Source organism: Diadema antillarum, unplaced genomic scaffold, assembly GCF_040938485.1.
Source record: "Diadema antillarum isolate AM-2024a unplaced genomic scaffold, OU_Dant_1.0 scf00000008, whole genome shotgun sequence".
Lineage (NCBI taxonomy): Eukaryota > Metazoa > Echinodermata > Echinoidea > Diadematoida > Diadematidae > Diadema > Diadema antillarum.
In genome coordinates this window covers 5,336,896-5,471,537 of record NW_027270897.1, presented here as the reverse complement: position 1 = coordinate 5,471,537, position 134,642 = coordinate 5,336,896, and the positions used below count along the sequence as shown (strand labels likewise).

Genomic DNA, 134,642 nt, shown 5'->3' with positions numbered 1-134,642 from the left:
AAATACATGGAATGAAATGAAATAAAATGAAAATAGATTACAGCTGGATAAGTATACTTTAGCATTTTGCTCTTTTTCCTTCCGTTATGTTTACACATAAAAGTGTCAGTAATGGATGATCAGGAAAAGGGTTAAAAGACTATGGACCTACGATACCAGCTTTTGTCTAAATTTATAGTCACCACGCCTCAAAATAACACATGAGAATGTGATACAGAGTATAGACACACACACACACACATATATAAATATACAGACAAACACATGCAGGACAGCACAATGTCATAATGTCCATTTTATATGCAAATACTATAATAGCCTTTGGGATTCACCTTCGATTGACTGCACACTGCTCAAACTCAATTGAACTTCCAAAATCATGTGCGTAGAGGGCGTCAAAAATTCTCATGGATATTTCATTTCATTTCAATTTATTTTCATATTTCTCACATATATCACAATATAAAATAAATTGATACGAAATCTATACAGAACATAATTCAAAATAGAACTTCACCGGAATGTTCAAAAGTTTGTCTTGGTATACACAAGGTCTGTATACATGCGAGTTAAACTGAGATCATAATGCGAAAAAAATATGATGGGGCCTGCGTAAAAGCAAGCTTGTATAGAGCCGCAGGTCCCGTGGTAAAATCAGATTAGGGGAAGCATAAGTACAGATATTTTTAGACCATACTATAATTGGGGGATCCGATTAAAACGAACATGATCAAATCAAATGTTGCTATATAAAATACAGAATAAAACACTGAAAGGTCACATGTTGCAACTATAACCTACTACAAGTAAGGACATTGAGAGAACAACGACTGAGATTGTAAGGATTTAAGTGGGTGTGGAGGTATAGATGATGACGTAACAATTGGCATAAATACATAAATGGAAGGTGGGCTAAAAGAATTTTGTCGTGAATATAAAATATGCACACAAGGACAATGGAGCTCAGGGGGGCGTTTCATCAACGAGTTCGTCGAAGGTTTTCATCGACGAACGACGTTTTCACCTACGATTTTACTTTCTTCGACGAATTTGCATTTCATGAAAATTCGTCGATGAAAACCAGCTACGAATATCTTGAAGTCATCGACGAATTTTCAATAAATTCGTCGATGGGTAAAACCTATCGACGAAGATGATTTTCACTGACGAAATAATTGTCCCTGAGCCTTGACAACCAAAATGGCTGCACTCATCAATGCTCTTGCAGAAGCTGCGATGCGCAGAGAGCGCATCTTTAGAGATCGCACAAACCCCTTTGATATCTATGACGACACCGAAATGCTTAAAAAGTATCGCTTCACCAGAGAAGGAGTTGGTTACATTATAGATGTACTGGAAGAGAGTCTGCAGCCACAAACCAAAAGAAGCCATGCTGTGCCAGCTGCACTTCAAGTATGTATTGCCCTCCACTTCTTCGCAACTGGCAGTGTGCTTGATGATCCTGCCAGTTTGCATGGCTGCAGCATCCCAACATGTTCGCGCATCGTACGAAAAGTGACAAAAGCCATCTGTGCAAAGAAGGACCAAGTAAGTTACTCTTAACAATCATCCTTCAAACTATTACACATTGATTCTAAGCCTGTTAGAGTGAACTAGACTTGAGACTATGAATATGATGTAACTTAACTTACATATTTTCACACTCACAGTTTACCTCTCACTCACTGTACTGACAGTGAAATAACTTTGATCATTCATTAGTTTTAAACTCAAGTTATGGAATGATTGGTTTAAAAATCAACACTTACAAAACATTCAATTTAAACTTTATTTTAGGTTGCACCGAGATACCAATCTTTAATTTTCTGTTTGTTTGAACGTAAAGAAAAAAAAAACACATTTATAAGAAGGATAATGCTCCCAACTGATACCGGCTAGCGGCTGTCGATAAATAATAAATGAATCTCCAATTTAATGCCGCGGTAGAAAAGAAAGGGTTACTCGCGCTACCGTTCCTCTCATATAATAGCTTGCATTTCATGTGGAGAACGACTATGAAGAGGTGCTAGTTTCTGTCACTGTAAAGTTTGCAAAACTCATGCCTTTGCAGCAATTAATGTACATTATTGTACACTTTATAGTAGCTAAGCCTATAGATGTATACTGCACTGCCACTGCCACTGGCACTGGTCAGACTCATGTGAAGGAAAAACCACCATAGATTTGGCATACAACGTACAATAATGCATCAAAGCAAAGCTTGCCATTTTCTCTAACAGTTACAACTTTACTCACTAGTTGCCCCAGCTCAACAGATATCTAAAGAAGTGACATAATGTCTCCGAAAAATGTGGCACAAAGGGGGTTTCTACCACGCCACGGCACATGAAGAGTCAGGTACGCAGCGTATTATGCAATTTCTTTAGTCCCATACCTACCCACGAGTGTTGGGTGCCACTGTACACACATAGCGATCGCGTTTAAATTTTACTGGTTTAATACAGTTCGACATTTTTAATATTCTAATGTATTGATTTCTACCTTAGCTTCGTATAAATTTTCAGAAAGAGGCCAGAGAAGCTATGAAGTTTAAACTATAACTTACTGTCGAAGTCTGAAGGAAATGGAATGTTAATGAAGTTCCACCGACTTGGGGTCTCAGGCCGCGCCGAATGCATTCTCACATTGCGATTGCAATGCAATGTTGTCGGGTTTTTTTTTTTTTTTTTTTTTGGATACAGTAGTATCTCGTTGTTCATTGCCATTGTCGGCCGTAAGCTGGCAGCATTTCAAGTATAGTACATTATTTTTCTTTTATTTTACTTTGTTGTTTCATTTACATTTCATTTTTTACGATATCTCAAGTATTATGATACAAGGGAAATGTTCAAACTTCAACGGAGAAAAAAACTGTACTTGAAATCAGTCTCACCCAGGACAACTCTTCCCCCCTCCCCCCCCCCCCAAAAAAAAAGCTATGTGATTGATGCCCGAGCAAACACAACTTTTGTGAACTAGCCCTTCTTTTTACTTATGAACGGTGGCACTGACACCTCCTTAATTAATTTACCACCCCCTCACCCCCCCCCCAAAAAAAAATAACTAGATGGCATTAAAAAGTATTGAAAACATCAACAATAATTATTGTTATTACTGTTATGATTATTACAATCAATATTGCTTTTAATACTAGAAAATCAATAGGGTAATTATTAGTGTAATCATAAATGAATTGTGGACCTATAAGACAGATTTGTAAGAAAATATAAACTAAAGCATTCTAATCACAAAGAAATCAAAGAAATAAATTGTTCAAAAGATTGTGGGTCTTAATTTTGTCAGAAATTACTAGTATGTGGTAAGTATAAATGCACCAGCACATACACGCAGCCTCGTGCACACACACACTAACACACACACACACACACACACACACACTCACACACACAATACACATGCGAAACTAATTTCAAAAACCCTCCCGCAATGTTTTACCAAAAAAAAAAAATTAAAATAATAAAAAAGAATAGGCCTAGTAATAACAATTATGGCCAACTTAAATCACAAAGATAGTTTTGTGAAGACGTATTTCTTTTTCTAAAATAAAAGAATTCTTCTATATTTCATAAAACACTATCCAAAATATTTCTGAACAATTTCCAAGCTTTGAACTGAAGATGAGTAATCATTAACTACCCCTTGTGAAGTATAGCTGACACAGTGTACAGATTTGTTCGGAGGCCCTCGAACAAAGTGAAAAGTAATTAAAATATATTAGCTTTATAAAAGATACAAGAGGTCAGTTTGGAGAAAACTCTTAGTACTGGATGAGTTTTCTACATAATCATGATCAAATACTGTAATTTATGCCAAAAAAGCTTTTAAAATGTTTTCACATACCCCAAAACTGTCTTTCTGCTTTAAATCAAGACAAATACAAAATAACTGCAATAGCATAGTATCATGTTAAGATTTGAAATTTATTGCTTAAAATACCACATACTGTAAACATCAATAAAAACTGAAATTCTGCAGTCAACGCAAACATTTTCATCAAGAAATAAATAACATTGTAGTATAGAAATTTCAGTTGTCAATAGACTTTTATAAATTATACGTAAACATATATATACATATGCATATATTAGTTTCGGATGAAAAATATCTGAATTGCAAAATCTTTAATCTGAATTATGCTATAACATATGTACATTTAACTCAATGGATTGAATTGAATACTTTCCAAGCTGTTGATTACAAAAACGATGCAAGCGGCACAGAATAGGGTCTACGAATTTAGTATGCTGTTATAAGCATGCTGCTGGGAACTTTTTGCTTATCTTGACAGCCAATCACAGCTCTGCGTTAACGGTCATTTCCTGCACTTATAAATATCAATTCGTCTCTGACATTCTATCCATTCATGGAACATACTCTGATGATTTAATGTTGAGAAGCTTTAATATGTATCTACTCTATTCGATTCTTTGATTTCTTAGTACCAAACATTTGTACATTTCATGCATTATCATATACATGGCAATTACACTTTTGGTCAATCAATAGTTAATGTCATATTCCACTTGGTACTTATGGATTCACATTGTTTTAAACACATGAAAAGCAAGTACAGATGAATTCATGTAAATAGCTTTGAAGGGGAGGCTCAGTAGTTGTTTAGAGGGCACTGTAGAAATTAAAGTACTTAAGTGAGATTTAAGTGAGGAAATAAAAAAAAAAGACAGAGAAATCATATAGACTAGCATGTTGCCAAATGAACAAAAACATTGCTGAACCGTCACTTACGTTTTCATTAAATATCTCACAGTGGAAGAAACAATTGAAGATGTAAAACATTGTTTTTCACCTTTATCATAACTTGTCGACAAAATAAAGTGGCCCAACATTTCTAAAATCAATGATCATAACATCAGTGGAAATATAAACTGTGATATTGAATCTTTTTTTTTCAAATTGAGCAACTACTGATCCTTCCCTTCACACTAATTACTGGCCTTGAGCATTACTATGGAAATGTATATAAAAACTTTAATCAATTCAATAATTATATTTTCTTTTTCCACAGTTCATCAAATTCCCTCATTCTCCCCAAGATGTTCAACAGACACAGCTTGATTTCTTCCGTTTGGCCCAATTCCCCAAGGTTGTGGCAGCCATTGATGGAACCCATGTCCAGATCAACGGTGTGGCTCTTGGTGATGTAGAACATCTCTACGTAAACCGCAAGGGGTTTTACAGCATTAACGTGCAGCTTACGTGCAATGCTAAATACCAAATAACAAGCGTGTCAGCAAGATGGCCCGGAAGCACTCACGATAGTCGAATTCTAAGAGTAAGAAATGCACACTAAAATTTCTTTCCTTGAATTATTATCCTTATATTTTTGAAACTTAATCCATCAACAGAACTAAAGTCTGGACATTGCACAAGAATTGATAATTGAATGTATGCACAACACTTAAATTCTATATTGGTTCTCATTTTAGAAAATGTTAAAGGGAAATTGTCATCAAATTCCTTATTTTTCTGAGCCTTTATAGGGTTTATCCATTCTTTCTAAGGAATTCATACAATCAGAAATATAACAAACTAGAAATGTCCCTATGGCGACTGGTATGCCTCCTCTATAATGCATGGTTCTCCGAATACATGTAGGACTATAGCACAATGTCTTGACAATGTGTGTCATATGACTGGCAAAATATCAAAATGACAGGTTTGTCACAAATGCATTGAGTGTTCACAATCCTTGAACATGGTTTATTTAGATGAATGTCTATACTGTCTAAGAGTGCAGGTATTTGGGGATTTGAGGATTTCTGTACCCAACTTTTGATCCTTTTACAACTTTAATGAAAAATTGAAATTTAACACTTTAAATTGATATTTGACATTTTGACCTTTGACCATTAGGCAGGAAACTTGAAGAGAATCTGTATTGGGTAATATATGCATACACTAAGTTTCAAGAAAAAATCCTGCAAGAATTGCATAGATAAGAAAGAAATAATGACATTTGGATGAGTTCATCTTGACCTTTCACCCCCTGATCTTCCACCCACGACCCCTAATTCCCCTACATGATCACTGCCAGTCAGAACATGCATAGGTTCCATGGAGATACCTTGAAATATTTGTGAGATCATGGAGAAAAAAGTGAAATTTTAACATTTTCACTTGACCTTTGACCATTGATCTTTAATCTCATGACCCAAAAGCTCTCTCTGGGGAATCTTTATTTGATAGTTCATGTATACACCAAGTTTCAAGAAAATACATCCAGACATTGCATAGATATAGGGGAAATAGTGAAATTTTGAGCATTTGACCTTGACCTTTTGACCTTTGACCTGTCGCATGTGCACCAAAAAGTTGATAGGCACAACTACGCCCACTCATACATATACATGCCAAGTTTCATTAGGATACCTCTAAAAGTTTTTTAGATATGCTGCCCAAAAAATAGAATTACGGACAGAAGGACGGACAAACAGACGGATGAACGGACAGACAACCCGAGAACATAATGCCTCCGGCGACATTTCAGGGCGGAGGCATAAAAACAAGCTTGATTTGCAAAAAAAGCATGAGAATAATGCGAATCTTGAATATCCTCCATTAACAATTGCTCGTATTTTATGATAATACATGTACTACAAAAATTTCAATAAAGAATATCTTTAATCATATGAATATAATGGGGTATAATTAGAGATAATGAAACACAATAAAAATATCCTCCTTTTTTGATAGACCAGTGCAGTTGGCCGTGGCTTTGAGGCTGGACTTCTGAATGGACTGATGCTTGGGGACTCGGGATATGGACTCAAGCCTTGGCTAATGACCCCGAAACTCCTGCCTGCCACACAAGCTGAAAGAAGATACAACCAGTACGTACTAATCTCTTTCACTGAATTAACTCTTTACGTGCCATGATCGCACGTCCCACCAGTTGGACGGCGTGCCAACTTCGCATATTCTGTTCAAACGCACTATTTCGCTTGAACCAATCTAAAAACCGCCTAATCCAATGGTACAATGAAAGCTTTTCTCGAGCTTTTGTTCCTTTTACATACAGTTTGCATTCTATGTGGTGATTGACTATCAAGTGTTGTTCCCGACTAAATTTGCATGTAAATTCTTAGTTTCTCTCACAGTTTTATGTGCAAAAGCCATGCTTTTACACTCTGGTCATAAAAACAATAAATAGAAATAGATTTGTCATACAATTTATATCAAAGCTAAGCTTGGCATTCCTCTTCAACTTTGCTCAATATTATGTCCAGCTTACCAGAAATTCGTAGAAGTTATAAAGGTTGGAAATACAGAAATCTTTCTCAAAGCATGACTAACTTCATGTCTCAAAATAATGTGGCGCACAGGGGGTTTCCACCATGACAAATAAAGAGTTAATTAAAAAGTGCAAGTCTTCTGTTTTTAAGAAATACAATTTTACACAAAGACAAAGCTTTACTTCTTGATGTAATAACTTCCACTCTTTACAGAGCACACAGCTGCACCCGGGTTGTCATCGAACAGGTGAATGGACAGTTAAAGTGTAAGTTTCGCTGTCTCCTAGGGTCAGGCCTTCACATGTTGCCAGAGCGGGCCAGTGATGTGATTACAGCATGCGCCTGTCTGCACAACATAAGCAAGCGACTCAACCAACCTGAAGTCGAAGTGCCACAAGCTCTGTTTCAGGAAGAGGCCGAGGAGCATGAGGAAGGGGCTGACGCCGTGTCAGGACGACAAGTCAGAGACGACTTGATTAATGACTATTTTGCCTAGATTACACGCTGCTGTGAAATGAAGGACTGAATAAAATACATGTTATTGAATTTTTAGCATTTGATAGAAGAACAATTCAAGTTTCATTTGCCATCAAAAACATCCATTTTCACAAAGGCATTTTGATTACATGACAAGATTACTAACAACTAGGGATTTAACAAATTTACTTATTTAGCCTGCGAATTCATTCTTGATTGAGCAATAGCAATTCATTACTTTAAATCTCAACATAAATGATCATGCTGGCTTACAGAAAACGAACACAAAGACTGCCTATCACTGTTTGTAAACCCATTAAGTATGTGACGAAAAAAGTGCATTAAGTGGTGTAAGTCTCTGTCTTCATTTTATTAAGGTTATTACAGGCAACTCTAATTTGAATGAACTGCTATTTCTCAGTCAAGAATGATTTGTCAAACCAAATGAGTAACGTCTTTAATCCCTAATTTTTAGTTAAGTGGTCATGAAATCAATATGCCTTTGTGAAAATGGATGTTTTTGGTTACAAACAAAACTCGAAGTGCTCTTTAATCAAATGCTTCAAACAATAATTTCATTCAGTCATTCATTCCTTTGTTATTAAGGTGTATTTATGTAACATTAATTCTGGGCCACCCAGTATATACTTCACATTATGATTATTAATGCCATTTAGAAGTTATCTGCTTAACACATCTTTAGTTCTTTGGAAGCAACAGTTTGAAATGGATGAAAATAATGTCATGAGTTCATACAAGACTTCATAATGCAACATACCTGCTATATTTAACACTGATTTCAATATTCATGTTCACATTGACAATATTGAATCTAGGCCATTTTCAGATCTCTTGGAGTCTTTTGTTTTGAACCCACTGGAGATGATGGGAGACTATAAAGGGATCAACTCTGTCATCCGTTCGTTAGTCGTCCGTCCGTAACACTACAAAAATTTGAACTCTGTACTCTGCGCTACAATTTGAATCAAACTTGGAGGGAAGAGTGGTTTTGCAATGTTTCACATTTTACGAAATTTAGGGGAGGTCACCTTAAGGTCAAAGGTCAAAATCAGGGGTCAATGTTAAGTTTCTGTGGCACATTTCTATTATTGCTCATAACTTTTGATCTATAGGTCCGTTTGTGACCACACTTGGATGGACAGTGTCCCTTTGGGAGGTTATGGTCTACACAAGGTCAAAGGTCACAGGCAGGGGTCAATAAATGTTTAAGGCCCAATATCAAGTTTGATGGCACAATTTCTAGTGTACGTTTATGTTTACATTACAGCACTTGCCTTGTCTGGTGTATTAAGCATGTGCATTTCACTACTCCTTTACATGGAGGCAGTGTAGATTTGGTTGGAACTCGCAAGTTACACAATATCATTTTGGGCTGACCGTGTCCAGATCCTTTACTTTATGATCATTTCTCTGTTCTGTGTGAACTCAAGTCAGTCAAGCCACATGAGAAATCTAAGAAAGTATCCCTCAGAAAAATTGGTTGTATAGATTTGGATTCTCTGAAGTATAAACATGGAGAATCATATACATGTATTAAATACATGTAAGTCTAATTTTTGTATACATTAGTTATCACCTGCATCAATTTGTAGATACTTGAGCCGTGAAAGTGCAGAAACCCTTTTTTCATGCATTCATTAGCAGTAGGCTTGATTATTGTACTGAGTTACTGTTTGGCTTTCCAGACTCACAGAACGAAGCTTCAGCATGTTCAGAATGCATGCGCACGACTTGTCTATTTATACATGAGTCATACTTGCTTCATTTAGAAATCCTATTAAATTGGGATTGTAAAAATTTCCATAATAATTACAAATAAGAACAGAAAAGCATCTATACACATTATAGCAGGGCTTTGGTAACTTCAATGTTTCATTGAATTTAACAAGGGGTTACTTCTGTAATATGACTGACAGTGACAAAACTGTTCCAGAACATTTAAAGAAGACTGGTCAAAATGAGTCAGTTAATATATTTACAATTCTTAGAACTTTTTTTTTTTTTTTTGCTTTCTCTGTATCATATACAAACAGAAAACAGGGTGCTCCAAACGATTTGAAGAAGACAGAATATAACATGAATGTAGAATAGCCATATTTTAACGGGTAGTCTGTACATATTAAGCATTATCTTCTTCATGAAACCACTTTTGTTAATAGGTGTTAGTGTTACACATTAATGGAAGTGAACATATATGACTGTGATCCTCGATTGTGAAAGTCCTCATTGTTAATGTACAATCAGATCATGACAACTGTCTACTTCTTTGTTCCTCTTTGTTTTACATTTGTATTATTCTTATAGAAACAGTCCCTCACATGTGAAACATACAGTTTCTTGAAATTTCTTGATAACATCACTGATGTAAATGTGATAAATAATAAAATCATCTCTAAATAGTTGAATTCAAAAGTTCCTTTTACAGCAATTTTCATATAAAGTGAAACTGTTTGGATGGTATTATTTCAAATAATGCACTGCTATTGTAGGAATATAGCCATTTTTGGAAGAACCAATTCAAGTATCAAAGTATTTATGAAAGAAAACTACAATTCACTTTTGAAGATTAATCCGTTTTGCATTTCTGCAAGCATCTCCTTCATGACCTTCAACTGTTCTCTTTCCACCTCCAACTGTTCTCTTTCCACCTCAAGCTTCTGCCTCTTAATTTCCAGCTTTTCTCTCTCAATCTCGATAAGATCCAATTGCGCCTGTGATTCTCCTTGCCTTTTTCTTCCCTTGTTAGGACTGACATGCCTATGATGCTGCTGCTGTGGCTGGTGATGCTGCTGCTGTGGTTGGTGAAGCTGCTGTGGTTGGTAGTGCTGCTGTGCTTGATGCTGTGGTTGATGCTGCTGCTGTAGTTGGTGGTCCTGCTGTGGTTGATGCTCTGGTTGAGGCTGCTGTTGTTGGTGGTCCTGCTGTGGTTGATGCTGTGGTTGAGGCTGCTGTGGTTGTTGGTCCTGCTGTGGTTGAGGCTGTGGTTGAGGCTGTTGTGGCAGGTGTTGCTGCTGTGGTTGATGCTGTGGTTGATATCCATGTTGCTGTTCCTGTTGTTCATGCCTGTAATGTCGGTCTTGTTGTGTAGGCAGCTCCTGTGTTCCATCGATTCCACCCAACTGTAATTGCAATTCATATTTAGTAAATTGTTACATATTTAATTGATCTCATTCATACACAGAAATTAATCTTCTTTTACAGAGGAACTAAGGTCATGAATGTAATTAACCAAAATATAATAGGAAGGAATTCCTTTGCAGAACAATTTACAGAGGATCTAAATCAGAGGAGAAATAATGAACAGTGCTGTGTGACTTGAGTAAGGACTTCAACTCGAGTCCAGTTTTTTGTGACTCTGACTGGAATCCATTTTTTTTTTTAAATTTGACTCTGACTCAGGCTCTGAAAATATGACTCATGACTCAGAACCAAGTCACTAGCAAGTCCATGAAGTAGCAGCCATGCGGTGCTTCGCCAGTTGTACTTCCATTTCATTTTATTTCATTTATTGATTAATGCAACATTTTTAAAAGCAACAATTTTTTTACAAGAAAAATAATAGAAATTTGAAGAACAACTTCAACTTCCTCATTTAAAAATTTACTTAAAAATGTTCAATAAATATGTAAAAGTAGAAATGGGAACTTTCGAATGTAATTTTCTACGTGTAATCATAAGTTCATCATTTCGAGGGAAATTTCTTGTTATTCATTTTTTAATCAATTTAAGAAAGTGAAATTATCCCTTGTTATATTGAATAGCACATAAATGAAACTATTTATAAACAACCAAATCCCACCCTCAAATGAAAAAAAGTTCAATGTTTCAAAAATTTGAGTACAGTAATATCATAAATTCTTAGAGAAGAATCAAAGCGGGAAAAAATCAACAAAATTAAATACCTATAATCTATCTTGAAGAGGAATTAAGAAAGGTGATTTTTTTAAAAGAATTATTTCATTATACAACTTCATCGTATTTATCTGCAAATAACGGGAAATTCATACATTAAAAAATATATATATGCTCACCAAGGCAATAATGTCACCAGCCTCGGCTTCAATACCAATGAAACCTGTCTGGCATTGGCTGGGAATAGTTTCAAGTACCATTTCATGTCTTTCATGAAACTTTGGTCGAGGTCCTCCGCCTACAGAAACCAATACGATTGAGATACTGTATTTTCAATCAGTATTTCATGGTTGTCTATCCATTTTATTTTAATCATTTTTCATAAGTTATATTTGTACATCAGCCTCCACTTGTGAATTCCTACAACAGTTCTTTAATCAAGATTTACTTTAAAAATACATATATCTCGATGTAGCGATATAATTACATGAAACACATACTATTATTAAGGTATTATGAATATACTTTGAATTAAATCAATTTTCTATTTGAAATTTCAAATATCTTACTGTTTTACTCCAGGTATTAAAATTGTCATTGAGGGTTTTGTTCACATCAACAGAAGAGATGAGCTGCTTTATATCTTTTCACAATTTTTCTAAATTCCAATAACAGTTATCTATAAAAATCAACAATGTAACAATTCTTGATTCTTGTGATAAATTGATAAAAGTCACATATTAGCACCCTTCTTTGTGGAGTGGGATCTCTCTTAAGCCTATCCACTATTCCATACAATTTTAGAAGTACAACTTACAATGTATATCATTCTCACCTGTCTGTCTCCTCTGGTCCCTGTACTTTTTGGCCCTAGAAACCATTTGATGCCATAGATCACGCAGGTGTGGGCCATCTTCCTTTTTTTTATTTTTCGAAAGGGGAAACCCCTGGCTCATTAGGGAGATAGCTGCTTGTCTCCAGGCATGTGCCAGTCTGGCTTTAGTCTGAATTAGAACAGTAACAATTATTGTAAGTATTCATAATATAATAAACAATATTACATTCACACATATACACACACACATATCGCCGCTGGGGCGAGAAGACCTTGTATTCTGCAAAATGTCAAATGTTCAGGAGAGCCAAAAAAATATGGCGGCCAAAGCACTATAGCGAATGGGAAAGCCTTTACTGTACCATACTGTGGTGGCTTCATTTTTTAAGTTGGACACCTGGGATTTGGACTTGACATCACTTATCCCATTATTTGACATTATTTTTAAAAAAGTCATTTTCACCAAAATTGCAGATACGAGGCCTCCCCCCCCCCCCCCCCCTCCGACAATATATGTGTGTGTATACAGCATGGCCCAGAGCCCAAGTTTTTCGATAATTTGGGCATATTTGCATTACTCTGATTCCAAAATGAATGACATTAAGTTATAGGGGAATTATCAAGGAGAAGAGTGACACCAAGATTGTCAAATTTGGTTGAGTGGTTTTCAATCCACAGATATTTTTGTAAAAACAGTCTGAGCGTTAATTTCTTATTTCAATTTCCTGACTGCCAGCATCGGAGCAAAAGCCACTGCCTTGGGAGACTAACAAGGATTAATGCCATGCATCACAAGGAACGATGCTTGATAAGGGTTTTTGTTGAAAGTTGACTAGTTGTTGGTGCTGTTTTGGTTTTAATGGCGTGTAGCACTCACGATTGAGTATTTACACTGTACGCCTTCAATTGTTGGGTGGTCTCCGTTTCAGAGCTGTGATGAAATAAATCAAGAAAATAATGTTCAACAAAATCATCGCTAGAAAGAAAAATACTCAATGACATGTCCCCCCCATCAAACTTTTGTTTGGGGGAGGTATCTTTCCCCCCCCCCCCCCTCCCCACCCTTCAATTTTTTAATCTAAATATTTTTGGACATCCAAAATATATATATAAACAAATTTATAATACCAAAATATTCAAAGAAAACTATCAAATAATTTTAAATACATCAAATTTAACACAACAAAAAAACATTGCTAAAAGAATCGTAATATGTCAATTTTAGGGTGTGCTCTGCGCGCAGTCAAATAAAAATACCTTTTTCTTATCCAATCTGTGTGTTATGTACATCTGGATCTGAATCTGGATGAATATGCTGAAAAACTCTGGATAGAGTATCACTCAGCACTGTGGTGTGATGTGCAGCTAATCACAACGGAGGTGACGCTGGAGCGCTTCTTTATATGGGTGTCCCCATTCCCCCTCTCCCTTATGACTCTCGAGCCCAAAAATGCATCGAGAATGCTGTTATGAAGGGTTTGTTTATTTTTAAAAGTTATCGTAAACATGGACAATATCATTTTACGAGGATACAATTCGTCTACGTTTTTTAGGCTAAGTTATTATTTTGCAGAGAATCACATTGCGAGCCAGCGTCCCTACTGCTTACATCCATTTAAAATCATAATTTCTTTTGGTCTCTCATTTCTACAATTTCTTTGATAACTTGTAGACTACAGTACGCTTTTGATTGACTTCAAGATGTATGTTTACGTAAATTACTTACATTCGGCTTGTCAGTCTTTGGGTGTAACTGTTGGTAGTTTTCCTGACATATTTGCACAGGAGTTGTATTTCTCCAGGCTGATACCGTCCATGTACTTTATCAGTTTCCTGCGTCAAAACAAAATGAAATAAATACGATAAACTTGTTTCTACATCATCTGAATAAAGCAAAAGGCTGAATTAACATCTTTTAGTGTAAAAATTGAACTACAATTTTACAGGCACAGTAATAAACAACTCAGTTATCAAGAGACAGCTGTCAAAGACAATACTAATAGTGCTGGTTTTCAATACATTTTTTATCTAGTAAACTATATATTGATATAACTTAGCATGATTTCACCTAGATGTAGCTGACACTAAATAAGATTCAGCAGATTTATTACCTCCGCCAAGGTGGGAGGTTATGTTTTCGTTACCGTTGGTTTGTTTGTCCGCGCGCACTAAAGTGCGTCCTCTATTTTCTGCTAGGGCGAGGCGCACTGTGCAGCTGAGGGGTTATGACGTAACAAAGGCTTCTACATGTATATTGGGAAATCAGGCGGCTTTCAGCACACAATGCAGTACGTATGGGTGGAAATCACTGATGATCGCAAACAAGATCAGTGCAGGTGGAAATGGCCTGATGCTTGGCGGAAGTCTGCGCTCTCAGAGTGCTTTTCTAGTTTTTTATGAATTTTGTACTAGATCTTAAAAAAAAGCAGTTAATTTCATTGAGGTGTTAATGAGCGTCCATACCTACAATGCTGTATCAATGCTGAGAAATTCTACATGTAGATAGTGTATTACCAGGGGAACAAATTTGTTAAATTCGTAAATAATGTAAACATATTTTGATTCTTTAATTTCACATTTTTGGGTACAATGTCACAAGACATTTACCAAACAGAAATTTAGTACTTTTATCATTCAAATACTAATTTTGACTAAAAAAAATAGTTTATCATAGGGAGAAATTTAGGTGACTGTTTCAGCTGTCAAGATGCAATCTGGGTCATACAATTTAACATGTGTTGTATGTCTGTGATCAGTATAGCTTACTGTAAATGAAAACATACGTAGCAGGTTTGAATACTACACTCTACAAATATTTTTGAAAAGACGGTTCGACCATTAATTTGTTATTCAAATTTTCCAAATGGCAGCATCGAACAAAAGCCACTGCCTTTGAAGACTAACAAAGATCAATTCCACACATTGCAATGCACGATGCTTATAGGAATTTTGTTGAAAGTTGACCTGAAATTGTTGGGTAGTCTCTTTGCATACATGTACTTTTGGAAGGCCTTAGCCTTTGATAAGATAAATCAATTTTAATAAAAAAATTAATGTCATGATCAACAAAAACATCTCTCTAAAATCTAGCCATGCTCATCACACCTACTACATATGTGGTCTTAGAAAGGACCACATACACTAACTGTTGGAAAATTGAGGGACATCTTGAATAGTGCATGTGTGTAAGACACTGTGTTGTCAGTGTTGAACTGCATACAGGTGCAAACAGTTTTGTTTTTCTCAACAAGCACATGCATTTCATAATAAGTTTTGATTCTAACTACCCATTTAACCAGGTATTCTGTAAATTTTAGACTCATTTAACTGTAATTTGCAATTGGCAGAAGCACATTTCAAAACAGAAACATTTTGAGCCAAATTTGGGATGTTGTCAAGAAAAATTCCTCCATTACCGGTACAGAAAAAAGTGTAGGAGTGCTGCATGCTAGTAACTAGATAGTCTAGATTAAAAAGAAAAGTAATCAACCAAATTAGACAATTTTATTTCTTGTGTCGTTCGACTCGTATGAAAATTCTCTATAATTTCATGCATTTGGTTTTGACAAAGCATTCATTTTCGTTTTGGGTTGGACACCCTGTATTAACCAGCTTTTGAAATTAGGCACGACTTTAAACTTTAGTAGTACTAGTATCTACTGAGTAGTACGTCTATGTAGGCAGACATCCGATTACCGTACGAGTACATAACGTGCAGGACACTGCGCATAGGCAATGGAAAACGAATGAAAGTCAACAAAAAATAAACAAAATAACTACCCTTAGTAGAAAATGCGAATACTTTATCATTCACAAATACAACATTTCAATGAAACAGTATTGATTTCATTTCAACAACAGAGAAAGTCAATGCAGTTATGATTTGCCATTCATTTGTGTGTGAAGTGCTGCATGGCATGGAAGCCATGGTTGCTCCCCCGCTTTGCATTGAAAATGCATGTTTGGTTCTTAATACAAATTACATGTACAATACAATTTGCATCGGGGAAAAAGAGACGGCTTTGTGCAAGGCCCAAGGGTCTTTTAAGACACAGATTTTGTCAATACGTGGTTTGTTTATCAATAATTACAATTTACACCTTACCTACGCAAAATCGTAAAATGGGCTCCACCGCAGTGCGCCTGCACCCATGCGTTAACAAGCAGGCAAGGGTAGGTCCTAACGTTACGTATACTATGTCGTATTGCGAGGGTTTAATAGGGTTAGGGTTTACCTACCTAGCTAGTACTACTGTACGCAGTACGCTGTGCGAAAGCTATGTACAGCGACTGGGCTGTGTGTAGTTAGGGTTTAGGGTACTAATATTAATGTTAAATGTAGCAATGTACTAGTATGTAGGTAGGCCTACTAGCTATTAATATAGCCAGGGTTGTATTTCTAATCTTATATGTTTGAATTGGCACTTAAATTAGTCGAGGGACATCCACGTCCGGGACAACAAATGTTAGCAATTATAAGCCTAGTAACTGATGCTAGAGGCTAGGGAGTCCTTCCGAGAATATCAAAAAGTTGAAGACCAAAAAGCAAAAAAGGGAGGAAGGGAGGACGATCGACAGATGCTATGCTTTGGAAATAGGCCTAACCGCTGTATCAATTATCAATCTCGCGTAAACGCCGTTTGGTGTGTGGGGCCGCATTCACGGCACAGCATCACTAACGAGCAGACGAGTAATTAGTGTGCTGTGGAAGGTGCTTCCTTAGCACGCAGCTTACCTAAATTTACCGATGAACACCACACGGTTTGGCTGAATTTACGATTATGATAAATACGCAATACGCCCGCCGTAGTTAGTACGGACACGCAGTAATGGTGTAAATGGAGCCTATTATGTCCTTACCTACCACTGTACCAGATTTTTAGATGCCTGCTCGCTGCTAGAGGAGGAGGTATGATACACTTCCATACTACAAAACGTCTTTATGAATGAGTGGGACTAAAGTCTTAAGATAGAAATCTAACGACGCCATCTACGAATCTAGTCTTCTAGGATCTATCAATGGATTTCATTTCAAACTACTACATCTCCAGGCAAGCCAATGATAATTCAGTTTTAGAAGATATACTTACAGATAACTCATCCAGCTCACTCATTCTTTAAATGTTATGGTCGTCTGCAGATACTTGAGTAAGGATGGAAGTAATCACCGGTGACGGGACGAGATACGCGAGAGTGTGAAAGATATTTTTTTTCAATCATTTTTCTGGCGCCTCGATATGGTGGGCGTGGCCTAATTCGTCAGAAGCCTCGTCCAACTCGATTGAAAAATAAATATACACTGACGATTTGTCAGAGGCTTCGTGAAACGGTTTTCCACGTCAGTTTGGTTATCGCTGACGTAACGTCATCGCTAACCAAATCGTCAGCGATGAAGCTCGTCAACGCTGACAAACGTTGATGAAACACCCCCCAGAGCTTGGAGGAGTAATTTCTAGTACAGAGCATGATACATCCCTCACCCTGGAAAAATACCACTGACAACAAAGAATGAAAGACATGGTATTGGGACAGTTCACTGCACAGTCAAATAGCTCTCTGCACACATAAATACATTAAGGAGTAGACTTAAACACCAGGAGTTTGGAATGTAAATGTGTGTACCAAGGAACATACATAATTTGTACATCCTTTCCAAGATAGCATTCTGGACAAGTCATAGTGCCACTCAAGCAAATGCCCAAAGCACTCTTGACCACTTGTGAAACTAGTTACGTCAAACCTTTAATACAGACAAGAGCAGCATGTCGTGATGGCAAAGTATTGTTCAAATCACTGAAGATGAATATAAGTTTTCCACTTTCTGCTCTACTCAAGCTGTGCTGTTTGTGTGGCAAACAGGTAATACTCCAGATTAAATCCCCGCACCAACATGAAACGTCACGGTTTACATGTGCCACATCCTTTCCTGTAAAGGGTGGTCCATGCATGTACTTTTCTTTTCCTTACCAAATTTAGGGCTCAGTAAGATTACATGATACAAATGTTCTGCATTTAATATTTGTTTGGCTCCATTGTCTTCCTGTAATATTTTTATCCCCTCCCGAGACTCTTCCAAACAAGAGCACCTGGATACACCGTTGAATCATTCTCTAAGCATAAAGTCTCTCATTACCACTGGTAATATCTCTGTCGAAAATGAGATGGTGGGGTTGAGCAGGTTAAAGGTAAAACTTAATTCTACATAGAGCTCAAAATTCATCTTTCACCATTTGGAATTTGCTTTCCATACATCGAAAGGGTATACTAAGAAACCTGTCTGGCTGATGTGATTTGCCAAGATAATGAGTTATTTTGGAGTAAAAAAAAAGTGTGAAATAATTTTAATCACATGCATACAGCGTTTATTCCCAAAGCCCCCTTTAAGTTCAGTAGTGGGAAGGTAGAACGTTACGTGATAATCAATCATGCCCTAGCAGCAGCATTTTCCAAAAAGCTGGATGCGATGCACTCCAGTGCAGAAGATCAATGGATACTGCTGCGGCACGACTTATAATTAATTAAAAGACAAAACATAGCAACCATGATCGGACATACTCTGAGATTGCATTACTGTCGGCAAACCATTTTAGCTAATATTTTGCATTCTCGTTGTTACCCAACTGGAATTGTGTTATCACAGCTTTTTTTTTCACACACATCTACATATAAATGTGTAGGTTTTAGAGCATAAATTGACATTTTCTGCAGCCACATGAGAACTATGTTTTTATCAGACAGAAAAGAAACCTATGAAATACTATGCAGATACAAACATCCATTCATCCTGCTACAATATTGCACTGTTTATTTTGTCTTTCATACTACATCTTTGCTCTCTTAAAACCTTGGGGGGGGGGGGGGGGGGGCATACGCAAGAAAAGCAAATAACTTTGCCTCTGACATCCTAACAAGTGGAAAATACTGAGGATGATTACAGAGAGAAAATTGTTGACAAAAACACTGTTAAAAAAAGACTATTGAAAGGTTACTAAAGGAACACACTATCACAATCCAATGGGCATATCTGGCCACTATTGAAAAGACATGCTGGCACAGTTCTATGAGCATACCTGAGTTGGAGTGGTCTGGGGGTGGTGGGGGCGGGACCAAGAGGGGAGGCAGGTGGAAAGGTGCAGTAGTGGTCACCGGCGGCCCTGCGTAGTAGCCCACCAGCTGTTGCTGCTGCTGCTGCTGCTGCTGAGGGTCCATCAAGAACAGTTCCCCCTGGATTGGCCCAACAGGGGGCGGAATGTGGTCAGGTTGGAGAGGCCCAGAAGGGGGGTGGGGCTGCCAAACAAGAGGACGACCCAAGAGGAAAAGTCAGTAACAAGACAGCAACTACCACTGCTACAATGGGTACTGGTATATATACAGTAATATGGGATGCAAGTTCACCAACGAACCCCAATACTACACCCATCTCTAAGTACTTCATGGGTACATCTGCAGTATCAGGGTTACAAGTCACCCTTAAAACCCTTGTAAATATAGAATTTCCTTTTTTCCACAACCATAAAACTTTGCAGTCAACCTTGTATAGGTCAACTGGAGACTTGTGAGGCTGTGAAATAATCATCATATCTACCAAGGTAATTTTCTGTTTGATATGGTTACCACCAATTTCAACATTCTTAAAAAACCTGCAAAACTTGAACAATCATTCAAATTGTTGAATGTCAAATCAGAGTACCTTTAATATGCAATGATTTCTCTCTTTTTTTCTTAATCATGACTACAGCTCCTAAAACACTGAATAACTGGGTGCTTTTTACATCAATGAAGAACAATCTGTCAATCAGCTGCAATTCAAAAACGTATCTGTAATTATCCATTACACACCTAATGTTTCAGAAATCATTTGAGTTAACTTACAGAGTGGAATTGCGCTTCTAACATCAGGCTTAGTGTAGCTTAGCTTATCACCAAGCTACCAGGTATTTTTTTTCTTCTTGCAAAGCTTTTGAAGGTTATCTTCATGACATTTATGACCACAATTTGTGAGGCACATGTAGCCCTGGAGTCATTAATGTGACCTTTGATATCCACGATTACCCCTTCCAAGAGTCTGCATGCATAAGGCCATTCCTTCATGTTGCATGTTAATCACCCCTCGGATCGAACCCATACATGTTATCTACTTCAGGGAGCTTATCATCATGTGTATGTGGTCTACATTCACACGCCTACAAGACTGCGGAGGCATTAAATAGATTTGGAGCCAGACAGAATAACTTAAAAGCAAAAAAAAAAAAGAAGAAAGCCACAAGTCCTACCGCCATCCCTACTTGGATGATTGTTCGGCGGCAGCTGACTATTACCTGCACTTGGGCTGCAGCAGGCTTTGGTCTGGGTGGGGCGAAGAGGCTGGGGTGGAGATAACCACTTCCCTCCATGTCGTCCTCATCATCATCGCTCTGTACACTGTTGCTGTTGCTGCTTCTCCTGCTGTTGATTTCCCCTTTGAAAAACAAACAAACAAACAACAGTTCAGTTCATTTTGCTATCCATCTAATTGTCAGGATGTACATGGTGTATTGATAAAGTATGGCCTGCTCTTTCAAAGCAACATTTTGTATGGTTTGTTTGTTTGGTTTTCTTTGCAACTTAAAGGATGGCATAGGTCTGGCTGAGATGAGGATTCAGGTTTTAACTGCTTGTGACAAAATCAGAATACTAAAGATCATGATTTTAAGTGTAATTCAAAGTTTATTTGATGAAAATTGGTTTTGCAATGGCTGAGATATCCAAAAAACAAAGTGAAACAAAGTGGTTCTAATAAAAGATCGGTCCCACCTTTTATTAGGATCGCTTTGTTTTGGATATCTCAGCCATTTCAAAACAAATTTTCATCAAATAAACTTTGGGCTGCTCTTTCGCACTATAAATCTGTAACACGAGAAGGCCTCGTTGCGAGGCTTCTTGACTTTCTTCGTTTAAGTCTCGCGCAACTTTTGAGACCAAATTTGCAACGTCCGCGCATACTTTTGCGAAGCCACGCCCATTTTTGTAACGGAATATTGCCCTAAAACGGGCACAATTTTGTGATTTTGTGTACATTTCCTATGGAAAACAGTGTTCTGTCATGAAAGTCATAAAAACCTGAATATTTTTACAATTAATTACTTTCATTGATTAATTTTGTGCTAATTATGGTAGAAAAGTGGTCAGTGACAATTTCCAATGAAAAAACAAAGAAAAAACAAAAGTTGAAAAACAAAAAATACATAAGAAATTCTGAAAACAATAAAATACATAAGAATTGAAATGAGTTTTGGAAGTTTTTGTGATGTACAATTGTTGAATATGCTAAAACAGATTTCCAGATCAAAAATTAGACTCTCAATGCTTTTAATTAGGCTAAAATATCATCTTGAGCTTAATTTGCATAATTAATTAATTTAAATTAGAAATTGATTGTTTCAAAAAATCTTATGACACAATCTTGTAGATTATGACGTGGGTCTCACGCATGCATATTTTCATCGCAATTGCACCACCGATGGCCGAGATCTCGGGGGGGGGGCGGAATCCATCCCCCACCCCGGTCTGAGCATAGCCAAAAAAGCCCGGCCCCTTTAGGGTTAATATTTCATATAAGTGGTTCCCAATTATCTCACAAAAATTTACAACCGAAATCCCCATTCTCAACCAGAACTAAACCATCCCTTTAACTGTATAAGCTTGGATGTGACAATGAAGTGATTTCCTTTCAAAGTAAGAGTCAGTGTGTGCCGAGAGTAAAGAGAAAAGACAGGTGACAACCATGGGTGAATCAAACTTCAAGGAATTCCTCCTCCCAAGACAGACATTTTCAGCTTTCTGCTTTGTTTTGTTTGTTTAAAATGAAAATAATTTCAGTTTTCATTTTGTTTTGTTTTGTTTGATTTTGTTTTAGAAAACAGCAAGTTCTCCGTTCAGCATAAACAGGTGCACCTGGTCTTCTTGCTCTCTAGCATTTGACTCTAAACTTGGGCCCATACGTGACCAGATCCAAAAGCCCAGGGTTAGTCATTACCACATTCAGATTTTGTCTCAGCCACTATTTGCTTTCATATACAGAGTGATTGCTACTGGAAAAAAAAAAAGAGGGAGAGAGAGAGAAAAAAATGTTTGATATAAAACAGTATCTGGTTTGTTTAAGATGTCATGTTCACTCCAAATACCTCATCTGGAGTGGAAATTTTTCCTTACTTCCTTTGTTAGCACCGTCACATTTCCTTAGTTCTAGAGAGAGTTGGCCCCACTAGCCACTCCTGCCAGTAGTGCTGGTAGTGGTAGGGGGTGTGTTGAGGGGAGGTTGTATTGCAAAACCAGCAAGGAGACTGGCCAACCGAGGCCATCCGTGTGAGCCCCGCCTCAATCGGACACACTGCCTGCCTCTCATTACCACTGGGTAAATATTATGTCACGGCATGCTTGACGGGCATGACGGACTTGGGCTGAATGCAAACACTGTGGGTCTAAAAAGTGACTACTTGATACGTCCCTCTATCTCCACACTTGTCCTCGACTGCTCTGTCTGAGGACACCCTTTCAACAACCAAACTTTCCATTATCCTACTCTCTCTCTTTCTGGCTTGATGCCCACTTTGTAAACAGTGTCTGCCCTTCACAGGCAGTAGACCTCTTTTTAAAAAAATTTCCCAAATGCAACCACACATCATCTGAAAACAGTGTGCAATGAGAGTAGTACAAGTTGGCAGCAAAAAAACAACAGTACTCAAGTATCCGTTTTTTTTAATCTATTCATCCCTTGAATGTTGATCGTTAAATGGGTATTACATTCATTATGAGCTCAAAGGGTCCTCTTTTTGCCCCTCACATTTCACAGTTAAAAAAAAAAAAGAATGAAAACATTGTAATACGCTCTGAAAATCAGTCATGACTGATTCAGTCAACCACAAAGACTCCAGCCTGTGACAAGACCACAATACTGCTTTTGTCCATTACTCAACAAATTCTCATTTTCTTTTCTTCCCAATTGGCCAGTAAAAAAAAAAAAAGAACAAAAAAAAAATGTGTGTCTGTCTTATAAGCAATGACATGCTCTGTCGTGAACTCCGCGAAGCACAAACCATTGCAGAAAAGAGGGTGGATATTTACATACCATAACATAAATTTGCTCTCTAAAAGTAAAATGATTGTACATAAACCTGAATACTGTGTCTCCGATGCTATTTTTATTCACACATGGTTAAAAGGTCGATTGTCCTGTCCGAAGGGTAATTATGTGATATGGTGGCAGAGCTCATTATTTGTTCAGCTCGTTGTAACCACTCCTGAAGTGTGTGTTGCCATGGTGCCATTTCCCAACTCTTCCCCACTGCCACATTCAAAAACCTTACATCGTCAAGATCCTCTGGGACTATAGCACAGCGCTTTACCTCGGTGCTTGGTACTGGAAGGTGTGACGCAAGAAAACAAATACCTAATGTTTGGCTTGCCAATATATGCTAAATTACATTCAATAGCTGTCTGAGTTTGTTGTTGTTGTTTTAAACTCTTTTATTTCTTCTTTTTTGATACCTCTTTGTTTCCAACACATCTCATCTAAAGATGGCATGCATGCTTTTTGAGTGCTGATACATACTTCACAGAAGGGAACTCAGGTATTCCCTGAATGCCTTTTCCTTTTCTTCCTCTTAGTGCTTCAGCATTTTTACACACATGAGGTCACATGCAATGTTCATCTTCCTTGCATTAATATCTAGCTTCATTTGGTTGAGTTCTGTTTGAAGTGAAAAACCACTCCACATTGAATACTTTTAAGTTGACTTTAACAAAGATAGTTTTAAAAAAAGGGAAATTCAAAAGTGCTATAAGAATCACAAAGCCATATAGCATCATTATCGCATTGAATGTGCATATATTTAAAGTAATAAAGACCAGCACTGAGATTTCATAAAAAGTAAAACTCTAAAAGAATTTCTTAAAATCTTGTGACTTTTCATGTTATCCAACCAATGCGATTAATTTCACTCAATTCAAAAGGTAACCTTTAAAGGCATAATTTACCATTTGCAGATGAATCAAAAACCCAGCATCAGTGCTTCAAAATAGTCCTAAAATGTAAGTTAGGGATAGACACAACCAATGTAAAAATTCGAAAACAGTATAATCCATGTTAAGTATTGTTAAATACTGTAAAAGTGGATATTTTTGCTAGACTATTTTTTCGCGCTCGGCCCGGTTAGAAGACTTTTGTGTGTTTTCAATTCCTCGGAATCAAGACATCAAGTACTGGAACATATGGCAAGCAAAAATATTTGCATGCTTTTTATTTTCGCGCTAATTTCTGGTTGCCCGAAATGCGCGAAAATTTCCACTTTTACAGTATACAAAATGTGAACAATAGTTATAATAAAAAATTTTCCAGACTAAACGTCTAAAGTTATGGTTTAATGAAAAAAATAGTGATATCTCCTTATATTTTAGACTTTATTGCAAAAATTTTATATGTTAGGATGTTTTGTGATATAACTGATCTACACATATGCATCAAAAGTGATATCTTGAACATTTTTTAAATCACTGATCCCAAAGGTAAACAGGACCTTTAAACATGGGAGTGGCATTTCAGTTTCATATATTCTCCTCCGACGTTTTCCATAGAGGGCTTCTAACTTACACAAAGATGACTGGAACAAGTTGACATATGTTTACTCACATATCCCTCTTTCAGCTGAATTTAACAGATAATAAAGCATTAGGCAAAAACACTCAGATTTCTACTAATTTGCAAGTGAGAAATAATTATCTAACAATGGGCTGTCAAATCCATTAACAACCTTGTAAGCACATCACTTAATCATTATCGCAGCAAAGTTAAACAATTCAGTGCTGCTATGTACACAGACGCTATGTGCAATTCATTAGTGATAACCTGAGCTCGAGTATGACAGGAATTCATACACTTACGCCCCATATTTGTCACTCACACACCTTATATTTGTCACTTACACACATGAAGTGTGTGACGGTGTGCCTATCACCGGCTCCCACACACAATTTAGCCATGTCATCAAATCCCTGGGAACATAACAGCCAAATATTTTTGCAAGTTTGTATTTCATTCTTTCTCTTTCATCCTAATCACAAAAGCTTCCAAGGTGTAAAGGTCGTTTGCGTATTATACACATTGGCTCTGCCGGCACATGTTCGGGAGTCTGATAACTGTTATGTTGTAGAGCCTTCCAGAGAGTCCTTGTGTACATATGGACCCTTTCTACCAGCACTGCATTATCTCAACAGCTACATGTAGCTAGTCATGTAACAAGTTAACATCAAGAGGATAAAAGAAAGAAACATCCTGCCAATGCACTTTTGCATGAGATACCGGATTATCTAATGATTATGAAATGATAAAGGATATGGGTGTGCCGGAAAATGAACATCTACTTTGAATCACACTGAGTAAACTCGTGTCTTAGATGGCTGATTGTATTTGTAAAATGTCAAACATATTTACATTTATGTTGTCTTGTGATCCTGAAATAAATCAGCTATGACTTGCCAACAACCATATGCACGCTTCCAATTCACTGTGTGGTATGGATGCATGCACAATCATATTTGCTTCCTGAAATACATTTAATCAAAAATGCTTTGAGCAAAAGTTGGTCACGCCAAAGTCATTTTTTTTTTCCGGTTGTAACTTATACTTGCATGCATGTGTTCTATCTTTGGTCATAAGCTCACTGAAGTAAAGCCTCGTAACTTTTGATTTTCTTTGGATGGCTTCCCTGTGCCATGTTCTGCAGGTAACTGGTGAGTAGATACATTGAAGCTCCCGATAACCCGATTCTGCATAATCACAAGTAAATATGTCATTCTACCTTTTTCAGAGTCAAAAGTTCACAGAAAAACTGGCACGGTGAGTGTTTCTCACCCAGGACCGCTGGGGACACAAACATTGAAGCTGAGCCAATGTAAACAACGGAGAGCACAATGGGCACAAAGCCATTATCAATACCTAGGAGTGCTGTCCTCAGAAGCATAGTGTGGAGCACTGAAAAAGCTTTAAACTATATTTGATACTGAAATTTGGCATCAAAACAGCAGGTGTCAAACAATTTCCAATACATAATTTTCATGCTTGGCACAGAGCTTAAATCAACAAAGTTAGTACATTTCAGATTAGTTTTCTGCATGTCCAACAGTACTAACAAATGGAGAAGATATAGCTCAATCTACTCAGCAAATTGTCGGTGATTTATTTCCCACTAGAGTTTTCATCAATGCCCAAAGGGAATCCTAGTTCTGAATGAGAAAACATCCCTGCCTAGAAACACCTAGCCCCACCCTGGCCTCCTTCATATAAACTCAACATACAATTTTATACAGTCAACCTTGCCTAAGTTGATCTAGCACAAGCCAAAAAATTGTCTACGTCAAAGAAAAATTTTACCTGTGATGGACATAAACATGAGTTGATTTGCTTGTGTCAGTCAAAATTCACATAATTCAAATGATTTTCTCCTGTCCTGCTGGATTCAACACAGTAGGTGAAGTTGGCAGTACAGTAGGGCCTCGATTAACCGGCCATCAATTTTCTGTTATCCGGATGTCAACTGGCTGACATTTTATTTTCATGTTTTCATGTATTTTCAGTGCCAAATCTCACTCAAAACAAACATCGGGTCAATACACAACAGGATAAATTCCAATCAGCGCAGAGGGACTGTAACGTTGAAGTCAGTTTGTGAGACAATGACAGAGACTGGTGCCGCTCTTGTCACTGGCACTGAGTGCACAGCAGTGGTTACAATACAATGCTGTGGCAGTATTCGACAAGTCACACTATTGATCTTATTGTCAGTCAATGTCAATCAATCAAACAATACATGTAGGAATATGTTACTTGTATTTCGTTTTATTTCCATATCATTTTCTGAATTATGAAGCATAATGCCATGCAGATAATCATCATATTGATTGGTAATAACATGTATTATACCCCTAGCATGATATGCTAGAAAGTACTGTATTTCAGCTTATCTCTCTTATCTGGCCAAAACTATAATCCAGACGCCTGCCGGTCCCGACGTGGCCAGATAATTGAGGTTCTAGTGTAGTTGCAAATGAGAGTTGATGCTACAGAGAGCCTGGACAGAGCTATGGTGTCCCACTGGAGTGCTTAGTTGTACCGTTTCTCACCTTGTTTCTTCTTTTCCGGCTGGCTGGGTGCCCTCTGCGCCGTGGGAATGTACTTCTTGGTCTTGATGGCCGACAGGAGGTGCTTGTAGTAGGGGTTGAGGAAGTGGTCAAACTGGATGAAGTCAAACTGTGGGTTGTTGGCCTGCTTCGTCTTGACGATGATCTCCATCTGGGGGCCGTGGTTGCAGACAAACATGGCCGTCTTCTCGATGATCACATGCATCTTCCACGTCTGAGGCTGTGGGGATCAAAAACGGTAGTCCAAACAAGATTGCATGATAAACTTCTTGGGGCACGAAGATTTACATCTCCCTACTTCAATACTTTAGCTTCCGTATGATTACTCAATCATAATATAACACCCACCATTCTATTAAAGGTATACGGACAAAGGATTCAAGAGCTAGCCATTGGATAATTTCAACCAGAGCCCTTGATATGCTACAGAGTTTGACCAACTCGGTTTCAGCTGGTAGGAACATGGTGTGCATTCCTTTGTTACACTGCCAGTGGAAGAGAGTTGACCAGACTATAGGTGGCACTGATTTCAACGCTTTTGAAACTGGCATGTTCTGAACATCCAAATAAAACTGATTCATATGTTATGTTGAAAATGGTGAAAATAATCATTCCTGGGTGGCTCAGAGTACAGAGAATCACAAACAACTATTAAACCTGGGCAAAAAGAGTGCATGCAATATCCGCCAGCAATCTACTTTGTTATCGATCTTCTTAATGTTGATGGCAGCGATCATCACGCCATCAAACATTGACTTCTTAAATCCAGCTCTATGTGCCTTAAATGAGATGAGGAAAGAAATCTGAGACAAGTAATCTCCATTTTACCAACAATGTATTACAAGTGCTTAGCAATTTTAGGAAGATTTCCTTTTTTCTTACACACAAGCCCTTTGCACTGTAAAATCTTTCAAAATTCAAACATTCCTCACTTTGCTTCCAGACAAATGATGACTTTTGACTTTGTCTTGGCCTTTAAACAGAAGAGCCATGACAGATATTTTTACAGGCTCTGGTCCCATAATTACTTGGTCATCACGAACACTCTGCAATGTCCACAAGAGATTTTGAACAATGCTTTATTTCACACGCAGTGCAGGGTCTTCTGCCATAAACATCCTCAAATTACCTTTCAATGGCCACTTTACAGCAATGTACCACATTAGAGGATGAATCAATCAATCAATTAGAACTGGTCAAGTGGATACTTTATGCTTTTTGAAACTGAGCTCATGGTGATAACATGGTCTCCGTTCTGCAACAAAACTTATAATCAATTTCAAATGACTTATACCTGATTTCACTGTAACTCGTTGGACGAGCCTAGTTTCCCGATTTTGCAATTTAACTGAAGTTACTGTTTGCCCAGGAAAAAAATGCACAACAATACCATCAAACTGACAAAACTAGAGATGTACGTTCACTTTTACAGAAGCTGGATAAGCTGGCTGCAATGAAATGCAGAGTAGCGCTGATGCACTGATGAACGTTACATCGAATGATCCCAAATTGTAAAAACCTTGCCTCATAAAATTTACCATACTACTATATTTATCATACGTTTTGATAAAACAGGGCCCTGACACCACACCATTCCTATTCCCTGCCTTACATGAAATTATCAATTGAAGTTTACAATAGCAGTAACTGTACAAGGTCAGCCGGATTCATACCTGGCTTTAATGTGGCAACTGTACTGTTACAGTGGAAACTTTTGAGCGATTGAATCGTCACACTTGACCAATTTCAGCAAACCTGATCACTTGTGTACAATTTTACGGATGAGTATCTCTATTCATTTGTCAATATTTCAAAAGCAAAGAATTTGTTGTTCTCTTGGTTGGCTTACCCCCCCCCCCCCCCCCAATTCTGCACAGCATGCAATTTTGTGGAAATTTCCACACCACACAATACTCTAGATTTACAGTGATAACATTCAATCATTCCACTGTTCGCAAGCCCTGACAAGAGTCCACTCACTCACTGTATTCTGATTTTAGGCACACTGCTATGAACAAGATTGCTCCTGAGAACTAAACAGCTTGCCAAAGTCTTGCCCAGCTTAGCAACATGCAATGCATGAAAACTGAAATGCATGACTGAAACTGTATGGGACTCAACGAGAACAAGAAAAATTGAATAAGTCATTATGAATTCCTAAGGAAAAAAAAAAGGTTGTCAATTCAACAAATTTGAGTACATTATTGAATTGACCTTGCAGTTCCCAATTCAAAGATAATTTGAAAGAGCAGACAAAACTAATACTTGCATGATTTGTATGATCTGCACACATCAATGCACAGACTGTATAAACTACCAGTAGTAGGACCTATAATGCCTTTTACTGGCATACAATAGCCCTCTACACACAAGCAATTTGTTGGTGGGGTGGGGGTGTCAAACATAGATGGCCCATTGAGGTTGAGGACATTAAAATGGTTTTCTCGACTGTTAAAATGTCTCTTTTATGTTCCCAGATCTGTCAAACCCATATGTTCCCAGATCTGTCATATGCGTACAAGAAAAGTGTAGATATTGCAGGAAGTGACAGATATGATCACTTACTGTACACAAAATGAAAGGCATGTCATGGAAGTGTTCACTTTATACTTTAGCTCAAAGAGAAAAAATCTTTATTTTTGTAATGGCACATGATCTATCTGACAGGACAGATGGCATGCGTGACTGGAGTATAACTGAACTTACAAACAAGTATGGACATATGTTCTTCTCAATTCAGTTGTGCAAATTTACAGTTTAGAAAGAAGAAAATCATTGTTATACAAATGATGCACAGGATAGAGTGCGTTAGTGTAGGCGTAGTGCACTCGAGGGTATTTACAATTGTGAAACATGCACGAGGCGAAGCCGAGTGCATGTTGCACTACATTGTAAATACCCGAGAGTGAGCTACGCCTACACTAATGCCACGAAATAATCCTGTGCATCATTTGTTTTATAAAATGGGTCGAAAATTCGAAAACTAACATCATTTTTCAGCGTTTTTCACGTACCTTTGTGGGTCAAGACGTCCGAAGATGTTTGTCCCAAACTTTTACGCACGTCGCACTCGCGGAAGTCCCGCACATACAGTATAAGTATAATGGGGGGTTGGGTTTCCGGACACCCGCATGAAAACTTACTTATTTTACATAGAATATGCACCCTTTACCTTAAAGACTTGATATATACTCCTCATATAGGCCTACTAGACAACATACTCTGAAAACGGCGTGAGAATTAACCTGCTAAATCGTTGGATTTGCTCTTCAAAGTGACTCCATGTACGCGTCCGGTCCCATAACGCTTGGTCTACTGTACTGTACAAAGTGTACGTATAGTACAGTATACGTACGTACGCCACATATGTTATGCACAAGGGAAGACAGGCCGGCCGGCCGGCAGCCCGAACTAGAAGTTGTTTACAGGATTGACAGCGCGTACGCGTATGCATGCACGATCGGCAATCTACCATAGGATTACAGGCAGTGCAGTTGTACTGAAGTAAAGGAAGGAGGTGTGTCTCATTTCAGCGCTTCCTATTGGCTACATTCTTGAACCCATTTTATAAAAAATGTTAATCTCATCAACTTGCTTATGGTGTGAAATTAATTAGAGGAAGAAGAATGAATTCATTTGTCAAAACCTTGACTGATCAGAGCATTCTGTACGGAAAAATCATGTATGGGAATTTCTGACTTCATGTTTAATGGGTTGGTACCACACCACATACACGAATACAACATCAAATAATGTAACATTACACAGTGCACCCAACTGCATAGAAAAAATAAAGATTGGTAACTGCTTCTTTCAACTTCTGGGACTTCTTGGAACTATTTATATCTGGGCATCTTTAACCCTTCAGTGTGCTTTGAGTGATGATTGGCACCAAAAAACCCCATTGCACTGCACACACTGTCCAAAGTTCCTGGCACAGAAAGGGTTAAAAAATGAGATGTGTCATTGCTTTCCATTGTTGTATACACAAAGAAAACACACACAAACACTCACACACACGCCCAATGCATTAACTGTGGGAAAAGATGCATCGTCCCTGCGGTATGTGCTGGCAGAGACGGGCAAACTAAATCCAAAGCTATGTGCACGCTGACATTTACATGACCCCGTGACGATCTTGGCCGAGGGAAGGAAAACATGACAATGTGTTGGTGTGAGAGGATAGCATCCCAACATGAACCAATCACTGGCAAGTGTCTGCCCCTCCCCCCCCCCCCCCCAATCTTCTTCTCCTGTCTGCTTAGCCTCATATTTCTCTCCTCTTCCTCCTTTAACTCAACCTCTCAAACTCCCCCCACCCCCCCCCCCCCTTTGTTTCTCATCCATACTAACCACAATGTACCTCCCCCTTCAAAATTCAGGTCCACATCACAATGTCAAATCCGCATGACATCACTCCTTCTTTATTCCTAAATCTCAAGTCTTCTCCACACTTTTTTGGTACTAATTCTTTTTCCTCAAAGATTTATTGTACCTGTTTATGTGTCTTCTTCATCTTCCAGCAAGATTTTTTTTTTTATGTTTTCCATTCTCCTATGTCTTACCTATTACAGAAACAATCCTCTTTCTGCAACCTTTAATTTTTTTTTCTTACTATCTCTAGCATTCCACTGTTCTGTTATTTGCAATGTATTCCAGATTTTCCTCCTGTTTCTGACTCAAATAGCGCCTGCATATTTTACCCATATTTTCACATTCTCAACACTGCCTCCAATAATTGACTACTTCTGTCCCCCCTTTTTTTTTTATAGAGAATGCTGCTGTCTCATAACTTGCATTTTGCTACAATTTTTTTTCCCCGTATGATTTCCTTCCCCTTTTCCTTGAATTCTTATCCATGACATGATATCACTGCCATGACAGTGTGTATCATTGTCAGCAGGCAGTCCTCACTTTGACCCATTCATTATGACCTAACTACAATGTATCCCTTCTCCTCTTCTTTGAAACTAATTTTCTGTCCAATGCTTCTTGACGTCTGAACCTTGAAGTTGGTCAGATGTCTTTACACACAAGCCTGAAATGAGATAGAGTACAGACTTTGTTATATATACTTGTATGAGATTTGAATAGATTTATTTGTTTTCTCAAATAGTCCAGCAAACTCCAAAAATTGCAGGTTTTGATCCTTACCTTTGCCACTTTAAAACCTGCATAACTACACCTGAATGATATGTACAACATGCTTTATCACAGCTGATCATTCTTTTCCAGTTTGTTTTGACTCTGTTCAGTATATCTCAAATAATCGTTTGAAACTATCAGGTTTCCATTTGGACCCCAGCTGACCTACAGATGATTTACATTCTGATGATCTCTACATCTTACAAGCAACCAATATAGTATTTAATACACTGTTACATGTAGATATCTCCAGTCAAGAAGTGGTTGCAAGTGAGTACCTACTGGGCATGATGTCTCCTGCACCACACTTGACAGTGAGGGTAAAAAGTGCAGTTCACCATGATGTCTCACACAACTTTTTCTCCCCCACGTTCTACGGTTCCATTTCTTGGAATCCTCCACTACTTCTAGCCACATCACACATGTCTAGAATCGACCTTTTTAACCTCCTCCTCACTGATTCTTTTTCCCCAATTTCTCCCTTTTTTGTGCAAATCTTTCAAAAAATACATCCCTCTCTCTTTCATCATCCGTCGCTCTGGTCACAGTAATCTTCGATCTTACACATGTTGTCTGCCCACATACAATCACACATAAGCCAGTTTGCCGAGGTACACTGTCATTGCCAACCACTGTCATCGAGCCCGGCCACACAACCATCTCACTGAGCGTAGTAACCACAGGAAAACACACAGATTGAATTACACTGCACACAGCCAATTTCGATTTCCACTTATGGGTTCCAGTTACAAGCGTAGCCGGTACGATTACGGGTCGTGTGTATTCTGCCCACAGCACGAGTAGGTGGGTAGGTACTACTACGTACACTGCTGTTCTGGCCCCTTTGGAAGTGAGGATTATTAAAAAGACACCTGCATTCAAAGACTAGTGTCTCCTACCCCTATAATCTAAGCAAGTCCTTGGTTTAATGACATGTCTTGCAATCATTGCAGCACAAGGTAGTGTGGATTTCAGGATGTAGGAAGCACAAGCACTTATGGCTGCGCATGTGTTGATGGAAGAAGAAAGTTTGATATGTTTCTAACCTTATTTTTTCACTTTGTCTTAAAGGGGATGGCTAGTAACCGATCAGTGGGAATCAGTGGAAATGCTGAGGGATGATTGTTCCAATCCTTGTGGGATTCATTTAAGAGTACATTACATATCTACTGTTGTGTGAAAATTATTTGCTTCAGAACGGTCTCATATTCAAGTAATGTGCAGATTAATGCCCCGTCACTGACCAGGGACGCTTACCTGGAAACATTAAACTGCACATTACTTGAATATGAGACCATTCTGAAGCAAATAATGTTCACACAAGAATAGATGTATAATGTACTCTTAAATGAATCCCACAAGGATTGGAACAATCATTCCTCAGCATTCCCACTGATTCCCACTGATCAGTTACTAGCCATCCCCTTTAATCATCAGCTCACCTGTTCCATTCCTGGTGGTAGCTTGAGCTCTGGGGGCGCTACAAAGGGTTCTTCCAAGTCACTGGCAGGGGTGGTCTCCTCGTGCTGGTAGGATGGAGGTGGCTGGTTCTCATGAGACACAAGCTTGCGCTGAGCTGCTTCTGTAACAATGAGTGGTCACACATCAAGTCCGAATTGCATGCAAAATGAGTGTAAAATGACCAAAAAAAAACACACATTGAGAACATATCATTGCATAACAGTAACACATTATGCAATATATTTTGTGAGGATAATATTTTGTAAATTGGTACCCATCTAGGGCAATTTCCCAAATGGTTGAATTTGCACACTTTCCAATAACACTGATGGAATAAGAAAAAGAATTACCAGGGTACCATTCTTCAAGAAAAAAGTTAGCAACTTCCTACTTTTGGAGACACAATACAACGCATTTGCTGTACGGGAGACAATATCCTCATGAGTTGTTGATTTCACCAATATTAGTTGAATCGCAAACTTCACAAAATTACCGGTAAAAATACCTCAAAATATAATGTGTATACAATATTACTGTAACTTATGCCAAAGTAGCAGATTTTTGTACACTCAGAACTGGATTGACGGCACCTGTTGTGCCTTGCAAATTTCATCTGATGATGGAAAAAGGCATAGAGCAGACTCAGGAGTGGTAAAAATCCACACACACTCATCTCTTGCTTCAAACTCAAAAAGTCAGTATGATATTTGAAGAGCAGCATCATGTCTCTCGCTAGACAACTCTTGGGCCCTGTTTACACTCAGTCAGCAAGTAGTCAACAATCAGGAAACACCATTCAATACCAGCATTTTTTCCACAAATGTCTGAACTCGAGAGAAACCCCATCACTTCAGTTGTACAGTGACTAATCCAAATCAGAAAACCTTGACCCTCCCTTATGCAGACGCTCACAAAGGCACATGCATACAATGATTCCGCAGTGGATGCTGGGATGGAATTTCCCAGAGAATTTCCGATCTGGAGTACACAAAACAAGTAGGAAGTAGTGAGGGTAATTTAAGTCAATAACGCACTCATAGTCTGATATGAAAATAGATTCAATTACAGGCAAAAATTAGGATATCTTCATGTCCTTCACAAAATTGAGTAGAGTTTACAACAGTGTTGTTGAAATCTTCGGGCTGCCAACTCGTAAATAATCAGGGCAGCACCAAAGAGCACTCAGGGAGATTCGTGGGTGTTACGTGCATCTCTGTATCAAAAATTCTTGCCAATTCAGGTGGACTTCTAGGTTTTCTGGTCACGACATGAAGAGATATTCATATCTTTCAGGGAGCCTTTGGAAGAATGAAGGAGGCTTGGCAACTCTGAAATCTTGACGCTTTGGGCAAGTGTACACAAACTTTCTGGGTTCACTCAGGATTAGGGAGTTGGCAATCACAGCTTGGCAATCACAGCTTGGCACTGGAGGCTGCGTCCCTACCAGTGCAATCATTCCGCGGCTAGACAGTAATATGTGTCACATACTATAGGAGCGCTGATTGATGGGAGTCATTGGAGCCATGCCAGCCCTACTACCTGTGTGCTACTCTTTCTCTCTCACCCCATTTATACAGAGTATTTAGAGCACTACTCCTGAAGTGCTCCAAACTCCGTGTGAACAGACAATCTAGTCTTGAAGCATTCAAAAGTTAGGCCCCTCTCGATGCTACAGTGGTGTTGTAGGTTCAGGAGTACTCTTGAATCGCACTAAAAATCTGTATAAATGGTCACAAATATTTGGAGCACTCCTACAGTAGTATGCAGCCTACCTACAGTTTGCATGTTTGAATTCCCCACGCTCGCAACGGTTATCATGACATGACAGTTATGCCTCTCTCAGCCACTTCGGGCTGTGACTCTCTGTAGAACAAATTCACATGGGCATAAGTCGAAGCGCTTCAGGAGCACTCCTGTGCCCTACTTTGTGAATAAATGGGGTATATCTCTCTTTCTCCATGTCCTGAAGTATTCTATGGGCATGATGGACCATACTTTTAAACAAGGTGCTACATTTAAGCGCTTGCTTGATCGCCCGGGCCAAGTGAAAATCAAAGTAGGGCAAGCATTTTGGAACAATGACAAAAAATGGTTGCCCAAATTCAGCAAAACAAAAACATTTGAAGCCACCTTTTTTTTTACTTATTTCCCCTACAAACCCACAAAGTCGACCATACAGAGACCAAAAGATAATGATGCACAACATTTTAATTTCATTTCAGCAATTTTGCAACACTATGTGAAGAAGCCCCAATGCAAAGTAACACCAACACTTGATCAAAGCAAGTTTGTTACTCCAATTCATTCATTCTTTCAAGCGTATGGCACAGTGTGCCTGGTTGATACCGTTTGCTGACTATTGCTAGTCACCTGGGGCGAACGTGTTTAAAGGACAAGTTCACCTTCATAAACATAAGGATCGAGAGAATGTAGCAATATTAGTAGAGCACATCAGTGAAAGTTTGAGGAAAATCAGACAATCCGTTCAAAAGTTATGAATTTTTGAAGTTTTTGTGCAGTAACCGCTGGATGAGAAGACTACTGCAGTGTATGTATAACTTAGATGTCACATGCGTACAACAATATAAGGAAAATATAAAGAGAATTTCACAAAATTCCATCTTTTGAAAAAAGTACACATTCCCCTGACTCGTTACCGACAAATGTTATGGGTAATATTATTCCCCCCGCCTTTACAAAGAGGCAAGTCGAGTGCTCTGTTATTATGTGAAAAAAGTGAAAATATGTTGAATTTTCTTTTACATTTTCTTTATACTGTTGTACGCATATGACTCACAAGCTGTAGTAGTCTCCTCATTCAGCGGTTCCAACACAAAGATTTTAAAAATTCATAACTTTTGCATCGATTGTCGAATTTTCCTCAAACTTTCACTGATGTGTTCTACTATTATTGTTGCATTCTCTCAATCCTTATGTTTATGAAGGTGAACTTGTCCTTTAAGCATGGGAATCAACGTGTGCTGTTTAACGCAAATGATCATGTTTTATTAAGCCCTTGACATTATTACACATGATTTGCTATATAATTTTCTTATGTTTAGGACTTTCTTTTCAGGGCAAGTAAAATTCATGTTTGGGCAAGTGTTCTGCAACAATTTGAAAATCTGCTTGCCCAAAATCAATCCTTGCAACAGATGCGAAAAACATTAATTCTTGAGTGTGGCCAAACAAACACACAAAAGGCTAACTGTACCGATGTGCATCGCAATGCAAAAATCAGTCCCGTTTGATTTCTTTCGAAACTCTTTTGATAATTCGCCCGGTGTGTGTGAACGGCACATGAAAAATACCATCAAAACTTGAAAATACTCAGGTGCCTGGGATCACGCTCTGGTCATTGTTCAGGCACGTGCAGTCAGGAGAGTCAAAGCACTTCATTTGTTGCCAAGTGACTTTTTTTTTTCTATTTGTGCATGCCTGAACACTGGCACTTAAAACAATTTTTTGCATCGAGATGCAAAAACTGATAACTCTTACGTATGAATGCGGCTAATGATGTACTATAAATAGAACCTCACCATTCTCATCCTCTGTTGGCTGCATGGGATCATAGTCTTCGTTACCAGCCCCATATCCGAATTCCACCGCGGAGTACCCTTTGTCTGATGTTATAGCCTCATTCAACCTCTTCAGTTCTTCCTCTGCACAGAAAGACATCAAAAGAAAACGCAAAATTACAAAATAAATCTTCACTGAACCATCCCATCATGAGCAATAATACACGAACAAAGTTGAATACAGACATGTTTACAAAGCATCAAAATTCAAGTCATGCAAGTTTGCCGTCACAAAATAATCAAGAAAAGAGGGTAGCACATTGTGTGTTCATGAAACAATATTGATAATAGCTCGCTATATTATGGAGATGGCCACAAATAACACCGGCACACCCTCAACTAGTTATTGAGTAAATTGAGCCTCACACGAGTCTACAAAGATTATAAAAATACAGTAAAAACTGCCTTTATAGCGGCCATCTTCTCTATATGGCCACTGAAAACAATCCATTCCCCCCCCCCCGCCCCTCCCCCCCCTCCCCCCTGCCATGTTACAGACCCTGACCATAGCCACTTTTTTTCATCTCCCTTGGGTGGCTGCTATAGACAGGTTTGAGTGTACTTAACAATCATATAACATGAGCTCAATATATCTTTATAGAATTACATCAGATAGTGTGCCACAAATTCTCTACAACTGAGGTAAACATTCATAGCCATCTTGACCTGTCAAGATTTGCCTGATTGCTACAGATCTTTTCCCTGTATTTCACTGCTTTCGTTTTGAGAACTCATTGCATGGGATGAATGGATTCACCTTCTGGTACATGCCAGACAAAGGAAGATTCGAACACAGAGTCATGGAGGATGTAGTATAAAGAATGTACCTCAGTTAAAATAAGGGCTTCTTACACTTGTAAATTTTTGCTTAGTCCCGTACCAATGGTAGGGCTAAGGGTGGGGGGGGGGGGGGGGGGGCCTTAGCCCCACCGTTGGTACGGGACTATCCTTAGCCCACTTTCTGTTTACACTCGTTTTTGCCAAAGTGGGCTAGCCCCACCGATATTCCGGTACTATCTGGCCCTGCAAAATAGCAGGGTTAGCACCGCAATTGCGCTGCCAAGCAAGTGAGTGTAAACAGAACGAAAAAATAATCCTGGGCTAAGCGACGGAAACGAAGTCCGACCCTCACTGACCAATCAGAAACGAGGTAAAGTGCTGCCGGTGCGTGCGTATACGTGTACAGTACACAGCGTAATCATGAATATTCATGTGGTTTGGAAAGTCCGGGGCTAAGAAATAAAGGGTAAAAAGGTCAGTTTTCTCCTTAGCCCCGGACAAGAGATAGTACGGGACTAATTGGCGAGTGTAAAAAGCTGAAAAAATTGGTACGGGACTAACGATAGTCCTGGGTCAGAGAAAGTCCGGGGTTAAGAAACACAAGTGTAAAAAGGGCTATAGACAGAATAGACCCTTTTTGATGTACATTATTCTGAAAAAAAAAAAAATGGAAATCAGTAACAGTTCACGCATGAAACAGAATACTCAGACAAGGGTGACTATAAATGACACGATTCAAGCCACCCTCACCATCTTGCTCCACAAAGATGAATTACTGAAACCACATCAGTCTTCATTCTTCATGATTTTGTCTGAAATCATACAAAATTTTCACCAATAGGCAGGTGGCTAGGTGAGGTGAGGCACAGACTGTATGTGTCTTTCCCTGAGGGTAGGGCCTTCACTCCATCTGGTAAATGAAACTGTCACTATAGTGTAGTTGGTAAATGTGCAGGTAACCTCATTAAACATTGCATGAGAAAACAACATACTTTAGACGTGCCCACATGCTCTGTTAATCCATCAACTGTACCAGCAGAATTGCCCCCAAAACCCACGCCCCCAGCTTACACAAATGGGAAAGGCAAGGTAACTCCATTCCTCTATCAAAGCCTCAGAATTATCTTTTGAAGATTTTAAAAAAAAATACATACTACAAGGTTGACATAGAACCATTCCAAATGATGACAAACATGATAGAACACCATTGTGCTGAGTGAGGATAAAGAACTTAAAGCAGGCTTTCAAGCGGGATAATGTAAAAAAGTAGGAATAAAGTAGGAACAGAATCTCTAAGAAAGTAGGAAAAAGTAGGACATGAGAGGGAAAAAGTAGGACATTTGAGAAAAAAAGTACGAATAAATCAGGACATGTGCAGGCAATTTGGAGTAGTTTTCGTCGAGACTCACCAGAACCCTTGATGTTACATGTAAATCTGAATTTGTACTCACAACCCTGCTGCCTCAGCCTCACTTTTGCTCCTGGGAGAGCCTGAAAAATACAACAAAGGCAGACATTCCTTAGAACAATGTCAGGAAACAAACAGAAATGCATGTTCAATCGTACAGGCAATATGAATCTGCATAGAAAAGACATCATTCTGTGATTGACATGAACACCTACCATTGTGACCCTGCATAGCAACACCAACAAAAGTCGCTCGACATGGATTTTTAGTTAAGGGAAGATTCTAAAAGAGCAAACTTTAAGCTTAAAAATGATGTATAACTCGATATAAATGGACTCTCCTAACCTATCCTAATATTGGAATGAAGCACACACTCTGGAAAATGTGAACTGAGTAAAGGGGCTCTGAAGTATAGCGTCTATTCAAGCGCTTAATCTTCATTAAGCAGTGCTAGCTCTGCAATGAATGGAACAAATACTTAGTAACAGGATGTTAACCGATGGAGCAGCAACAATGAAGAGATTAACAGATTAAGCTTTGCATGCTTTATTAACACATTCTGTAGATGATCAATGCCAACTTTCAGAGCAGTAGCATCATCCTTCCTAAAGTTATTGCAGTTGAAAGTTAAGAGTATGGACAGTTTTTTTTTTTTAAAGAAATGAAAAGAGGCCTCTATGAGAAACACCTAATCACACTATTCTACCAAAAAAGTGTTCCAGAAAAAGATTGCTAAAAACACAATTTCCTTTTTGTTTTATGATCCTAAACTTTAGTATAATATAGAAGAAGACTTGCTCTTTCAGAAAATATGAAAACTTCGAGATTGGCTGGGTTGGCCCATATCACCTATTTTCAGTCCTAACACAAAATCAGTGTGTAAGACTTATTGTTGGTTTTGTGATGCACGGTCACATAATCTTATCATCCCACAAAATATGTCATAAACATTCCATGATGTGTAAGTTATACACTAATGCCAAAGGTATGTTGTATACTTCCATAATTAAAAGATGGCATCTTTTATCTACAGTTATTTGAATGTTTTGAAGTTGTGAAGACATGTGCTTCATTTCAAAATGTGAAAAAGAGTGGAGATAAGGATATTTGACAAAATCAATTAAAAAAAAGATGACACTTTTATCTCCATTCATTTAAAGTTGTAAAGATATGTTTCACTTCAAAGTGTGAAGAAGACTGGAAATAAGGATGTTTGACAAAGCTATTCAAGTAATGCTCAAGACTACTATGCTTTCAAGTTCCAGCTGAATGACCATGAGATAAGCAATAGATTAACTTTCCAAGAGACCTTCAATTTCAAATCCATGTAAGCATGTAACATGTGTTCAAACATTTTAAAATAACAGGAGAATTTAAACTACTTATATGTAGCAGTCAGTATTAGTCTCTGAGAGCATGTGTTATCATAATTTCTGGCAAGACATGCATGAAGAATGGATTGTCTCATGACAGTGAGGCCTTACAAAGTGAAATTAATACCTACCAATGCATTAACATCCCTATTTTGCAAATCCTGGCCCACTACAAATCTACACACTCAAATACTGTGAGTTCATGGCACAGTGTCCACCACTGAATTTCCAGAGATATCATCTTGGTATTATCATATGATATAGATGGAAGCATATTAAAGGCAAGCTCAATTTGAAACACTTTAACCAATAGGACACAAAACATCCAAAGAGAGAGACAGAAAAAAAAATCAAATACTTTACATTTCAGTATCAATCAGGGAAATGTAGTACTGTCACATGTAGAGTAACAGAAGACTAAATATAACCAAATTACTCCACTTTATAAAAGTGAGGAGCATATATGCATATCTGCTTTTTGTTTCTTATTGTCTGTAGTCTTACTGACTTTATAGGTAGCAAACACGACTATTTTTGATAATTTTCTGTAGATAACGAATATAAATCAGTTTTCATTTCTTTGGTGTTCTGTAGATGATAGATTCCATGTATTCTTGAATGAACTTACATTTGTTAATCTAGAAAGAATGGTAGAAACTTATCATTCTGTACTTTCCAATGATTTCTTACTGTTTGCAATTTCTGCCAAATTCACCGCGGATAGTTAATAATTTTTTACATTCAACTTCTTTTCAGCTCATCATGACCCTTTTTGTTGAATATTCATACAGCTGTTTGATCTTTTTAGGAAGTTTCTCCATTTTGCAATATCATTCCAGGCACTTTTAAGCTCATTCAATATTCTTGAAATCAAATTTCTTCATATAATTTTGAGAATATCATATCCTTCAGCCTTTGAAATTTTACAAGGTTGAGGTTCTGCTTTTCATTCTCCAGATATTTTGCTGGCTCAGTATTTCAGCTTGTCAATTTTATAAACTACTCTTTACAAGATCTGGGGAATAAACAGTGACTGTCATTATCATTTAAGTCCTTGCCAGCTTCTCTGATTTCTCAGAAAATTCCAAAATTAACAAACTGTTTTGGTCATTTAAGCAAATACACAATAGATGATCTGTATATTTACCATGCAGTTCTCATCCCCCCTTAAATAGAGTGTATTTGTGTCCTTTCAATTTTGATATTCTCCACTGTTCTTTTGGTTTTCACCTTCAACTTACAGCTTTGTATGTTGACACAACTGACATGTTACACATCCATCCATTCACTTTTTGTAAGAAGTTTCCTTGTCTCACATTTTACCAAGACTCTTTCACATGGTTCAATATTTTGGGTGTGTCACTTCAAACGATACATCACACTTTAATCACTTTCATTAAGGGATTTCTGTTCTACCATTTTCTTGCATCTTGTTCAAACTAGCTGGATAATAAAAAGATGTTCAGCCTTAACTAAAATTTGCAAGATCTGTGGAATAAAAAGTCGTCATGGCTTCTAATTTTTCTGCAAGTTGCTTCCTCCAAACTTAACAAACTGTTCTTGGCGGTTCAATTTAAAACATTCACACACTTGCTCTTCTTTATGGAATTAACATTCATTAGCTTTCCTGCTTGTTTGGGTTTTTTCAGGTATGCTTCAGATGGCTTTTCTCTCTATATATTCCTGATAGTTCTGTGTCTTCAGGAAGTGGACTTCAACGTCTCATGGTTTCAACTTCAATCAATCTTTAAACGATAGTGAAATATTGTTTTTGTGTTTGTTTTCCTTGAAGTTCCTCCATCCCCTGCTTACTTCTAAGTTCTTCGAGGTAATGTATGTCTTACCTGTGATACAATTCAACCTCTTAAACAATACTTCTAAGATGTAAAAAGCCATCAACTTTTAAGATTGTCCATAAAGAGGTTTCAGCTCTCCTATTAGTCTTTATCTTTCAAGATGGCTAAGTAATTACTGTTGTTCTCATTCCTTGTTCACAATTTGTGGGATCTGTTAAATACACATTTCTCCCTGTTTATCTGATTTGACGTCAAATTCTACTTTAAGTGTATGGCAAGCTTACCTGGTAATTTTGAGCGATGATGAGAGCTGGTTCAGCACTGCTCCAAGTCCTAGGCTGCAATATCAGTGGTATCAATCACATAAAGGTCTTCACATGAGCAAAAGCTGAGGCTGGCAGCAGTCTTGTGGTTGATTGGATTGTGTTGTCCCTCTTTCATGTTGAAGATAGAGGCTCTCCCCATCGGTAAGAATCTGCAACTAGAGTCTACTCATCATTTCTGAATATCAATTATTCAAGTAGCCTTGCACATTTTTTTTTTTTGCGGGTTTTTTCACCAAAAAAGTAGGAAAAAGTAGGAAAAAGTAGGATTTTGAGCAAAAAAGTAGGAAAAGTAGGACAAGCAGTAAAAAAGTAGGAAAAAGTAGGAAAAGTAGGAACACTTGAAAGCCTGTTAAAGGGACCTCAGCGCACAATCCAGAGTCAATCTGGATATGGGTAGATATGGAACTGGTATGATCATTTTATTTTTCTGTCCACAAAGGAGTCATTCAGCCAGTTAGTTGTCACAAAGCATTGGGAGTCATGACTGTGATGATGATAATGATGATAAAACTTTGTCTTCAGTTCTGTCTTCCTCTCTGTCTTTGTCTTTGTCCCTATCTCCGTTTTGTATCTCCATTTATCATACTTTCATTTGTTACTGCATATCATGTTCATTTACGTTAAGGGCACACTCACCACAAGTTCTCTAGTTCTACAGATGTGCCCTCAGCATGTTCATATAGTATACAAAATAGTGTATGGTCACAAGTGCGATGGGACAAGATTTCGCACGAGGTGAAAGATAGAGGCACTCTATTGAATGAGGCGAAGCCGAATGCAAAATCTTGTTCCATTGCAAGAGTAAAGACCATACGCTATTTGTTTCATACAACATCTCAGACATCAACACATGTGGTCCGCACAGATTTGTGAATTTAGCACAGAAAAGGTAACCATTTTCTATAAAAGGCAAATGAGAACAAATTGTAACTGTACAGTCACAGACAGCTGTGTACAGTGTACGTGTACTGTAAACCAGTCAGTTGAAGTTGTTTACAAAAACGAGTAACAAGACTATGCACTTGCAAGCGCACATGTAATTGTTGAGTGCGCATGGCAAATGTTTGTTCATTGTGACATCAGAGCCATGCAACAGAACAAAAACTTTCGAGTCACTTGTGATGTTAACACAGGAGTCAATGGAAATGGGTGACGTCAGCCATGCGCTTCAAATAGAATTGCACGGCTGACAGCCACAGCGTGCGATGGTACTTTTAACTGAACGTCAAGTGATGGGCAATCGACCAATCGGATAGCTACACTCTTGTTAGGTGTTGTATAAATCTCAATGTTATTCATGTCCTTATATTGTTTGCTGGAAATAAATGTCACTGAACTGAACTGAACTAAAAGATCAACACAATGTAATCATGAGTAGAGAGTGAGAACTCCATTCCACTGTCTCATTTTTTGTTCTTTTTTTGCACCCACATCAATTATACTATGTCTTTTTCAAGTCATGAGTTCAATACAACACAGCATTCTCTGGCAAATCATGGGGCAGTTTGCCCTTCATGTAGCCAAACCCTGGCAGTCGATGGGTTAAGGTGCTCATCAAAATTTCAGGGAGTGCCTGGCGGAGATCGTGCTCCCTGGAGGAATTTGTGGATGAGCCTCTGGGACCGTGTTGGTCTTTGGTTTCACACGCCTCCACTAATCCTTACTCCATCTACCGCCTCCTCCTCCTCCGCCTCCTCCTCCTCCTCCTCCTCCTCCTCCTCCTCCTCCTCCTCTTCCTCCGGCCCTTCATCACAGCAACAGGACGACGACAACCTTCATAATCAATTGGATGTGATGGGAACTTGGCCCCGCTTCAAGAGGGAGACATGAGAGCATAGAATGCTGGACTTCTAACAAAAAGAAAAATGAAAAAAAAAGTTTGGGAGGGGTGAATACAAATTTCAGGTCAAATAAACACTGGCTTCATTGCCATGCCGTGCAAAGCAGCTGTGAGCCAAACTCAACCTGAGGATTCTTACTCAGCATAAACAAAGGGAAAAGTGCAAAAGGTCCATGCATGAAATGCACCATACCTTTCTGACTTCTACCCCATTTTCTGGGATGCCTGCTGCTGATGACTATGCTTTCGATCATTCATTTTCTTTTTCATGGGTGGGGGAGGGTAGTTCACTTCGCCTCACTCTTTTCAATGCAAAAGGGTCCTTGACATTACATTTCATTTCATTGTTGCAACCTGTTTTCTGTGTTTATGCATCCCTCAGGTAAAATTGTTGGGTTTTTTTTGATACAAAAAAAAAAAAAAGAATTGGATAAAGAAGGGTAATTCATTTTTGCTTCGTACTAGGAGCAGACATCAGACAATTTCAACAAACTCATTTTTGAAGTCATTAGTAACTGGCTGTGCTCAAACAGCATTGCCAAACACGTGCAGGACGACACTATTATGATGTAATCTCCTGACAGCAGCCCACCGGGCCAAGGGTTCAATGTCGGAGCTGGGAACACGGTGGCACATTTTTTCTCCCCCTCTTTTTTGTGGTCATGAAATTAATCATTTCCTCGCTGCTCACTCCCCAACCTACAACAAAGTCATACGAACATTCCCTGATTGCTGAGTTGTCTCTGCCCCCACCCATCCCACCTACCCAGGGGGGAAATGCTGAACTTAGTGTCACCTCCACAGCACACCGACTGTCATTTGTATCATTCAAAGAGAAGGGGATAGGGAAGTCACTGCACACAGCTCTATTACATCCCCCCTTCAAGATACAGATTGCCGTGAATAGTGTTGTCATCAATTGTCAGTTAGATTGACACTAACTGGAACTCGATGGTCAACTTTCTCTGCAGCACTATTCAGCTGAAACTCTGGGAACAAAAGGCCCAGACCTTCAAACACAAAGGATGCTCTTGGGAACATGTTTCAATAGACAACTACAGTCACTTACATGTACTTTACACATGTAGCAAACTTTACAAGCCTTGGTTCTTTTTGATAAGCACTCGACAGTCAACCTTTCTCAAGTCAACCTCACACAATCACAAGTCGAATAATCACCTGAGTCAAAGCTATTTCTTCAGTACAAATAGATTTGACTTTAGGCAAGGCTGACTGTCCTTCAACTCCTGAATTTTAACACGCAATTTGGAAAGCGCACCATGGATTAAGTTCGACAGAAACAAGCAGTTTTCCCCTCTAAACAGTCCCTATGCAAATTCCAAGATGCTTTTGATCTCAAAGCTTTTATACGCAGACTTTAGCTAAGATCCACACAAAACAAAAAAAACAAACAAACAAATGTTGAAGGCCACATTGGCTAAAGAATATTAAACAATACGGATGTAAATATCTAGGACAAGTATGATTATATTTCATTACCAGGAAAAAGGTCAGATAAATGTATGGTTGTATGTTCAGTAGTCACTCATTTCATGAGCCACATTTCTCTAACAAACATCTCACTTTAGAGGGATGTTCCTTTTCTCCACAAAATAAGGTCATAAAGACTGAATAAAGACATGATTTCACAATTGTGTGTGTGTGTGTGTGTGTGTGTGTGTGTGTGTGTGTATGTGTGTGTTGCAGTTTCCTGAGTTCTCCAGACTCAACTCACAGTGTGAAAAAATTGCGTGCTCAAGTAACATTCTGAACATCCTGAACTACAGGTTGTGACGTGTGTTGATAATTCATCACTTGCAAGCTGCAAGGTCTAGTCCAAGGCAGAGTGCCCCAGATGCATAAATAATGAGGGTTGTTAAAGGGGCATTCTAGTTCATACTCACAAGTTTATTCAGATCAAAAGTATAGAAATCATTACTTACTAACAATTCATAATCTACAACTTTCCCTTTAAAAAAAGTAATCTGAGCTAAATCATTGCAATACTGTCAAATAATTTACACTATTTCTTTTTTTCTAATTGAATGAAAAAGATAAATTCATAGAAGATTTGTTCACTAGTAAATGTGATAATTGTTGGCTCACAGTAGGAACCCATCTATCATGCACATGATTGAGATATAGGGCTTACAACATTTTGTGAAAACACATTAAAATGTCTTCACTTTCTTTACAGATCAGTCTAACTTTTATCAAACCATCTCCTTGCTTACCTTTTTTGATTGCAAGCATGTGGTACAGTTTCTTTTTTAAATGTGGTATTTCCTCTCTGTACTATATATCTGCACCTTAAATCATTTTCTGTGCTAAATCTCCACTTTAAACTTTCTTTTTACCAGACGTGTGTACATGGCTTATGTTCCCAGAGGAGAGTATCTAGTTTGCATGAAATTGAGAAGTGCAGGCCCCAAACGAAGACGGTTTTTTAAAGGTCAGGGTCATTTCACATTAGCACAAGCTGTGGAAAAAGGACAGAGACCTTGAATGTGTGAAAAGATTAAAGGTACCAAGACCGATCAATATGGATTGAAAGTTTTTATTTTGAAGGCATCATGGCTCTGCATACCATCAAACTCATGGAAGCCTGTTTGCATACAATTACTGTATGTCTATGATATGTATACGAAGATGTCACACTTATGTTTGCTACATTCTTTCCTCATAGTCCTATTGAGTCTCCATTCCCCCCCCCCCCCCATTACAGATTTTAATGCCTCACTACAATCAAAGTCAGAACATGGAAAGAAATATCTGAACTTTGTAAAAGATGGCTAAGCTGTGGCTATTTCGACACATTTTGGGGTGTGCACACCAACAAAAATCACAGACTTACGTGAAAGACTGTACATAAATGCTACAAACTACAAGGGAGTACTGACATGGATATGGGGCAGAGAAAGGATGCGAGACAAATTAGCCCAATCGGTGTGTCTGTGGATCAGGCTTTAATGGCAGCCCCTTTCTGGCTGCCCTGGAAGGAGAGGTATCATCAGTCTCCTATAAAGCATGAATAACTCAGGTGATGCGCATTTCACACAATTACCAGAGATTAGTGGGATCCTCTTCACACTTAAAAGGCAATCTTGAAGGACTGCTCCAGCAAAACTTAAATGTACCTGGCCCTGACTGGCAAAACATCATGTTGAGTTTCAAACAGGAATGGGTCCAATGTCAATCAGAGGGACAACTCTTACCACACAGAAAACAGAGAATAACATTGGCTCCATAATCACCCCCACAGTCAACCAAGCACAAGGTCATTCTGATGTGAAAGGGATGTCAAATGGGGAGAATAAAGGACAGCTCCTTCAGCATCTGAAATATCTTACTGCTACCAGGGTATTTGGGACAATGGCATGTCATAATACAGTATCTTGAAGCCATATGCCATCTTCAGGGGGGGAAATCTGAACAAAAACAAAACTTGGAATAACAAACGAAAAAGGGCTGTGATAACTTGGCAGATCAAGGATAAGTGACCTAAATCTCATAGTGTGTCTGCTTGCGTGCGAAGTCTGCTCGGCAAAGGAAAACTGAGATATTCGGTAGGGCACTTCAATGTCACAATGTACCAGGAAGTGTGCATGAGAAAAACACACAACTACCCTGCCCACCATTTTGGCTAGAGTACTATTCCAAGTGTCAACAAACCTCAGAAACACTCTGCACGGTTGTGACACTGACGCTGTAAACACCTGTCAGAAGGCTTGTGACGCAAGAAACACAAAACTTGACATGGGGTGAGTGCAAAGGAAAAATGAATTTTATGCTGTTCACATCGATAGCAAACCATCCTTATTGGACTCAACATCTGCAACATTTAAACAATGTCAGTCATCCACTTCAAGGATAAAAACAAAACATGAGGTACAGCCTGGACACACTCCAACAATTCACTTCAGGCGGAATGTGCGGCAATAGAAAACAGTAAATTAATCCAGTATTAATGAAACTACTGGAGCCAAATGACCTACTGGCACTTCCCAACTCTTATCATGTTCTGCCCCATTTACACTCACAAAATACTCGCGGACTACCAACGTACCAGAATGAGGCCGCCATAGGAGCTTCCTATTCCCAGTTGGCGCGGGAAAAAATGCAAACACCAAATGATGCCAGGGAGAGTTACGATGGAGCGCCTCTCTGCGCCGTCTTAATGAGATTGTCTGGTGGCACGCCTCTCTTCTGAGACCCTTCTTATATATCCAGGGCCATGACAAAGTTAATAGACTGGTTGCAAAACCTAATAAGTTTGCCAACACTGCCCTACCGACAAGCTCATGTGGTGAAACAAGATGCCCAACATGTGAAGCGAGTAAAATGTCTTTCGTCCCTCTCTTTGCAGGCCTCCCAATTTCCACCGAACCATCGTCATCAGTTGGGAAGTCGGGATGGGTGCTGCATGAATGTGCAGAAATTTCACTGAACTACAAGACCAACACTTCCAATAGGACATTGTGTCATCTTTACCGACATGGCTCCTACTTTCAGCTACAGCAGGGCTGCCCATAGTCACACACCTAATCGGGGAGGTTCCACAGAGCAATCAGGGGGATACTTGTGTGTACAAAGTAGCGTGCATCTCATCTAGGGCAAAAAATCATTCTAGAAATCTGGGAGGCTCACATTTTCGTGTCAGGTGGTGAAGACATATTCAAGCTTCCCTGGGAGTTTCTGTAGAAGCCCCATTCAGACACACACCCGAAATTAATGGTTTTCAAAACTCCTGTTTTGCAACGCGTTGCGAAAATAATTAATTCCCGTGTGTGGACGCACACACACACACACATTTGGTTTATAATTACATGTCGTATTGCGATGTGAGAATCAGTCCCACCTGAGATTTTTTTCTTGAATGTCATGATAATTTGCCATGTGTGTGAATAGCAAGTGGAGTTTTTATCAATGATTTTAATGACATACTGCAAATTGCCACAGCAGGTAAGCATAATTGCATGCCTGGGGTCATGTTCTGGTCATTGTTGGACTTTTGCATCACAATGCAAAGAACAGTAACTCACATTGTGTGAATGGGGCTAGAATTAGGGAGACTTCAGCCCTTTTTACACTTGTGTTTCTTAACCCCGGACTTTTTCTGACCCAGGACTATTGTTAGTCCCGTACCAATTTTTTCAGCTTTTTACACTGGCCAATTAGTCCGGTACTATCTCTTGTCCGGGGCTAAGGAGAAAACTGACCTTTTTACTCTCATATTTCTTAGCCCCGGACTTTCCAAACCACATGAATATTCATGATTACGCTGTGTACCGTACAGGTACACGCACACACCGACAGCACTTGATTACCTCGTTTCTGATTGGTCAGTGAGGGTCGGACTTCGTCTCCGTCGCTTAGCCCAGGATTATTTTTTCGTTCTGTTTACACTCACTTGCTTGGCACCGCAATTGCGGTGCTAACCCTGCTATTTTGCATGGCCAGATAGTACCGGACTATCGGTGGGGCTAGCCCACTTTGGCAAAAACGGGTGTAAACAGAAAGTGGGCTGAGGATAGTCCCGTACCAACGGTGGGGCTAAGGCCCCCCTTAGCCCCACCGTTGGTACAGGACTAAGCAAAAATTTACAAGTGTAAAAAGCCCTTTCTTTGCTCCACTATCGTAGGCCTTACCCAAGTCTTGCCCTACTGCTCCTGTGGCAGCCCTAATTGGCAGAGCCCTAGACGGTCTTTTTTACCAAACCAATTGATTCTCTTCCTTTTCAGACCCACTTAACCTGTGTGAAGACTGCAAGCTCAAGGTTGAACCAGGGGTGGCAATGAGAAATCACAGCATACTTTGAATCTCATGTTCTTGCGTGTTTGCTCCCATGTGGTAATCAATTTTGGGTACCATTAAGCCAACTCCTTAACCAAATGTGCCTTCCTCTCAGACTGTTCACATCAAATGACTCTCCCATTACGAAACATCCTCGTAACCACAACAACTCGTCAATGCTAGGAACCCCCCCCCCCCCCCCCCCGAAATAAAGAAAAATCTACCCCAGTCTCATGCTGAGACTAGACGTACCCACAATATGGTATATCATTCCATCTTCATGAATGAAAAAAACAAAACAAAACAAAATACAACAAAACAAACTCGACAAAAACTACCAGTAGCAAAGTTTTCAATAAAAGCACAAATCCCAAATCCCGTACCTTACGTTTATTGTTGTTGTGACTGGAGTGGAGAGGTGGTATCGCAACCTTTGTCGTGCCCTTCGCTCCAGCCCGGATGTCAATTGGATTATCTTGGCCCATTCTGAGTGCTATTTCCCCTGTGAGGGTAGATAACTCCCTTTGCATTGTTTCCTTTCCTCTTCCCTTTCCTCTTGACCCCCCCCCCCAGCATCAGATCTTCTTTTCTATAAACTCTCTCCCAATTTAAAATACCTCCCTAACCCAGCACACATTCACTGCAAAAGCCATCTGAAGATTCTACAAATCCTGGTCGACCACATTTTGTGAAAACATCTTCACTTACCTCCATACAGTGCTCTGCTCAACCGAAAGGGTCAGTGAGAGCAGATTTAACTTAAAGGAGAAGTCCGGACGATTTTGAAAAAAATTAACCAAAATCTACATAAATAAAGGACCATAATGACTAAGTTTCATTGAAAAAGACCCTCCCAACTCGCCACAATCGATTTTTTAGCATCACTAATTTTGAATCGTAACCGTTCGATTTCTGTACGCCGGCGAGAAAGATCACGTGACAGCGTGACGTTTCATCCTCACATTGCTTTTTGCTTGGAGCGTCAGCTGGCTCGGGGGAGCCCTGCTTGAGCAACGGTGATACGGGCCAAGCGAGCGGTAGTAGCGTACCGCTCAACAGTCTCTGACCACACAGCGGATGCACGCGGCATGATCTATTGCTTCATTAAAGAAATGCCGATGTGTCAAGTGTTAGGGTGTTGTCAATACTTCAACTTTACTAGTAAGTCTTCAAATTGAAGAAATATTTCGATTTTAAATTGATATCTATCCACGATACTACCTTTACATGATCCTGAATGCTACAACACGCAGCCCGATTACGCTGTGTGTATTGGGCTGCTGGTCGTAGTTACCGGCGCGGCGCGGCGGCGGTACCAAGCTGGCGCTGGCGTTTCTTCCTCGGTTCAAGTTACATGTATACTGTCGTATTTTATCACCGTCAGACACACTTTTCAACAGTCTCGGACAACAAAAGAGGCAATAATTCTGACATTGACAGACTGATTTCAGATTGTTCACACTCAGAAGTCGAAAAAACGATCGCGGATTGTGATAGCACTTGGCAGCAGCAGACGTAAATGTATGCCTGCACAGCCCGACAACAGCTAATGCATTGTAAGTGATGGGGTGCAAGTACGGCAGTATTATAATACATACATATTTCAATTTAAACGAAAATGTTATAGCATTGCAACTATTTTACATTAATCTTTGAAGATTTTATATAGATATATAACGAAGATTCTTTGAATAAAGGAATACAGCGTTTGGCAACAGCACTCCTAAATCGGTGTACGGTCTCCTGCAGTAGCGCCGACAAGGCACACCTATGCAGGCATGCAGATACCACCCGCAGTCAGCAGTGCAATGGGAGATCGATGCATAGCTGGGCTTCGCTCGCGGTGCTCTCAGCTGAGGAAACTGCGCCCGATACGTCACGCGCAATGCATCCTGGGACAGATAGTACGAAGGGCAGCTCGCGACGGATTCGAACATGAAGAATTACCTTATTTAAAAAAAAATATCATAGTAAATGTATCTGATGGTCTTTTCTCATCGGGAAAAGGGTAATAGGTTCATGAAATATTGTTCTTTACACACGAAACGGCTGATAATCGTCCGGACTTCCCCTTTAAACTAATCCTCGTATTCAATTAAAAGGTGCAAAAATTCTCTTGCATTAGATAGGTTCAGACAGTGATCCCTAACTTTAAGGATAAGCTCGTAGTTAAGTTAAGGCGCCAAGTGTTGCATAGTTTCTTTCATCACAAAGTCAGTCATTTCGTCATGAAATGACAATTTTGAGACAAAATTGACGTCACTTGTCAACGAAAAAACAATTTCATCACAAAATTGTCATTTCATGACAAAATGACCGATTTAGGGACGAAAGAGACCATGTGACACTTGACGCCCCATACTTAATTACTGGCTTATCCTCAAAGTTAAGGATCACCGTCTGAACATAACGTATGAAGGGAAGTCTTCATCAAATCCCATCTAAGTGACAGGAGTACCCAATTACCTTCAATCCCATTATGTGGAGACGACTGTTACTAGAGAAAATGGCAACTCACATTTCATACTCCTATGGAATGGGCACTACACAATAACCTCTTTTTTTCCCCTGGTTTTCAAAACACATAAGCGACAGCCCAGGGTTTAATTTTTAAACTCAAATTTCATTGGCAATTTCAGCTGCTACAACAATTTTTCAAATGATATGCTACATGTATACACTTCTATTGAAGAAAACTCTAACACAAATGATAGTTTGTGTAGCAGTGGCGTAAAAAATGCACAGCAAATTGCGATGCAATACCAGGAAAATTATTCCCTGCAACCGTTGGGCATTCTTTCACAAGCAATCTTCAAGTTTCAAAAATTGCATCGATGGATAGCTTAAATCAGAATGTACATTACTGTGAGAAACTTCTCTATTCCAGGAACATCCCCATACTCTGTTTTAGACATCTTTTACACTTCCTATATAACTATCAGCCACACATGCCAGTGACAGATATCTGATAACCAATAATTTCTACTTTGCGTGTCAAGTAGAATCTTATCGTACCAGCATATTCACACTACCTTCAATTACACATCTTTTTCATAATCAGACACCACACCAAATGAGTATAATATTAAATGAGCAGAGTTTGGTGTGGTTTCCAGAAGAAATACACAAGCTGCAGTGGAAAAAGAAAAAATTGGAAACTGTCTGAGAGCACTGCATGATTCAACCTACACGTGTAACTACATGACTGTGTAGCACCAAGTGTTTGAGACACACGTACATGATGATGATCAGTTTGACTGATTACCTCATTTCATACTGTAAACCCACAGGCATTCTGAAATTAAATCTTCACTTTAATATATCCGGAACCGTCGCATAATTACAATTGTACCAGTTTAGTGGATTCTTTATTAACTTTTTTATTTGTATGTATACATACAGACACGAGAAAGGAAAGTCATTTGGGGGTCACACAAATTTCCCCTCCAAAAGTACACATTTCTTAAACTTAGATCCCCCCCCCCCCCTCATTTGCGGCCGTAACTTTATTGTTTGTTTTTGTTTTTTGAATGTTTTCTTTGGATGGTGATTTCCTTCAACACAACATGGCCTTCAGCAGCATGAATTACCGTTACCCCATCCCATCATATATCATGTTCACAATCAGCCTTCACATTGCACACATTTCCTTGACTCTGACATTGACAAAGTCAGGCATATATGGAAATTCCAGCAGGGTGGATTTTGATCACGTTCACATTTTTTGTCTGCCCTGCAATGTAGAAGGGAGCTTTTCTACTTTATAAACGACATTGAAGAAATGAAAACAAAACATAATGTTCAAAACAATGTACGTGTATACACACATATACACACAGGTTGTAAATGTAGATTCACATGGGGACAAACCTTACAAATACCTCCACAATCTCAGGTCTATTTTGAGAAATACAACCCTCCGTCCTTACATGTTATCACTGCTATGTTATTGCAACTCCACAACAATTTGATGAGGCCACTATATCCATATTTCTATAGTTTGTTTCTACTTCCAAAAGAGGAAATGTGATGAATATTTGTGTTCTTTTTATGGGACTCTCACAAGAAAATGACCTTATGACCTTGATATCTACTAAAGAACTTTGCAGACATGATCACACCCATATCATTATATGTGACCGTGCACCTCAAAACGAACATAAAGTCGCACACACTGATTTTGCGCGAGGACTGAAAATAAGTGAAATGGGTCAACTTAGCCGAACTTGACTTTTTCATATTTTCTGAAAGAGCGGGTCTTCTTTTACATTATGCTAAAATTTGGTATCATAAAACGGGCAGGAAAGTGTGTTTTTTTAGCAGTTTATCTCGAGCATTTTTGGTAGAATAGTGTGATTAGGTGTTTCTTTAGAATCCCTTTTTCATTTCTGAAAAACCTTGTCCACAGTCTTCACTTTCAACTCTAATAACTTTTGAAAGGATAGTGCTACTGCTTTGAAAGTTGGCATTAATTATCAACAGAATGTGTTAATGAGGCATGCTAAATTTCAGTTTAATCTGATAATCCCTTCATTGTTGTCACTCTGGTGGTTTACTTCCTGTTTTTTGTCCCATTCATCGCACAGCCAGCACGGTTTGGTAAAGATTAAGCGCTTGAATAGACACTGTACCTCAGAGCCTCTTTTCTCAGTTCACACTTTTCCAGAGTTTGTGCTTTCTTTCCAATATTTAGATAGGTTAGGAGAGTCCATTTGAATTGAGTTATGCATCATTTTAAAGTTTAAAGTCTGCTCTTTCAGAATATGGTATTAACTAAAAATTCATGTCTGGCGACTTTTTGTTTGTTTTGAGGTGCAGTGTCACATATAGTAAAAACATCAAATCATTAATCACATCCTCTTTGCACAATTTGGATTGGGAAGCTCACTTTGAACAACACATTCTGACCTCGGACAACATAATGCTGCACAGATTTTTTTTTTTCTTCCACTGGAAAAAAAAAAAAAAAAAAACCAGATGTAATAAATGACATTCAGGCATGGGCCCTACAGAGTTTGTTCAAAAGTGCAGTCACATGTCCCACACTGATTCACTGCACCCAAACACTTGTTGCTGCTTGGATAGGAGAGTTGGAGATTAAAAGCATGCAAATGAGATAATGGGGCCAGAATCAGACAATCAGACAATCATACAGGAATTGGTCATTACCGTTCATGTCAGTATACCAAAATGGTATAAGCAGTTTTCATTTATTCTACACTTAACTCTTCACGATCACTACAGTTTAGACATGGCGTAAAGGAATTTTTGGGCTTTGATACAAAATATCCAATTTAGGAATGTAATATCCAATTTTCATTCATGTGGCTCATTATCCAGTGTGATCATGTTTGCTTCATGATACAAGTGTAGTTGAACACATGGTCACACGACAAATAGGACTTCATGGTTAAACAGCTATCAACATTATGTGGCTTTTGTCAAAATTCATTATACACATAATGATACAAGGTTGCACTTTTACAGGTTCCGGCAATGGTTTAGATGTAACTGAAAAAGCACACATTCAAGCATGCCTAGAAATATGAAATATTAGCCATGTTTGTCTGAAGGACACAGGAAAAGAAGCTTTGATGTGGGTAGGCACTGTTAATTCCAAAATAAACATACAAAATAGGTTTGCCAAATCATATCTGAAGAAGGTTCAGGGAATATAATCTCAACCTCATGGAGTATTTTGGAGTGCTCCTATAACATGATAAAGCACTGCATGTTAGAGTATGTAATACATACTCAAGATGTTTTGCACACTCATGAATTTTGTTTATTATATAATGTATTTTCTATTGCAATTATTTTCAGTAAGTATTCATATTAATGTTTCTGTTGGAGAAAGAAAATGAATCAATGAATCAATAAGTGCAATTTCAATTCATAATCAATAATAATTCATACTGTGAGTAGATTAACACAGTGCCGTTTTGAAATGGCGTTATATCTCCTAACTGCCATGGTCAACGTCCAGTATACACAACGTTGGTTACAAAAAGCGTGCGCACCAGTTGACTTCTACTTCCTACATTGAATGGCGCACCTTAGCACCTCCGCAGTGGCAACACTCACATCACAATTATATGATGTTTCGATAAACATGGCACCCGAGAACTACGTTTCAAACCACTTTCAAAAATGTCACTCAAAACGCATTTTGAAACATAATTCTCTGTCTTGAGTTAGATAAACGCAGCCTACGAGTGGAGTGGAGAGCCTTGGTCGAGGAATGAGCAGGTTAATAGAATTGGAACCCCTGCCACAACTCAAGTCGTCATGGAGACTGCAAAGAAACAATGTAATGAGCACTCAGCAGAGTCTGCAAACAACAGCTGCTCATTGTGGCCAAGTACAAGCACAGCAACAGACAAGGGTACCGCACTTTATGCTGTGTTCAACTATGCTACAGTGTTTACACTGTAACATTATACATACAGTACATTGCCTCATACCAAGAGGGTGGGGCTCCCACCTCACTTGCTCACACCCTTCCTAATGCAAACAATCTGCGGTGTAATTTCGCTGTTCTATGTGATATTGGATGCCATCATCTTAAGCAAAACCAGTTACAAGAAAAAAAATAAACAATCCCTTTCAATTTGCTGATATCTATGAGAACATATGTGCAAAAGCACACTGTGCTTTATATTATGAAACAACTTCCAGTGCTCTAAATTGTACAAATACTTCGAAGACATTTTAATACTCAACGTAGGAAAACTATCTGAAGATTCAAAGATATATTTTTAATAATTTCACAGGGGCCTTGTTAAGTACTTCTGCTTGTCGCCATTGCAATGGAACATGTTTGTTGTGAATGCAATAATCATAATATAATAAAAAGTAGTAAGGTTATTTCTCAGTGGCAAAAAAAACAACCAATAAATAAATAAAATCATGAAGACTGCTTCTGTTATGGTTTTAATCAGAGTACGAACGCGTCATCCCTTCATTTTTTTTCTTTCTAAACTGATTGGAGAGTAACCTTCATGCTGCATCTGTGCCAGGCGACAAGTGTATTTGCTTCACGGGATGACCTCTTTCTATATCAGGTGGAGGGATGACAAAAGCCACTTATCCACTAGGTTTAGAAAGTACAGTGACCTTTGTTTGACACACAACAGTCTGTCTACCTCATACCTTATTTCACAAGTTAAGGAGACATCTGAAGTTTAACAGCAGTAAGGACTTTGTTTTGTGATGTAAAAAAGCAGCATAAATTCCATCAATGATCTTGTCAGTAGTGTTCTTCGATAATGTTGGACACAAAAAAGAGTATTTTGCAGAAGAAAAGGCCTCGCTTGGAGAGAAGAAAGGCCTCGCTAGGAGAGAAGACTATGCATTCCATACAGCAAGTTTTGGCACTGATCTTTCACATTCAGACTGCAAAACACTTCCTTTCACAAACAGGGACCAGGGGCCTGCGTACATTGTAGCTCTGTGGCAAAATCTCCTTCCGCTCCCCACATACACAACAACAGGTTGGCATTCTCACTGGTTCTTGACCAGGTCAAGACAAATCATAACAAAGTCCATGGAACTGTGCAAGAGACTGCACAGTGCACAGAATTGGGAAAACACAGTCACTGCAGCACCCTGGAATGATAAATATTGCATTACTTAAAATGATTCCATGTTGGCAGACCCTTTAGTCTTCATTGTCTGGAAAAGATTTTATAGTTGCTCAATTTTGTAGTATTCCGATATTCTTGCATTACATTTTGTATAAGTCTACTGAAATAGGCCTCATGATACCTCAAACCTTTAGCTGAATTACTGAAGAAATAAATGACTTTCAGTGCAATTTAATAATGCACTGCTCTTCATTCAGGGGAGGGAAGGGAGGAAGAAGTAAGAATCACCTCGACTAGAATACAACAAAACAATGAGAAATGAGAAATCAGCAAACATTATACATGTACTACACTTTAATAAGTAACTGAGGGGCACTGACTTCAAAATTTTTAAGGAGCACCTGCATCTTCCTGAATGTCAACTTACATGTATGCATCACTATGGTGACAATCTTCTTTGGTTTAAATGTAGTCATTGACTTAATGTGTCATCTTGACTGGATATGATACAGTCACATGTGTGTATCCTTTCTTATGCCTTTAGCAGAATTCCACAGAAAATGTGTCGATCAGTTATTCATCACATTACTAACATCTCCTTACCACAACCCAGTGAGGTGTACAGTGTATGTTTGGCAGCAAGGAATACAAAGATGGCAACTGCTTTTCATGCGCACTGATGTTATGTCAAAGTTCATTGCCAAGGCTCACATGATCATAACTCTATCAATATTTGCTTTGTTTTCCTCAATTTTTTTTTCACCTACTGACAGCCCTTGTTTCAATGCTTTCTTGGAATATCAAGTTATCCGAGGGGGTACGGTAATCACCCCAGAATGCACTCATCGCCTCGGCATAAATATGCCTCATCGTGTCAATATGGGACCCGCCCAGCTGTGCGTAGGCAGCTCATGGTGCCACAAACAGCCACAAAGCAAGAAAGAAGGTGGACGGTCTGTCAGACCCTGGGATTCCATGTCTCCCAGAGAGGATTAAGAGATCTTGAGGTCAAGACAGCTATGATGTTGACAAGGATGTTAAAGCAACCAATGTTCATAGGATGTTGAATAGCAATGTTAATCATGTTCATGGGATGTAATGTTCAGTCCATAGATCTGAAGTTTATAACAACTGTTATTTACTAACTGATAGAAGAAAAACAAATATGATCAAGGAAACAAATGATCTGAACAATCGGACAAACCTTTTCCACGTGACAGCATTAGCATTTCGAGAAAACTGATTTTTACCAAGGAATAGGCATTTTATAAAAAATGAGCAGACCCAACTTCCATCTGTAATTTGTACATTTGAATGCATAGCAATTGAAAATGCAATGCCATGTAATACATTCAATCATTTGTATCTAACGGAGTATCCTGACCATTTCAATATGTTTCCATCATCAGTGCTATCACATTATTACTCCCACTGATGTCATCACTGTGACTGTTTAGTGCTTTATATTCAATTATTCACAAAACCGTGCGATGAGGAAAGACACTAAATGGTTTCTTTTCATATCCACAAAACAAATTATTAAGGTCAAAGAAAAGTAAAAAACAGTTGCATGATTATCATCCTACAATCTAATTTGTGCAACGGTATCTTGTGTTTCATCACCAATGGATGGAGTTTAATAGATCTATTGAACGTGTCAACTACTATGTCCTTCCTTTTATAACCCTGTACACCTGAGAGTTGTGAGCGTGCATTTTAACCCGTTCCTTACGGGAACCTGGTGGCCTGTGTATTATGTCTATGAGGATTTCAGAATTCAGTAGGAAATAGGTTCACTCAAGCTGTCCCCTGGGGATTCTGCAAGGCCAAAATGCCTGCATCATAAAACTTTATTACCACACGCTTGTTCTGATACCTGTGAATGTGACAGGTAAGGGCTACACGGGAGTCACATGCATGAATAAACTATAAAGGATGAACATAGATAATCTTTAAAGGCAATAAATCAAGCTTGTGGCAGTTTGCTTTGAAAACATGCCCTGCTTCCTACTGACGTTATCCATCACAATCACGAATACTAATTAGTTTGCGGATGGTGGTGTCGTCACCGCTGCATTGCACAGAAATATTAACTCAAAGTTCACTTTCATTTTCATATGAATTCAAAAGGAAGTTACCCTTCACATTAAAATTTTACTCAGAAATTTTGATTTGATAGTAAAAACAACCTGAATAGGGGGGTTAAGCTGCTAAGTCACTCACAAGAGATTGGCTTTTATGGCATTTTCATATATGAATTATTCAACGAATTCACATGAAATTTTCAAATGTACCACACAGCAACTGTCTATTTTTATGGCACAAATGGCTTAGCTCTGTGCATGTCTTCATGAATATTTGTTTGGGGGGGGGGGGGGGGTTGGGGTTTTTTTTTTGGTGGTGGTTGTTGTTGTTGTTGTGCTTTAAATTAGGTTGAACATGAGACTGTCCATCAGACATGTTATCAAATGCAACATACAAATGTACTCCGTAATAAGTCTTATTCAATATGGTCAAACCTGCCTCAAATACTGATGGTCACTAAAAAGTGGTCTCATTGCACAGACTGCCTTTCCTAGTGGCATCTATGACAGCTTGGATGATACAGGCACAATTACACGAAAGTTGATTTTCATGTGGCTGAGAAAGACACATAGACTATGGCAGTTGACAATCCCCCCACCCCCCCCCCCCCCCCCCTTGGGAGGGCAGCAGTGGTTACTATGTGAGGGAGCGAAGCGACTGAGCCCAAGCAAGCGGAGGGAACGGGGGGGGGGGGGGGGGGGGAGGGGAGGGTGTGGGAAGGGGGAGTTCCCCCTCCCACTGTGAGAACTTTTTGCATTTTGATTCGTAAATTTTTGCATTTTGATGCTGTAAATGGTGCAAATTGATGCATATTTTTGAGTCTTTTATCGACTTGAAACGGCCCCACTTGTTTAAGGTAGCAGGATATTTTGATGTGGATATTATTGAACAATTTGCCTATAAAGTGGTAGCATTTAAATAAATTCGTGTATTATTGTTACAATGAATTTCATGAATGCTGTCTGTCAAGCAATCAAACACAAAAAGCATGCATAAGAGGGTGTAGGCCTACATAAGGGATATTTCTCCTCCCACACGGAGGTGATTTTACATTTTCAGACCTGAAATTCAGCGATCTGCTTCAAACTTTTGCTGCAATACTTGGAATTTTTTCTAGCTCCCCCACCCCCCCCCAAAAAAAAGATATTAATGGAAATAATTTGGACTTTTTTTTTCAGGAAAGTGTTAATAGCAAAATGACGGCATTTAGCGCTTACTCCACGTGTGCATCATCTGTGTGTATGTACAAAGTCTAATGAGGTAGAAGGGGGCATCCCCCTCCCACTCGACGGAGCTTTTGCGTTTTTAAAATCAAGATAAAGCGATCTGAAGCACACTTTCTGTGAGAAATTCAGGTAGTGTGATTTTCCCCCCGATTTTTCCCCTTTCTTTCTTTTCTCTTTTCTTTCCTCTTTTTTTTTCACGAACCAAAAGTGGGGGGGGGGGGGGGGGGCTGCAGCCCCCCCCCCCCCAGTTCCGCGGCCCCTGTCTGTTGCTGTGAGTTAAGGCAAACAAGCCAAATCGCGGACACAGGTGAACAACTATCATCTTTTAGTGATATCTTTTGTGTTTTTCATGTTTTATAAACTCATAAAAAAAATCACAAAAAAGCATGAAAACGACCAACAAACAGAGCAACCACTCAAGATTAGTGTACTGCAGTATCACTAGCTTGAATTATGCATGCAAATTCCTTCACTCATCTGCCCTCAAGCACATTAGCACACTGGGCAAGTTTACATTGTTCAATGTTAACCTTGGATGTATTGTTCCTGCAGCTTTCATCTCGCCTTCCCAGCCTTTCTAAATGAGTTCCTTTTTTTAATCCACAGAAAATCCATCAAAACATATCATAAAACAGCATGACAGAGAGGAAGTGCTTAAGTTAATGCACTAGAGCTGCTAATGTTTAAGGCACGGGATATCTCATGATGACTTTGCTAATGCTATCACAAAGAAATACTTTCTCACAGCTGGTCAGAGTCCATCCTCTTTATTCGTATGAAAGGTCATTACCAATTAAAGCACACACTTCACGCCTCACTAATCAAGTCCATCCCTCACAAGAAAATCATATGATTTGGTATTATATCACTTATTCCTTACTATTCATGTTCCCGCTATGTAGGGTACATGAAAAATAAGTAAAACATTCTCTCTCTCTCTCTCTCTCTTTTAGACCTGAGTTGTTCACATTATTCAAGTTCTGCTTTGTTTGCACAATTTTCAAAGGTCTTTCTTTTATTGGATTTCTGAATTCTTTTACTGATTCTTTACTCGGCCACAAAGATTAAAGTTCTTCTTTTTCTTTCAAATTGGCAAATTTGTACATTTCTTTCTGATTTGTGGAGTTTGATAAATTGATTCATTCCACTCCAATCTTAATACTCAAATGGGAAATTCAGGGTAAATCAAAGGTTCGAATTAAATGAGATAAAAACTTCTGCAACAAAATTCTTCCAGGACTCAGCAGGTTAAGCACAAATTATGATCTTGAAGCTACATGTACAGCATCAGCCTCAGGCAAATAAGCCCATTCTTTAAAAAGAAATTTTAAAAAAAGCACAGATATTTGGTATCAGTACAATACTGATTATATTAGAATGATTATGATTACTACTAGCACATTATTTACTACCACCACCATCATCATCATCAGTTATCTTTAATGTGAACTATTAAAGCTTTAGTTAAATCCACATAAAAGCAGATAAGATGACATCATAGCTTCACAAAGCTGCCATTTGCTCTAACTTTTTATAGTAAAATATATTTACCAATATTCACTATGATAACCACATTATTGAACTTTCTTTTCATTTATTGTGATCTAGGAGAAATAAAAATCAACATGATTTTTCAATTGTTTCATTCCAAAATGTTCATTATTTCATTTTCATTTGTAGAAAAGTCAGTCATGTAATTTGTTTTCATAAGTTTAGTTACAATAGATGCACTATACATTACAAATATAACACAATTTACAACATGACTAAAACATTCGGTTACTGGCGAGTCCCCTCGTTAAACCACTGAGTGAAGTCCCTTTGTGCCACAAGCAATCCTGGAGAGCCTTGTTGTAACAGTCAAGAGGTTTCGAGTGGTTATAACGTAACTTTATACAAAGGGGGGAAGAAATCACATACACTTGAATGTGTACAGCTGTACGCACATCACAAGAAATTGTATGTCATTACCCACCTCAAACATTGAACAAGCATGGAGGTTTACTGCATGTTTATGATCAAAAGCAATAAGAACCTGCATGAAAATAAGGCACTTAAGCCTCTTGGATATACTTCATGTTGCAACAACAGCTGCAAAGATGATGATGAAGCTGATAACAATTCACATGTAAGCAGACAGTCCACCATCTGTCCAAAAAAAAAAAAATCAAAAAAGTGTTCCGAAGTCAAGTATGATGTAATACTGTCAAATATCACTATCAAACCACATTGAGTTCCACATTTTTAACAAATTAGGAGGAAGCCTGTAACAGCTACACAAAGAAAAAAGTAAGGAAAGGGGAATGGTCACATCTTAAGATTACACACCTTTGAGCATGTAGCCTGTGCATACATGTACAATGTATAAAATGCAATATCTGCGACACATATCTCAGTCACTGACTACACTCTTCTATGCTGACAAGGGCTGTCAACTGATTCATATACACTAGCATGTGAGGGAAAGGACTGTAGAGGAAAGTGAGTTTTAACACAGAAAGTGGTGTTACAATTTTGTACTTCCCTTATTTGCTCAAATGGGGGCACTGCACCAGCCAGTTTAGAAATAATTGTATCATGAATGTGTCTCCATTCATCTGGTGAAGTTCTTGCTTGGGTGCTTTCATGTGATTGTATCCAGAACAACACTCACATCTATTATTTATGCTAATTATTCTTGATGGAAATCTACAAAGCATCGTATCACAGTCATGTTTCACTCCTCTTTCAGCACAGCCACACCTTTTCTCTTCTTCTTTCTAATCTTTTTTTTTTCTCACTAAATACGTGACTCGACTCCCAGGGTTACATCATCTCGTGCCTGGAGTTATTGATTGCCGACATCCAGATGATGGCGAGGATCAATGGTCAGCCTTGGTGGTGCTATGGCGGAGGCCTATGGCGGAGGCCAGCATCCACGCGGAGTCCAAATTTAGTTGTTGGCAGTATCGATGTGCTGGAGCTTCTTCCAGTGACTAGAAAAAGCCATTCACTCATAAGTGCAAAATGTGTTCAATTCATCCCCCTTATTCAAGAGTCTAGATACTGTTTATATTCAAGGCAACACCCTTCCAATTAGTATGCAACTGATGACATGAATGCCCAGGAAGTGTACCCCTTTAAAATATCTTCAATGAGTTTCCCCAAGAGGTGATTATGCAAGGAATGCCTTGAATCAAGCAGAGAGAACAGTAATGAGCTGTCAGGGCACCTTAAAAAAAAAAAAAAAAAAAAAAAAAAAAAAAAAAAAAAAATATATATATATATATATATATATATATATATATATATATATATATATATTTATATATAATATATATATTGCTACTGTCACGGCGGCTAAAAAAGTATCATCATAATTATGTGTACACACTTCCCAAAAACAGTACAACAACATTTCAATTCACATAGAATTGCAACATTGAAAGCAGTAATCACACATTTCTTCTCAGCTAAAAAAGATGGATATCGCCTACTAACAATTGTACATTTTACCCAACTTTAATACTTTTATACGAGGTCCCTTGTTGATAAATGTTCTCTTACTGTGACATACAGAAACCATTCTGGCACTGTCTGTGTCACACCTGATACAACTCAGTGTCTCATTACGGTTGTTTGTTTACTTAATTAATTTTCAGTTTCTATGTAGGCCAATGGCAGAGCTCTGAGGATGACATTGTCACCTTGATCACCAGCAACTAGCATAGGTGCATGTGACAGCTGAAAATATATATCTGTATGATGAAAATGGAAGGATAAAAAGAAAGTGAAAGTTTCTACCATAATATTTGCTGAATTTCAAACTATTCATCAAAGTCAAGAAGGAATACAAATAGAGTGGTGCTTTTCATCACAGATATCTCCTAGACCAAGAATTTACCTGTGCTGCACTTACGACTCTAGTGCCGTTGATGTCTTGATCTCTCTCAGGGTGCGTTTATAAGATTTTTCTCCTGGCCAGAAACAGTGTTTTGAAACACTGTTTCTGGCCAAACAGTGTTTCTAGCAAGAAAAAAAAAATCTTATAAATGCTAACCGTGATTTGAAACAGTGTTTTGAAACACTGTTTTGAAACGCACAAAATAGTGTGTTTCAAAACAGTGTTTCTGTAGAAACAGTGTTTCAAAAATCTTATAAACGCAACCGCGATCTCAAACACTGTTTTGAAACGCACAAAATAGTGTGTTTCAAAACAGTGTTTCAAAAATCTTATAAACACAACCGCGATCTCAAACACTGTTTAAATGACGTCACAATGCCTTGCGCGCACCCTGTTTGACCTTTTGACGAGGAAAAACTGCGCAGAGTGAGTTGTGCAATGGCAGTCTGAGCGAGAGCCCCAACACGCTCTGAGAAAAAATCTTGTAAACGCTCTCCTGACGAAACATTGTTTCGAAACAGTGTTTCAAAACAGTGTTTCAAAACAGTGTTTCAAAACAGTGATTCTAGGCACGCAGAATCTTATAAGTACACGGCCTCAGAGCGAGAGCCTGAAATCTGCCACGCACAGAATGGTGTGGAAATAATCAATACACTGCCTGCCCACTTTCATCACAATCCCTCCCTTCCTCCCTCTCTCTCTCCAGGGCATTCTTAGAAGCCGTGCTACATCGCTATTCAAACACCACTAATCTTTAGATATACAGTACACGTGGTCATGAATGCACCCTAGATCCATTCAAAGTGTTCCCATGACGACTATTACATTGATGAGTCCACACAAAAAAAAAAGATCAGGGGGGATGTATAGCACAGCTCCACAGAGCCATCTCAAATGGGGAAAACACTGTGCAGCAAGTCATTGAATTTACACCAAGATTCTGGAGAAGGTTGCCAAAGAATTTGTGCGGAAAAATTCTACTCTAAAAAACAAGATGATTAATGCGAGAATGATGAAGGATTTTAAACGACTACTCAATTCTATCCCCTCATCCTTGCTCCTTTTATACTTCCTGCCATTCCTCTTCCATCTCCCTGATGCATCTACTTCAATAGCGTAGAATTGGGTCACTCACTGAGCACATTTGTTACTGTAGGTCTTTGGAGTAAAGGCCAACTAGTACCACACATTGTTATGTGTATTTATTGTGAAGTCCCCTCGTATTCTACTCCAATATAAAAAGGAGGGGACAGAAAAAATTTGAATGCTGTAAATACCTTGCCAAGCCATCTCCATCTTCCAATTCAAGTTCTTTTTTTCCGTTCTTTTTCTTCCTGTTGCCATGGCGACTAACACACAACACTGTGGCAATAAATATTCAAAATGCCCATGGCAGATAGGTACTGTAGTCACCAACCTCTATGATATACAAGTACATATCAACATGTTTGTATTACTGAAACTCCAACAAGAAGCAAAACCCTTTTACAGATACATGGTATGAAAACGGTTATTATTCTAATGAGAGACTGTCATAGAACCAGCAAATAAAATGCGCAAAGTGGTTTGTAAGAATGAAGCATACAGACTTCTAAGTAAAGAAAAAACAAATACATGATACCTCAATGTCTGCTATTGAACTATGACTGTATGTCCTAGTAACACACAATCTGCTGCTGCAAGCTTGTGATGAATTCAAAACTTTAGACAGGAAAGATATTCCTACGATTATGAACAGACCACCCACAAGTAAGAATTTGTTGCATACCATAATGTACTGTCACTACACACATGAATTGCTTAAAACTTATAATTGATGCCACCATTTAGCTTTGGTAATTGTTTTTTTTTTAACAGATTCTAGATGATCATGCACATACCATACATTCTACATTGCACACTGTGCAGATCAGCAATAAGAAGTGACAATTATACTAATTTGTTCACTACTAACTACTGTAAAAAACAAGCTATATTTGCGGCATGAAATTTTCACAAATTGGAGCCGACGACCTTTACCACGGCATGAAAATTTTGCAAATTTCCACTGGTATTCAATGCATATAGTGCAGACAAAAACTTTTGTGTGCATTTTAATTTCGCGAATCTTGGCTCTCACGAAATTCACAAAATTAAAATCCATTCGAATATTCCTTGTTTTACAATATTTGCAAAGATACATGTGAATTTAAGACTAAGATTTATCTCAAATTACATCTAGTCATGATGCATACTCTTAAGATTAAAATTCAAGATCAAAATTTTGGTCTCAAGCACCGTTCAGTTGCACTCTCTCTACAAAATATCCTCTTACACAGGATTGTTCACAAAAAGATATGGCTTACACGTACACTGTATTTCTACTTCCGACTATCCTAACGCTACACAGTGGGCTTGATGTCTACATGTTGGAGCGACATGCAGCAGTGAGTCTCTGTCCATTTTCAGCAGACAGATTTTCTAAACATGAAGAGTTATTTCATATTTATTTTCATCTTGACAGTATAAAGTCAACGTGGCCGCACTAAGCATCCATCACAAATGACCGGGTGCTGCAGACAGAATGAAAAATAATGTCCCCCTTTTGACATTTCTAGTTCGGGCACGGCAAACCTTTTTTCCCCCCACTTTGCCCTGCGCGCCCGTGTTAAGACATCAGGCTGGTATGTTTATAAAGCAGGGTTCACAGAAAGGGCCGGCAGCCATTGCTGGAGCAAACATAGTGTGGCTGGCTGGCTGGCATTCAATCAGCGCAGTGCCCTTAGACACCCGCCTGATGGTAAGGAGGAAGCTTTGCACAAACATAGTAGGGACAAAGAAAGGGCACTGACAGTGGCACAGTCAAGAGTGGTCAGGAGTGGTCAGGAGTGGTCAGTCTATCAAGCCATGAAATGGGTGCACCAGAGTGGGATGCACTAATCAGTGAAAACTGACAATTCATAGAAGAGTAAACTTCAGCAATTTTACCTGACAAAAGCAATGGCACATTGCAGACTAACCAAATCACAAAATGGAGTATACTACCATTTTTTCAGACAACTAAAGTCCTGTTAATTATTCCAATGCCCTGAGAGAGGTTATTCATTCACATTGTTGGAGCATGCCATAACATTATTATATCATATTCTGTTTGAAAAGACACAAATTAGCACCAAGTGTAGAGTTTGTAATTACAGCAAGACTGTAGAATGTAACATTTGTCTAGATATTGATATAAGACATCATTAAATGTGCTTCACATTTGTAACAAAATAATCACACCACTCCAATCGTGGTCGCTCAAAGTGGATTGTGTGCTTCCTTCCTTTCTACTTGACCTCCCATGCATAAATTTGTGTCATCTTCCATATGGATTTACTCATCTTCATGCAGGTTCACACTCGTGCTAGCGTTTCTCCCCATCATGGCCGAGAGACTCAACCTCCTCCACATTCTAATAGCTAGCTGACTCACACCACAGCAGAAGGCACTACCACCGCCACCGCAGTGACGCTCTTTGCAGCCAATCAAACCAATGACACAGCACAAGCTCAGTCGGTGAAGGTCCACCAGCTAGTGCATCACTAAGTCTGAAAATATCACAAGCGTGGCTTATCTCTCCAGCCGAAAGTTGCCGTTTCTCACATGACATGCACACTCAGCAAATGTCAGGCTGTCAACGAGGTGTATTTGACAATATTACGCATTTCTACTCCCATCACAACTTGCTAATCATGTTGTCACCATTGACAACCATTACCATGGCGACCTGCTTGCATAGTTTCAATAATATTACGTGGCGGTTGTGGAAGAGTTAAGCTTAGAGCTCAGGTTTCCCACAATGAGTCATTAGAAGTAAAAGAGATGAAAAATCCCCAATTCAATTTTTTTTTTTCAAAATGAAATAAAATAAAGAAAAAAAAAACAAGAGTTCCGGATTTTATTTTTATTTCATTTTTTTTTTACATGGGATCAGAATGATAATTTCAGGAAAAAAAAAATAAATGATGAGATGCCTAAAATTATATTCTTAAATCATGTGAAGTGAGTAGGACAGCAGTGAACAAATGATACATTCTGTGCTCAAGTACAACTCCTATATATCACAAATTTTTACTGTTTCTGTAAAACATGTTCATCCTTGTTTACCAAATCCCATCATCTCTACATGACCAGGGAACAATCAGGCATAGAAGATGAAGTTGAATTCCATTCCCTTCATTACATGGGAGAAGGGGGTGGGGATATGTCTTGCCAACCATTGTCCAACTGTGGAACTGTTGCCTTATCTTTTTGTCCCATTATGGATTGTCTTCCTGAACACCTACCCCCCCCCCTCCCTACTCCCCCCCCCCCCAAAAAAAAAAAAAAAAAATTGCAACCTGTATAATTCAATTCACAGCTTCCCCCTCTCAAATGATTCTCAACACTTACAGACTGTGTGGTTATTGGGGACAACCTTTGCAAACAGTGATAGATGCAATAATTTGATCGTGTCAAAATGATCTGCTCTGCAAAGGTTTTTATAAACATGTAAGATATATAATGGCACTGCATGCATGCAGGCACTGCCAAAAGAAGTCATCAATTATTGAAATGTGCCAATGCTTGCAGTGCATCCCATGCAGTTGACCAAGTTTTAGCCTGCTGCACTGGGGCAGGTGTGATGCCATCCAAGACGACATCTCCTCAGCACATAAGACTTTCGTGGCAGGCTGTGGACAAAGATAGTTTGAGGAGTTTGGGGAATGGATGGCTGGTTGATAAGCAAAGCAGTGTGATTCACAAAGCCGTGCCCACTCCTTCCAAAATGTCAGCTCTGGTGAAGGTCGTAATGAAGAAAACACATACATCCCCCGTTCGCCAGACGTTTTAAGTCGATCCCCTAACACCCCCTGCCATGCATGAAGAGACGATGCGGTGATTTTCAACCCCAGTCCAACCCCAGTCGGGCAAGGCAGGGAAGCCATTACATTTAGAGAGATAAATTACAGGCAGCGAAGGCCTGACTCCTCAGGCACAATTATCAAAAAGAAACTAGTTAACTGGAACCCAAGATAGCAATTTCCCGCATATACTAACCTACTGAATTCATACTCAAGGCATCACATTAATTGGCGTGTGGGTGTGGGTGTTGGGGGGGGGGAGGGGCTTCTACTTGTGTGAACAGTAACATAGCCATAGACTGTCTCACTCTTGAGTACAAGAGCTCCCAGGTTATGACAATCAATATCTGAATTCAAAGAAACCATCCATACAGTCAGACTGCTCACTATTCATCGTAATCCTGCCTGGATGCTGGGTGGGGGTCTGTGCGGCAGCAGCATCACCCCTGGATGACATCCAACGGAGGCATCAAAATCTCCGTAAATGAGGACTCCAACCTCGCTGGCAAAAAGACAACTCATGGCAATGAGTAGTCTTGAGTTCCTAACCCTTGTCCTTTCTTTCTTCAACAAGATGGACGAATAGAAGTGGGAAATGGAAGGAAGGGGGAGGAGGGATGTGTTATCTCAATGTGAAATGATGATAGTCTCTGTTCAATAACTTCATTAACAAAAGGGCAGGCCTATGTAATATCATCATGGCTATCATCACTTCTATATGAAGTCAACTAGCATTATAATGAGAATATGACTGGAAGCCAGGCTAGCAAAACTGGTTCATCCGTAGTAGCTGGATAACATGATCTGTGCAAATTATGCTAATATGTCACATGCATAGCATACAGAGGAAATCAAGCAAAGTTTTCTTTCAAGGAAAAGGCTTATTACAACAATCATCTAAAGTGTTTTCATGACAGGGAATACAATTGCTATAGTGTGTCATGATCATAATCCTTGTAAATGAATGCAAACTGAGAGGTAAATGTACAGAGATACAGTTGACAAACTTCTACTGCATTGGGTGTTGCCCAATGTATTACAGATATTCAACATTTACCCTTATACATACAGTATATTATTTCATCAGGTTCTTCCATTTCAAAAATGGCTGCTCTTTCAGACACAAAGAGAGTAAAACAACCATTCTCACATCCAAAATATACACCCTTTGAGTGAAATGTAATGTGGCTCTGAACGATAAGATGGCTCATTTCTGTTTTGTTATTTTTTTATAACTCTAAACATGTATTGCCTACAATAATTGCAAATACACTCTGAAACATGTAAGGCAACACAAACACCATTTCCATATATGCCTATATTCATGATGCTCACATTTTGAGCACTGACAGCCCAAACTGTCTTTCTATAAGGGCACAAACATCTTAAGATGGATGTGGCAGTTTAACCTGAAATGACTGCAATAATGAATACAAATCATACTTTTACACTTAGCATAAAATAAAACATTAACAGAAACTAAGCCAGTGTGTGAGTAGTTTTGCAGGTAACAACTCAATATGTTTCTGTTCAGTATGAAACGCAACTACACTGTGAGATACAGTTACAAACTCAAGATAAATGTCGAACTGAATGGAACTGATCTGCTTAATGTGGCTGCCAAGGAAGCGATAAATGCTTGTAACCAAGCAATCGAGGGATCAACAGTTTCAAGTCCCCTTAAAGGACTACAGTAATGAGGATAAAGTGCTCTGCCTACATGTACATTTGTATAAGCACAACCTCCTCTGCCATGGGACCCAAACCAGGGGCCTCGGGATTGATAGTCCATGGTCTCTAGTACTGAGCTGCAATCAGCTTTTATAACTTTCACATTGTCAGACTGTACATCCCTCCCTACAACAATAGTCATTCTGATGATATGTAAACTGACTTATGGGCCCGAATCCACGAAGGTGGTACAATTGAAACCATGATTTAAACCATGGACAAAGACCATAGTTTTTTATGGGGCGCCAAGTGTCGCATCGCCTATTTCATTACAAAATCAGTCATTTCGTTAACGAAATGGTCATTTTGTAACGAAATAGGCCATGCGACACTTGGCGCCCCATAAAAAACTACGGTCTTTGTCCATGGTTTAAACCATGGTTTCAATTGTATCACCTTCGTGAATTCGGGCCATGGAGTCAAGAGCGGGGGAGAGCTAGCATTCCCAACCATAATTCTTCCCTGTGCCCTGTAATATTGCATATCAATGCCCAATCATGTTGCATCATTCAGCAAACACACACACACCACACACACAAATATAATACAGTGTGTGCATGTGTGTGTATTACATAATGAATATTATGATTACATAATAAAGAAATAATGTTTGATATAAAAAAAAGCATAACTATAAATGTTACTACACATTAGCCGCCGTCACACTGGCAAAAGATCGTGAAGTTTAAGATCATGGTCGAGATCTTTTGCCAGGTGACTGCGGCTATATCCCTAGTTTGAGTGGGAAGTTTCATGAAAAGTTTGCAGTCAAACTGGCAAAACTTCGAGATCTGTAAAGATCGCGAAACTTCTCTATCTTTTGCTAGTGCGACCACGGCCAATGTTTGATAATGCTTCCCTTCCGCACTAAAAATCATCTCATTCGAAGGGGCTGTCAATTTTCAAGGTGGAACACCCATAGAATTTCACCAGAGCAGCTAAAGTATTATAAGTCAGCACATAAGGAGCCCCTCCCCACCCCACCCCTCACAATTGTTATAACACATGCAGAGCATTCTGAGACACAAAGAGTAGCATGCCTTCTTCATAACACAGAAAGCTTTGAGACATAACATCACGCCTGTGTTGAATGTTTAATGAGAACAGGAAATGAATCCAAGAGTGTATTTCCATTTTCATTTCATGGCAAAAGTGGACGATTCTTTTCCTGGTTTTGCTCCTTGTGACACGAACCCTTTCTTTTGCTTCATATCAAAGTCTCAGATGCAAATTTATGCATCTACTCAATAATACCAAAACTTTGGCTAACTTTTTGAGACCAAAATGTTTCCATTAAACATCATTCCTCCACATCAGCAATGAATCGCCATGACAAAAAGACAATTTGCGAAGGACATCATCTTCAACGAGAGTTCTTGATCGATTTCAGAGGTTCTACTTGCCGAGCCTAAAGAGGATAACATTTACAGAAGGTCGCCCGCCCTCTTTGGTGATAAGCCCCTCCCCCTAATCTTTACAAACCCAATCTCCACCTGGAAATGACCTTCGTCATTTAAAACACATGTCATGTATCACCATCAAACAGTAATAAACCAAAAGAATGACCTTTTGAATGTTTGCACTAAGTCTTTGAAATGCTGAATTTCAAATCACCTTGGATTAAAAAGGTCTAATTCATTGTGCAAATGTTGAATGGTCCTTGAAATTTGACTGATGGATACTGTAAAAGCTGTTCTTTTCGCGAATTTGGGCCGCGAATGTAACACACGAAAATATCGCGAACAGACAGGCATTAGTGCACATAAGATATCCTTGGTGTCAAATCATGAAAACATCTTGTGAAAATATCTGTGACCTCCTCAATCGCCAAAATATCTGTACGCAAAATTAACAACTTTTACAGTAATATCTAACCACGCAAGTTGCAATGGGAAATTATTCCCCGCTCCCTGTGTGCTTCTCTACCCAAGGAGGACTACTCCCTCCAGAGCAGAGGGTGGCCAAACTGTCTGGTCTAGTAGTACCTTGTCTGGTCTGCTCCTCCAGCAGGTCGGTGTGCAGCGCCATGTAGCGTTCCTCATCACAGATAGCCTCAATGCGGGCAGCCTCGGCTGAGAGATGAGTCTCCTCATTCCAGCCGGCCCGGTCAAACTCCGACAGGTCGTGGAGGTGTCCTCTTCCATCATATCTGGAGACAGAAAAAAGAGGAGGGCAAAGGGGAAAAAGAAAAGAAAAAAAATGTATAAATTTTTATTTCTTAAAGATTTAATTCTCCTCTGTGAAAAGCACAGAAATGCGGGACCCTAGCAAGCCTTGTCTCCATCAATGTCAGTAATAAATAAGGGGTATCAATGGTCCTTGCAACTCTTACAGGTAGGATTAAACTACATTGTACAAATGATGAATGCAGTGTCAGTTGTCAGCACAACATTCTCTCTCAGTCACGCAAACTCATTACTACTATTGTGTCATGAGTAGTGTGACTTTCCAGGGTGAGTCTACACTTTTAGGGGTCTTGTACCACATGCTACACTGGTCAAAAACACACAACCCTTCATCCTGAAAGACACACTAACATAGATTCCAGTACAGAAACCATTCCTTCTAGATTACAGCATGGCAGCCATAGATGTGATGGCTTCTTCACCAAAGACACACAGGATTTACAGATATAGGATTTATTCATTTTTTTAGTATCCACATACATGTACAATGTATTTTTGATCACCAGTGTTATTATTCTTAACACTTCTGGGAACCAATAACCACCACATCCTGAGCAAAAAGTGCTTGGTCTACTGCACATCACAACGCAGAACTTACAAGCATTGGCATATGATCACTTTATTCTAAATCAAAACATATAATATAAAAGCTTTTCTACTATGGCCACTCAACTGAAATGAATATCCTCATTTCAAATCCTCATTTCTTTGTGTTTTTTTCTGCGAAAAGAAAGGCAAATACCCATTGTATATCTGCTCATCATACATTGACAAGTTTCAAGACTGATTAAAATCTCTGCAACAAACTAATGCTAGATGCCTGTCAGATATTGCAGAGCAAGCGATCCTTGACATTTTATACAGCAATCTCTCGGGTTACAGGCAAGAAGTAAAACTCCAGTGGCAATAATCTCCATGGTTACAAGAAAACAGCAACCTGCAATTCACTGGTTTTTTTTTTTTTAATCAAAAGTGCAGGGACTAAGAAAACTAGAACCGGAAATTTGTCAACACTGACAAATTAGGTGATCCGATCTCTTCGAAAATCAATGATTTGAGTCCTGATCCCAATAGGCATGACCATACCGGTTTCATTTGTGTTGAGGGGACATTGGCCGTGTGATATTTGGATTCTCATTTAGAAAAAGAAGTCAGACTTGCCATCTTTGGTACCGAATTCCGTATCCACTAAAGAAGATACAGAATGAAGTATATTTGACCTTTGACCCCACTTTGCACACCCAAGATGGCATCTGAGCAAAAAGTGGTTATTTAGTGAAGTGATTATTGTAACATGCCCTTTGCGTGTGCAAAATATGGGAAAGACAGGACATGTATTCACCAAGATACAGGATGAACAATTTGTGACCTTTAACCCTAATTTACATACCCAAGATGGTGTCCGATCAAGTAGTTGTTATTTTATGAAATAATGTACGTGACATGAACTAAACATGTGCAAAATATGGGGGTGATAAAGGCTGTTTTTCTTGAGTTATTGCAAAGAAAGTTTCAGAAAAAAAAATCACAAAACATCGAAGATAAGCTTTAACTTCAACCAAGTTTTTTGACATGATGCTGATGTTGTATTAAGAAACACATTGCACATTACGATAGCCCAAAGTCTCAGCTACAACATATTAAAATCTGGGAGAAATTCACTGACGGGTAAGTGAGCTAGTTCTCGATAAAGACAACCATGTCAATTTTCACATCTAGAAAAATTCCCTCCCATAGAGATAACACGTCATAACGAAGATAGAGGAAAAAAGTACATATGACCTTTGACCCCACTTTGCACAGACAAGATGGCATCTGAGCAAAAAGTGGTTATTTTGTTAAATGATTCTTGTAGCATGGTCTCTGCGTGTGCAAAATATGGGAAAGATAAGACATGTATTCACCAAGATACAAGATAAAACATTTATGACCTTTGACCCTAATTTACATACCCAAGATGGTGTCTGATCAAGTAGTTGTTATTTTATGAAATAATGTACGTGACATGAACTAAACATGTGCAAAATATTATGCTTATAGAGCTTGTTTTTCTTGAGTTATTGCAAAGAAAGTTGCAAAAAGAAAGGAATATCTCAATACATCGAAGATAAGCTTTAATTTCAACCAAGTTTTTGGACGTGATGCCGACATCAAATGAAAAAATAAAGGGCACATTATCGATAGCCCAAAGTCTCAGCTACAACATATTAAAGGACAAGTTCACCTTCATAAACATAAGGATTGAGAGAGTGCAACAATATTAGTAGAACACATCAGTGAAAGTTTGAGGAAAATTGGACAATCGATGCAAAAGTTATGAATTTTTTAAATTTTTGTGTTTGAACCGCTGGATGAGGAGACTACTACAGCTTGTGAGTCATATGCGTACAACAGTATAAAGAAAATGTAAAAGAAAATTCAACATATTTTCACTTTTTTCGCATAATAAAAGAGCACTTAACTTGCCTCTTTCTAAAGGCAGGGGGAATAATATTACCCATAACATTTGTCGGTAACGAGTCAGGGGAATGTGTACTTTTTTCAAAAGATTGAATTTTGTGAAATTCTCTTTATATTTTCCTTATATTGTTGTACGCATGTGACATCTAAGTTATTCATACACTGCAGTAGTCTTCTCATCCAGCGGTTACTGCACAAAAACTTCAAAAATTCATAACTTTTGAACGGACTGTCTGATTTTCCTCAAACTTTTAATGATGTGTTCTACTAATATTGCTACATTCTCTCAAACCTTATGTTTATGAAGGTGAACTTGTCCTTTAAAATCTGGAAGAAATTCACCGAAGCATAAGGGAGCTAGTGCTCGATAAAGATAGTCATGTCAATTTTCATTTCCAGAAAAACTGCACTCCCATAGAGATAACACGTAAACTGGTCAAATTTGACAAGATTACTTTCAATCCATTTTTACGAGGTGATGCTGTCATCCAATCAAAATGTTGTTATTACATTAATGAAAGAGTATTTAATAAGCTACATCATACTGAAATTTGGGTGGAAATTGGCAAAGGATTAGTGCAATACGCTCGAGTGAACTTGAAACTTGATGACGTCATTTTGAAAATTTACTTTTTTTATTTTATTAAGAAATTTGAAATCTTTTAATCATTTTTTCAGCATCGCCAACCCATGAAATGACATGTACAACTCATCAGCTTTCAGAATATAAAAAGAAAATGGGGAGTCACCGTCCATCCTGACGAGTAATATCGGATTTAAAATTGGCGGTTTTTTTGGCATTGTTGCACTGTATATCGCCATTGACGCGCGCGCGGAATTTCAACTTTGACGGGCCCGTATGACGTCATATTGAGTCGGATCGACTTGAAACTTGGTAGAAATATTACTTGGCATTTCAGGCATCCGATAAACGTTAAAAAAAACGGGAAATTTCAGTTGCATATGAGCTGTGCGTGCGTATATGTGCGCGCGCGTACGCGTCTATCCGATTTTTTCAATTTTTCAAAAAATGCTCCAAATGGTCTGAAACGTGTGCAAAAAAAATTTGAGCTCGATTGGAGCATACAAATATTTCAACGCGCGCGTACGCGCGCGTTTAAGAGAAAATATGAATTTTGAGAATATGAGTAGAATGCGCATAACTTGAAATATATGTGACGTAAATTTCATTGAAAAATTCCATTCCATTGATGAGATATGATTGAGAATGTGTTTTCATATAATGACGTCATAGTGACGTCACGGTCGACTGATCACTATGATTTTATTAGACCAGTCGTCTTTGGGACATGATACATATATGGTATAAGTTTGAAATTGATAGGAAGAACATTTTCTGAGCTAATCGATACACAAATTTTGTCCAGAAATAAAGAAAGAAAGAAGAAGAAGAAGAAGAAAGAATCCGTACAGATACAGAAGGTGATCCGAGAGGATACTCGGATCACCTAATAAAATGGCAAGTAGATCAAACACAATACCAGCCAATTTTGCAATCACTAACATTTATGCTGTAAGAGGTATAATCAGATCAAAACTAAACAGACCATTAATATCTCGGCCTGGATATACTTATACAATGTACCTACTGTAATCATATCCATGGTGACAGTGGCCTTGAGAATCAACTCTCTATGCACTTTCCATCATTGTGTCTTCGTGTGTGAGTACTTTTCCCCTCATCTAAGCACTGTTTGTTAACACTTGAAGCATTTCCTTAGAGAAACTTTTGACACATGGGCCGTATTCACGAATGAGGTACAATTGAAACCATGGTTTAAACCATGGACAAAGACTGTAGTTTTGTATGGGGCGCCAAGTGTCGCATGGCCTATTTTATTAACGAAATCAGTCATTTCATCGATTTCGCCGACGAAATGATCATTTCGATAAAAACGAAATGACTGATTTTGTAACGAAATGGGCCATGCGACACTTAGCGCCTCATTCAAAACTACAGTCTTTGTCCATGGTCTAAAACATGGTTTCAATTGTACCACCTTCATGAATTTGGGCCAAAGTGTTAGGTGTTGGATTGGATACACATTGCTACTTGCCTTACAGATATTAATATAAAGTTTTGGTACCTCAAAAGTTTCCCTGAGTTTCCTTGTCTTAGTTTGTGTTTCAGGTTAAAGTACCTTTCATATAACTAACACTGTGAGACTTACTTGCCCCAAAGTGCTCTCATGTCTTAGTAATTATGCATTAATGGTTTTGTACCAGAGCAGAGCGGGCTCTGAAAAATTCGAACGAGCCGTTAATTTAACTCGACGCAGTATAGCGACAATCAATATACACGTATTGTACGAAGCCATTATTGCATGATTACTAAGACATGAGAGCACTTTGGGGCGAGTAAGTCTCAGTGTTAGTTATATGAAAGGTACTTTAACCTGAAACACAAACTAAGACAAGGAAACTCAGGGAAACTTTTGAGGTACCCAAACTTTATATTGTCTTTAAGGTTAAAGTTTAAAATCTTTTAAAAAAAGATCAAAAAGACTACAAATTTCGGAAGTGTTTCCATATAATAAATCGGCATATCTGCATAGAATATCATTAAATACTTAGTAGCCCTCAGGTAGATACTCTCTAAATTCCTTAGATTGAGATGAGGGACAAATCCAAAATTAGGTTGAAAATCTAATTTTTAAGCATAATTTTGGATTTGTCCCTAACCATCATCTTATAGATTGACTTCCAATCTAAGGAATTTAGAGAGTAGTATGATAGGTAAATGATAGCCTTATGTATGTTGTACACTGTATACTGTATGATGATAGAGGAGTTATCAATCAAGCACATGCTGCACACATACAATGCAAATTACCTTTCTAAAGCTTGAAATATGGGCAAAGATGGGAGAGTTGGTAGTTGGTCAGAGGAAACAATGTTCCCACTCAAATCTACAATATTCAGCTGATGAATAATAATTATTTCATATGGTAATGATATGTTGTATGCTCCTTTGGAAGAAAACTGCTGCATAAAACATGGTGTGTGCAGCAATCTGGGTATACTACATAGCAAATTGCGATGCGATACCGGGAAAATTATTACCTGGGTCGAAATGTAGAGTCAGTTAAATTGTGTGTAGTTATGGAAGAATAAGGAGGGCAATGACAATTATGATATTTATGATTCTTATAGTCATATCCAGCCGCAGCATGAATATTCATCTTGGGGACATACGATTACAAACTAATACACCAGTGAGCAATGCACTATATTTACAGTATATGCCATGCTTCTCTGTCACTGCACAAGTTTTGGTGATAGGATCTAAACTGTATTCTGTAATTACAGATCTGAGAGATGAACTGTGGTTGCATACAAGCACAAGAAAAGAGAAGCATAGTAGACTGGGGGAATATACCTTTCTGCTTGTCAGAAAATGGTAGGCCTAAATCTGCCATGAGCACAAATATGGTGAGAGGCAAGAAAAAGACATTTCTTTTCTTTTCATTTTTCATTCTAACTACTTCTGCTTTCTAAGATCCCCATTGACAGGTCGTCTGGTGGTAGAATAAACTTGGTAAAACACCAAACCTGTACTTGAGAGCAAGCTACAGGCCACAGTTATCCTAACCACAACAAACACAGATTAAAGGAGGAAAGAAAAATGCACAACCGAAATGACGCTTCCCCTTTAAAGCTGCACTGGAACATGTACGTAGCCTTCCAGGGGATGCACAGCTGAGCAGAAACTGAATTGGATCAAAGGTCACTTATTAGCATACAATCACTTGTAAGCACGGCTGACTGTTACTTGTTCTATACAAATGAAAGGAAGCTGGCACACTTAACGTTCCAGACAGGGACCTGTTCTTTGACAGAGAGCCACTGACCTGAACCTCCACATTGCTGGCCAGCCGGCCGGTGAACCGTTGAAGGCACCCAGCTGATGGAAAATAACTCACTGGCCAATAGTGGTGCTCTTCACTTTCTATAACCTTGTGTCAAGGTTATTTACTGTCTGCTCTCTGTGTACAAACAATCCATACAGTTAAGTGGACTTGGTCAGGAAGAGACTTGGCCTCTCTTCCAGCCTGATTAACTTATCTCTTCCATCCATGGTAGTAGTTATGTTCAGACGACAAGCCCTAACCTCGAGGTTAAGCTCTTGCCCCCTAACTGCAACGTGTATCCACACAACGAATCTTAACCTCGAGGTTACGAAACCCCATGATTAAATTCCTGCCCCTTTGAGTGCGTTGATTTTTGTGTCCACACGGTGCTTAACTACAAGTGGGGACCCCCCGCGGCTCATGGTTAGAGCGCTAACCATAAGATTTCTTGTGGCTCTTAACATCGAGCTAACCTCGAGGTTAGCTAACTACGAGTGCATCTTCACAGGCCCTAACTACAAGCCCTAACCTCGAGGTTAAGGCTTGGCGTCTGAACGTAATAATTGACACTATTCACAATTTTGATAAACCAACAAGCCCTCTTTTCTTGTTTACTTTTTTGTTTACTGACTCTAAAAATAGCATTGCATCTTTTTCATTCCAATTGCCTAGAGCATAGGCCTATATACTACTCCCTTGACTATTACTACATGTAGCGTGTATCTCACCTACCAGGTACCTCCACACATAGGCCTAACTGAAAAATTAGCATTAAAAATCAAAGAATTAGCATACCGCATACAGTACATTAGAAGTAACTTTTGTTAACACACACAAATACTCAGGACAGTCTGATAGAAAATATGGGATCTCAAGGTCTGCCACATGAAGGCAATGTTTGAATCACTGTTCATTACAATTTTTTTTTTTTTTTTGGGGGGGGGGAGGGGGATTATGTGTGCATTGTATCTGTTTTTTAATTAAAGACAACTTAATCATTGCAATATCAAAATTTGAGAACAACGAGATCACATTAGAAATTATTTCTTTAAATGTGTATTTCCGACTCTAAAAAAAAAAAGAACACCTTATGACTTTGAGTTTGTCATTATGACTGCTGACTTGTTACACTCTCGTTTTGTGTGCACACACACACACACATACGCACACACCCAAAGATACACACACACACACACACATATGCACAGACCCAAACATACACACACATGCCTTGTTTACCTTTAACACCTTCACGCCCATCTCCTATGAGTGCATTCATGTGCACATGCGACATCAACATCGCCACTCACGTATAATACAATATCACAGATCAAACATGCACAGTATACAATGTAGATCACCGTCGAATATAGATCACTCAGTGGCAGTGGTACCTGCCAATTCACCTAAAACCTACATCGGCCCACAGGGTACTCACTTTTGAACTCAGGAAAAACTCATAAGTAAACTGATTGACAGAGTATGGCACAAAGCACATTCTTATGGCTCTCATGCCCCGGCAGGAGATATTCTGGTGGTATTTACAGAATCAAGAATTTTAATGTTCACATTTCTTTTTTCTTTCTAAATCAAAGAGTGAAATATAACAGTGACATTGTGCTGTTCTATTTGAGCAGAGCAATATAAACATCAAAATTGATAAAAGTTCAGCACAACTTTGAAAAGCATGTTAACAATACAAGTACATCGACATTTGACCTACAGTACCTAATACATCAACTTGACATTCTATAATTCTATTTACATTATACCTGTTTCTATTTAGTTCCTTCTATCATTTCCACTCACAAAAAGTCACTGTCCTCAAAAAATGACATATAAATCATAGCTTTTAGACCAAAGAGGAATTCCATCTGTGTACATATGAGTATGTACACATACTGTGCACACTATCATTCACCAATGTGTTGGTTGCTATCGACTTTGCAGGCTGGATAAAGTTGTGCAACATTCGTGATCATGCACTTGCATCATGCATGAAACACTTAACTTGCCAGCAACATAATTGACGAGTCTGACAGACAGACTACCAGTAATTTTCCATGGAAATTGACGTTCATCTCGCCAAAAGACCTTGGTAAAGACTCAGTAGACACAGTTTATTTGCTGTGTGGGTGACAAAACCACTGCTAAATATCCTCCCCCCCCCCCCCCCAAAAAAAAAAAAAAAAAAGGTAAAAGACCACTTTCAACCAAAAAAAGAGGGAAATGAAGTTGAAAAAAACAAACATCGAAATCAAGGTCACTGCTTTTCATATTATGACACAAGAATGCAATGCTTGTAATCATTGTTATGTCCTCTCTCACTGTACAGCATTATGGATATTCCCCATTCTGTATCTCTCAAAGGAAGACTGTGCATTGTGTGAATGGGAAAACACAGCTTGTACAGAACTGTACAACACTATAGACCATTGACACTATTATCGGTCAGAGTTCAAGTTACTTTGTCATATGATATTTTCAGAATTTGTCTTTCACAAATTTTTGAATTTCTTACATCTTTCTGAGCTGAAACGAAAAAAAACAACAACAAATGAAATACAATGCACACTAGGAAAGATGCTGGAAGAATAGAATCACTCTGGAATTGCACTACAGCAACGCCAACAGTTAACTCGCTTCTATCAAGTTAAATACAAAAGTAGCATCCCGATGTTTGTGATGACAATAGCCCACTTTATTTTGCAACATCTGTAAACATTACCTTTGGTACATCTTTAATCTTCCTGCATATTCATTTGTATTATTTCATTCATTCATTTATATTCTTTATTTGAAACAAGCTACAGCAGTATGATCTTGCCTGAGATCTGCCCCAGTCTTGCCTGCCCCTGCAGTAGCTAAATACACTGTACATAACACAAGACACTTTCCAGCACACAACAGAAAATTACATGTACCAGGTACGGTACATAAAATAAAACTGATTCTGTGAGTCAGCACTAGAGGAAAACAGTTGGTCTCAGGTGCAAGTGGTCCATTAATTTGAGCGGTCAAATGCCGTGAAGTACAAGAACTATTGTACACCTGTACCTCACACGCATTTGTTGAATAACCTCATTGACTGTCATATCGTGCTTTAGAATCAGCGTTGGAATTCTCACCACTTGCCTCCTCACAATGTCTGTCTACTCCTCGATCTTCTGTAATATCCTTGGGTTGAGATTTATCTAGAAATCTAGCTTTCTTCATTTAGAAGAGTGCTGCATTTTAATTAATGGCTGAGATGATGGCATTGAAACAACTACAGTATAGGGTCATCTACGTTGTAGTACACCTTGTGCACATTAACAGTTACATGTATATTCGGGCCACACTCAAAAAAAAACAAAAAAAAAAAAAACAATCGTTGACCAGGTACATCCCTAGAGATAATATTGATTCAAATAAGAATACTCCTCTGTATGGAGATTCAAATTTTTGCTTTAATCACCACATTCTACACATGTCATCAATTTCAGGGTTAATTTCTAGATTAAATGAATAAAATTACACAAAAATTGTTAACTACTCTGTTTACTACATTTAAGTTCAATTCAGACTTTACATGTGGGACAAATGCAATAACCTTCCTTTTACAAATCAAAGCATTTGAATTGCTAATGATCTCATTGCTTGTAAAGAGCTATATGCATTTTTTAAAGAGATTATCAATCTAAACAGCAAGACAAAGGCAATCCAAATGAAGTCAGACAGGAAAAAAGAAATTTAAACAGAATATAACAATCTAATGAACAGCAGAGCACTGCTGCCAACCTTTCGACAGACAAATTAGTACTCAGCACCTCTAAAATTCCTATTTTTTCATTAATTTTTTTTTCCAACCAGCAATCCTTTCAAATATGTTAAAAACCTAATCATATTATAGAGTCAATTCCAACGATAGGATTCTTGTTCTTTTCTGCTCCAGCGGGAGCAGTGAAAAGGGGAGCTGGCTTCAATAGTTTCACATAAACACATTGCCTACACCCTGAGGAGATAATTACATGAAAGTTTCACTGTGTGGCCACTAATTGCAGTGGCTCAGAAAATTGCCACATATTCAGCAGGTAGAAAATGAAAATCTACAAGTGTCAGAGGAGATGAGCTCCAAAATTCTGTTATTATAAATCAGATCCAAGATGAAAGAGTGGATAAAATACAGTGTATCTATTAAACTTTATCCATGTTTACCATTAAGAACAAAGAAACCCAATATACAATGAATGTGTGGATTGATTGAATGCAGAAACAGTAGAATAAAACGATGAAGTTCAAGGAAAATTGGACAATCCATTCAAATATTTTGAATTTTTGAAGTTTCGGTACTGCCATCACTGGATGAGAAGACTACAGCAATCTCTGATTATAGTTGGACAATGATATTTAAAAAATATAAAGAAAATTCAACACATTTTCATTTTTCTAGCACAATGAAAGAGCAATTACATACCTCTATCAGAAGGCAGGGGGAATAACATTACCATGAACACGTCAGTATCAAGTGGAAGTGATTTGTACTTTCATAAAAAATGATTTGTTTTGTTTTGTTGTGGAATTCTCTTTATATGATTTTCTCTATTTTCTTGTCCAACTGTGACATCATACATTCTTGCAGTCTTCTTATCAAATGACAGCTGTACTAAAACTTTAAAATTCATAACTTTTGAACAGACTGTCTGATTTTCCACAAACTTCACTGATGTGTTTTACTGATATTTCTGCATTTACTCAATCCATAAATGTACTACCACGCTGTATTCGGGTTTCATTCTCCTTAAAGTAATGCCAAAATTAAACTAAAATCAAAAGACTGGACTTGTGTGTTCTTTCTGCTCAAGAGGAAGCAATGCAGGGGATCCAGGTCCAATGGTTTCCTCATCAACCCACTGCAGACACCCAAGGGGCGAAATTCACAAGTTCTGCTGGGAGTAACTCACTACATGCTGCAGCTCACATGTGCGTACACTGTGTAATTCACTGCTGTAGTTATGTGTCACAGAGGTGCAATGTGTCGATCCATAAAGTCACACATACAAAGTGTAGATGTAAAGGCCTTGGTAAAGCAAACTATCTTTAAAGGACAAGTTCACCTTCATAGACATGTGGGTTGAGTGAATGCAGCAATATTAGCAGAACACATCAGTGAGAGTTTGAGGAAAATCGGACAATCTGTTAAAAAGCTATGAATTTTTGAAGTTTCTGCTCAGTCACGGCTGGATGAAAAGACTACTATAGCTTGTGATGTCACATGAGTACAACGATATAAAGAAAGAATAAAGAAAATTCAACATATTTCCATTTTTCTCGCATAACAAAAGAAAACTCGACTTCTCTCTTTCAGAAGACAGGGGGAATGATATTACCCTTAACATACATCAGTAGCAAGTCGAGGAAATGTGCACTTTATTTAAAAAGTAAAGTTTTGTGAAATTCTCTTTTTATTTTCCTTATGTAGTTGTACGCATGTGACATCATACACTGTACACTTGTAGTAGTCTTCTCTTCCAGCAGTGACTGCGCAGATACTTAAAATATTCGTAACTTTTGAACGGATTGTCCAATTTTCCTCAAACTTTCACTGATCTGTTCTACTAATATTGCTGCATTCTCTCAATCCTTATGTATATGAAGGTGGACTTGTCCTTTAAGGTTTACCGGTGTGTATATTTAGTTTCGGGCAAGTAAAAGTATGAAAGGTGATAATTTTACTTGCCTGAAGGGCATATTTGAAGAGAGAAAAAAAGAGTTAGTGTGGGAGCCCTGGTATTTCGATATTCACACACACACACACACACACACACACACACACACACACACAAAGATAAAACAAAAAGCATGGAGATATTTACTTTGTAGTTACAAAAAATACATGAACCTGCTCAACCTACGTACTGTAGTCCTATTCATTATGTTCCCTTGCAACTTCCATGCGCAATTAATCAACTGTATGTGTACATGTGTAGTATACACACATAATCTACAATGTACACAGGTAATTCCGTGAAGTTGGGGCACAAAGTGTGACATTTTAGCATAACTCAATACTAATTATGCTATACATATATTGTTTATAGGCTTTACATTTGTATTGAGACCATACATTTTCCTGGAAATTTTGTGCCATTCAGACTCCATAATTTTGATGAAGTTATTTTTTAAAAATGTAACGGTGTCCTGTAGCATCGTGACGTGTCCATGTAGCATCGTGATAGTTAAAATCTGGTCCTAAAAGTCAAATTAATGCAATTAGCTTGACCAAAATTTGATATAATATGCATAATTACTAGATTAGTCAGATACAGCGTAGCTAAATATCTTAACTCTCCTTTCCACAGTTTTACTTTTACAAGAAAATTACACAATGTGTCACTATGCTACGCGGTGTCCACCAAATGTCACAAAAAAGGACACCGCGTAGCATCGTGATACATTTTGTAATTTTCTTTTAAAATTAAAACTGTGTGCAGGAAATTTGAGATATTTAGCTATCTGACTAATCTAGTAAATATGCATATTGCATCAAATTTTGGTCAAGCTAATTGCCATAATTTGTCTCTTAGGACCAAATTTTAAAATACCACGATGCTACATGGACACGTCACGATGCTACAGGACACCGTTACATATTGTTTAATAACTTCATCAAAATTGATTCTGAATAGCACAAAATTTCCAGGAAAATGTGTGGCCTCGATGCAAATACAAAGCTTACAAACAATAAATGTATAGCATAATTAATATTGAGTTATGCTGAAATGTATTTTTCAAATATCACGATGCTACATGGACACTGCCCCAACTTCATGGAATTACCCACACACAAACACATACACAGAGAGAAATGAGACATGAAATATGAGTGGAAATTGATGACCTTTAATAACAGTTTTGCAACCTGATGAGCAGATACTGAGTACTCAATTTAATCTACACCTTTCCTTTGACTAAATTCCTAATGCCTAATTCCATACCAGACAAACACACAAGATAACAGATATCCATGACTCTTAGGGAAAAGAAGAATGCATTTCTTTTCATGACAATCTGAAAGACCATTTAAACCTCAGAAAATAATCTCATTTCATTTTCAGGGACTTCTTCTGCCATTCTAAAAGGTCATATGCTTGTGGGTAGCACATCACAAACATGAATTGATTATTAAATATGAATTAGTTGTGACTTCTTTTGAATATGTCTCCTCTTACACAAACTGTTATTAATATGCTATTATCTTATTTGAATACAAATCTACCAAATTGTCCCATAAAAGCAAGCAGTGTACAATGCCAGCCAGTGATATTGATGGCTTCTGTCATAACACCTACATATATTAGTTACGTTTAGACGACAAGCCTTAACCTCAAGGTTAAGCTTGTAGTTAGGGACGATGAAGACGCACTCGTAGTTAGCTAACCTCGAGGTTAGCTCGATGTTAAGAGCCAAAAGAAATCTTATGGTTAGCGCTCTAACCACGGGCCGCAGGGGGGTTAACACTCGTAGTTGCACCGTGTGGACACAAAAATCAACGCACTGAAAGGGGCAGGAATTTAACCTCGAGGTTAAGATTCGTCATGTGGACGCACGTCGAAGTTAGGAGGCAAGAGCTTTCGAGGTTTCCTATTCTCGAGGTTAGGGCTTGTCGTCTGAACATAACTATTGTAAAAGTACATGTGTATCCTTGACCTTATAACATTTTCTTATACACTTAGTTTGAATGACTCTATACTTAACCCTCTCCATAAATCCCAATCTTTCACATAAGTTATTCTACAATCTAGGGCTATTCATCAACCACATTCTGCCCCAAATGTACACACTAATCATCTCTACTGTGCCTGCAAATGAGTGTATCAGCTCGTGGGATGTATTATGGAAAATTACTGAGCATTACATGCACATGTGTAATGTGTCATTGTACATCGCATTAGATAAATTCCTTTGTAAACAATAGACAGTGATCTCAGGGGTAGTTTTACACTGTTGGCTGACGGTGTTCTTTGAATTGTACAAAATCATTTCAGTAAAAAGCTGCAATTTCCTGCTGGCCCCTTTGCATTGGTTAGGCTAGTTTACACATTGCTTTTAATCACATAACAGAAAAGGCTGTTTTGTTTTTTTCTGTTGTTTTTTGTTTTGTTGTGTGTGTGTGTGTGTGTGTGTGTGTGTGTGTGTGAGTGTGTGTGTGTGTGTGTGTGTGTGTGTGTGTGAGTGTGTGTGTGTGTGTGTGAGTGTGTAGTGTGTTTGCTTGCTTTTGTTTGTTTCAACAGTATGTTAAATTATTAGCTGCATCTTTAGGTCTCAAGAATAGAGGAAACTAATTCTTACTCTGCTACAGCTGTAGGTCCATGGTTACAGATGAGATAGAGTACATCGTACCTATTGTAGATGTGTCACTTTCCATAATACAGTAAAACTTGAGGTTCCATACTTGACATACATGTTGAAAGCTATTCTTTGCTATCTCTTTGTTTAGAAGTCCAACTGCATGCTGTGTCAGCAAGAAACTCACACACACAAAAATCCATCATCCTCTCATTTTACTAAAAAACAAAACAAAACTAGAAATGTCGCTATGGCGACTGGTATGCCTCCGCCATAATGCATGATTCTCCTAATAGGTCTAGATAGTTCATGTGGACAATGTGTGATTACATTTTCACAAAACTGGCAAAATATTGAAATGACAAGTTTGTCACAAATGTGTTGAATGTTCACCTTCCTTGACCTTGGTTTAATAGGATGAATAGGAGAGCATGTACACGTATTTGGGGATTTAAGGACTTTAACTTGACTTTGACCCATTCATACATTTAATGCAATGAGTAATTTTCATGGTACCGGTATGGAGAAAAAGTGCAATTTCTGTACTGAATAGTATTTGTTACCATGTTCATCTGGCCTTTGACCCTAAAATTCATAAGATAATCACTTTCAGGTAGAACATGCATAGATATGCAGTAAGTTTCACGATAAATTGAGCCACTTCCGAGATATGGAGGAAAAAGTTAGTTCAGCACTTTCACTTGATCTTTGACCTTTTGACCTTTGAGGCAATAAAAAAAGAAAAAGAAAAAAAACTCTCTAGAGAATTTCTATTAGGTTACACATGCATACACCAAGTGTAAAAAAAAGAATACTAATCCTGCTGGCATTGCATGAACATGAGGGAAATAGTAAAATTTTGAAGTGTTGTACTTGACCTTTGACCCCTGACCTTTGACCCCATGAACCCTACATTCTCTAGACAATCACTGCCAGTCAGTACATGTATATACTATGTTCCATGAAGATACCTTGAACAATTTTCCAATTTACAGAGAAAAAAAAGAAGTTTTAATACTTTTACTCGACCTTTTGACCTTTGACCTCATGACCCAAACTTTCACCAGAGAATCTAAGTTGGGTAATACATGTATACACTAAGTTTCAAAAAAATATCTTCAGGCATTGCATAGATATGGTGGAAATAGTGAAATTTTATGTATTTGACCTTGACCTTTTGACCTTTGACCTTAAGCACGTGCACCCAAAAGTTGATAGGCACAACTTCACCCCCTAATACACATACATGCCAAGTTTCATTAGGATACCTCAACAGCTTTTGATAGTTACCTTGTCCACAAAATTCATTACGGACGGACGGAAAGACGGACGGATGGACGGAAGGACGGACGGACGCTACGACGGACGGACGGACGGACGTGCTAACGAGAGTATGCTTGTGTGGCTAGGAGAACAATAGTGCACAATAGATGGCCTTCATTCCGTCAGGCTTGTCGTCCGGAAGGACGGACGGACGGACGGAAGGACGGACGGACGGACGGACGGACAACCCGAAAACATAATGCCTCCCGCACCACTTCGTGGCGGAGGCATAAAAAATGTTATGTACTGGAAGGTCAACAATGAGAGTTATTTTTCACAGTGTCCATTGTAAGCTAGAAAACACTCTCAAGGTTAGAAAGTGATGTACAGTGTAGTTATGGCAACAATAAAACCGGTACATACAATGTACAGGTTGTACATATATCATGGTTTCACATAACTATGCAGTCAGTTTCTATCATACATATAATACTGTAATACATCAGGAGATAATGTGAGGCGATCCATTGCAGACAATGGACAAAGAGATGAGAAATTGAAGTTTCACTGGGTGTGAGAGGTTACAAGAGGCTGGTTTTCTTTCAAGGTGTATAAATAAATCTTTCGCTTTCTTTAATTCTGAAGGCCAATATCAGACCTGATACAGAACAATCAGAGAAAGTAAGGAAGATGGTTGACATGGTCCACATATTTTCACACTGCATTACAGAGTGTCTCCTTTCAAACGCGTCAAGTTCACAACAGTTGGACCCCTGTTTGGAGGGGGGTAATCATGGCTGTTCCTGGGTCAGCTCGAGGTCACCCCCCAGCCAAAAAGAGTTACTCACACAGCAGCTGAAAACCAAGCAGCTCAATGCAGCACTCTGAACACGTGCATCTCTTCTACATATTAGGCAAAGCTCCCTCTGGTCCCTCAATGCATTTTTGCTACTCATTCAATTTGTTGCAGTAATCCACAATGCATTTCTTTGGAAGTGAAACAGTGCCGTTTGTGAGCCAAAAATGAATGTTAGGTACCAAACACAAGCAATGTGTCTGAAATTGCCTAATACTCTTACATATTCTTGCAAAGCTCACTACAAGTTTTTAGAGGTTTTCTAAAATCTTGTAGTAAGGCTATAATGCATCTTTATACCTAATTCATATTGCCATCCTATCATGAATTTATGTATTGTATCATTTACCCATCATGGATGTTACACGTAAATTTCAAAATCAAGGTTCTACACTATCTGTTATACCACAACACACAACACATCATTCTAGAAATTGGAGACACTGCTACAAGAATTGCTGATAAAAGACAGCATACCGGCAAGTACCAATATCAGTTTGTAGTGACTTTCCATCAGTGTTGTTGTTGTTGTTTTGTTTTTTTTTTGTGTGTGTGTGTGTGTGTGTGTGTGCATGTGTGTGTGTGTGTGTGTGTACTTTTGCACAGGTCTTGGTGATACACAAAAATCACAAAGAGAATACTGACAACCCCAAAACTTTGCTGAAGAAGCTCCTAAACAACAAACAAAAGGTCTCCTAAAAAAACAATATTGGACTGTTCATGCATCGCTAGAAGGCTCCATACGATTGGAATGAGTACACTACTGAATTCATTCTCATGGAAGCCCAATATTCCTAAACCAGATTTCATACATGTATGCCACGATTCTATTTTGCATATATGTCACACAAATCTACAATAAATCTAAATTGTTGTTCCTCTTTGAAAACTTTGTTGTCATGTTGTAGATATATTACTGTGCTCTGTGGCTGTGGTATAGCTAGAGTAGATTAACTCAGTAGCACCTCTAGTACTTAAATACCAATCATTGAACTTGGTTGAGGGGCAATCCAAGGGTTTAGGGACCACACACTGTTTTGACCTGAAAATTATACTCAATTATATTTTAGGTTACAGAAATGTCTTCTGACATGTTTCTGCTTTTCAACACTGCGATCTAAATTCGGCAATCATTATCGAAATCATTGCCATAAATATTGCCTGTTACCTACAAAAATCACACATTGTGTGTACATCTATTTGCTACTCGCTCGTACTCGCCGATACAAATACATGTACGTACACGTACGCCTTGCGTACGCACATTATCTGCTGAAATTAGCCAGCCACTCTGATACTGTGATAGAAAGCTGGCATCTAACACAATGCTCTTGAGCCCAGCAGTGAGAGCTCGAAAAATCAAACACACGTCCCGCGAATCGTACTCAACTTTTGTACGTAAATATCAAACGCAACTTTGAAGAATCAAGTCAAATGCATCTTTGCATTTGATTCTCATCAAACACAAAATTTTGGACAATACTTGCATTTGATGTGAAGATACAATTACAGTATCGCAAGTCCATTTTCTGGCACAAATGGGGCCTAGTCCAATAAACGTTACAGAAGCAAGCATACCCCGGCAGTGCAGTGACAGTTCATGTCTTTTGCTGGCTAATTTCAGCAGAACGATGAGTATAGCAAGCAAATCTCAAACTGGCATTCATAATTTCTACATGCACTCAGCAACGTTTATTGCAATAATTTCATAATTATGGCCAAAGTTGCATCCTAATGACATCGTACGGAATATTAAGCATGTGAGGGGGTCGTTTACATGTGACTCTGTACACCGAACTATCAACTGGAGTAATGAAAAAAAAATTGAGGTCAAAATTGCATGTGGCCCCTAAATCATTAACCACTGCCTCCTGGATTGCCCAAAGACTACTGTAAAAGTTGATATTTTTGCGAGACTGATTTTTCGTGTTCTGCCAAGAAGAGTTTTGCGTGTTTTTAATTCCGCGGAATTAAGAGTACAAGACATCAGCTACTGGAGCACATGGCAAGTAAAAATATTCGTGTGCTTTTATTTTTGCGCTAGTTTCGGGTTGCGCGAAATGCGCATAAATATCAACACCGCGAAAATTTCCACTTTTACACTTACAGATTTCACACAACACTATTACCAAAGCCTACTACATTTGTACAGCTGTAGTTAACACTAACAGTGTTATAACAGTCAACACATTACTAGAATATTCTACTCAGTCATATTTCTACTTTAGAGGTTTGCCCTGATCTGATTGGCAGTCTGAGTATTAAATTACAATATTCTCTGGACCCCTTCCACATGCCAACAGTAGGTACCATGGTACTAGCTACACTGTGGAAAAGCATCATGTGCACGTGCATGTGGTGCTGTGTGGTACTGTCCACTAGGAAGTCTGGACTGTAGTAATGGTGCTGTGTACTAATTTTGTGTGTGAATGCACACGACATGCTATATGAGTCTTGAGGTTCTCATAGAGTCATATAGAGGTCTAAGCAATTGCAACTTCTCGAAAACAAAACAGAACTTCAGCAGTCTCATGTCATGATGAAAGTCAAGTTCTTCTAGACCTACTAGTTCTATACTACAAGTTACAACAGGCGTAAATTGTAATGGTACAAATTGACGAGGATTACAGCTACACTGTAGAAGAGAGATATGAACATTGAACTTATTATTTTACTGTTGCTGTGTGTAACGTTGTATAATTTTAAAACCGCAATAGGCCTTATGTGACTGTGTCCCATCTGCTGAAACGTTCTAACGTAGGCCTATTATAGGCCTACTACATGGTACACAAACATTAGTGTCAGTACGACAGTATTTAGTAACGTAAATTTAATTGCATTCTTACTTTTTTCAATTCAATTCAATCTACACTGTATTGAAAACCAAGCCAAACATAGTCCCCAAGAAGCACAGCTTGTGAGTGGGGCCTACTGTAACATCAGATATACACTGTATATTAGGTACCTAGCTATAACATATAAAATTTAGATTCTACACTAAACAGAAGTTGAACATATCAAAAACATTTTAATTAGGCTAGGCCCGGCCCGAGGCCCTAACTTCACGACATTCACACTAGGTTTAGTTCTTTGCCATTCCGATTATTGCAGTCTGATGTTGAGCGATACATCGGGAATTATAAAATTGCTATTTAAAAAAAAAAATTAGGTGACCACTTCAAAATTACTTACCTGTCAATCATAAGTGTTTTGTCACCCATCCATGGGATAAGATGACCACCTCGGTCAATTTCCCTTGCCCGGGCATCATCGCGGAACAACTTGCAGGCATAACCCACTACACACACATCGTCCAATTCCTCTTCGCGCGATTTCTTCGCATCCTCTTGCCTCTTCCCAGCCGAATATTTCAGCTTTACCCTTGATTTACTGGTGATTAGGGCCATTTTCACCCACCCTCAGCTCTGTCAAATGATCTTGGAGGGCCTCATGATGCTCCCACCGTCGCCTGCCATACAATTTGTGTATGTTTTGCTATGAATCTAGCTCGATTTTTTTGTCAAAAGATGACAGGTCGTTACTGACCCGATACATGAACACGCACGGTACCGGTGAGTTGATGATACTGGTAAGCGCTCACGCCAGATATATGTACAGTAAGCGCTGTCGATTGCGCTCGGTAGATTTCCACCACACGCTGCCCCGGCGAGAGAGCATCGCAAAATCGCGTATGAAGTAGTGCGAGCGGCGTGCATCCGAGGGTTGGATGTGTATGCATACGTGAAGTCTGCGTATTATGTGTGTGTACTAGAGTGTGTACATAAAATCGTGCGTTACACACACGCTAATTCCCGTTCATGGTCACCATGCGTGTGCTCGGGGAAGCGGTACGGGCCGGTTCCCGCACCGGCGCATCACCGCCCGAGGACGCACATCTCGTAACTTCAGAAAAAATGAACACTGTACTACATCAACAGTCAAGTACTAGTAGTAAAAAAAAAATATATATAGGCATTCTACAGTGCAGTTTCCTCCTTTTGGATCGAGGTTTTCTTTATTCGCGTTTCTCTCAAAGATCCCTTTACGGCATCAAAACGGAAACGCAACTAATATCATACAGCAACACAGAGAAGTAATCAACAAAGATCCAACTCTTTGGTAATCAATTAGTTATCAATAATATCAGTAATTCGTCGGTAGAGCATCTAGAAAAATATATATCTAACAGTTAGAAGTGATTGTTTGGAAGAGCTTTACGTGATAAAATATATTTTCAACCACAGGGCGCCGGCCTACTAGTATTAACAAATGCTGACCTGTCTGCCCCCCCCCCTCTTTTTTTTTTCACCCCGAAATAATCAGTAAATAACGATCCGATGAAACCTTGAAGTGGGAGCACGGATGAGGCCTTGTCTTTCTCTCCCTCTCTCTCTCTCTCTCTCTCTGTGTTTGTTTGTTTGTAGTTCTTTCTTCTCAGCTGAAGAAACCCGGAAGTGGCAGCAGAAGTTGCGCTGAGGGGCTTTTCTTCTTCTTGTGTTTATGTTTTCTGTTTTTTGCCTGCTAGCTGATGAAACCCGGAAGCGGCACCAGAAATGTAAACTGACCCCCCCCCCCACACACACACACACACACTTGTAAAAACGTGGCTTCTTGAAATGGAATCACTATTTTTATGATATTATCCAAAAAGTACCACACTATCTATGAAATTATGTCACAAAGCAATATTGTAAGCAATCATCTCGGACCACTTTTTGAAAAATACATTCAGGCCTACTCTGCGTAGTGGTATGATTAGGCCTATATACTGTTCACTGACAGAAAAGCCACGAGGTGAAAAGTAGGTCCCTACTATTTTGGCGTCGCCTCTGCCTATAATTTTTAACCAGAAACTCTCAGGGAAAATATTTTGTATAATACCCTTCAATAATTAAATCTTGTCTGCTGATTGGTCTTCACAGCAGTAAGTGACAAAACATAACACTATATAGGCACTCTGTTAAGACAAGTGCCGATAGAGAAAAAAAAAGTACCATTATTATAGGGCCTACTGTGATGTCATATTCAATATAGTGTCCTATACCATGAATATGATAGGCCTACTATATTCGTGGCATATACCACGGGGGCCTATATTCCCTATTCACCAATGGCACGTGCAAAGTGCTACTGCGGTATATACTAAAAAAATAGATTTGTAAAATCAATTCTATTGCACGCGGTACACTGGTCATAATTATGCTGCAAAAAGATTTAAAAAAAAAAGTCACATTTTTGTTTGACCAGGATGAAAAGAAAAATATAAATCATGTGTACTACCAGAGTCGAACCTCTAGCAAAATTATGGATTTTTCTTCCAGTTCAAGTACATTTCATTTTTCCCCATCTCAACATTTAATATTATTGATAACATTAATATACGCACAATGTGAATAAAGGTATAGAGAATCAATATCAGCAGAAATGATCATTAAAAAACGGGGTACATTATATAGATGATGACTAGAGGGGAGGAAACATAGTATGTACCGAATGTTCCATCCGAAGGGTTTCAAATGCTGTTGAGGGAGGTTATAAGTTTCGTCTCGGGACTTATAGCTTCCCCAAATAGCATTTCAAACCCTGAGATTGGAACGTTTGGTACATGTTCCCGACAACAAAAGTCATCATTTGTTATATTTCTTATCATATGGGTTAGTCAAATTATCACACTTACAATAATCGGTCATCTATTCTGCTTTTTCACATTGTATGGAATACTAGCAGGCGAATTTATCCTATCGATTGCGTGAAAAATAAATGATCGTTCAATCGTTTGGTAAAATCGTTTGTCACTTTGTTACGTGAAAATGTTTTGCCATTGGAAAACATTACAAAATGTTCTGCCCATGAGCGCGAACAACCAATGTGCCTCCACAGAGTGACTGTGTTTAGCCAATCACTAACCGATATTTGACTAACCCATTTATATAATATCATTATTTTGATTTTGATTGAAGAAGTGAGATTCCTCGGTGACTGGACGTCCCTATCATAAAAATTGTGCTTTTCCTGTCACCTCGAAATCAATCATTATTTTTTCAATTAGCTTCTTATACGAGTACAGTGTATTAAAGCTCTCAGTAGGTGTAAAGGCCTACATCTGATTTCGTCATGCAGAAAACTGTCATCGCAAGAATAATTGTTGGATGTATTAGGCTTGCCCAAGTATAATACTAAGGCCTATACTACTTGTATAGTTGTCTGAGTATAACTATGGAGCTATAGATGCAGCTATACTTGACATAACGGAGAACAATCATGGAAATAGGCTGCTTTCACGTTTCAGTCATCACCGCTATAACCCACTGTTGAAACTGCATGCATATTAAGCCATTATGCAGTATACTGACACAATGATAAATTATCATTGGGTCGCTTTCTTGCAATCGAACCCGTTTATGCTCTTTGATGGGCAGAATTGGTATGTGCTTGTGCCGTGTGTACAGTCAAAATATTGTCTGTAGCGGTCACCCGATGACGAAAAAAATGGGCCGCTATACACAGCATATAAAGACAAGTTTTTAGTATAGGTTTAGTGGTCGTGCGGCTGTGGCCGCTAAGGCAGGTTTTGACTATATTACATTTTGAAATACAGTGTATATATAAGATATAAATTTGTTTAAATCAAGTTTTGATGCAGACTGTAGTCAGGGTCCCAGGGAGGTGGAAGAGACGCTCTCTTTCATCTCCCTGGTTTCTTTCGATTTAGCATACGTTTTTCGATCTATGTCCCTGCAGGGAGGTGTCTCGCCTCCCTGGTCCCTATATAGCTCCCTTTCCTTTCTGCAGGGAGGTGAGCACCTCCCTGCTTTCTGTAAATTAGGTCCTACTATATAAATCCCTACGGACAAATCTAACATATAGAGTATACATATGCCCCTATTTTTTATGTAAAGGAAAAGAATGAAGATACAAAAATTTTTGCGAGTTTATTTATGACATTGTATAGGCCTACCTATCACTAATAATAAACAACTCAGACCTCGAGGCACGCAAGCGCACACCAATAGTCAGACCGCAACTCAGTGCATCCACCGGAGAGCGTACCCACAGAACTCTGAGTTCTGTGAGCGTACCCACGAGCGTACCGTGTGTGTCGCCATCTATGGATAAAAACAGAATAGTGGAAGGGAACCGTGGTGTCGGAAATAGAGATCAGGGGGGCGTTTCATCAACGAGTTCGTCGGAGTTTTCACCGACAAATTTGCTATCAGCCAATCAGACGCAAGGATTTACACTGACAACTGTTAAAAGCTAATGAAATCCTTGGTCTGATTGGCTGATAGCAAATTCGTCGGTGAAAACTCCGACGAACTCGTTGATGAAACGCCCCCCAGTTCAGTGGCGGATCCAGAGGGGGCCCACCATTGATAACCGGGCGCGAGCTCCCTCTTTATATTTTGTTACAACAAAACAAAAACAAAAAATGGGGGGGGGGGGGAGAGCATGCGCTCCCCATTAATTTTCCCCTTTAATTTTATAAAGGCGCCTCCCCTTTACGGAATTCCTAGATCCGTCCCAAGAGTGGGTGTACTAACAAGTATAGGCCTAGGCCTATACTTTCGATCATGGACCCTATACCACAAGAAGGGTCCTATGTTTCGATGGAAGCCGGGTGTTGATGTTCACGTATATGTATCATACTTACAAAGTCCTCTCTGTCTTCATTCATTTCTTTTTCTGAATGCCTGAATCAACCCCTCCCTCCCCCCATTCCGCTTCATAGATGTAGCACATTTTTTTATTTATATTTCCTAAATATTCCATTTAAAAATGCCTATACGACATCATCTCACTTCGATGTATCAACCCCCCCCCCCCCCCCGGCTTGGTTCCTTTCTATAGGTTTAGTTTATACTTTCAAAGAGAAAAAAAAATCCGAATATTTCATTTTTAAGAATGTGCACAAGATTTGTCATTAAAAGACACACAAAAATCTTAAGTTCCCTCATGTTAGAGGAGGATGTCCCCTTACAATCACCCATCCCCTTTCTATAGAATGGATGCATGTATAAAGCCCTATGGGGAAAATACTCCTCCCGTATTTCTCCCTGCTTGGTCTTCTTCCACAAACTACACTGATTGGTGAATTTCCATGTAGGCCTAATCCACCAAAAGTGAGCACCAGATCGTATAACACTTCTTTTTTTTTTTAAATGCATAATCTCCCTCAAATGGGAGGGGGATACATTGTATACCTATACCCCTCCCCCCAGCACCCTTCCCTTGCTTGATCCCCCCTTAAAGGCATAATACGCTACGTTTTGCAGATGAAACAAAAATCCAGCATTAGTGCTTTAAAATAACTGGTTCTAAATGAGATATAGGGATAGAAACAACCACTGTAAAAATTTGAATCAGTAAAATCGGTGTAAGTATTGTTAAATATACAAAATGTGAACACTAACAGTTATAAGAAAAATGTGTCCAGACTAAACCGTACAGTTACAGTTTATTGAGAAATATACTGATATCTTCTTATATCTTAGGCTTTATGGCAAAATATGGTAGGATGTTTTGTTCAAACCTCCGCATATGCATTAATAATGATTGTGATATCTTGATCATTTTTAAAATCACTGTTCCCAAAGGTAAACAGGATATTTAAGTACAGTTTTAGGGGATTGTTAATTTTCCGAATATTCCACCGAAAGTGTGCATCACAACGTTTTGTTTATTTTTTAAAAAAAACTCCGTCGTGAGGTGGGTACCCCCTTTGCTCCCACACCCCCTACACCTTCTATACTATACTAAGACGCACATGCGAAACAAGAGCTGAGATATCGCGATTTAGCCAATCTCATTTGCTGAATATTTATATTTCTTAAGATTTATAGAGAAAAAAAAATCAAAATATTTCCCCTTGTGTGTGCACCAGATCTCTGAATGTTCAGGCCTGAAAATGCAAAATTTTCCTTGTGGGAGGGCAGGGGGATACGCCCTAGATCCCCCACTCTGTCGCTGCGCTCCCTCACACAGATCTTCCAAGTTTTGCCCCCCCCCCCCCCCCACGTATCGGATAATCTGTTGAGTTGTCAAAGTTATGATTTTTTTTCTTTTACTACTCGGCTCATGTGTTTTCATGAGTATACCGTCACGGCTGGATGAGAAAGGCTTCAACAGTTTATGATGTCTCATAATTATGTTCAAAGATAATGTATAGGCCTACCATTACAACGAAAATATAGAGAATCTCTCGGCATATAGGTTCCAGCCTGGAAAAGTCACCCATTAGAAGGCAAGGGAATGATATTGCTTTCTTACCCTCTATTTTTGTGTAGTTGAATAGTCCTCGACCAGAGGATAAGAGAGAGAGAGAGAGAGGGAGAGAGAGGGAGAGAGAGAGAGAGAGAGGGGGGGGGGAGGGAGTGGAGAGATGGACGTGGCAGAGATGCCAAGAACATTCTGATCTGGAGATTATCCCGCCTGAAACCCACAAACGGGAGACGGATCGCTCTCCTCCGTATAAGGAGGGGATCCATGAAACCTGACGCAGTCTCCGCGGAACATGATTTTCCCCGACGACCATGCAGATACAGACCGATCTTTCGGTCAAGGGTTTTAGATGCTCTCTCGTGCTATGTATCTAAGGCTTATATTATTTTTCAACATAAATTTCGGTGACACTTTTCTTCTAGAGCCTACTGCCTGCACTTGGCAATAAGAGAATCTTTTCCAACGGGAGACACAGAGCCAGGGCAGGAGAAATTAAATCTCGAGCGGGAGAACGGGAGATTTTACAAAAATTGGCTTTCAGTTGGAGATCTCCCGTCGAAAGCGGAGAGTTGGAGTCTCTGGTAGTGGGGTGAGGGGAGGGGAGGGAGAGAGAGAAGTTTGCCATTCGTCATCGAGGATTGGGGAGTTTGAAGTTTGAAGTTTGATGTTTATTTGAACAATTTCTAGCAACCCCACCTTTCGGAGTATGAGAAATTTACAATGTCTTTGTAACTGTAAAATACAACAAACATGATGTTAACATACATATATAGGCGCCGGAAGTGGGGGGGGGGGGGCCAGGGGGGGGGGGGGCGGCTGCCCCCCCCCCATCCAAAAAGTGGGGGGGGCAAAACGCATTTTTGCCCCCCCCCCCAAAAAAAAAAAGAATAAAAAATGATAATAATAAAAATAAATGAATAAACAAAGAAAATGAAATAAATATGTATAATATATGAATAAAAGGGAAAAAATATGGCTACAAACGGCAGCTTTTGGACTGTAAAATGTCAAAATTTTCAAGCTCGCTCGCTTCGCTCGCTCGCATTGAATCGTTATGCCACTCTCCTAACGTTGCTGCCAGTAATTGCCAGCAGTTGCGCCCGATGCCCCCCCCCCTTAATTTCCAAAGCGAAAAAATATAACTACAAACGGGAGTTTTTGAACTATAAAATGTCAAAATTCTCAAGCTCGCTCGCATTGAATCGTTATGCCATTCTCCTAATGTTACTGCCAGTAATTGCCAGCAGTTGCGCCCGATGCGCCGCCCCATTAATTTCCAAAGTGAAAGATATAGCTACAAACCCCAGTTTTGGGACTGTAGAATGTCAAAATTTTCAAGCTTGCTCGCTTCGCTCGCTCGCATTGAATTGTTATGCCATTCTCCTAATGTTGCTGCCAATAATTGCCAGCAGTTGCGCCCGATGCGCCCCCATTTATTTCCAAAGCGAAATATAGAGCTACAATTAAAACTCCAGTTTTGGAACTGTAGAATATCAAAATTTTCAAGCTCGCTCGCTTCGCTCGCTCGCATTTTATTGTTATGCCATTCACCTTATGTTGCTGATAGTATATAATTTGTCGATCGTTTCACACCGTCATTCCATAATCCATGTAAGGAAAACTTACAATGTTCCTCAATGACTGTGTTGTTGAATGTATCACATTCCATAATGTATTGTAGTCCCATTATTGCTCACGCACACACGCACTTGTAAGCATACAGACCGTCTAAAATTACTTTATGGTTCCCCCCATGTTTCGACCCACCGTACGCCACTTTACATATATATATATATATATATATATATATATATATATATATATATATATAATAGATGTGTGTGCGTGTGTGTGTGTGTATGTGTATGTGTATATTGTGTAACATATGCATGGTCTAATCTTGAGCCCCCTCCAATGTTTGCCCCCCCCCCCCCCCCCCCAATCCAAAACTGCTTCCGGCGCGCCTGACATGTATGAACAAATATAATAATCAGAAAGTACATTGAAAACACGATGCAAAGGGATGCCTGACACAAAAAGGACATCAAGCCACAAGGTACCCATGTACACCCATATAAAATATGTGTGTATATACTTCAGCATACATAAATCATGTATTCATATAATTATGCGTGTACACACATACAACAAAATTTCCAGGTCCAGAGGACCTCGCTGTACTCGCTGTAACCAGGGAGGTGAGAGGTAACCAGCTACCACTGTAGTTCTGTAGTGTATTTTTAAACAGTCGTGTAAAAAGAAAAGGTGGTGAGTTCTTATAGGGTTGTAGTAATTAGGCTATAGATCTGTTACTACAACGTAGCTTTCAAAGTTCAGCTAATCATTTGACAGCTACAAAGATATCATTCCATTTTCAAAATACATGGATAAAGTATTTGGGTATATATAGAGTATATGGTAAGTGGAAAATAAGATCATGAATTTTCAGATGAATACCAAAAGTGAGGAATTGAATAGTTAATGCCTGGATCAAAGACTATACATTCGACGACGTGGCTTCTCTGGCAGGAACCAAGGCACGACGCACTGCAAAAAGCTGTACGTATGGCGATCACACACGGGGGATCCAGTGCACGATCCGTACGATCGATCGTGTTGGAGCCTCTGCCACCGCTTACTACATGCAAAATGGAGCGACTCTACTCAATCCCGTTCACAGTCCTAGAATGCCCTCATCTAAAGCTGAAGAAACCATCATGGATTCACGCACCGTCGGCCATGACAGTCTATTTCTTTGTCTTGGCATCATATTTCTTGGTAACAGGTGGTAAGTTGATGTTTTAAGTAAGTCCATTTCAATGCTTCGATGTAAGTCTGTTTCTTTGAATCTCACAATTGCCCCATGCCATGTACTAAAAATTGTGTAAGTTGTAACCTGATCAGTCCAACTATACATAATTATAAAGGTCATCTATAAATCATATGATGTAAATTTACAATACATGGCATGATGCAGAGACTCCAACTCTCCCGTTTTCGACGGGAGATCTCCCGCCGAAAATCCATTTTTGCAAAATATCCCGTTCTCCCGCTTGAGATTTAATTTCTCCCGCCCGGCGGCGCGCCCTGGCTCTGCCTCTGTGTCTCCCGTTGGAAAGGATTTCTTACTTAATTGCTATCGTAATGTTGAAAAAATAAGCCTTAGATAGCACCAGAGACTCTTGAGAGAGCATCTAGTACCCTAGGAACTTTGCACTTCGCATACATCAACTTGGAGTCTCCCGTTTGCTAGGGGTTTCAGGCGGGAGAATCTCCTGGGGACCGTTTCATGAAACTTTTTGTCAGTGATTTACACTGACAACTGTTAAAAGCTACTGAAATCCTTGCATCTGATTGGCTGATAGCAAATTTGTCGGTGAAAATCACTGACAAGTTGCTTCATGAAATGCCCCCCAGAAGGTGCTTTGGGTTGGAGTCTCTGATGATGTATGAATGATGTAGATTCTCCAATTTAAGAGTAAGCCGACAAATTTATTTGACCGACTGCCAGAATCTGTCTGATTGTCACTAAATCACAACCCAGCAAATTATTGACAATGATATTGTCACAACACACACATCCATGCATATGCATAGCATATTTATGTTTATATCGCACTATTTGGCCATTTAACACGCTCGACACAGGGTCATTGTCATTGCATTGTCGTCCACAACACTGAGGAAAGCCTATATTCATAGCTAGCTAGCCCTTTAACTAAGGCCTTATAGTCACCTCCAAAAATCCATTAAAAATCCCAAATTTTGCCATCAAAATGCAAAAATTTTCCAGAGCATGCACTGTTTAAATCTAGTGTAAGAATTGGGGTCACCCAAAAAGTGCTAAAAACTTTTCAGCATCCCTGCCCTGCCATGTTGAAGTATGCATGCGTACATTGACATTGAACGTGCATTGCGAATTGCGCCCGTTTGAATTCTGTCTGGCTAGGGCAGTAGGGGATGTCACATTCTGCATGTTGCTGCATTCTGTCAATTCATATCACATGTACTTCTGTAAAATATGAAGGTGAACCTGTCTTTTAAGGGACAGTAGTCCCTGGATTTGTATACATGTTTGTAAGTGGGATAGGTCATGTCATGATGATACATAACAAAATCAAAAGGAAGCTTCACTCTGCACCCCAAGAAAGAACATATCTGTGGTTGGGTCTTATCTATGTCTATGGCATGATTTTGCCTTAAAAAGTCAGTTGCACCCACACCTTGCAATTTCAAAAGGAAATGCATATGACTTGGACTATAATCACACTAACCAAATATTCACTGTTCAGATGTGTGGTCCACAACCACTGGTAAGGTGGGATGAGTTGCAAACATTTTCATATATGATGCTGCCATTTGATGATGACGGTATCATCTGTTGTGAGAATTACTCCTGCAGGACAAGAGTACTATTAAGGTGCTGCTCAAAGACCCATCAACATGGGGATTCATGGGTGGCCAGATTGAAAGGACAAGTCCACCTTCATATACATGTGATTTGAGTGAATGCAACAATATTAGTAGGACATGTTAGTGATGTCAAAAGTTATGAATTTTTAAAGTATCAGCGCAGTCACTGCTGGATGAGAAGACTACTACAGTGTATGATGTTACATGCATACAAATGTACATCGATATATAAAGGAAAATAAAAAGAGAATTTTAAAAAAAAAAGTTCTTTTGAAGAAAGTGCACATTTCTTCGACTTGTTACTGACGTATGTTAAGGGTAATATTATTCACCCTGCCTTCTGAAAGATAGAAGTTCAGTATTCTTTTGTTATGTGAGAAAAATGAAAATATGTTGAATTTTTTTCATTCTTTCTTTATACCGTTGTACACATGTGACATCACAAGCTATAGTAGTCTTCTCATCTAGCCGTGACTGAGCAGAAACTTAAAAAATTCATAACCTTTGAACAGATTGTCTGACTTTCCTCAAATCTCGCTGATGTGTTCTACTAATATTGCTGCATTCACTCAACCCACATGTCTATGAAGGGGAACTTGCCCTTTAATTGATATTCATGCTCTGTTCATTTAAAAAAAAAGAAAATGAATAGCGCCTATCAGCGAACGTGTGCATCGAAGCGTACACTCATTGGTAACTCCAGTAAAGATTCCTTGGTTGTATGTATACGTGCATAGAGTCCAGTGATAAAGCTCTACACAAATTATTACGAGGATTCTTGAATATATCAGAGCTGGGTCAGCCTTCCCACTCCATGGTATCTCCACACTATTGGGTCTTTAAAATCCATGTTCAGATTTGTCACATTTTTTAATGCTTATAAATGCTTTGCTTTACATTTTTCTCCTCTTGAGGTGTCATCTATGATGTTATCGTGGAACCACCTAGTGTAGGATCAACAACAGATGAAAATGGACATCAAAAACCAGTAAGTTGTCTTTTCAACCGTAATATCTTATTTGTAGTTTAACCTCAATCTGTGTGAAGCCCTATTCTTCAAGAATTTGCAATTGTCATTTTACAATCACCCTCTCAGGAATGGCTAAAACAGTGCTAACCTACTCAGCAGTCTTCACATTTCTCTGGGCAGTGCTGCAAATGTAATACTGATGCATGTCACATGTTTTGTTCCTGAAGAGTAATCAACTGTGAAATCTATATTATATTAACGTGCATGAAATATTTCATACTGTGGTTTTTTTGGTTTTGTTTTTTGTTTTGAACAGGTGGCTTTTATGCCTTACAGGGTGAATGGCCAATACATAATGGAGGGATTAGCTTCAAGCTTCCTCTTCACAATGGGTGGCCTGGGCTTTGTCGTCCTAGACAAGTCAAATGCAACTATAATGCCAAAGCTCAACCGCTTCCTTCTCCTCCTTGTTGGATTCATCTGCATAATCATCTCCTTTTTTATGTGCCGGGTCTTTATGAGGATGAAACTACCGTGAGTATAGATTGGGTGTAATAATTTCTATGACAAAGTTAAGTTCTGCATGTAATGGTAAAATCAACCTAAAATTGTCATTGTCTAATTTCTTATTGAATTAGAGATTTCTTTCTTTACAGATACCAGTACATTTCCGTTGATAAATCATACCATGTAAATTTTGCACGACATCAGTTTAATAATAGTACACCTTGCATGTTCTTTCTCTTTTGTGCCATTGAAATTGTTCTACAGCAGAGTAAGCTATGATGATTACATATCTGTTTTTCCTTTGTTTTCTCTTTTCTCATACAGAGGCTACCTCCAGGGTTAAGAAGTGGATCTTTCCAAGCTGTCTTGCTTGTCATAGTATTTCATAGACGATATTATTTTTCTCAAAGTAGATCCAGTGTAGCAAGGTAAACAAAATATGCACACAGCTGTTTTAGGTTCTTTACTTTTCTTCACCCATCAGAGTAGTAACAGCTGAAAGTTGTTCAGAGATTCTTTTCTGTTTTGACCCTGTGTCATTTCATTCTATTTCCTTAAATTTACTGGTTGGGATGATTTTTGTGAATGCCAGTTTAGACAAAACTCCAATGATGGCCACAAACATCACACACTACAATAGTATTTTGATATTGAACCAGTTGTGTTGTCAACCAGGGAAAAGTATTTTCTAGGAAGAAGTGCCTAAGTTTGCTCTGTAGATTTCATGACAGTGAGAAATTGAGGTATTATGTTTATCATTCCACAAATTGCACAGTCATGCAAGTCCTTGTATGTAAAATATAGTGTTGCAGTGGTATAATTGTGACTCACAATTGTAGTTGTTGTTTTTCTTTAATTGCTGACTGGTAGCAGTCATGAGTACTTGGATTGCTGTTGTATGTGCTATTATTGCAATGAACAATTTTGGTATGTCTTTTAAGGGAATAAGCCCCAGAATCAAACCAATTTTAAGGTTCTAGTAAAATGTGCATGTTTGTTGGAATTGCTTTGAGAATGAATGCCTAATTTGTCAAAGAGCTGCATTTCTTTCATAGTCCTTTTCACCAGACCAAGCGTCTCTTTCATCCATTCTTTGATGTAAGTTGGAGAGATTGGGACACCAATGCAAACACACATAAATGTTTCTGGGAAATTGGAAACTATGGAGGCTGTCACAATACAATCGTTTCAGAATGTTTGTACAAATTTTGGGAATGTCTTTTACAAATGGCAAGTAATTAGTTTGTGATTTCACCTTTTGTGATAACCACCTTTTCTTATCTGTCAGTGTGAAGTTTAAATGTAAGCATTGATACTACTAAGGGGTTTGTCAAACCTCCTGCAAACCTGTTTCAGTGATAACTTTTCAGTCATAAATTACGTGCATATGATGTGAAAACAATATCGTAAAGGACAAGTATCATACATACAGAAATACATTTTTTTTCTCTCTCATTCATGAGTGTCACAAGAGACTCAATGTAATGCACAAAAAAAGAAAGAAAGAGAGAAGAAAGTAATCATAAGAAGAGACAGATGTAACCAGTGTGTACATAGACCAGTGAATGATGTATCCTGGTAGGTCATTATGCATCACAGTAAAGTACAAAATGTATAATTTTTGCACATACTCACAACACACAAAAATACATTATTATGAGCAAATTAATGCTAAAGCACATGTATTGTGTTTCTTTCTTGAGTGTACATGTTGTCCTTTGTCTTTGCATACAACGTAATTCATCTTTGGTAATACAGTCCATTAATTCATTCCTTGATCCTGCCTATTCATGTAGAAATGTCAATTCTTGAAGACAAAATATCACAAAAATTTGGCTATTTGAAAGAAAATCTATTTCTTTTTGTGTTTTCTGAACATGGATTGGGTCGGGTATTCAGTCTTATGTAATGAGCAAACTATCTAAAGTTCATGAACTTTATGGATGCACTGTTGTTGCCTGTATTGATACTCCTAAAATTTGTTTGATTCAATTATTATTGAACGTCTTCCAGTGAAAGTAAAGGAACATTTTTTTGATGACACATTGTGTCCATGATCCTGCTCCACCCTGACAAAAGGTTGTTTTTGCAGTAATTCAATGGTAAAATCTAGAGTGCATCAGGTGTGTTTTTGTCACAGCTGTTCTGTGATTTCTTGAAAAATGAAAGTCTTCAAAACAGTGAGTCAAGTGTTTGGGTTATTCCATGGCTAGGTAGAATACACTGAATGTGTGTGTGTGTGTGTGTGTGCATGTGTGTGTGTGTGTGTGTGTGTGCGCGCGTGTGTGCGCGTGTGCATTTGTGAAACAAAACAGCACTAGCATTTCCATAACACCTTTTTATCATCAATTACAAAGTAATGTAGCACATCATGTACTCAAATTCTCTGTGTTGTTTGAAGGTTTGCATTGTGAAGATAATGGGAGAGAGAAGTTTGCAGTATTAAACATGTGTATGTACTAGTAGTCCTTTTGCAAGAACTGTTGCTTGGCAAAAGAAGAGCCTAGAAAGAGGAGAGTGGAGGAGGGGAGCGAATTGTGTACATGTTATATCCAACATAGGAAGTATTGCTTACAATGCACCTGTTACACACACACTCATGTAATAACAATTGAATATATAGTTGCAGTTATTGTGTAATAAAGAAATTTATTTTGCACAGATTGACTTTTTTTTTTACCGAGTGTACATATAATTGATAACAAGAGAATGTTAAAGTCATTTCACATATTGATACAATTTACCAAGACACGTCACCTGTGGTGCATTTGCACAATCATTACAAGAGTATACATGACACGTAAGATTGATATTTGATGTAAGCTAAGGGAGTTTTCCAAAAAGCTGTAAATCAAAAGCCCATTACTTGGGTCTCATAAGTCAAGCATGTATGAAATTAAATACATGTACCTTATACTACAGACACATTATGAAGTACAAGTACCGTACAATTGCCATTGATTACAATTCTTTTCTCAACATGTAAATTCTTAGAGCATTAATTGAAACATTTTAAAAAGTTTGCTTTAATTCATCTGAATTGAAAACTCCATTAAACTTGAAATCTTATGCGCAATTCATGAAATGTTTTAAACTGCGTCGAGTTGAGGTCAACATGCATTCAAAATCATTCGATGTGGGGTAATACATTTGTTTGTATTCATATTTTCATTTAAAAAACCTGTATGGTTTTGTGACAAAGGAGTTCTGTACTGGTTCTGTGTAAACATTTCAAAGACTGGGGAATAGGGCGGACCTATACAGACCCTGTGAGTATGATACAGATGGATGTGGTATTTTTGTTTTTCATTTAGTCATTTGTATTTTATTTATCTTTGTTTAGTGCGTTTTGGGGAAAGGCGTATTTCACGATTTCTCTAGTTGTTGACAATAGGCCTACTCTCTTGATACATGTATATGGTGCTGTAACCCAAAGAGAGATGGAAAGCTCAAAGTCCACTTCAAGCATTTCAAAACACTGGACATATACTAATACTCATAGTAAAGTGTATTTTATTAGGCTTATTGAGATTCCTTCCTTTGATATTTGGTGTATTCATTGCCAAGGAAGCAAATGAAGTAGTAGGAAATTATTCTTTGAATCAGTGATTTGTGGGACATATTTGAAGCACAAAATGCTTCAAAAAAGATAAGAACATAAATAACTAGAGATTGTAATTTGTCATTACTGACAAATTAAGGTGATCCGATTTTTTTTTCATCAATGATTCGAGTCCTGATCGCAATAGGCATGACCATACAGGTTTCGTCTGTTGTTAAAAACGTTGGCCGTGTGATGTTTGAATTCTCGTTTAGAAAAGGGAGTCATATCTGCCATCTTTGGTACCAAATTCCGTATACACTAGATAACGAAGATACAACAACAAATACATACGACCTTTGACCCACCTTTACACTCCCAAGATGGCATCTGAGGAAAAAGTGGTTATTTTGTGAAATGATTCTTGCGACATCGTCTATACGTGTGCAAAATATGGGAAAGATAGGACAGGTATTCGCCAAGATACAAGATGAAACATTTATGACCTTTGACCCTAATTTACATACCCAAGATGTTGTCCGATCAAGTAGTTGTTATTTTATGAAACAATGTACGTGACATGAACTAAACATGTGCAGAATATGGGGGTGATAGGGCGTGTTTTTCTTGAGTTATTGCAAAGAAAGTTGCAGAAAGAAAGAAATATCTCAATACATAGAAGTTAAGCTTTAATTTCAACCAAGTTTTTTATCGTGATCCCGACATCGTATGAAATAACAAAATGAAATTTAACGATAGCGCAAAGTCTCAGCTACAACATATTAAAATCTGGGAGAAATTCACCGAAGGGTATGTGAGCTAGTGCTCGATAAAGACAATCATGTCAATTTTCACATTTAAAAAAATTCCCTCCCATAGAGATAACACGTCATAACGAAGAAACAAAAAGAAGTACATATGACCTTTGACCTCAATTTGCACAGACAAGATGGCATCTGAGTAAAAAGTGGTTATTTTGTGAAATGGTCCTTGTAACATGGTCTTTGCGTTTGCAAAATATGGGAAAGATAAGACATGTATTCACTAAGATACAGGATGAAACACTTATGACCTTTGACCCTAATTTACATACCCAAGAAGGTGTCCGATCAAGTAGTTGTTATTTCATGAAATAATGTACGTGACATGAACTAAACATGTGCAAAATATAGAAATGATAGGGCGTGTTTTTCTTGAGCTATTGCAAAGAAAGTTGCAGAAAGAAAGAAATATCTCAATACATCGAAGATAAGCCTGAATTTCAACCAAAATTTTTGACGTGATCCCGACATCGTATGAAAAAACGAAGGGCACACTTACGGTAGCGTAAAGTCTCAGCTACAACATATCAAAATCTGGGAGAAATTTACCGAAGAGTAAGTGAGCTAGTGCTCGATAAAGATAGTCATGTCAATTTTCATTTCCAGAAAAACTGCACTCCCATAGAGATAACACGTAAACTGGTCAAATTTGACAAGGTTACTTTCAATCCATTTTTACGAGGTGATACCATTATTCAATCAAAATTTTGTAATTTTATGTTTGAAAGAACATTAAATAAGCTACAACATACTGAAATCTGGGTGAAAATTGACAAAGGACTAGTGAGATATGCTCGAATAAACTTGAAATTTGATGACGTCATTTTGAAAATTCACTTTTTTTACTTTATTAAGAAATTTGATATCTTTTGATCATTTTGTCAGCATTACCACCCCATGAAGTGACATGTACAACTCATCAGCTTTCAAAATATGTAAAGAAAATGGGGGGTCACCGTCCATCCTGACGAGTAAAATCGGATTTAAAATTGGCGGTTTTTTGGCATAGTTGCACTGTATATCGCCATTGACGCGCGCGCGGAATTTAAACTTTGATTGGCCCGTATGACGTCATATTGAGTCGGATCGACTTGAAACTTGGTAGAAATATTCCTTGACATTTCAGACATTCGATCCGTGCGATAAAACGGGAAATTTCTATTGCATATGAGCTGTGCGTGCGTATATGCGCGCGCGCGTACGCGTCCGTCGATTTTTTTTTAAATGCTGTAAATGACCTGAAACGTGTGCAAAACAATTTTGAGGTTGATTAGAGCATGTTTAAATTTCAACGCGCGCGTACGCGCTCGTTTAGTATGAACGTGACCAAATTTTATGAAATATATCAATAGACCTTGACTTGAACTATATGATATCTTAATTTCATTCAAAAATTCCGTTCCATTAATGAGATATTGATGTAAACGTGATTTCAGATAATGACGTCATAATGACGTCACGGTCAACTGATCACATTGATACACTAGATCTGTCGTCCTTAGGACATGATACATACATGGTTTAAGTTTGAAAGTGATAGGTGGGGGACTTTTTGAGTTAACCGCTGCACAAGATTTGAGGAGAAAGAAATAAAGAAGAAGAAGAAGAAGAAGAAGAAAGAATCCGTACAGATACAATAGGTGATCCGAGAGGATACTCGGATCACCTAAAAACAGACACACAAACTAAGTACCATAGACTTTCAGAACTTGTCAACAAACAGAAAGAGTGAATTTGTTTGTTCGTGTAGTGCGTTTTTTAACGCGCTTATCACGGGATATGTCGTATGGCGCGAGCTAGCTGAGCTGAGTGACTAGTGCAAGGTTTCATCGTGTTGTTCTGTGTGTGTCATATGCATGCGGCGCGCTGTCGATTCCCTCCCGGGGAATAACAAAATACTGAACTGAAAATGGCAGCCACTGTGTCGTGTTTGAGGAGCATATTGCTTCGGAGGGAAAACACACTTTTGTGTGTTGTTTCCCAAAGCTTTTTCCGAAACGACAAAAGATATCTAGCGTCAAAGTAAGTGCAGGTGGATTTATACTGAGTTTTTTTTGACTAATGCTTCAAGGAGGTCTTGGTGTGCCGTGTGCGTGCGAGATGTCAGAGAGTACGAACGTGATTCCGCCATTCATTTTATGTAGTCCCACATATGTACATATATGTGGCCCTTATATGCGTGTACTAAGTGCATGTCCGGTGCGGTGTAGGATCCAGTTATGGAAGTTGGACCTGTAAACTTAATCCTACTGCGGCTTTGTTTTGTTTTGTCCTGTTTTTATGCTACAGCTGTATTACAATTTCACTGTAAATTATATTCTACAGCTAAATTATATTCAGTAGACTACATGCGCTGATCTGTATCATTAGGTTCTGTGTCTGACGAGATTTGATTTGATTTTTTTTTTTTTTTGGGGGGGGGGGGAGGGGGAATTCAGACTTTCTTTTGTGCGTTTTGTTTTTCATGAAGTGATGAATATGTAAATGATGCAGCTGACGATGAATCCCAAACCTCCAGCCTCATTGTTGATCTCAGCCTCAACACATTTTTTAGATAATGTCCAGTAGGAACAATAATGCCAGTATAAACAGGGAGGTGGCCACCTCCCTGACCCTCCCAAAACCAGAAACGTGAATTGAAGTCTTCCATTTTGACAGAAGTAGAGTAGGCTCCTATAATTTATAAAAACCCAAAATTTCGGACACTTAAAGGGACTGTACGGTACTGGTTGAGATGGGGATTCATGTTTTGAACATTTCGTAAGTGAGATAATGAGAAACCTTGTGAAAGAGCGTATAATTTTAGAAGGATTCAACGTTTATTTGATGAAAATTGGTTTTCAAATGGCTGAGATATCCAGAAAAATGATGATGATAAAAGGTGGCAGGCCAAGCCTTTTATTAAGATCTCGGTAATCATGTAGAAATGCACACCATGCACATCTACCATTTCCTTCCTTAATTTGTTAATGAAAACTTCTTGTAGCTATCAGAAATGTCAAGATGGACCATATCTGACGGTTTCATGAAATTTCATAGTCAATTACAGAAGAAAAGTAGCTAATTTTGACTCAAGTACGCCGATCGACGGCTGTGTCAGCGTAGCATGATGGATGATCGATTATGTGGAAGAGCGATATAACGATGATAATCGATCGTAGTAGTCTGTGATACAGCCGCTTGTTTGGTGTTTAACCACAATAATTACGTCGGCTCGACAGTAAAATGTGGAAGAAAGAAAGTGATCTTGATCCGTCTGTTTTTTCATCGTTTTAGTTAATTTTCTCCTGCGTGTGACTGTATATCTGTCAACATTTTTGCTGACTAAATGATGGACAGATAATATGTGTACAAAATGTCAGTAAAAGATATATGAAAAAATGGGAATTATCCATCATGAATATTGCACAATAAAATAGATTTTTACTACAAAACAAAAGCAAATACTGGGGTTGCAGTTTTTGTATACATAATTTTAAAAAATGAAATGGTAAAAGTAAATACTATCATAAAGACAATTACTTTCTACTACTGTCTAAGTTGAACCTATCAATTAAAAACAAATTACTATTTCAATTTCAATATTCTGTTTCTTTTTAGGTAAAATGAGCACTTTATGAGAAGTCCACAATATTGATATTAATACATGATTGTATAACATAACATGCACTAATTTTTGTAATACTATTCTCATTAATTTATTATTTAAATTAGGCCTATAAATTATGTAGATAACTAGAAACAAATCCCCTTTGAATTCAACTTCCTTCTCATCTTCTTTTCTCTTTATCTCTCCCTCCTAATACCGTAATAAATAGCCTAACCTTTTTCTTCCACTTTTCCTTCAACCTCATTCTATTCCCTTCAACACTATTCAAATTAGGTTATTATTATCAACTTTTGTCATGATAAAATCAATACTTGCCACAATATTTAGAGAAAGGATCGATGTCTAAATCCTGGTATGAATAATCTGTATCAATAATTTGAAAAGTGATAATTATGATAATGGCAATGAAAACAAAGAACTATCACAATAGCTCACTTGGACCTTCGACTCAGGTGAGCTAACTAAAAAAAAATACGAAAAAGAAAATAGGGGCTACACGTATTGCACGAGTCAAGTTCGATATTGTTAGTAAGCGGCTAATTAGAGACTACCAGAATCGATTATAGTCGTTGACATCGTTCTCAGCGAAATCGGTACAATGCTTACATCGGAGACTATGTTCGCGACCGACGTACTTTTCAACTCCAATTTCTCATTTTTCTTACCTTTTCGGCTTTCTAATTCCATGAAAACTCTCTGATATGGTTCAATTTAGCATCTCCAATAGCTGCACAAAATTTTATTGACAAACGGCGAAGCGAACGGCAGGTGTGCATTTCTACATGATTACCAAGATCTCTTTGCTTCACCTTGTTTTTGGATATTTCAGCCATTTCAAAACCGATTTTCATCAAGTAAACTTTTGATACCCCTTAGAATTGCATGCTTTTTGGCATCTCATCATTCATAGGGTGGTTTCTGAATATCTTGCAAAACGTTAAAAGCTGAATCCTCACCTCAACCAGAACTGTACACACCCTTTAAGCTTTTTTTGCAATATTTCTTGTTCAACTTAAATAATACTCTACAAAATTATATCTATAATAATGTACAAAAATGTTAGATATATCAACCTACTTTTTCCCAATATTGATTTTGTTAAATACAATGTAGGTCATAAAATTTCACAGAGCCCCCAAATATCACCTTGTCAATTCCCCAAAATTCAGACAGCCTCTCCAAAATTCGGAAACGCATGCAATGTCAATACGCATACAAGGCCACGGAGAAATCCGCGTGCGCCATACCTTGTTGGCGCAAGGGTGCATTGGGGATGTTGCGGCCCCGTTCGTGTCCGAATTTTTGGGACTCTGCACTGGCATTCAGCCCCTGTACATTTATGCACTTGTCAATTGTAGTCCCGGCCCCTGGGTACCCGGGGATGGCCGGGACTTGCAACCAAGTTGGGCGGGGATTTCAGCATTTTTTTCGCCCGGGCAGGTCGGGAATAGACCGGGCTTTGTCAGGGGAAATTCACTTAATTTGCCCCCGTGGATCGGGGATATACAGGGGTGTTGTCGGGGGAAATTCAATTATTTTGCCCCGGTGGGTCGGGAATGGACCGGGCTTTGTCGGGGGAGAGTCACTTATTTTGCCCCGATGGGTGGGGAATAAACCAGGGCTTGCCGGGGGAAATTCGCTCCAACCAAATGGCAGGGATTTGAGGCTGGAATTCTGGCCGGGATTGAGCCAGATTTTGCTTGAGAGTTGACCATGACTTGTACCATTTCCAGTACGGTAATGTGACCATAAATTATTTCGCTTGACTAGCAATGCCCCGCTATTGAGGACTCGGTAACATTGCCCAAAAGTCGCATAAACGCATAAATCACGTAAGAAAATCGAGCCTTGCGCGAAACATGCGCGATTTGCGCATTTCATGAATTTGTCTGACGTGGAACCTTCGATCGTATTGTCCGCCGATGTGCGCCGGATCGGCGCTTTACGCGATTCCATGCGGGCTCAGTCACACTGCCCAAAAGTTGCGTAATCGCATACTGTATACGCTATAATTTTCGCGTGCATAAATTTTCGCGAATTGCCGCTGTCACACATTTTCGCGAGTGGTTAAATTCGCGATTGGGGGACCAGAGAAAATATGAAGTGGCAAAGAAAGTGTGAATTTTCAACTTACTAGCAAATAAGAATGATACTAGTTATACACTGCATGAAAAAAACTTACCAAACTCTGCGAACTAGTAATTTAGAATTCAACATTTTTGAAGTGGTTAAGTCCATCACGCTAGATTTCTAACGAGTGGTCCCCTTGTGATAATGGATTGGCTCTCTACAGTATTCGTAAGTAGACGTGGACGTGCGTAAACAAGCTTAGCCAGTATGGTATGTTCGGTAAGCCGTGACATGGTATACTAGTACTGAAATGTTCGTATCATCAAGGCAAGGGATTCATTTTGGAAGGTAATATTTTCGCGTGTTGTTGATTTCGCGAATAGCTCCCGACTCGGGAAATTCGCGAAAATAAAACCCCCGCGAAATATATAGCGTATACAGTAAATCACGTAAGAAATTTGGTTTTAATTGCGTGCTTGTCCGACGAGAATTTGACCATTTTTGCTGATTTACGCAATGAAAATCACCGATGAATTGCGCGCAAGAACTACGGAAAGATCACGCAAAAATCACTAATAATAAGCCCCAATCATAGACATGAGATGTTAGTGATACATTAGTGATTCATCGATCAGTATTTCATAAGTATTACATGCGCTTATTTGCGTGATCTGTTCGCCAATAATTATTTTTTTCAGTGATTTTCAGTGATACGTAGGTGTTACAAGCGCGAAACATGCGTCATTATTTATGTCTGCTAAATCGTCAGTGGAAATTAAGTCGTTGGTGAACGCGATATTTTCGGCAACATTTTCGCGAACAATCGCTGATATTCCACGCATATATCGCGCATTGTTCGCGTAAGAACCACGCAATCTACGCAAAAATTACGTAAAACACTGCAACACTGCGTAAACTTTTACGCGAAGCCGAGTTTTGAGCTCCTCAAAACCCGGAATCGCATAAAGCGCCGATCCGGCGCACATCGGCTGACAGCTACGAAGGTTCCACATTCCGTTGTAGACACAAACTCATGAAATGCGCAAATCGCGCATGTATCGCGTAAAAGGCTCGAATTTCTTATGTGATTCATGCGTTTACGCGACTTTTGGGCAGTGTGACAGGGCCTCAAAATCCAGTATTTTGAGAAGCTCAAAACTCGGCTTCGCGTAAAAGTTTACGCAGTATTGCGCTGTTTTACTTAAATTTTGCGTAGTTTGCGTTGTTCTTACGCGAACAATGCGCGAAATATGCGTGGAATATCAGTGATCGTTTGCGAAAATGTTGCCGCTATCACGTTCATGTGCGAATCATGCGCGATTCATACGCAATTCATTAGTGATAAAGTGCAGATTATGAGTGATTATCCGTGGACCTTAGTCGTCGCGTACAACCACGAATTCACCCTATTTGGGGCCTTTGCGTGCCTATGCGCTGAAAGTGCGTGGTTTAGTGATTTTTGAGTGATATTTTTGTAGTTCTTGCGCAATTCATCGGTGATTTTCATCGCATAAATCAGCGAAAATTCTCAACGGACCAGCACACACAACCACATTTCTTGCATGATTCATGCGTTTACGCGACTTTTGGGCAGTGTGACCGGGCCTTGAGGGTCGGGACTTGGCCGGGGATTTCTGCACAAATGTTGCCTGGACTGTCGGGGAATTGGCGGGGGATTTCAACTTCAATTTTGCCCGGCCTGCCGGGGACTTAGCGGGGGATTTCCGTGAAAATTTTGCCCGACCTGTCGGAGACTTGACCAGGACTTGGCCGGGCGGTGTAACATCCCAAAATTGCAAGTGGGATGCAAGTCCCGGCCATCCCCGGGTACCCAGGGGCCGGGACTACAATTGACAAGTGCATTATTCACTGCATCGGCACGTACAGAGATTTTATTTTTCTTTTGTTTTCTTGAGGATACCATCACACTCTGAGCTTGCGATAAGGGAAAAATCTCGCAATGGAACGGCGTAATTTTTCAATTTTTAGCGCTTTTTCGGCGACCCCGATTCTTCACACGGGACCTAATTCGCGCGCGCTTTGGAAAAGTTGCGGCAATTTTGCGTTTTTGACAGCAAAATTTGGGATTTTGAATGGATTTTTAGAGGTGACTCGGGCACTTTCCTGTGGTGAGCGAATGTGCCAGTATGTGAAACGATGCGTGTGTTGTGACAGTAGAATTTGCTGGCTTGTGATAAGTGGTACGTGTCCGGATTTTGGAGGCCGGCCGAAAATTGGGGTTCTGACTCTAGTTGATCTAGATTCTAATTTGTTTTCTTTTGTCAGGGTAGAAATCTAGCACAAGCACATTTTAGTAGCAGATATGTAGAACATAGATGGTCCGTAACGTCTAGGCACGTACATGTAGTACTTTGTCTAATATTTTCCCTTACAGTGTATATATACTGTTTGTGCATTTGTCTGTAAATCTTTATGCTTAGACCGTAAAGTTAAAATTCAATATGAATATGTAGTAGACCCTAGTTGTTCTAATGGTAATTCACACATATGCAATGTCATATCGGTAGTGCTAAAAAGATCTAGAATGAACAAGAAACTAGTGAATAGTGTTGTTTGATATTGATGTTGAACTTGAACTTCTTTAGCTTACATGTATATCCTTGAATGAATGAGTACTCTCCCAAAATCGAAGACGCTGTCCGTGAGAGGACAATACAGACTACAGTACTATAAGAGATTCTACCCTTGGAATTTTCAGCTGTCAGCACTACAGCCTTCATCAATAGGATAACCTGTCTTCACTTTGATGTTGATATGTGACGGTGATGAGCGATATGGGGGTTGTTGGTTAAAGCAAGCCACCCATAATTCAACCATATCATACCATATCATGCCAGTATCAGCACAGTCAAAAAAAAAAGAAGAAGAAAGAAAGAAAGGAATAAATACTGTGCTAGCTGCTACTGGGTGTGTAAATTGGCAAAGAAAGCACCATAAGAGGGTTAGATAAGTTGCCATGGTAACGGTGTGTCTGTTTCTGATCCACAGGAAACTTCAAACTGTTGGAAAATTGGAGACTCCGAAGCAGCATGGAAAATATGTCACTGGACAGGTGAGCTACAATGTAGATAACCCTGATAGTGTGGCAATGTTCATGCAAATGACTTGATTGTCTTTCAATGCCTGTGTCTATCTATGCAAGTTTCAGCTAGTTCATTAGATTTTACTCTGTCAGAGTTCATACGGGTCATGGAAAACCTGGAAAGTCAGGGAATTTGACCATGTCTTTTTCCAGGCCTTGAAAGTCATGAGAAATTTGATATTTTCATCAAAAGGTCATGGAAAGTCATGGAATTGCTAAAAATTGTAGAAGTTTATCTGTTGTTTGTGTGAGACGTGTATGTATTCCCTTTGCTTCACTTCGATTTGAGATCAAATTTTTAGTTTAACGTGTTCAAAAAAGAATTTTGTAAAAGTCATGGAAAGGTCATGGAATTCAAGCTAAAATGGTCATGGAAAGTCATGGAATTCAAATCATGAGAAAGAGTGTGAACCCTGTCTGTGGACTGGCGAGATAAGTATATATGTTACCATCTCCTTCTGCAGTGTATCATCCTAAGTATCATTTTTTCACAGTTTGCATGAAATATCTTGCAGTTATCCCAAGGGATTGTATGTAGTATTTCAAATGTGTATGCAGTATTCCATCCATGGATCATCATGTATATTCATGATAATCTAGTTCTTTTGTCATGCTAACTTGCCTTTTCAAATTGTAAACATGCAGTTTCCTCTTATCACATTCATAATCTTGGTAGTCCTTGTCTGTGCAAAGCATGTTACAAGAATTTTAGATGATATTAAAGAGTACAGATGTCTTCCCTTTCAAAAACACTGACAAACAATCAACACAGTTTTTGTCAGCTGACAAGCATGCATATATATGAGATGAAAAGTCAAAAGACAAAATTCATGCATGTATTCTTATTCACTTCAGTTACAATGGCCATCCAAGGCAATCTCAAATTGCGGCCAAACTTTGCATGAGACTGGCAGTACCTAGAGTATTAGCTGCTGATGTGTGGTGGATAATTTCCAGCATGAGAAGTACATTGTAGCACTCCATGTTAGGAGAAGGTGAAATGCATTGCTCATCTGTAGGGCATTTTACCTAGAGTCGTTCATTATTTTTCACACATTTTTTAGACAGTTCAATTTGAAAAGGTCTGTCTAGCTGTAGACACATATGCACCAGTAAATGTTATAATCTTTCTTTTCACCCTTTCTCCATCCCATCCTGTGGTGCCAGTTATTTCTGCATAGGATATTTGGTTACCGAGGCATTCTACTCTTCCCTTGGTTGGCTAGACTGTATGACAGAGACATCGCTGGAAACAAACAAGAGAGGTATGGCATGTCTGTAGCATCAGACAGCATGCCAAACACTGCCAAATTTGTAGGCCTTTGTATTACACACTCAAGTTTGTTATATCTATGTCAAGCACTTCTTCTTCTTTTTTTTGATAGATAGTATGTGAGCCACCAATATACACAAAGAAAGAAAGAGAGAGAGAGAGAAATGGCACCAGTAACCACATGCAGTCTTGTAAGAAATAACTTGTACTGTACCCTGATAATACAGTTCTAATATACCCTGGACATACATCACTACTCTAGCCTAGACAATAAATTCTTCGGGTTTCATTTTTGTTTATTTTGTTTTTAATCTTTTAACAGTGCTTAGCATGGTGCATGTTTGTTGTTGCTTGGCAATTTGTTTCATTTAGGGATTTGCTTAATTGTTTTGTCTCAAATGTCTTAAAGGAAATTAATACTGTTCTCAATGGAAATACCTGTCGGATCATCAACTTTCAAAAGAACATATTGATATCAACATGAAATGAAACCATTACAATGCAAGATGCACAATTCCACTGTTTAATGTAAATTAATGCATCAGTGTGTGTGTGTGTATGCGTGTGTGTTAGTTAATGTTAATGTCTTTGTTCATCCTCGTCACAGATCCACAGAGAAGATGGATGGAATGCCTTTGGACACAAACAAAGAAGTGAAAGGGAAAACACATGTTTACTACCAAGTGCTTATAGATTCAAGGGATTGTCCATTCATAGTAAGTGTCTTGCTCTATATAGCTGTCAATGAAACCAGCATAAAGTTTATGTAAGAATGAATATACATCTTTAAAGCAAAGAATTAATCTGAAGTGTTTTAAAGAGGGATTTAGTAAGGGTGAAAATTTTACTTCATGAAATGAGTACTTACTTAAAGATAATATAAAGTTTCGGTACCTCAAAAGTTTCCCTGAGTTTCCTTGTCTTAGTTTGTGTTTCAGGTTAAAGTACCTTTCATATAACTAACACTGTGAGACTTACTCTTCCCAAAGTGCTCTCATGTCTTAGTAATCATGCAATAATGGTTTTGTACAATACGTGTACATTGATTATCACGGTATTGCGGTACCGCGTTGAGTCAAACTAACGGCTCGTTCGAATTTTTCAGAGCCCGCTCTGCTCTGGTACGAAACCATTATTGCATGATTACTTAGACATGAGAGCACTTTGGGAGGAGTAAGTCTCACAGTGTTAGTTATATGAAAGGTACTTGACCTGAAACACAAACTAAGACAAGGAAACTCAGGGAAAGTTTTGAGGTACCAAAACTTTATATTATCTTTAATTACTGCAGAGGATTTTTCAATATTTCAAGAAACGGAAATAAAAAGGGATTGACATGACAATGTAATTGAGAATTTTGAAATGTTGTGTAGGATTGTACATGTCTGGAAGTTTGTGAACCTGTTGAAAAATGATTCATGTTTGTATTGTTTAAAGAGGGATGTGTAATAGTAAGGGTGAAAATTTTACCTCGTGAATTGAGTACTAACTTAATCACTGCAAAGGATTTTCAGTATTTCAAGAAAAATAGAAAAAAAAAGAGATCAATTGATATTACATTGTAATTGAGAATTTTGAACGTGTTGAAAAATAATTCATGTTTGTATTGTTTGGGCATTCATGTTTGTACTAGCATGACCCCCCCCCCCCCCCCCCCCTTCAATATGTGTATATCCCTGATAGTACATACATGTGTGATATGGTACGTGTTGTTGTTTTTTGTGTGTGTATGTGTGTGTGTGTTTGTGTTATTGTGCACACATTCATGCATCAGTGTGATCTTTATTTTGCTAGCCTCTTGTATGCCCTAGTTTGAATTTACCTTTGGAGGATCCTTTCGAAAATGTACTAGTATGCATAATTTTGATTTGTTGCCTGCAATTGCCATTCTCTTTAAATATTTTCTTTTCTTTTCCTTTTTTTACAATGCAGAGGGCACAGACAGAAGCTGTCACATTTCTGGGAAATCAGGAAAATAATAGGTCTCTGTATGCTATTCCAGGTAGGTGCAATATTCTCATATTATGAATGACTGTGGTAATGGCATGAATGATTATGATGATTATGAGTAGGAGATGTAACTGATGTTGATGGGATGATGACGATGATGATGATGATGATGATGATGATGATGATGATGATGATGATGATAGGGAGGATGAGCAAGAAAAAGATAATGACAGGTAAGATTATGGTAAAATTGAGGAGAGGCAGAGTTGAATTGAAACTGACGATGCAGAGGATGATGATGATGGTGATGATGTTGATGATGATAAGGAGGATGAGAAAGAAGAGGATAGTGACAGGTAAGATTATGGTGATATTGAGGAGAGGCAAAATAGAATTGAAACTGACAATGCAGAGGATGATGATGGTGATGATGGTGATGATGATGATGATGGTGATGATGATGATGATGACTTTTGCTGTTTCAGATGATAAGGTTGGTAGGAGTGATACTGAGAGATAATGATGAAAACTGTTGTAACATTTTTTCCCCTCCTTGACAGGTCTTGATTATGTGGCACACGAAGACGTCCTCCCCTACTCCTCCTCTGGTGAAGCCCATCCCATCAGCCATGAGCTCTTTGACAAGTTCCTGGAATTTAACCCTGGTCAAGGTAAGCAACCCTACATGTAACTTGGTTGCAATCAACTAGGAGAAAAAATACCCAAGTGTCAATAGCAACTTGCTTCTGACCTAAAGTTTCAGTTTTCAAGGAAAATTGTCCATTTTCCTTGTGAGTTTAAGATTTTGCATTTATTATCACGATGATACATCAGATATATTGTCTTGAAACAAATATTCGCTTAAGATTTAGAAAAAATGACTACACTTGAATTCAGTGTGAGTTTTAAAACCATGAAAGTTCAGACATGGGCCGTAAAAGATAAGCGGGGATTTTTTCCCTCTGACCCTATATTGTGCTGTAAGGAAGGCCTCCAGGTATTGTATAATCATAACATGCCCTTGATATTTCACAAAGAATTTTCTAATTTTACATGTCCGTATTTTGTGTAGCTTCCCAAATGATGCTTCACATGTGCTTCTGTCACAATCAAAGACATCTCTAGGCACCATCTATGAAGGTGTTTCATTAATGATTGGCACATTATCACTGGTTTTTTGTTTCTTTCTTTGTTTCTTTGTTTTCAGTTTATCCAAAAAGTGCACTAAGCATTCTGTAATCTGCCAGTCTAGAAGTTTTAGTTCTTGATTCTTGTTTGCTTTTTTTTAAACATCTTTTAAAGGCATGTTATGGTTTTTTGTGTGGCTTTCAGGCTTGTTTACTTGATTCCCAGTCTTTCACTGCTGATCTAGGGACCACATGTCTGAAGCACCACTGCTTTGTTTCTTGTGAGATCAGCTTGCACTTGGGTTGAACTAAAAGTGGTCCCAGTCAGGAAACGGCACTATGTTTATTTTTTTTCCCCCAGTTTCCCTCTGACAACTTGTAACAGATCTAGACATTACCCTGTGAAAATTTGGGCCTGTTTCATAGAGATTGATCATAAGATTGATCTTATGGTTGATGCAATTAAAACATTTTTACGCTCAATCTGCTAGTCAATCTGTGCTGTAAATCAAACATATGCATCTGTATGAAACAGACTGACAATCAGGTATGATCTAACGCTCAATTCACGGAGTTACGCTTAATTAATCAAGCGTAAGATCAATCGTAACTCTTTATGAAACAGGCCCCAGGTCTGAAAAGTATGCATTCACCTGTTAGCCTTTCTGTGGGTTATGTTGACCTCTGACCTCTGTTGGTGATATACCCCTCCCGGCCCAGATCCCCAATTCACACCCAAGGACACACTGAGGGCTTGGCAGGAGAAGAATCACCCATGGCTGGAGCTGTCCGACGTCCACCGAGAGACGACGGAGGGCATCCGTGTCACCGTCATACCGTTCTACATGGGTGCTAGGGTGAGTCTTTGCACCTAGAGAGACAGGGACTGGGGCATATGGGGGAAGAGGGGGTGGGGGCAGGTGAGACAGATAGATTGCTCTTGGCTCATATGAAAAATAGTTTCTACACCAGTAGGGCAAAAGTCCTTGTTAATTAAGCATTGTACTGGATGGAATGTCTGACGTAGAATCAAATTTACGGAATACTGAATGTCAGATTCCTGAGGTATGATCATTTATGAAAGCACTATAAATTTATTGATATGACGTCAACGGATACACAACCAATTTGAATTCACATCATAGAGCAACTGTGAGAGGCCATAGACAGACATTCCAAGAGGTATTTCAAGGGGGAATCACATGCCTAATTTTGTGTATACATGTTGATGAAGCTGATAAGTCCATGCAATAGATTTGGTGGATATTTGAAAGGATTTCTGCAGAGAGATCTGTTACATGTACAAGATCATTTTGCAAGTCATGGTGCTATAACGGGGAAGGGATGGAAGTCGTACAGAAAGCTGAATATGTCTTCTGTCTTGGGAAGGAAATACAATGTAGATGAGATAATTAAAGTGTCACTCTCATCTTACCCCATTGTGAATGCTTGGTAACTGTGGAAGTTTTTTAGTGACTCATTTTTGAAGAGGGTATACAGAGTACCTTTAAATGACAAGCAAGGAGAGACCAAGATTCAAAGAGAAGAAAAGAAACCAATTGCCTCACTTTTGACTTTGAATTGACTTTGCTGTAAATATGTGACATGCATAATGTAATGGCATACTCATGTTCTTTTGTTTGTTTGTTTGGGTTTTTTTCTCTCCCTTGTGCAGGTTTCACAAGACTCCAGTGTATATTGGGTGAGTAAGCCCAGAATGGGAAATCCTATTACAGGGATAAATACAATTGAGCCTTTCGTTGAGCTCCGCTGAACCACGGGCTCAAGTCAGCTGTTGTTCTTGCCTATTGTCTGTCATGTGATGTTTTTTGTGTCCTGCCCATCATCCGTAAACTTCCTATCTTTGTCTTCTTATTCTTAGCTTCCATGAGTCAAAGGGCTGATCTGAACTATTGTGATTGCTTTTATCTATCAGGCCTCATACATCAGGCACTATGCATTATATGCCAGCAGACATGTGTTAACTTTTTACATTTTTGGTTGTTTTTTTTTTCTGTTAAACCCATGGTCCAGTTTTAACCACACATGGCAAGGCTCATGCTTCGAGATAGGAGATGAAATGTTTTTTCGAATGGTTCATGTACGTATTCCCCCCCCCCCCCCCACCCACCCATGGGACCCAAGGGTGGGCCCAAAAGATACAATAGCGATTAAGTTTTTAAAATCTCCAGATCTGGATCCAGAAGTAATACAACCATGTTGTATTGAGATTCGATACATGTAGAGGTGAAGACTTTACTGATAAGATGGTCGTGACTGTGGAAGTGGTGGCCTGATTTGGCACAAAGAGGAAGGGGGTTGGGGGAACAAATTAAAGAGGGGCCCCAAGATAGAATTTACATGTTCATCTTCTCCTGCCAAAATGCATAATTTTTGTACCAAGCTTGGTGGGAAGCATCCCAAGAGGTAGGGGAAGTGAAGTTCTTCCAGTGTTTCAGGTTCACTGTTGGTCCAAGGTAGAATATATCAAAGAGTTTTTAGAGGTCTCCTTCTTTCCAGAGCCAGAAGTTGTACAACCGAGTTGTATTTCAGCTAGACACTTCTAAGAAACAGAGAACATTTAGGTGTTCATGTCGGTGGCAGTTGTGAAGAGATCTGTGCAGACGTAATAAGTAAAGATATGATCATGCTTTACTGTTTAAAATAAAGAGATAAATTTTAAAAAAGATAAAAATCAGTCATCACTGCGATAATTTGTATTCTGATATCCCAGTCGTGCCAAGGTGGGTCAAGAGTTGAATGCCTTAAGCCCGCTGCGCGCTACACGACCTGAGGTCATACGACCTCACAACCATCAAACCAGGTCATGTGACCTGGCACCGCATGAGACCTGACCTAAGGACCTGCAACCTGTCTCCACACACTTTAGCACACAGTGCACTTGCAGCTAGCAGCTAGCTAGCTATAAACACACGACCACTTGACAAAATTCAACATGCCAAAACTTTCCGACCAGGTCTTGTGACCTAGTCCTACAACATGACACTTGGGTGTTTGGTGATGTCAAACCGACAGTCGGAAGATTGTACAACCTCAGGTTGTGTGGTGTGCGGCGAGCTTTAGAGAGAGTAGCAGCTCATTTGAGCGACTTCCTGTATGTTCTCTTTCGTGTTTCCTCATAGTGGAGGTACTGCATCCGGCTGGAGAACCTCGGTGATGAGACGGTGCAGCTGAGAGAGAGACACTGGCGGATCTTCAGCCTATCTGGTACTCTGGAGACAGTGAGGGGGAGGGGCGTGGTGGGCCAGGTGAGACTCAGAACCAAGGCAGCTGTCAAGCTGTAATGCTTATTCGTTCATTACACCAGTACAAACAGATCCAACGTGGCAGCAAAATCTGCCATTACTGTGGTGTCCCACGCGTGCACGCATGTGCAAATGCATGATATATACTGTATACGCCATATATTTAGTGAGTCTAAATTTTCGCGAATCGGGACTTCCCGACAATTTTCGTGAGTGGTTAAATTTGTGATCATGAAGTACTGTACTGAATGGAGAAATGTATAGGTGTGCGTCACATTCATATCAGGATCAGAATCATTATTTTTGCGTGTCTTTAATTTCTGGAATAGCACCTGACTCGCAAAATTCGTGAAAATAAAAACCTTGTGAAATATTCAGAGTATACAGTATTGTGACTGGCTTGCACCCGTTGTAATATATGTCATGCATTTGGCATACGCTTGTGTGCTTGGGACGTTGCAGTAATGGTGGATTTTCTGCCAGGTTGTATTAGTCTGTAGTGGAGACTTAGAGGAAAGACATCTGATACAGTCAAACCTGCCTTAGCAATCACTTCTCGATATTGACTACCTATCCCTAGTGACCACTTACAAAAATTCCCTGTGCAGAAATCCTGTAGTGAGGACACGATAGATAAAACCACCTGCCTAACACAACTAGTGACTGCTACTTCTGTGTGACAGCCTAGATGAATGTATGCTTGCCTCCAGGAGACAACAAAAAATGAAATGAAAAAAAAATAATTTTTTACTGCAAAAACAAATGTGCACTTCTTGTGAGAATTAGAGCCATTAGACATCAGGGGACCGTTTCATAAAACTTTTTGTCAGTGATTTACACTGACAACTGTTAAAAGCTACTGAAATCCTTGCGTCTGATTGGCTGATAGCGAATTTGTCGGTGAAAACCTCCGACGAACTCGTTGATGAAACGCCCCCCTGATTAGCTATTAGAATGAGGGCGACAGAAAAAGTTCTGAAAAAGTTACCTGAACCCCCTTGTTTGAACATAATATAGATACATGCCTTTTTAGAATTGTGATACAACACTTGACATCCCTTCAGGAGTCATATTTTCCCCCATGAGATTACACTTTCAGGAAGTGAAAATCCCTGAGGGAAAATATCGTTTGAGGGGGAAATAGGACTCCCAAGGGGCCGTCAAGTGTTATATTACAATGATAGATTGTCAACATGAATACACATCACTTCATTCTAACCCCATTGGCAGCCAGTCAAATTCTTGAATTGTATCACCTGACTTGACTTCACTGCATTAGTCACATGATTGCATTATGACCAATCACCGACCAGTGTTAACAGAAACCATCTAATCTTTGACCCTCAGGAGCCCATATTATCCAAGGAGCAACCTGCCTTCCAGTACAGCAGCCATGTGTCTTTGCAAGCACCCAGTGGCCACATGTGGTAGGTAGCACCCTTCTCTCTGACATCTCCTCTCACTCAGGGCTGTATCAGAGCTGGATTAGGTCTTATGAAACATTTGCAGGGAGTCTAGGGACAACTGCTCCACACTTCTGATATTTAGTATCAACAACCTTGTCATGTGATTTTGTAGCTGTCTGTTTAAGTGCTTCTGACATTTCTTATCAAGAATAACCTTGGTTAGGCAGTTTTAGCAGCTGTCTGCAGAAATTCTTCCAGTATTTATTATCATAAACAATTTTGTTGATGTAGTCAATGTACCAGTGGTTTTCGTTTAATGACACTTCTAGTATTAATCATCATCAACAGGCTGGTTTACACACTCAGTTTCCGTATGGAGTGAAAAGAGATGGTGTGTGTGGCTTATTCATGTGTACTGACAAAACTGCATGGCATGACAAATGATATTTTAGGTGTCAAAGTCCATTTCTTCTCTTTGATTTTGAAATTATATCACTTGGTCATATTTCAGTCATGATATACAGTAAACCTCGGGTAAGTCAACATCGTATAAGTCAACAAATCGGGTAAAGTTGTTGCAATGAAAGTCCCAAATTTTTGTATTCTTCACTTTTGCATACACTTACAGATTTTCTCCCATCCCATATGTGTCTACATGCATGGTTTACTGTAACTCTGTAGTAGCAAGCATGATGTTTAGATGATGATTGAATTCAACCACTGTTTGTAGAATTGAACACTGAGGAGAGTGAGATGTAGCATTTACATCTCCCAATTTTTTAATATTGCACTAACCTCCCTGTGTGATTATCCTTTGTCCTAAAGGGGAACATTTCGGATGGAGAAGAGCGACGGGCAGACGTTTGATTGTCGTATCCCACCCTTCACGCTGGAGAGCAAACAGGACGACCACTCCAGCCCACACAGCTTCTTCTGGTAAAGGACATCGCAAGGATGTCTTGGGGGCTGCTCGATGTCAGCGCCGTGGTGAAAATTTCTGCTTGAGGACAGCCAAACTGATGCAATATGATGTCAAACATGGACAGGCAGCATCAATTTGATTATTATTTTTTTTTTGAGTATGGAAACTAGCGGAGCAATCTTACACGTATCTTGATGCTCAGAAGGTGGAAATATTTCCAAAAGTGACTAATTTCAGCATCAGACAGTTGATTGCAGACATTACATACGGTGTGTTATCTGCCTGATCTGGTAAGTTCTCGCTAGATTCGTACCAATGACTCTTTCCCATGGAATGGTTCATGGCTTAACGGAAGTTTGATCAGGCGAGCGTGGAGAGATTTTTCTGCCCTTGTGTTCCATAATGTTCTCCTTTTCCAACAGGTTAGTTAAATGCACATGTAGCCATTTGTCCCTTAAATCACATGATGGCATAAGTTCCAATTATCGAAGGTGAGGACTAGTGCAGGACACTCAGATGTGACTTCGAGAGAATGTGAGCGACATTGTTCAAAAGAAAGTGTACATCATTATGTAATCTACAGTGATCAGAGGAAAGATAGGCTTGGGGCAAGGCCATTTGCCTTCATATTGGTTCCTTATTTTTTTACATTTGCCATATTGGAAATTGAAATTGAAAGGCTGGAAGAAAGCGATTGCGCAGGTGGTGTATATTCCCAAAGATAGGCTGTGGGGAAAGAGGAAATATACTTTTTATGAAGAGACACTTGGTTGCAGTGCGGACAGTTGATACATCTTTTGCATGAGAAGTAGATACAACAACTGGACATTTTCATTTCGATTGAAAACTTGTCGTTAATAAGTACACCTGTTTCATGGATCATATAACAGCTTGTATTTCACACATAAAGAAATAACCACAAGGCATTCATGTTCACTGAAATGCCCTGCAAGTTTTACCGTCTTTTTTCCACCTTTTTTTTTTCTTACTTCACTATGGTGTTATATCTTTTGCTTCACGATCAATATTCGTACTGTGTTTTTCTTCATTTCATGTAGTCCATTAAATTTTTGCTTTAGCAAATTTATTTCAACCCAGAGTTTGTACCAGCAAAACACTAAACCTGTTCACACTTTGATGAAATCTATTGATATCTAGACTATTTCAGTGAGCAAGGAACGGACTTCAACCTAGCCTTCAATTACCTGGGCCCTGTTTCATAAATCTGTTCGTACAGTTATGCATGACTTTATGAATGACTGGAGTATGAAGTGCCAATATGTATGCCCATTTTTTTCTTTTTAACAAAGTACGACTGTACAAATGTATGTCGATATTTCATCTACATTGGGGCAAAAATACACTTTCAACTGAAAGCATGTGTTAACATGTAAGAATAATCATTAGCATCTGCAAATTTCAACTTAAGCTATTGAATTAACAGTGATTAGGAAACCCACTTGGCTTGTTATATTTAAGCTGTTTGTACGGTCGTGCATAACTGTACAAACAGCTTTATGAAACAGGACCCTGGTACACACAAGAAATGCAATTATTTGTCATGTAGGAGGCTTTTTTTTTCCTCTGCATATAACATCAGAGATGATCAAAAGACTGATAGCCCACCAAAAGACTGAATTTATAACAAGTATTGTTATTGATAGAGGTGTTTCCTTCTATCACCCATCTACCATATATGCCAGGTGAAGCGTTTGGCATAAATTGACATGTTTGTATTTCATAACGGCTTTTATAGAATTATTCTTCCATGCACATAGAGTAACGAAGTAATATATACAGTATTGGATTTGTACATTTGCAGACTTTATTATGTACTCAACGACATTGCTTGCAAATGTGTATTGGGAGGAGGAAATTAGCATTTTCTAGAATTATTCAAATGTATACACAGCAGTTTTATCATTATCAGTACATCTAGTATGCTTTACATCTTACAGCGTTTATTTGCCACAGATTACCAGTATGTGGCATGAGAGTTACTGTTCTTGTAAATAATACATACACAGGAGCTATGTTGCATGGAGTTTTTATTACAATGATGATGGTAACAGTCATGAAAGATGTTATTGTCACCATCATTGCCTGGTATATTTGTTATCACTGGTAATGCAACTGATATTGATATGTCATACAAAAGACAAATTGTAGTTTCTTTGCCTTGAAAGGCATCTCACCTCATTACAAACTGCACCATCATGTTTGACCTAGAGCCGTGCTTCTCAACCAGTGGGCTGCGGCCCACTCGCTGGGGGGCCATGAAACAGATGGGCCACGATGTTGACCTGAAATAAGTAAAAAGGATTAATATATGTGATTAATATGTGATTTAAGTGGGCCTCAAAAAAGAATAGTGGGAGCCAAGTGAGCCCAAGATTGAAAAAGACTGAGAAGCATGAACCTAGAGGTATGACATTTCTCCAGTGTTGAGTACAATTCAGTGGAGATCAAGGCAAAGCTGCCATCTACATGTAACAGAGAGGTGATATCATGTAAGATTTTCTTTGATCTCACGATCTCACATTAGACGTAGTACATAAGATTCTGTTAAAGGGTTGGTTTCTGTGCATACCACACAAACTACCCAGGCAAGCTGTGAGATGACTGTGGAAATCAGTATTCACATTGCATGCAGTGCATCATTTCCAGTCCGTCCGACTGTAGCACACATCTTGTGTCGTCCAATGCCACATTACACTGTCAGGTAGTATGCATTTAGATGCCTTGTAAGGCATGTGATCTTGCATTTATCTCTACTTAATGCATATCATCTGCTATCATAAGTTTGTATTAGCCCAGTCAGAGCCAGCAGTTTTTCTTGAAATGCAATTTCTTTGCTTTATTCTCTTTATATTTGAAGTGATAGAATTTAAAGAGAAATCTGTATGTTAAGCATGTACTGTGCAAATTCTATATGTTTGTTCTTTTCTAGATATCCGTGTCATACATGGATCATGGATAGATGTTGTTAGTTGTGGATGCCATTTTTTGAATATTCCAAAAGCAAACTATTAATTGATTAATTGGCTACTATGTTGGCATCTGAGGATATACCTGCGGAGTCCATTGTGGATACTATATTCTGTAAAAGACTATATAATATTTTTTGTTACTGGATAAATGGAATTGCCATGGCTCCACTGATCCAAAGACTGTCGAGTTATGAGAACCCTCACAAAAGGTCAAAGTAAGTCCTTCATTTTTGTTTCAACTTCAACTTTATTTTATGTTTCATGTATCTTGCTGACTTAAATTAAGTACAGCCTCTAATTCACACTTAGTCAATACGTGTAGGTGTATACCCCTTCAGCGGAAGTGGGGAGAGGTTAAACTTAAGTGTGAAAAAAAATTGACAAACCATGAATAGGTGAAATACTGGTATATGATAATGTAATTTGTGTGTGTGCGTGTGTGTGCATGTGTGTGCGTGCGTGTGTGTGTGTGTGTGGAGAGAGAGAGAGAGAGAGAAGGTAGGGTGAGATATATTGGTATATTATGCCTTGCTGACAAGAGCTGGCATGGATGGGGGTAGCTTGACAGAGGTTACTGTTCAGATTGCTAATGTAGGTTGATTTATTGTGGTTTAATTCATATACAATGTAGCTCTGGATTAGTTTATGCGAGACTTTATGCCTCACCTGGATTTTTGTGACTTTCTTATACATATTTCTTGCATTTAATTTTCATTTTAAAAAAGTACCAAGCCAATATTGCAAGAAATCACAAAGAATTGAAACAAATGCAAACAGGGTAGATTTTAGCTGCCAGGGATGTTGAGTCGCAATAATTCTGAAGAACCAAGAGTATGTAGAAAGAAATTCCATATCGTGTTCAACTTGCAGAGCTGCTAATCAGCATTTTTTTTTTTTCATTTGAGACTTGATGTCTTTTTTCTTCATGAATAAAAAAAAAGTACAAGTTTTTTTTTATTCGTAAAATTTGATTTACCATGCATGATTCATGCAAATATCCTATATTCAACAAATATGACATTTGCCTTTGAAATATGTTGATTTCTGTTTTTTGTGTGTGTTTATTTGACGTACTGAGGTCGGCAAACCTGAAGTTGGCTTTGATGAACAAAGTGAAATCAAGCAGAAGTTAGAAAGGTAGAAAGTTTCATCAGAATTTGACCTAAACTACAAGATTTATGGAATTTGAAGTTTGTCCCATTTTTACTCATTAGTCATATTAGCAGCAACCACATGCCAATAACACAAGGTGACGATGTCATGGGCCTAAAAGGTCTCTCATGAACCCACATGCAAATGTTCTTGTGGGGTTTTTTTTCTCTCTCTCTCTTTTCTGTTTGAGATATCAGAGAGAAAATGTATCCTTAAGAACAAATTTTGAGGTTTCTCTTCTAGGTGGGGGTTTGTTTTATCCAAATTATCCAACTGAAATGTAGTTTGTCAGATATATTGTTGTGCACAGAGCAATAAGTGATAACATCACCTCAGCTCATTTGCATATGATTTTGCAACCAATAACAGAATTCAAAAATTTTTGAAACTTCAGAATTTCCAAAACTTTCTTCTTTTTCAAACCAATTCTGATGAAACTTCAGCCAGTCTGCTGATCTAATGTGACTCTTTCTTTCAAGCCTGCTCAGTATGGAATTACACTCTAAATAAACTTAGATCTCTGCTTAGCAGTATTGGTCACATTGCAGTATAATGCTGCCAAAGCCAAAAAATGAGACATCCACTTTTTAGGCCAATTAAAAATTTCTTGATTGTGAAGCAGTACATTTAGTCACCTTGTTTTGAAATTGATAAAATGTAATGGTCAATTCACCCAACTACACTAAGTGCAGTGTCCCACCTTTGCCATCTTTCATACCAAAGTTCCTAGTTAGTCCCTGTATGCAAAAATATCCAGATGTGTCATTGGAGAAACAATTCCTTTCCTTCCCACATAACCAAGAAGTGTTTTTTTTTTTGTTTTTGTTT

The 134,642-nt window shown here is 38.7% G+C and overlaps 6 protein-coding genes across 6 annotated transcripts; 3 read left to right on the top strand and 3 right to left on the bottom strand.

Moving 5' to 3' along the window:
* Positions 1–3,970: 3,970 nt before the first annotated feature.
* On the bottom strand, positions 3,971–14,222 carry LOC139719058 (uncharacterized). Its single transcript, XM_071630505.1, has 4 exons — positions 14,186–14,222; positions 12,460–12,628; positions 11,804–11,922; positions 3,971–10,891 (listed from the first exon to the last, which is right to left on the bottom strand). The coding sequence occupies exons 2-4, from the start codon at positions 12,535–12,537 to the stop codon at positions 10,381–10,383; spliced, it is 708 nt and encodes a 235-aa protein (XP_071486606.1). The 5' UTR covers positions 12,538–12,628; positions 14,186–14,222; the 3' UTR covers positions 3,971–10,380.
* Positions 4,227–7,775, top strand: LOC139718757 (putative nuclease HARBI1). The gene is made up of 4 exons (XM_071630225.1): positions 4,227–4,247; positions 5,048–5,314; positions 6,736–6,872; positions 7,488–7,775. The coding sequence occupies exons 1-4, from the start codon at positions 4,227–4,229 to the stop codon at positions 7,768–7,770; spliced, it is 708 nt and encodes a 235-aa protein (XP_071486326.1). The 3' UTR covers positions 7,771–7,775.
* A 4,063-nt stretch (positions 14,223–18,285) lies between the features above and the next one.
* Positions 18,286–28,370, bottom strand: LOC139718745 (protein SWAP-like). Its single transcript, XM_071630214.1, has 5 exons — positions 28,332–28,370; positions 27,616–27,853; positions 20,778–20,917; positions 19,530–19,746; positions 18,286–18,299 (listed from the first exon to the last, which is right to left on the bottom strand). Exons 1-5 carry the CDS (start codon positions 28,368–28,370, stop codon positions 18,286–18,288), a joined length of 648 nt encoding a protein of 215 aa, XP_071486315.1.
* A 46,035-nt stretch (positions 28,371–74,405) lies between these two features.
* On the bottom strand, positions 74,406–94,986 carry LOC139718736 (splicing factor, suppressor of white-apricot homolog). The gene is made up of 2 exons (XM_071630204.1): positions 94,667–94,986; positions 74,406–74,658 (listed from the first exon to the last, which is right to left on the bottom strand). Exons 1-2 carry the CDS (start codon positions 94,879–94,881, stop codon positions 74,406–74,408), a joined length of 468 nt encoding a protein of 155 aa, XP_071486305.1. The 5' UTR covers positions 94,882–94,986.
* An 8,306-nt stretch (positions 94,987–103,292) lies between these two features.
* On the top strand, positions 103,293–107,913 carry LOC139718278 (oligosaccharyltransferase complex subunit ostc-B-like). The gene is made up of 4 exons (XM_071629765.1): positions 103,293–103,481; positions 106,021–106,094; positions 106,393–106,610; positions 106,908–107,913. The coding sequence occupies exons 1-4, from the start codon at positions 103,343–103,345 to the stop codon at positions 106,924–106,926; spliced, it is 450 nt and encodes a 149-aa protein (XP_071485866.1). The 5' UTR covers positions 103,293–103,342; the 3' UTR covers positions 106,927–107,913.
* Positions 107,914–112,854: 4,941 nt separating this feature from the next.
* LOC139718268 (polymerase delta-interacting protein 2-like) lies at positions 112,855–129,960 on the top strand. Its single transcript, XM_071629754.1, has 11 exons — positions 112,855–112,967; positions 119,635–119,698; positions 120,896–120,993; positions 121,609–121,717; positions 122,934–123,003; positions 123,512–123,622; positions 124,799–124,935; positions 125,754–125,780; positions 127,222–127,347; positions 128,692–128,771; positions 129,576–129,960. Exons 1-11 carry the CDS (start codon positions 112,855–112,857, stop codon positions 129,688–129,690), a joined length of 1,050 nt encoding a protein of 349 aa, XP_071485855.1. The 3' UTR covers positions 129,691–129,960.
* The last annotated feature ends 4,682 nt before the right edge of the window (positions 129,961–134,642 follow it).

Bases quoted from the DNA above. Each gene is read 5' to 3' on its own strand.
- LOC139718757 (XM_071630225.1), top strand. From the start codon at position 4,227: ATGCAAGCGGCACAGAATAGG. The intron at 5,315-6,735 runs GTAAGAAATGCA...CTTTTTTGATAG, and splicing joins ACGATAGTCGAATTCTAAGA to ACCAGTGCAGTTGGCCGTGG. The intron at 6,873-7,487 runs GTACGTACTAAT...CACTCTTTACAG, and splicing joins GCTGAAAGAAGATACAACCA to AGCACACAGCTGCACCCGGG.
- LOC139719058 (XM_071630505.1), bottom strand. From the start codon at position 12,537: ATGGCCCACACCTGCGTGATCTATGGCATCAAATGGTTTCTAGGGCCA. The intron at 11,923-12,459 runs GTGAGAATGATA...TGGTTTCTGTAG, and splicing joins GGACCAGAGGAGACAGACAG to GCGGAGGACCTCGACCAAAG. The intron at 10,892-11,803 runs GTGAGCATATAT...TTGCAATTACAG, and splicing joins CTGGTGACATTATTGCCTTG to TTGGGTGGAATCGATGGAAC.
- LOC139718745 (XM_071630214.1), bottom strand. From the start codon at position 28,370: ATGATCGCTGCCATCAACATTAAGAAGATCGATAACAAA. The intron at 27,854-28,331 runs GTAGATTGCTGG...TGATCCCCACAG, and splicing joins TTAAGAAGATCGATAACAAA to CCTCAGACGTGGAAGATGCA. The intron at 20,918-27,615 runs GTGAGAAACGGT...TGTTTTTCAAAG, and splicing joins GCCGGAAAAGAAGAAACAAG to GGGAAATCAACAGCAGGAGA.
- LOC139718736 (XM_071630204.1), bottom strand. From the start codon at position 94,881: ATGGCCCTAATCACCAGTAAATCAAGGGTAAAGCTGAAATATTCGGCT. The intron at 74,659-94,666 runs GTAAGTAATTTT...TTCTGTCTCCAG, and splicing joins AAAACACTTATGATTGACAG to ATATGATGGAAGAGGACACC.
- LOC139718278 (XM_071629765.1), top strand. From the start codon at position 103,343: ATGGAGCGACTCTACTCAATCCCGTTCACAGTCCTAGAATGCCCTCAT. The intron at 103,482-106,020 runs GTAAGTTGATGT...TCTCCTCTTGAG, and splicing joins ATATTTCTTGGTAACAGGTG to GTGTCATCTATGATGTTATC. The intron at 106,095-106,392 runs GTAAGTTGTCTT...TGTTTTGAACAG, and splicing joins AAAATGGACATCAAAAACCA to GTGGCTTTTATGCCTTACAG.
- LOC139718268 (XM_071629754.1), top strand. From the start codon at position 112,855: ATGGCAGCCACTGTGTCGTGTTTGAGGAGCATATTGCTTCGGAGGGAA. The intron at 127,348-128,691 runs GTGAGACTCAGA...TTTGACCCTCAG, and splicing joins GGAGGGGCGTGGTGGGCCAG to GAGCCCATATTATCCAAGGA. The intron at 128,772-129,575 runs GTAGGTAGCACC...TTTGTCCTAAAG, and splicing joins GCACCCAGTGGCCACATGTG to GGGAACATTTCGGATGGAGA.